This window comes from Prionailurus bengalensis, chromosome B4, assembly GCF_016509475.1.
Source record: "Prionailurus bengalensis isolate Pbe53 chromosome B4, Fcat_Pben_1.1_paternal_pri, whole genome shotgun sequence".
NCBI classification, from domain to species: Eukaryota; Metazoa; Chordata; class Mammalia; order Carnivora; family Felidae; genus Prionailurus; species Prionailurus bengalensis.
Window position 1 is genome coordinate 113,770,522 of NC_057358.1, and position 144,179 is coordinate 113,914,700.

General features: G+C 41.8%; 1 protein-coding gene across 1 annotated transcript; it reads right to left on the minus strand.

Moving 5' to 3' along the window:
* Positions 1–74,630: 74,630 nt before the first annotated feature.
* Positions 74,631–77,441, minus strand: BTG1 (BTG anti-proliferation factor 1). The gene is made up of 2 exons (XM_043562087.1): positions 76,945–77,441; positions 74,631–75,945 (listed from the first exon to the last, which is right to left on the minus strand). Exons 1-2 carry the CDS (start codon positions 77,090–77,092, stop codon positions 75,578–75,580), a joined length of 516 nt encoding a protein of 171 aa, XP_043418022.1. The 5' UTR covers positions 77,093–77,441; the 3' UTR covers positions 74,631–75,577.
* Positions 77,442–144,179: the final 66,738 nt, after the last annotated feature.

Below are 144,179 nucleotides of genomic sequence, written 5' to 3' on the forward strand. Positions count from 1 at the left end.
CTTTATTCCTAAAGAGATGCACCCTGAAATCCTTAGGAATGAAGTGTCATGATATCTGTAACTTACTCTCAGATGGTTCTCAAAAATATAATATGTATATTATATATACACGTATCCATATGCATGTATTTTTTACAATATTTTTTGATGTTTATTTTTTGAGAGAGAGAGTGGGGGAGGGGCAGAGAGAGAGGGAGCCACAGAATCCGAAGCAGGCTCCAGGCTCTGAACTGCCAGCACAGAGCCCGACAGGGGGCTCGAACTCACAAACTGTGAGCTCATGATCAGAGCTGAAGTCGGATGCTTAACCAGCTGAGCCACCCAGATGCCCCTGCATCTGCATGTATTTTTATACAGAGAGGGAAAATAAATATACCAAAATATTGTTAAAGGTTGACTCTCATTGAAGGGTATATGGGTGTTCATTTTATGGTTCTTTCTACCTTTCTGTATGCTTGAAATTTTTTCAAAATCAGGTGTTGGAGAGACAAACAGCTCCAGCTCAAACTTCTCCACAAAGCCTTTCCTGTATTAGCTGAAATAATTCCTCCAAATTCCCACAGCACTTATGTACTCTATGTTTATCATTTTCTACCTTGTGTGATAGTTATTTAAGTGCTCGCATCGTGGGTCATAAAATTGCTAACGCAATCCTCAGCTATGTGGAGAACGTTTGTTCTAAAACTGCTCTTTATGAGGTCTCCAACGTCTCTGTTCTTCCCAAGACTCCACACTGCTGGAAGCAGGGAAAAAAACAAAGTAAATTCTAGTCCCATCTCGTAATCTCAGATTGATCATAGAATTTAAATGGTCGCTTTAGGTAACTCAGCCATGTTTGGACAAGGCTTGGCCCTGATCTCTGTTGCCCCCAGGATGGCATTTGGGAATTGACGGACTTCGGGAGATGTCCCAGGGAAGGGGTCCTCCAGATCAGCCTACAAAACTGGCCAGTGATACTATACCCACTCTGCAGACGTTAACGCTGGACCTGGTAATAAGGTCCTAAAGGAGGGGCTCCTGGGTGGCTCAGTCAGTGAAGCAACTGACTCTTGGTTTCAGCTCAGGTCATGATCTCACAGTTCATGGGTTTGAGCCCCGCATCAAGCCCTAGTGCTGACGGTGTGGAGCCTGCTTGGGATTCTCTCTCTCTCTTTCTCTCTGCCCCTCCCCTGCTCATGTTCTCTCTCTCAAAATAAATACACTTAAAAAAAATAAAATAAAATAAAGGTCCTTGAGGAACATTTCAATGTCACGAGCAGCCCTAGAAGGCAGTTTCATCCATGTGTCTCTGGAGGGGCTGACCAGTGCTCCGTACTTACAGTTTCTCCCTAAATATCAACCTCCACGGTCTCTCTGGTCTGTGGCTCCCACCTCTACGATGTGACTGCGGCTATCCATCATCACTCACCAAAGTGCCACAAAGTGATAAATAATAATTTGATACTAATCGTGACTAATGTACTAAGTGCCCAGCGTGTGCCCAGCACTGGGCCAAGCTCTCTGCCTCTATTTCATTGAATTCTCACAACAACCGGACGGGTCGGTACATAACTAATGATAACAAGGACAACCATCGGTCTCTTCATTGCCCGGCTGTTGAATTAGCCCTTTCTCCAAACTCCGCAGCGGCAGAAACCGAGTGCCACGCTGTGTTTGCAACTCCTGTTTTCTGTGACCTTCCAAGTTACTTAGCCAGCCGCTTCTGCAGCCCTACCATTTGACTTCCTTTCTCCAGCAAGTGCCGTAAGCTTCCTGGCCCTCCCGCCCTTTTAAATCACCTTTACATCCCATCCAGTCTCCACTATGCGCCTTCAGAATCCACCCCTGAAGGACCAACTTGCATTCATTGGACACACTCTATCGAGCCCCACTTTGTGCTCAAGCCCACTGTCCTCAGTCCTAGAAAGACAATGCCGAGAGAAAGACAAGTGGGCCCCATCCCCACCACTGTGGCATCAGCTTGCAGAGGCCGTCTGTCCGTGCTCCAATCTTGTCCCAGTTATTCAAGCTGGAGACCATCCCTCCCGATACAGATACATATGGTATCTCTATCACCCGTTTGACACCTACCGAGGATAGTTCTGGAGAGTTAATCATCTTATTCAGGGACCCTTGTTGAGGGTAATAATAATAACACGAAGGTCTCCTCTATGCCAGCCACTCATTTTATTTACACGGTCTCTAGCTCTCTCACCGACTGACAGTGCCCGAAAGGGGCGATTTGTCTCCTTTCACCAATGAACCACTTGAGGTTCCGAGATGATAAGTAACCTGCCCAAGGCCACAGAATTAGTAAATGACATGATCGGTGTGAGAATCAGGACCCGTGGCTCCAAAGGCTCTCTCCAGACATGTCAAGCTGTTGACTCCTCTGTTGTGTCGTGCACTGAGGTAGTGACCAGCCAAGGACCTGTGAGGCAGGGGAGTATGGTGAAGCGGACAGGGCACTGGGATTAGACTTGCGTCCAAGTCCCAGCTATACCACTTACTGCTGACATCACTGGGGGCAAAGCCCTGAACCTCTTTGTATCTTAAAATCCCTGATTTAAAATTACCGTTTCAAAAAATAAGCGACTAAAACTGCTTACCTCACTTAAATGAAGGAGAAACACCTAGGAAAGCACCAGGGTTTATCACAGCCTCCTTCCCTTCTTTCTTTGTTGATGCAGATCATTCAAAGCTTTGTCATCTTGGGGCGCCTGGGTGCCTCAGTCGGTTAAGTGTCTGACTGGGGCTCAGGTCATGGCCTCCTGGTCTGTGAGTTCGAGCCCCGCATCAAGCTCTGTGCTGACAGCTAGAAGACCGGAGCCTGCTTCAGATTCTGTGTCTCCCTCTCTCTCTGCCCCTCCCCGACTCACGCTCTGTCTCTGCCTCTCTCTAAAAAATAAATAAACATTAAAAAAATTAAAAACATAAATTACATTCAGTTCTGTCATCTCCCATATTGCTGCTGGTATAAATGCCTAAGTTTGAGAGTAAGGAAACCTGCGAGGGGGCCCTTCCAGGACCTGCAAGAGGGATTGGCCCAGAGAGATAGAGACAGGACAGTTGAGAGGAGATGGCAAAGCCATCCAGAAACCAGGCAGCGGGAGGTGGTGCAATTCCTTTTGTTAGCGAAGCTTTTCCAAGGCAGAGCCCTTGAAGCTTTTGTGCGTTAAAAGCATTCTGAAAGCTTTCCACAGGTGCACTCAGGTGGGATTCCTTCTGTGGCAAAGAAGGTGTTGGCTTATCAAAATGTGAATGAAGAGTGTTCAGAAGAATCTGGAGATATCCGAAATAGAACCCTGCAAACAAGCTCAAAAGCCCACTCTTTTTCTCTAAGCTGGCCACCCACTCCAGAACGCAACACAGTTAATAAGCTACACTTCCACTCTTAGGAAATCTTTACCAAGCACGCTGAGAGAACTTCTACATCTACCACTCCCTTAATCCTTTTTTTTTAAAGCCCTATGAACTAGAGATTATTATTTTGTGTGTTGCAAGTGAGCAACTGAAGCCCAGGGAGGTTGCTTCTCTTGCACAAGGTCACACAGCTAGAGTTACTGATGAGACTTGAGCCAATCCATCTATTGATTCAGTAAATATTTGTTGAGTGGCTACTAGGTGCCAGGTCGCTATGATTCGAAAGCTAATGTTCTTCCTACGATCTAAGTCTTCCCGGTAAAAATAAATGATGTAAGAGGGAGCCGTAAAATGTATAATGTTCTTCAGAAAGTGAAAGCAGTTTGGCCAGAACATGATACGCTCATGGCTCAGCAAAAGATAATCAGGCTAATTCCCCCGGCCCGACAAGTGTTCACTTGCCTCAGAGTTATTCCGCGTGGGTCCTTCACAAGGCAAGATGCTTAAAGAGACTGGTCCTCTACGGTCATCAGTGCCATTCTCAGACAAGTGTATGTATCTGTGCGCGACCGCTGATAAAACTTGATGAGGACTGTATACTTCAAGACATTCATTTATTAGAATTTGAAAAGAGGCCGAGGTCAGTGCATACAGCTCACTAAAAGAGGGAAAATCCAATTGTAACAGTGTCTTACCTTTGGATAGGGCGGGATCCTTTTCAGGGTACTGTAACATAAATCCTGCCGTGTTAGCCTCAAACAAGCCTGCGAGATCTAGAAGATGATGGCTATTGTACCCATTGCCGAGGAAACCGAGGTTCCATTTGTAAAGCTCACCAGCACTTCAGAAATGTCCAAGTTTCCATTTCTATTTAATGGTAGAACCAGGGTTTGAACTTGGGTTCTTTCTGCTCTTTCCAGTATGCCATCGGCATTGGTCAGGATGAGTTAGGTTATGCTGCAGTAATAAATGGCCTTCAGACCTCAGGGGCGCACAGTAGGAAAGCTTGATTTCTTACTCATATTCCGTGGCAGCTGTGGCTTTGACCTACTTTGTATTTGCAGCTGACAGAGTGGTCTTTACCTGGAACTTAGCCACTCACACAGCAGACTGCCAAGCAAGAGCGGTGGACCCCTCACTGGCTCTTAAAGCCTCTGCTAGAAACCATCATTCTCAGTTCATTGGCCAAAGCAAGTCATGTGGCCTGATCCACATACAAGATAGCGGAGATGTATTACCTTCCATAGGAAGGGGCCCCAAACAAGAATAAAAACGTTTCAATTTATATTAGGAAAGTAATGGGTGGAGTAGTCGTAAGCCTCCCTGCCTTGTTCCATGAAGCTATTCTTCAGCAAAAGTGCGTCTGATTAAGAAATTGCTCAGATATGGGGCGCCTGGGTGGCGCAGTCGGTTAAGCGTCCGACTTCAGCCAGGTCACGATCTCGCGGTCCGCGAGTTCGAGCCCTGCGTCGGGCTCTGGGCTGATGGCTCAGAGCCTGGAGCCTGCTTCAGATTCTGTGTCTCCCTCTCTCTCTGACCCTCCCCCGTTCATGCTCTGTCTCTCTCTGTCCCAAAAATAAATAAACGTTGAAAAAAAAAAAAAAAAGAAATTGCTCAGATATAATCAGCCAAGCAGTCATCTTAAAAAATGTAAAATTAATTTTTACATTTTATAAATGAATTTAATATTTAAAAAGCAATATTTCTAGAATCTGCCTGTTGAGCCTGAAATCTCCTACATTAGCAAAAAAGCAACTTTCACTCTGGGAATAAACTTTCCATTTCTGGCAGGAGAATCGAATAACAACACTGAAGCTATCCTGTGAATGGGCGTCAGGGCGTCATATTTGAATACGTAATGAGTACACACACATTGGCAGAAACCCCCTTTGCCTCATGACTTCAAAACAAACAGCAGTCAGTAGGGAACTACCAGCTGTGCTGAGTAGAAACAACAAAACAAAAAAAAGCACTCACACTCCCTTCCCCCCCCCCCCCCCCCCCCCCCCCCCGTGAAGCAAAAATCCCCTGCCGAAATCACCTCCCCCAGGAATGTGGAACATGAGTGGATTCTCACAAGTGTTCAAGTACAAAACCCCACCCCTGGAAAGTCCTCCAGGCAAAGCCATTTAAATAAAGTTCAAAGACAGAAGTAGGACCTGAAACACAGTTCGGGCATTCACAGAATCTTGCCTTCCCTTAAAATCAACTGGCAGCTTTAAAAAAAAAAAAAAAAAAAAAAAAAAGACGATTTCGCAAGAGTTTAAAGAAGCTGATTTCTAATGTTGGCGGACTTATAATGTCCCTTACAATTCTAAGATCCTATGATTCTGTAAGTTTCTGTGATGTTGAGAAGCAAATCCAGTTTCTTATTTAAATACAGAAAAGAAAGGGAGGAATCTATGCTTTATATAATAAAAATTCACAGAGAAAAACACTAAAAGGAAAGGAAAGGGAAAGAAAAAGAAAAGAGAAGAAAAGGAAAGAGGACGGGAAGAAAATGAAAAGAGGAAAGAAAAGAAAAAAGAAAAGAAAAGAATAGAGAAAAGAAAAAGAAAACATAAAATTCTGTTCCTTAAAAATTTTTGGCATTGAATCAGGACTAGGTTTGTAGAAACAAGACTTCTCCAATACTTTGGTTAGGGCCAGTGAGGAAAGGAGAAATGAACTGACTCAGATGTTACCTTAGCCTTTTTGTAAAGGCCACCAAAGGGAAAGCCCATAAGGAACCACACTGCCCTTCAGTCACTAACCAGCCTGAGACATTGTCCTAGGATAAAGGGGAATCGGGATCACATGTCACATTTTAGATTAAATCACTAAATTGTCTTGCTTTTTCCCCATGACTCTAAATATAATTCAAGTGGGTATGACTTTGGATTATTAGGAAATGTTTCTAACTGAGGTTTTCTGAAATGCTTAGATGTTAACTCTCATGACTGCTGCTAATAAATCTCCACAGCTGATATTCAAAGTTTAATGTAACTCGAAGTGCTACTAGTAACAGAAATGAAGAAAAAAGAGAGATGGATATATTCACTCTTTCTTATCCTGACAAAAGAAAAGGTACGTAGGCAGGAGACGTGCAGAATCTTTCCCGTCTACCTGTATATGAAGAAACTTCCTAATGGTAATAGTGATAAGGAGTGCAAGAGAAACATCCATGAGAAAAGAGCGGTTCATTTTGAGAAGAGACTGTGGGTTATGGTGTCACAGGATCAAAATGTTTGGGGGGAGGGAGGGGTGTTGGATCAATGTGAACCCAAGTGTACCTTTCTTGTCTTCTGTAATTAATTTAAGTTTCTCTTTGACTCCTGAATCAAATGGTTGATGGGGCCTGCAGGTCATAGTAAAAGTCAATGAAACTATATAGAAAAATTATTATATATATACACATATATACACACATGTATGTGGGGATACATAGAAATATATATGGAATGTATAGATATGTGTATAATACATACGTGTATGTGTGTATATACGTATGCACCACATATACTCATACGTGTATGGATATACACACATATATGTGAAGATATATATACACTTACATATATGAATATATGTGTGTACACATATATTCATATACATGTGTGTACGCATGTATATGTATATATACATATATGTGTGTACACATATATTCATATACATATTTAACTGATCATGGCCGAGTTATTCAACTGAATTTTCAAAAAATTGAACCCCAATCTCATACCATCTACAAAAGTGAAGCCTTTTGGTTTAAAAATAACTGTTAAAAAAATAAATACTTTCAAGAAAATCCAGCATATTACATGCATGTGTAGGTATAATCTGCAGGTGGAAGGAGACCTTCTTGACTGATGCATTTCTTGACCAGATGCTGAAGCTATAAAGAAAAGATAGACGTTATCATATAAGAATTTAAAACATCTTTGGCAAAAGAAAGATTCCATAACAAGTTTAGTAGACAAATAATAGGCTCAGAAATATTTGTAACATAGACGATGATCATTTTTTTGTTTTCTTTTTACAAATCAACAAAGATACACAAATGAACTCATGGAAAAATGAATAAAGAATTAGAATAGGAAATTCACAGAGAAGCAAACCCAAATGGCCAATAAGCAAATGCAAAGATGTTCATGGGGCACGTGGGTGTCTCAGTCAGTTAGGCATCTGACTCTTGATTTCGGCTCAGGTCATGATCTCACATTTGGTGGGACCCATCCCTGTTTCAGGCTCTGGGCTGGCCGCACAAAGCCTACTTAGGATTCTCTATCTCCCTCTCTCTCTCTCTGCCTCTCACCTGCTCTCTCTTTCTCTCTCACTCTCTCAAAATAAATAAACATTCTTTAAAACAAGAAAATATGTTCACAACAAATCACACCCAGAGAAATGCAAATTAAAGTAACAATACTGTTTCTTTCATACCCATGGGACTAGCAAAAATTGAAATCCTCAGTAACCTCTATTGGTGGTAAGTATATGGGGAAACGGGTGCTCATATATTGCTGAGAAAAGATTTACTTGTTAAAACCACCGTGGCAAGCCATTTAGCAGCATATACAAAAAAATTAAACATATGTGTGCCACTCAGTGCTGCAATCACCTTGACACCTCTCAGATCACCAGGGCACAGGGGCACATGTGAAAAGACACTTAACATCAGAGTGTTCATAGTAGCAAGACAAAGAAAGAAGGACAGGAACCAAAGTTAATGCGGATTGGTGAGAATGTCTACTTAGATTACATCTCACCCATACCATGGATTATCATGCAGCGATTCCAAAAATAAATGAGTTACAGTTGAAAGGCCACTTTTGAAGGATTCCTATACAGTTATACTTTAGGTGAAGAATAACAAAAACAATGGGTATGATTCAATGCTCACGAGACAGACGATAACCTTACCTCTCTCACAGATAAGCGTAAGTGTGAAATGTGCAGATATGATTATATGAGCAGTCAGGGAACAGCTGCATGGGGGGGAGGGGTGCAGAGGGGCTGCAAAGGAGAAAAGAAAGGGAAGTTGAAGGTAAATGTGAAAGACAAAACAAGACTTTAAACAACAGACAAATACACGTGTAAGATAACATATATATATTTATGCAAAATTACATATATACTGTTTATATGAAAAATTACAAAAGAGAATGAGAAGCTATTTCAACAGCAAGTTCAAAACATGATCATGATAATATTAATAATAACCCTCACAATTGATAGACACTCTCCTTTTTTTTAATATATAAATATACCAAATTTTATTGTACCATAAATCATTCAAAACGTTTTCTTATATCTATTTTTAAAGACAGCATTAAATTATGTAGATCTGTATCATGAATACATTACAATACACTGTGATAGGGTATTGAGTCAGAGATTTTATTTTATTTATTTATATTTTTGAGATCTGTGGGCATAACTTTATTTTTTTTAATATAATTTATTGTCAAATTGGCTAACATACAGTTTGTAAAGTGTGCTCTCGGCTTTTGGGTTCAATTCCCATGGTTCATTGCTTACACACAATACCCAGTGCTCATCCCGACAAGTGCCCTCCTCAATGCCCATCACCCATTTTCCCCTCTTCCCCACCCCCCATCCACCCTCAGTTTGTTCTCTGTATTTAAGAGTCTCTTATGGTTTGCCTCCCTCCCTCTCTGTTTGTAACTATTTTTTCCACTTCCCGTCCCTTCCCTCAAGGTCTTCTGTTAAGTTTCTCAAGATCCACATGTGAGTGAAAACATATGATATCTGTCCTTCTCTGACTGACTTATTTCACTCAACATAATAACTTCCGGTTCCCTCCACATTGCTGCAAATGGCATGATTTCATTCTTTCTCATTGGATAGGCACTGTCCTAAGCATGTTTGACTTACTAACCCTCACAATAACCTTACAGTGGCAATATTAACATCTTATTTTCAACAAGAGTCTAACTCATTCCTCTACAACTTTAGGACAAAACTTTTGAAAAATTCAAGTGAAATCAATCATCCCATTTGCTTCTTTAGTGATCTTGGTTTGTTTTCTTTAGTGCCTGCATCTAAAAGATGCAATTTAACAGCGTACCATAAATAAACCAATACTGCCCAACAAGCTAATGTTGGCATGAGTCACCTAAATCAAGGGCAACTGTCGTCATAATTAGGTGCTTCCATTGCTCATTTGTTCCACAAGGAACCTCTGAATGATTTCGACCCAGTTCCATGCCCTCCGGATTCATTGGTGGACAAGACAGTCTCTAAGTGTTTGATAGCTTGGGGTGGTGCCCTAGTGCGTTTGGACCTCTTGCTCTGAAAGTGGGTGGGGAAAGTTATCTGGCCTTACTTTGACAACATCGTAGGGCAAGATTCCGATCCTTCCTGAGGAAGGGGCAGCTTCCAGTGACGCAGAAATTCTACCAGCAAAAGTGAACAGGCCACAGAAGAATGCTTCACTCCATAGCCCACCATTGGTGCTCAACAAATCGTTTCTTCGCTAGTGTTTTAGAGAGAAGGTAGGGGTTGGTAGTGTTTTCTATTTTCATGCCTAATTTAAACATTCTTTCATCTCCAATCTTGATGGAGAAACACCATGCAGCAGAGCACCAACAGAGAAGTGTTTTGTACTTAAATATCCGAACTCCCCATTTGATGCGTCGCCATTACCTTTCAAAACCCACTCTGTAAAACCCCTCAGTGAGGTCAATGTGTTAAAATAGAGACACTGTTTCAGATAAGGCTACAGAGAGTCGCTAGTGAATTTATTGAGGAAGTAAACACCACTGAGAGAGCCCTAAGCATTAGTCCACTCCTCTGAATTTAGATGCTAAATGAGATCCTGAATCTGTAAACACACAAATGAAGAAAGAACTTTGGTGTCTCACAACTCTGTCTGAAGGCCAAGACTTTCAGTCACGCATGTGTGTTTTGCAGGCCCCTGGCTTTCTCTTCTCATCCTGACTTTGGCTGCCTCTCACACCGTTTTTGGCAAGGTATGCTCTAGGGAGGCCTGGAAAACTTTCCATCTACTCACTGCCTTTAGTTAACTATTAGCTGCTCTGGTAAAAGTTGCTGGCAGGGCATTGGAAACAACTATCTGAAGAGGAGTTTTTAGTTTAACCATAAAGTTTATTCATTTAGGGATTTCAGGAATCCCATCCTCCAAATGCTGAGATAACAGGAATAAAGGTGAGGCACCAAACTGAGAAATGATGCCCTGTCCCTTCTCCAGGACTAATTAGCTGAGTGATACTGGTCAAAGGAGAGAACGTAACTCATAACATGTTACAAGTTCAGACAAAGCTCTCTCATTTCATTCCCATAATGACCTATAACGTATATATTAGTATCTCCACTTTACAAAGTTAGAGACTTGAACCCAAAGTTCTGAAACTTTTCATTAAACACATACAACCCTCATTTAATTTACCCAAGTTCTGGGTCCCTTACCTAAGAAAGCAAGAACACGGAGCACGCTGCTCTCAAAAAGGTCTTTCTAACTCTGTAAGTCCACGAATCACCTGACCTAGCAGGCAATAAACAATTCCTCTCCTAGAATCTCCACATTGTTTTTCCCTCCTCAGCCTTGATTTCCCAGTAAATTCTCAGGGAAAAAAAAAAAAAAATATATATATATATATATATATATATATATATTCTGCACATAAAGATGCGAAAAGAGCAGTTCACACATTAGTTGTCAATATAGCGTGGCCCTTTTTCCTCCTGAACCTATTGCTTCACCCTTGTTTACATTGCTCCTTCTCATCAGTTTAGAGCACATTGAAAAGCAGAACTGGGTTGGTTGTTTTACGTTGGTGGTGAACTCTGTGCCTCAACTGTATTGCAACCCCCAAAGTTTACTCAACTCCACCTGGCAGTTCAGCTCCGTGAGATAAAGTGGGTTGTGTCTGCGGGACACCAGTCACACTTTATCTTTTTGCTCTGCTGCTGGCGTAGTTGCTTGGGCATCGAGTAGACAGTCATCTGCCAGTGGAAAGTAATTTCAAAAAAAAAAAAAATGAAGAACATGAAGGGAGTAATGCTATGTAAGAGAAATTCAAACCAAAATCTTGTTTAGGTAGACTTGTTTAGGCACAAGGTAAATTTGTGTGTGTGTGTGCACAAGTGTGTGCATGTGTGTGTGTTTGCATGTGTGTACTCCAGATTGTGTGGATGTGTGCGCGGAAGGGGTGGGAACCTGAGCGATTGGATCCTGGATCAATAGCTAGTGAGGAGCCAAAAGCAATTTCCATTGTCTACATTCCTAAGTACTCTAAGATTTGAATCAATTTCTCATGAGTGAAATGGAAAGTTACATTTCGTTAATTTTTAACAAAACCACATGCAGTCATTCTCTTAGAGAAAATTACACTAACAGGAACAAATTAATTAAGTTTATATAAGAAAACAATACAATGTAAGGCATGCAGGAGAGAGCAGCCTATGCACTGGTGTTTTGATGGTAATGCCAAGCACTAAAAAACATTCATGCCGCAATCTATACAATGAACCAGCCTGGAACTTCTTCCAGATTCAAGTTTGATACAGAAGAAGAAAATGGGCTTTTCCAGTTCCAGCCAATCCTAGTATTACTAGCTGAACCATTTCTCCCCAAAAGATATTGAAATCCTAACCTCCGGTACCTGTGAATGTGACCTTATTTCCAAATGAGGTCTTTGCAGATAATCAAGTTAAATGAGGTCATTACGGTGGACCTTAATCCAATATGACTGTGTCCTTATAAAAGAGGGAGGGGAGGATTTGGACACAGAGGCAGACATGCATACAGGGGAAAAGTCACATGAACATGAAGACAGAAATCAGGACGATGCCTCTCTACAAACCAAGGAATGCCAAAGATTGTCAGCAAGTCCTCAGAAACTAGGAGACGAATAGGATAAATGTTTCCTTCACAGCTCTTAGAAGCCACAGAACCTGCAAACACCTTCCTCTTGGACTTCTAGCCTCCAGATCTGTGACTTGGTGTGTTTTTGTTCTATAACCTGACCACTTTGTGGTACTTTGTTATGGCAGCCATAGCAAATGAATACACTTAGGTCTTCTCAAGGTCACCTCCTATCACCACACATCTTTCCTCTTACCCATTTATCTGCACAGCATCTCCAAACAAGAGAGGGATTAAGTATTTGAGGAGAGCTCGGTTTCCCCTCCGTTTTCCTCTCATCCTTGAATCCTTGAATCTCATCTTATCCTCCACCTTTGAAGCCTAATTTCCAGGGAAGTGTGCATAAGCATCTTCTAGCATAACAGTAAGTGGCGAATCCTACCCAAGGGCCGAAGAGTAAGAAAAATAAAGAATAACCGTTAATCTGGGAAATTTTCTCCCCAAAAGGCTTGATCTGAGGGCTTTTGTTCTTAGATGACCCAACAGCAGCTGAAGAAGACGAGAGGAGAAAAAGGATTTGCCTCTAAAGGGTCCTGCAGTTTAAATCCGATACCAAGTAATCTAATGAAATTCAGATATTGTGTTTGGGACACACTTTAAGATTGCAGCGCTGTTTTGAAGCAGCTGCTTTGGACCCTGCACTTAGGTATAGTTTCCTTGCTTTGCTGATGCTGTTTCCTCCTAGAGAATAGTGGATGGATCCTGATACTTGGAATGAGGTTGGAGTTAGCTAAAGGACTAGCCAAAGGACTGGCATTTGGAAAATAAATTTTGGTATGAATTTAGAAAGGGGAGTGGCTTCAAGCAGCCAAGAGGTGAACAGATGGTAGTGCATGCTGGGAGTTCCTGGCAAGGAGTCAGTCTCTAGAAGGGGTGGTTGAATGAAATGCTTTTGTATCTAGGTTGCAGGAGGAACAGGAAGCTGTGACTGGATTTGGCAGCTTCTAATACAAAATTTATTAAAGAGGAATGAATTTGATTATAAACAAATGACAATTTACTTTTCATATCTCTACTCAATTTCCTCAGAGAATTTTCCAGTAAGAGTTGAACCTCTTAAATCACTATTCTGAGAGTACAGAAGGTTCAGATATGACAACTGGGCTTCGACTTACCCATATCAACGAGCCTCAAACAAAACATGGCAGGAGTCTAAGAAAAACATCCAACCACGGAGAAGATTTATTTTTTTATAGCGATGGCAAAATCATGAAAAAAATTGTCATATAGAATGATTTAATAAAAGGTTAGGATCTTGCTCTTCTGGTAAGAAAAGCAGACTCTCTCAACTCTTCTAGAAAGGGGAAACCGTTGCTCCTGGTGATGAAGATTTCCTCTGCCAGGTAACACAGGCAATTAAAAAGCAAGTTTTGCCACTTGGCCGGTCGCTCTAAGCAGACGTCTGACAAGCACACTTTAGAGGCACCCCTGCTTCTGAACCAAGCCAATTTCAAACACTAATCCTTGCCCAGTAATGGGCCACATTTTCTTACTCACTGTCATGGTTCATTTTATCTCTTTTTTTTTTTTTTTAATTTTTTTTTCAACGTTTATTTATTTTTGGGACAGAGAGAGACAGAGCATGAACGGGGGAGGGGCAGAGAGAGAGGGAGACACAGAATCGGAAACAGGCTTCAGGCTCTGAGCCGTCAGCCCAGAGCCTGACGCGGGGCTCGAACTCACGGACGGAGAGATCATGACCTGGCTGAAGTCGGACGCTTAACTGACTGCGCCACCCAGGCGCCCCTGTCATGGTTAATTTTACATGGGCCGTGCTTGGGCCATGGTGCCCAGATATGTGGCCAGACATTATTCTGGTATTTCTGTGAGGGTGTCTTTGGATGAGATGAACATTGAAATCGGTGGATTTTAAGTAAACCCAGATTGCCCTTCATAATGTTAGTGAGCCTCATCCAATCAGTTGAAGGCCTGCAGAGAACAGAAGAGCGACTTACCCTGAACAAGGGGGAATTCTTCGGTATGGGGGACTGACCTGGGCACAGTGGCATATTTAGTGGCATCTCTGCCCTCTGCTCACTAGATGCTCCGCCTTCCAAGTTGTGACAGTCAAAATCACTCCAAAAATTGCCAAATGTCCTCTGTGGGGTAAGGAAGGATCACCCCAGTTGAGAATCAATGGCTTATAATATACTAAAACCCATAGTGCAGCATTTTCACCTGAATCCAGTGTAATTATAGTATTCTTTCTCACAGTTTCTTGTGGGAGTTTCTCATACACTTTTATCCATCATCTCCCCAGGCAGTGTGCACGCAGGTCCCACTAGAGATGAGATTTTTCTAAAAGTGGAGAGAGGCTGAGCAGGGAGGTAAAATAGCACAATGGAAAAGAGGACCCAAGGTGTATTACCCTTCTGCTTAATGACCTGCTATGTCCTTAGGTTCTGTCGTGCTGCACAGGGGTCTTTTATTTACCTGGGTTTGAAATACCACCTGACTGGAGGGCTCTGCCCCCTGGTGATGCCAGAGATTCTGCCGGGATTCCCAGAAGCCCTTTCATGCTGATGACAAAAAAGGCTGGAGGCTCCCCTCGTCTCTCACTCTGTTTCCGCATGATCTGTTCCTTCTGCCCAGAATGCTCCGCCCCCACCTCACCCTCGTCACTCTCAATCATAACTCCCAGGTCTATTTCATTGGTAAAACATTATCATGGGAAATCATCTTATTTGTTCATTGGTTTACCTGCTGAATGTCTGTCTTCATCACTCTCTACCCACCACTAGAATGTAAGCTTCAAGGAAGAGAAGCCCATAACTGTACCTCCCAATTTCTAGAAGAAGAAAAAACGACCAATACAAAATGGGTGTCCCATAGGGGCGCCTGGGTGGCTCAGTTGGTTAAGCGTCCGACTCGGCTCAGGTCATGATCTCGCCGTTAGTGAGTTCGAGCCCCCGCGTCAGGCTCTGTGCTGACCTCCTGGAGCCTGCTTCAGATTCTGTGTCTCCCTTTTTCTCTGCCCCTCCCCCGCTCACACTCTGTTTCTCTCAAAAAAAAATAAGCATTAAAAAAAAGGGGGTATCCCACACATATGTGTTCAATTAAGTAACTCTAGAAGCTATCCTGTATCATTCAAAGTTTTTACATGTCTTTTCCTGAACTATAAACAGTTCAAGAAACGATCTTTATGGGGCATTGGGGCACATGAGTCAAAGGAATAGTACAAATTGAGTCTCTGTCATATTATTGTATGCCTGGAGGGAGTGGTTTAGGCATCCCAGTGACCTCAGAAAAGACTTCAGACAAACCTTCTCCCGTCTGCCAAGATCTTCTGTCCCACTGTGGAACACCAGTCCCTATATGACTCAGCCACTATTTGCTCCTACTATATGTGTACCCCACCCTTGTTATTCCTTCGTGTGTGAAGAGTCATGGGACTTGGCCCAACCGACTCTCTGCTCAACATTTCATTGCTTTGTCCTCTCGTCTTTCTCATTCATGAATTCTGTTGGGGAATAGAAGATTGTGTGTGGGATGAAGAGAAACACAGATGTAATAGAAAAACAAAACTGTGAAAAGCAAAAAAATGTCTTTAATCAAACTCTGAAATGACTATAGGTTGATTCATCAGTGGAAACACATGGAAACTGTTATCCCCAAATTCAACAGTTATGAAACCTGAAACTGTTCACTGTTTGGTTCAGAATTACGTATTTGGCCTGTGGGAATTTATGTGAAGTGTCTGTCCGAATACGGAGGAAAGCATCTCATTGGTTCGTTAAAAGACTCACAAATGGAACTTCTGCTTTCTTCTGAATTAATACTGGAGAAACAAGAAACAGACCACCTAAAAGGAGCTTTAACTCGATGCCTCTGCGTCTGGGAAAAATTCAAAATCAAGTTTGCTTTGTATCCAAGGGCGGGAATGGGGTCAATAGGGAAGTCATAGCAGGGAGCTGGTTGCTCTTCTGACCTCAGCCTCCTCAGCCAATTCTAGGTATAGCTACCACTGTACAGAAGTTCGGCTCATGCAAGGCAGACCCCAGATGTGACCCCACAGTCTTCTTTCCAGTTTTAATTTCTAAGTATGCTATTCTCTGCTGCCCTAATGACCATAATGCTGCCATATGGATGGAGTTGACCTGGTTCACCAGTGATTTCACAAACTATCTCCAAAGGTCATGCAGTAACCACAACCCAAATATTTTCACACTAGTAGTGTTCCACCAGGGCCACAAAGTTTCAGATCTCTTTGAGACCTCCATATACCCTCCTTTACCCTTTGTATAGACCTTTATATAGACCTCCTTTACCCTTTAAAGGGTGCTCAATGTGTTCTGCAGTTTCCTGGTCAGGCAACCAATATACTCCTTGCATTCGTCCCTTACCTCCCCTCCCCCCACCCCCCAGCTCTTTTTCCATCTCATCAAGTGAATTACTCTCGTCTCTAAGGTCTCTGGATTCCTTTGCTTACACGAGCTCTTTACACACAGGCTTTGGGTTCTCTGCTTCAATTCCTCTACCTGGACGTTAAAGGACAGGTGAAGTACCAACTGTCAGTATATATTTGTAAAGTAAAGACTCTCTGAAAAAACAATAGAAGCTGTGAACTTGGTCAAACAGCACGTATTTAGTAGCTCTGCTATGTTAAATATTTTTGAGAGTACACTCTTAAGTCTAAACATTTTTTAGCCAACCAAATCCAAAGGTCTTACTAGTTTCAGGTAAAAATAAGAAAGGGCATTGTTAAGTTTTTGTGTCATAAGCATCACTCACTATCTGGGAATGTGTCCCAGGGATGAGCTTCAGAGGCCTAACCAGGCAGAGAGACCTAGAGACAGTTTCTGCAAAGGAAGAAAATGGAAAGGAAAATGTGCAGGTGATGGGTGGAAACAAAAACTAAGATCCTCCACTCCACACAAAGTCAAAGAAAATTCTACACGTGGTTTGTGGACTTCAGTGAGACAGAGAGTATGCTGGTCACAGGTGCCTGCCTGCCCCATGACTGGTGGCTCCCAGAGTACCTGGCCTCAAACATGACCTATGAAGGGCCTCAGGAAGTTTCCAGGGAGAGCACCTGAGTGAAAATATTTCTGATTCACAGGAAATATTCTGATTCACGGTGGTCATGAAATCAAGAACGTGTGGAGATCTGAACATTCACTGAGTAAGTATTTACTGAGAGCTCACTGTAAATACTGTTCTAGGTTCCTGAAATACAGCAGTCAGCACAACAGGAAGACAACAACAGCCTCGTGGAGCCTATATTCTAGCAGGAGGAAATATATGATAAAAAGCAATCAATAGGGGCGCCTGGGTGGCTCAGTCGGTTAAGCGTCCGACTTCAACTCGGGTCGCGATCTCACGGTCCGTGAGTTCGAGTCGAGCCCCGCGTCAAGCTCTGGGCTGATGGCTCAGAGCCTGGAGCCTGCTTCCGATTCTGTGTCTCCCTCTCTCTCTGCCCCTCCCCCGTTCATGCTCTGTCTCTCTCTGTCTCAAAAATAAATAAACGTTAAAAAAAAAAAAAAAGCAATCAATAACGTCATAAGTTAGGTAGATGTCCTGGAGAAAAACAGCTGCCACAGAAAGAAATCAGGAAGGCTGGGGGTGTGGTATGACTTTAAGTAGGGTGGTTTGGGGAGACCTCGATGAACAGGTGACATCTAAGTCAGGACCTGAATGCAATTAAGGAGTGAACCAAGTGGACATCTGGGGGAAGAGGTCTATAAAAGCAATTAGCTGGGGGAGCCTGGGTGGCTCAGTCGGTTAAGCAGCCTACTTCCACTCAGTCCATGATCTCATGGTTTGTGAGTTCAAGTTCTGCTGTCAGCACAAAGCCCGCTTAGGATCCTCTGCCCCTCCCCTGCTCATGACTCTCTCCCTCTCTCTCTCTCTCTCTCTCAAAAATAAATGAACACTTTAAAAAGAAGAAAGAAGGAAAAGGATTTGACTTATTTCTGACTCAGTCCCAGAGTTAGGGCCGGGGGTTGCACGTGCTCCTGCCCTCACCTGCCTCTCGTCTACTCCTCTCCCGGGTTTGGCTGAGCGCGGATGGTCTGGGGGCAACATTCCTCATTTTCTTCCTTTCTAGGTTAGAAATCCTTTCCTGTGTCCTCATAGCATCCACTTTGCCCGACAAAATACCACACTGTAAGTGTCAGCTGCCGAACTGGCTTCTTTCCATGTTATTCTGAAAGGAGTGAAAAGACCTCTGTCCCATTCGACATGGAATCCCTGACATCCAGCAGCATGGGGCCTGGGAGGCAGCGCTGTGTGGGGAATCCGACCGCTTGGGTTCCTATCCTGGCTCTCCCACTGACCTAATAGGTGCTGTTGGGCAAGTTACTGAACCTGTCTGTGTCTCAGGCTTCTTGTGCTTACATGTTTGTTGTTGTTTATTTACTTTGGGGAGAGAGAGAGACAGAGTGCGAGCGGGGGAGGGGCAGGGAGCCAGGGAGACAAGAATCTGAGCAGGGTCCAGGCTCCGAGCTGTCAGCACAGAGCTTGAAGGCGGGCTCGAACTCACGAGCCATGAGATCATGACCTGAGCCAAAGTCAACTGCTCAACTGACTGAGCCACCCAGGCGCCCCTGCCTTCTCATGTTTCAAATGGGAGAGTAGAGCTAGCAAGTGCCTGGTGCATAGTAGACGATTGATAAATGGGGTGACACATTGCCACATCCTCTGGGGACACTTTAATCCACAGAGAATGCTTCCTTCTCCACATCAAAGACAGCGTGGCCCAGTGAAGTTAGCATGAATTTTAGACTCAGATAAATCGGAGTCCGTTGGAAGACTGAGGGCAGTATTCTCTCATTACATAAATGGAGATAAAATTCTCTGAAAAGTTCGTTGGGGGGTAAAAAGGTAACATTTCCAAGGGGCCTCCCATCTAGTAGGCACCCGGCAGACTCAGCCTGCTCTCCCCATCGTCCACACTTACCTATTATTATCCTGCCTTTGCACATCATGGTGTGATGCTTTCTAAACGTCTCTGAGTAGTCTCCTCACCTTTCCTTAGGCCCAGCCCACACTGCAGCTTCACCAGTAGCTTGCAAACCCTTTGAGGTAAAACTGCGCTTGATCCTTCAGAGATTCTCATCATGCCTTGTGCAGGACACTCCCAGAATAGACTTTCAAATATGAATGGAATGCATAATAAATAGGGGGAGGAAAGAGAGAAAGAGAGAGAGGTTTTGTTAAGCCAAGGGTTATGCGAGGAATAGAGACCTAGGAATGGTTCATGGAAATCAATGTAAATGACTCATGCAAATAAGTGGACTGAAATATATTTAGGGCTCCCTTAGGGGGGTAAATTCCATTTCCATCCCTAGGATAGATACTTATCTGTTCGCAATCACTCAGATGCAGCCCTGCCTGGAGAAAGAGGTGACCTCTCAAGATCCTTTCTTAACTTGTGTTCTCTCTCTCTCTTTTTTTTCCCTCATAAATTTATCAATAAATTTAAACAGAAAGGAGATAACAATATTGTCTAAATGAGATGCATATTTTCCCACATGGTACAAATGAAATGTTCTAAGAGATAACACGGTTACAGTTCAAGGCATTACCAAGAAAAACTAGCTATATTTTTATCAGATGAAAGAATCTCACGGCAGAGAAGCCAATCTGCTATTTTAATCCTAAACAGGACAATTTTGAGCTATGCAAAAAATTAATGCACAGCTTCTGGCGACTGTAGAATGCATTACTAAAAGACACAATGCATCATTTATAAGCCACTATTGGCAACCTGAGTACTGAGACATGAGTAATTTAAACAATATAAGAGAAAGTGACTCAACACATAGAGAAAGATACGTGTTTTGGAAAATGAGACCAACCCCTCTGAAGCAATGAATTAAGAATTTACAAATCTACCCAACAAAAGTACAGATGAAAAGAATCTATGGATCTTCCTGTCTACATCTTCCCAAATATTTAAATACAGTAGTGATTCTCCCTCTAGGACCCAAGGGCCCTTGGAGGATCCACAAGCACCTTTTCAGGGGTCATGAATTATATAAAATTTTAAAAATTTGTACACGGCAGGCGCTCCTGGGTGGCTCAGTCAGTTAAGCGTGCAACTTTGGCTCAGGTCATGATATCACAGGTCGTGGTCTTGTGGTTCGTGGGTTCAAGCCCTGCGTCGGGCTCTGTGCTAACAGCTCAGAGCCTGGAGCCTGCCTCAGGTTCTGTGTCTCCCTTTCTCTCTGCCCTTCCCCTGCTGGTACTTTCTGTCTGTCTGTCTGTCTGTCTCTCTCTCTCTCTCTCTCCAAAATATAAATAAACATTAAAAAATTAAAAATAAATAAATAAAATTTGTACATGGTAATGTTAATGATGTATTTTTAAATTCTTCTACAGTTTTAACGATAGAACTGTATCCATTTTCCATTGCTGCTGTAACAAATTACCAGAAACTTAGTAGGTTAAAACAACACACATTTATTACCTTATAGTTCTGGAGGTCAGAAGTCTGACATGGGTCTCACTAGGCTAAAATCAAGGTGTCGGTCAAGCTAGACTCCTTTCTGGGGGCTTTAGAGGTGAATCTATTTTCCTGCCTTTTCAGCTTCAAGCTATCACCCACATTCTCTGTCTCGTGGCCTCATTCTTCCATCTTCAGAGTCAGTGACATAGCATCTCTCTACCTCTGCTTCTGTCATTCCCCTTTTTTCTGACAATAGCTTGGAAAAGTTCTCCAAGTATAGGGATTCAGGTAATTAGTTTGGGCTGAGCTGGATCATCTCCCTGGTTCGAAGCCCTTAAACTTAATCACCTCCGCAAAATCCCTTTGGTCGTGTAAGGTAACATATTTGGTCACGTAGGGTAAGGGGATAAGGATATGGAAGTCTTGGGAGCCCATACTCGGCCTAACACGAAAACTTTTTTTTTTTTTCATTTATAACTAGCGACTGAAAAAGAGTTTCTGGGAATAAGATTTTAGCTTCCTACATCAGCATTTTTCAAATTGGAGGAGGCAAACACACAATCCTAAATATCTACGATATTTTCAAGATATTTCTTTGAGAAATACAGGCATTTAGCTTTTTCCATCAGTTCTAGACCTGTTCTGTAATCAGAGGTTGGATTCCCATGGGAACCAGTTGATTTTGTTCAACTTTACCAGCACACACTGCATCTGATGGGGTTGCCATCTTACAAATATATACTTTGAATTCAAGAAGGTGCATGTTGAGGGGTATCGATAGTATTATACCAAATCTATTGCCATTCCTAGAAAAACTCAATAATCATTTTCCACTATTGGATATCAGTTCCCGCCTTGCCAGGTTGAAAGAAGAGTCTATTAGATGCTTGTTCCAGAATGACATAGGAGAAAGACGGCTGGTAAGGGAGGGTGGGGCTGGAGGAACTCACAGGGCCGGTTCTCGGTTCTCCTCCCTCCACCTCTTTGTGATACAAAAGAAACAGCACAGCTTTGATCAGTGCATGTTAGAAACACCAATTAGCTAAGTTGCAAGTGACAGATGTTGTAAGGGCAAGAAGCAGTAGGATGGGATTAGAGATACATGGAAAAAGGAGATCATAGAGAATGGTGATTCTTAACCAGGGGTCCGCTGAAGAACTTCTGTGGGGCTCTGAACTCCTAACATTCTGTGTATTGGTAAGTTTTTTTTCGTAGAAGAAAGATCGTATCATTCATAGGATTCTCAGAGGTATGTGACTCCAAAACAATTGAAAAGCACATGGAAGAAAACAGAATTCTGAGAGATACAACAACCAACCAATAAAATGGAAAATTGGAATGAATGGCCAGGAGGAGGAAAGGGCAGGAGTATTTTTATATGTTCATACGAATAAATGTTCATTCAGTGATGGTGTTAAAAATGAATATGGGAGAAAATGGAAAGCTTACAGAGCTTTTAAAATCACCAGCTGCCTTTTTCTCTTCCTCCTACCACACTGCACGACCCAACAGCCACCCAGGACTCCTAACGACATAGCATTTGGCCTTTGCCCTCTGTTCTTGACCTCTTATGAAGGTACTGCATTTACAAAGCCCAGGAGCTCAGATGTTCTAAAAACACATTTACACACACACACACACACACACACACACACGGCCTTTTGTAAAAGAAGCTATTATGACACAAAAAGTAATATGAGGCTTACAACTCCCCCAATGTCTCTTTCCTATCAAATTAACCCAAAATAGAAAGAAAAAAAAGGATAATACCATTCTGATGGTGCAGTTTACAATGACCACCCCTTAAAAGAAGAAAATGCATTTACCAGCAAAATGCAGTGGGACCCTACCCCAGAAATAGAAGGAGTACAGGACCGTTCTTCTGGAAATATTTACTCACATTTACCCATTTTTACTGTGTTGAACGCCAAATTCTACAACTGAGTCCACACACTCTGATCTTTTATTCTGTCTTTTTAATCACTTTCCCTCACATTGAATAGCTTGGGTTTCCAAATCTCTGCCATTCCATTATAAATACAGCTCATTCACATTTTGCTAAAACACTCCATGTTACTTCTTGGATTCCAATTACTCAACAGAAGGTGCATTGAATTTGCCTAGAAAACAAGGACAATGTCTGTTTGTAAAAGTTTATGGCATTGCCTCTCCCCACCCCCTCAGAGTGTTTTAGGCATCTAAGAAAGTCAAACCCTAAGGGAAAATATAAACAAGCACTTGGAATATACGCACAATTACGTATCCTATTTGTAAAAATTACTGCCACCATCTTGCCAGGCAGTGAAAAAAGGAAACGTTTATCCCCGTGTAACTCACAACAAGCATTTTTTCTCTTCCTCTCCACCTAAATCACTTAAATGATAAATACATCACTTGACTGAAATATACCACAATTACAAATGGGAAGATTCCAAGTGTAACACAGTGATATTGCATCCTGCTTTTATTGAGACGGTAGTAAATATTAGATGGATCAATTAGGTTCACAGAAAATAACAACATCAAATTTCTAAGAATAGCAGAGCAAGAGAATATATTTAAATTCTTTCTAGTGGTTGGAAAATGCATTGAATTCCCTAGAAAGCAAGAGACCTCATCATATATGCATGTATGTGCATACTTACACACACATATATATATATATATCTCATCTGGGACTTTGAACCTATAAGCATCTCATAAGTTCAATAACATTGATTACACAGTGTGGCCGAAGAAACAGTTTAGGATTTGGGATCAAACAGACCTGAGTTAGAATTCTGTATTTGCTACTCACAAGCTACTTGATCTGGGACAAGAGGGGTTACCTCTCTGAGCCTGGTTGCTTTCCTCAAGTATAAATGAGAAAAATTATGCCTTCCTTATAGGATTGTTAACAAGACTGGCTTGCACAGAGTAAGCACTGGAGAAATAAAAGCTATTAGCATCAATCATGTAATTCCTTAATTCATTCACCAGACGCTGCATTCTTACTCTCTCCCCTGCACCGTGCCTTGCTGGAACCCTGGACAAAGTTTGATCTTGATGCAAAAAGCTACACATTTCAACTCACATAATTTTTTTTTTTTATTGCTCACTTTAATTTACATTGGAGCCCTCATTCTGCCTATTGGTAGACACCTAAGTTTGGCTGAATCCGGGTCCTTCCTTCATCTTTTCTCTAGGGTTCTGTCATGATTAGAAGATAATATAGTGGAAAGGTATAAGCTCACTGTCTAGTGAAGGAGCAAAATAAATGACCTATTCTAAAATAATGTGGTAAATATTATTACAGTGGGATCATGATATTTTGTAATATTAATACCTCTTCTTTAGAACCCCTTGGTTTTGCCCCATTTTCGCATGATGCGATTCATTGCCAAAAGGATGTTACAGCAAAAAGCACAGCAAACATTTTGATTTGCAAAAGCCTAGGCCTGAGGGAAGTCAGGCCTAGAGACAACAGGATGGGGTTAGAGCTAGATTTCCCACACGCCTCCTCCCACCCTCCACCCATGTCACCAATTACCGAAGCACATTTCCTCAGAGGGTTGGGGAGGAAGAAGGGTTTGAACAAACAAGAGAACTTCCAGGCAACTAAGTCTGCAAGACTGTGTGCAGGGAAAGGGGATGGCAGGACTCCCAGGTGAAATTGAGAACACCAGTGATGGAGGAATTTGTGCTTCAGACTCTCGTAGAGCCCGGGAGAGGCATTCAGACATCAGAGAAGTAGTATCAGCATGCTCGATCTAGGAGGACTGGGGCTCAGGCCACCTCACTGAGTTAACAGAATGTTCTCATATTTCTGAGAGTGATCCAGAAAGACAGGCCTTGGGACCCTAAACTTTTTCATTGCCCAACATGGCCTGGGAACATAAATTTCTGCGTGCCCAGGAAGGATACCAAAGTAGGGAATTTTGCTGAATCTGCCATCAAATATGAGAAGGAGTGATGTTGTAGCCACCTGTCTGCACTGACAACCAAAGGAACGGTGAAGACAATGGGCAGTAAGTGGAAATCAACAAGAATAGATCTTGGCCAAGAAGATATTCCTTAACCCAAAGAATTTAGGTCCACATGAGCCATGTAAGTCACATGGGCTTAGACATAAGTCCAGAGAAGGGATAGGAGAAGTACCCTGCTTTACCTGAGCATAGGTATCCAACGAGAGGCAGAATGAGGATTCAGAAGGTGAATTAAATGGGTCAAAAGAAAAAACTGAAGTGAGCTGAAATATATATTTATTGTACTAAAGAACAAGGTATGTCTAGAATCCCATGATTCCAAAAAGAAGAGGACACAGGAATCAGAGTAGGGTAGCTTGACTCTCAGACTGAGATGAAAAAGAGTCCCATCTGGGTTCAAAAGTGCTCCGGACAGAGAGAAAAATCCGTGCAATGGCACAAAGATAGGAATGATGAATTTGGGGGATAACAAACAATTTGGAGTGGTTGTTCCTAGAGGACAGGTTGAGGAAGGAAAGGAGGCGCAGCTAGAAAGGAAAACATGGGTCAGACCATGAAGACTATTACCTGGAATGCTCTAGTACTTCAGAAGGAACGTTCTGGCAATCTGGTGTATAGTGTGATTTGGGAGCGAGGGGTGAGAGACCTATCATTAGAAGCCACAATCCAAACCAGCTCAACCAGAAAATGAAAAGAGAACTGACAAAGGAGAAAGCAAATAAGAATGAACTTTAAAACATCACCCAAAACAGCTAGGAGGAATAACTATGAAAGAACAGGCAGACACAAATTTAAATGACGTTCAGTTCACTAACGGGAATCCTATTTGTGTGTCTAATTTTGGTTTTTTGCCTTTCAAAGAGGAACAAGATTCCAGGATCATAAATTTTATTATAAATTCTTCTATAAAAGATATCAAATTCCAGAAACAGAAGAACCCGGCCACCAGGACTGTCTTCTCCCAGCTTCAGGGGCTTGGGGGAAGGAAGTCCCCAGATCTTTCTCTGAAGGGATCAGGAGCTGGAGCCCATACCTTGAAACTGCATACCTTGATGTTGCAAGGTTGCGGCGGGATTAGCCACATCTGGGTTCGTGGATGGAGCAGCACCTGGCTCTTCCCACCATGACGACGGCTGGGGCCCAACCTGTGGCAAATCAGTCTTGGATGGCGATCCCTCACCCCTCCTCTCAATAGCCCCCCTCCACGTTGTCCAGGCTGACGGATACTCTGACTTTTGGAAGAGCATTTGACCCTACAGGATAGAGCCTACATTTTCCAGATTTCTTCATAGGTGGGGTTGCCACAAGATTAAATACTGGGCCGTGGGGATGTGAGCAAAAGTGCCATGCAATGGCTTCCAGGGGTGTTTTAAGAGAAGCATGTATGAGTGCTCTTTGCTGTGTCTCTAATTTGTTCTCTGGCTTCCTGCTGAAATACAAACTCCACACTCTTGGACTATAAGGTCCTGTGCAGGACGAAGTAAAAAGATATAAAGGGAATGTGGGTCTCTGACACAACAGGACATTATGCCAGAGTTGGGCCCGCCATCAATCTAGAGTTTTACATGAATTAGAAATAAACATCTATCTTGTTTTAGGTGTTTCTTGTCACCCCAAAGTAATTCATATGGACAAGCTCTGTGTAGGGCATAGAGTCCACTGGCCAATTTCCAACTTGAGCGCAAAGATTCAAGCTAGCTGCTCCTGGGTGGGAGATTTCTCCTTGCCATGGAGTTGAAAGCATCCAGCTCTCATAACCGGGAAATATTTGCTTCACAGAAAAACTCTCTTAGTCTGATCCCACACCCATCTAACAATGTAATTATAATTTGAGTTTCTGTAGAGCATGTCTATAAGGAGAGTATGTTATGAGAGGGCCTGGTGCCCCTGACAGTCATAACTCTCACTGCATGTTGATAAATTGGTGTTCTCATTTTTATTGTCGTTTCCAGGAGTCCATTCCAGGGAGGTTAACCCTCCCGTTGGACTGACCAGAGTAGGGTTCTGCAGACTGGTAGGCTGGTTTCTAGGCGGAGCAAACTCTCCAAGATTAGGGCAACCTACAAAATGTTTTGGGATAGTCACCCCACCCCTCCTGCCACCTCTCCAAACTTGCCTTGTGCTTTCTTTTCTAAATGTTTACAATCACAATCAGAGCAGGACACAATCACCTCAACTGATTAAGAGTGTGTGGGGCAGTCTGTCACGGGAGCACTCATTATCCAAGAACATACGGCACACTAAGAACATGGCGGAAAAACATGTATTCGTGTTGTCTTCTAGCGGATTTTAATATACATTTCGTTTCCAGAAAATATTTTAGGGATAAATAAAATTGCAACGAACCGGCTCTGCACAACTCTGACTCCAAGACTGTTCTGGACTCATGCTTTCCAGCCAGTTTGACCACTGGCTATACCACTTAGCAACTGTGTGACATTGGGCAAGTTGTTCGGTTTCTCTGATTCTTAGCTTCCTCATCTGTGAAACAGGAAAGGCAACGGTAACTCCTCATTAGCTTCTCATCAGGAATAAATGAGTGTCATGCATCTAAAGCTCTGAGAATTCTCTACTAGTAGCCAAAGTCACTCCATGTACCCTTCTCCTTGCCCAGCCAGCAAGGGACAGCAACGGTGGCAGCAGGGGAGGGGACTCCTGTTGCTTCCAGCTGCTATCAGGCTGTCCTCCCAGTAAGGCTGGGCTTGGTAACCTCCAACTCTGACAAGGGAGGAGGATTATCTTCTACGAAGGCCTTGTAGAAACTCAGCGTGAGAAGTATCCCTCTCCACTTTCCTTCCTACCTGCTAACTCGAAAGCTCAAAACAGGCTGAGAGTGCACAGTTCTCACAGAGAAGCACTGGCAAGGCTTCACGTGGCCCTGGAGTCGGGCCTCACCCCCATGGGTTCTTGCCTCTCTCTTCTACGAAGCTGAATATTCGTTTTCTCAGGATGTGGTGATGATGTCTTTTACAAGGTCAAAGAGCCTCCACACAAAGTCACCTCAGAAACCTATACAACTTGCATTTTGTTAAGACTTTATTTTTGGAGCAGGTTTAGGGCCAAAGCAAAACTGAGCGCAAAGTACAGCGATTTCCCACATATCTCCTCACCTGCACAGACAGGCACAGCCTCCTGCACCCTAAAAATTCCCCAGACCCAGTGGTGCCGTGGTTACGGTCCATGAACCGACAAGAATACATCACTATCACGCGAAGCCCATAGTAGTTTACATTAGGGCTCACTCTGGGTGGTGTACATTCTATGGGTTTGAACAAATGTAAGATGACACGTATCCACGATTCTAGTGTCGCACAAAACAGTTTCACTAATTTCCCCCAATTCCTTAGTGCTCTGCCGGTTTATCCCTTCTTCCCCCGAACCTCTATCTTTTGATCGTTTCCATGGTTTTGCCTTTTCCAGGATGTCCTACAGTTGGAATCCTATAGGATGTAGCCTTTTCGGTTCGGCTTCTTTCACTTAGTAATATGCATTTAAGTTTCCTCCATGTCTTTTTATAGCTCGACAACTCCTTTCTTTTTAGCTCTGCATAGTATTTCATTGTTTGGGCATACTAGTTTATTTATCCATCCACCTACTGAAGGACATCTTGATTGTTTACAAGTTGTGGTAATTATGAATAAAACTTCTATAAACATCCATGTGCAGGCTTTATGCGGACATAATTTCTCAGCTCATTTGAGTAAATACCAAGGCGTGCAATTGCCGGATCATATGGTAAGAGTGTGTTTAGTTTTGTAAGAAACTGCCAAACTGTCTTCCAAAGTGGCCGAGCCACTTTGCAATTCCACCAGTGACGAATGAGAGTTCCTGTCGTTCCCCATTCTCACCGCATTTGATGTTGGTGTTCCAGATTTTGGCCTCGAATGGCTCAGGTATAGGAATGCGGCGAAATCTTGTTGATGTTTGGGTTTGCAATTCTCTAATGACCTGTGATGCTGAGCAGCCTTTCGTATATGGATGTACCATCTGTGTTTCTTCCTTGGTGTGGTGTCTTTTTGGGTCTTTTGCCCGTTTTTTAAGTCAGGTTGTTTATTTCATCATTGCATCTTAGGAATTCTTTATATATTTTACATGATGGTCCTTTATCAAATATGTATTTGGCAAATATTTTCTCCCAGTCTGTGGCTTGCCTTCTCCTTGTCTGGCTAAAACTTGCGTTTTAATATCTATTGTAAATATCTTCCTTTCTCTGCAGCAAGTCGATTGCTATTGCTTTTTTTGTCATCCATGAAAAGAAGACAAAAAATGGCAGAAAGGGAGACCACAGGGAAAGAAACAACAAACACTGCAGACACACTCAACTCAGGAAGTGCAGAACAGTTGTCATTGATCAAACACGTATAGTGTAGTTTGCTGGGTCTGCTCTTATTGGCTAAAAGCATATAACACTCAGAGTATGGGAACAATATGTGGATCACAGTGTTCTGAAATAGATTATTACATGTATTTTATTTTAGGAAAATATTTCAGAGACAAATATTCTGGTGAGTCAACCATGTAGGATCCACAATAAGGAGACTATTTCAAATGGGCGGGGAGGGAGTTTCAGGGACCCCATGTCCTCCTGAAGCATGCCCTTCCAACTTCCAACAAAGGCTGACTGGAAAAAAGGCAACTGGTCTTGTAATAGTTCAATAAAGAAAAAATAAAGAGGGGCACCTGGGTGGCTCAGTCGGTTAAGCATCGAAATCGGCTCAGGTCATGATCTCACGGTTCGTGAGTTCGAGCCCCGCATCAGGCTCTGTGCTATCAGCTCAGAGCCTGGAGCCTGCTTCGGATTCTGTGTCTCCCTCTCTCTCTGCCCTTCCTCCCCTCACACTCTGTCTCTCTCTGTCTCAAAAATAAATAAAAAACATTAATTAAGAAAAAATAAAGAAAGGAAAAAAGGAAAATGGTCCTCATCAGATCCTAAAGACCTATTGAGACTGGATAGGGATTTATCTTGATTTGGGGAAGCCAAAAGTACACAAATCCCTGATTCCGTAAGAGAGGAAGATAGTCTGGGTCCGATGTAGTCTTTGTGCACTGCACTAAAAAGCATGGAAATTTCCAAGAGAATATTCAGAGAGACAGGTCTGGTTACCTGAATGCATTATTCCTGACACATGGAAACTGTACATGAAGGTATTTTAGGCATTGTTTCAATCACGCAGAAAGCTTGAAGAGATACTTGTCTCTCTTACGCAATACCAAATGTCAGACCCACATGTTCACAAATTTAATATAAAATGTTGAGTTCTGATGTGAAACACAGGCAAAATACGGAAGTCCCTGTTGTTATTGGGAGAATCTAAGTCCCAAGATGCTTCAGGTAGAAAGGGCCATTTCCTTTGGCCATTCTCCCCTCAGTCAAGTGCTAAAGAAGGACTCTGCAATCCTGAAAGTCCAGGAAATGAATCCCAAGTGTCTTTTACCGTTAGGAGAGTCTTTATCTTAATGTCATTATCTTGATGTCATAGAGGCCAATAGAAAAGGGTGCATAGACTCGCCATTCTCTTTCAAATATAGAAATCTGTATTAAATATGCTCCCTGAGCTGGCCTTTCAGCAGAGTTTCCCAATTCCAGGCTAGAAATTGACACAGCAGATAATCCTGACCCATACCCCTTCTTTGTCTCTCTCTTCTTATAGCCCATCCAGTAGGAGAAATACTAAATCACAGTACAAAGGCATCTGGGACAAGTTTTTTAAAAAAAACTTCCATTTTTAGGGCCTATACTCAAGGATTTATTCTGGTCCTGATGCCAAATATCAATAGCCAGAATAGAGGCTAAATACTCCCTTTTTACTTTCCTTCAACAGATTATATTTGTAATATTATAATTCTTTTATTTAAGACTTCAGAAAATATACTTAATCATAGACTATAAATTACAATGCGGCCTTAAAGCTCATGAATCAACATCTTCACTTTAGAGAAAAAGAAAATGGATTCTATAGAGATGAAGTGACTTTCCCCAGCAAGTTTGTGATAGATCTAACTCCAACAAGGATCTTATTTAAAAACTCATGGTATAGGGGTGTCTGGGTGGCTCAGTCGGTTAAGCGTCCTACTGGGCTCAGGTCATGATCTCACGGTTCGTGGGTTTGAGCCCCGCGTCGGGCTCTGTGCTGACAGCTCAGAGCCTGGAGCCTGCTTCAGATTCTGTGTGTGTGTCTCTCTCTCTGCTCCTCCCCTACTCACACCCTGTCTCTCAAAAATAAATAAATGTAAAAAATATTTTTTAAAAGGGCATGGTATAAAGGACATTTGCTACATTTGCTACCCCAAACCCCCTAAATCCACTAATCCTTCTCTTGATTCCCCAGTTGTCTTTAGGGAAATGCCCCCTCCCCTCACAAACAAACAAGCGAACCTCAGGCACATACATACTCTCTTGGTCTATGCCATTCCAGTATAGCAACTGACATAAACATAAAGCAATCAGTACACCGCATTTGCTCTGATCATAATAATTGGCTCAGAAATGAACCGGGACCCACTCAGAACACAAGAGACAACATGAGATTTTTTTTTTTTTTTTTCTGAGACAAAGACCTTTACTCTTCCCCTAGAGATAAAGTACAAGGATGTAAGAACTGGTGACACGATAGCTATCCTACAGCCACAAGAGGCCAACCCAAGAATGAAACCAACACAGAGAGAGAACAGGAAAAACAAGAAAAGAATATGTTTTCCTAATCCCTTATCAAGCCACGCCTGAAGCCAGACTGAGCCCTTGAATTTTCAGGAACATTGAGCCAATAGTTTCTAACCTAGTTTCAGTTAAACTTTGTATTCCTCTGCCTGAAATACCCTTCCCCCAGATAACCACACAGTTAGCTTTATCTTTTCTTTCAGATCTTTACTTGGGTCACCTTCTCAAGGAAACATTTGTTGGCTACCATATTTAGGATCGCAGCCCTCATCTTCAATGTCTTCTAACCTCTTTCTCCCCACCCCCCACTTTTTTTCCCCCTCCATAGCACTTATCAACATCTAATACTTTATAGATGTTACTTATTTTCTTCATTGTCAGTCTTTTCACCAGAATGTTGGAGCAGTGAAAGCATAGATCTCTGTTATGTCCACTGCTATACTTTCAGGCTCTGGAGGACACCCTGGCATAAAGGAAGCACTTAATAAAAATTGGTTGAGTGAATTCATTAATTCACCGTATCCAACACATTGCCCATTAATGATTTTCATTTTAAGCATTTTGCTGGTAGTCTTCATAGGGACAGGAAATAGCACATGTACCACAATAGCACATGTACAAGTTATAAAAGTCCTGGAACCTGAAAGTGATATCATTGTAACCTCTTTCTGATCTATATTTCCTGACTCCCCACTGAGCAGGTTACCGGACATCCCCTAGACCTCAACTTTTTCTCCTAGAGCGCTGAAATTTGACTTCTTCTGGTTCATATCCTTCAGAAAATCCCTCTCTGCATCTAAGAAACAACTAAGAAACTCACTGTGTGCTATGTTATCAAAATTGAGTAATTTGCATCTCTGAGCCTCCACAAAGATTAGAACAATACATTTCGGACTCTTAGGAAGAATATCTCTTAGGAATTTCCTCCGTCTTCAAGACCCAGAAAGAAAAATGAGAGTTTTCTGTTATTAAAACCCCACTTTTCCAATAGCTAGGATAAGAAAATACCCAGGATGCACCCCTGTAAGATGCCATTAATGCCTACCTCCTCAGTAGCTCTAGGACAGGGTATAACCACAGCTCTTCCTGTTCCTTCCCATGTTCTTTCCTGTGACTTCAAATTAACACCCAGGCCCCAGGAAATCCCCCAAACCCTCTGCGGCAGTCCAGAGCTAATTGGGCTCTATCCCTTTTTGAACAGTTTTTGATGGTTTTGTGAAATATATCATCTATTAATCCAAATGAAATACTTGTCAAAACCAGGTTGAAAAACAACTCATTTCGTTGTCAGTAGAAAGAAGAGCAATAAACCTATAGCCTTGGTAAAACAAACAAACAAAACAAAACAAAACTCAAGCATTGCTTTCCTTTTGTAAGAGATTTAAATAGACGAAGGCCAAATTTTTCCATGTTGGGTTTCTGTCCTGGGTTAAGGTGCGGTTGACAGGATAAACACAGATTAGTTAACCATTATTTCCTTATTATCATTATCCACTAGAATTTATCAACAAGATTACTGAGTGAAGTGTGCAAAAGAAAACCAACTAAGAATGCAAGAAGATATTATTAACCCATCAGCACTAGGGCATGGGTTTCTACTAGTGGGTGTGAACTCGCACTGAACTCATCCCATATCCTCTCCCAGTCTCCCTAATTCACATCTTCACACATCTGTGAGTTGACTGGCTAAGCCTAAGGTATAATCGGAGTACACTCATTCAGATGAGCTTCTGACTGAAACTGGTGTATTAGAGGCGTGACATGATACTCCCAACATTTCACATTTAACCATTACAACTTCTGCAGCACTTTGCTGCCCTTAGAACAAAGCCTTAACTTTCTAATGTTAGTGCTTATCCTTAAACACAAACCGGACCATCCTGTTGGCCTCCTACTGGGGAACTACAGTGTGGATGACAAAAAACTACTCTCTAGGAGCTACCACCTACAAGAGAAGAGGTAAGCGTGTAGGGATTAAAGGGAAGAGAGGGAGGAATTCAAAATGAGGAGTCTTGGGCAGTTTCTGAAAGGCGATGGGGTAGGGAGCATGGCCAAGTCTTTTACAGACATTGGTGCATTCATTCATTGGGTATCTAATTAAATGCGTTCCAGTGCTGGTGGCAGGGGACACAGTGGTGAGCAAGGCGGACCAGATCTCTTCACTCACAGAGTTTACAATACAGTGAGGGAGACAGTCCTTAATCAAATGAACCCACAAATGTGTGTAATTATACACTGTGCACGTTTGAGTACCAGAGCTGATAGCGTTTAATGTGACTTCATATAATGGAGGCGGGAAGGTTTCCTGAGAAGGGACTGTGGAAGGGAGTCCTTCCTGAGAAGGGACTTTCCCTGCAAAGTCGTTTTGGAGAGAGATCTGGGGAACGAGTGGCAGTTACACAACCACGCACAGACAAGCTGGGGAAGGGACAGCTGGGGAAGACTGCCGTGGGAGAGATCATGGAGGGCGATCAACTGAAAACAGCCAGTGTGGCTGCAGCACAGAGAGATGGGACAAAGGTCAGCAGCAAAGAGATGGCGGGTCCGTCCGAGGAATGACAGCACACTACCCTGTCTGGAGAAAAATGTGCAGGGCGTGAAGCAGATTGAACTGAAAATCATGATTGGGGCCCTTCACATTCTGGAAGAATATGCAAAGCACGTTAGAGAGTTTGAACTGTATTCTATAGGCAACGAGAAATCATAGGCACATAGGGATGGGGTCAGACCTGTTTAAGGATGAGTGTTCTCGAAGCAATCCTAACATGGATTTGGGTGAAGTGACTGAGTGCAGAAGGCTCCTGAAGGAAGGGCTAACAATTAGGGGGATATTGTAATCGCGAAATAAGAGGGAGCAAGGTCTTGAACCAGGATAGTGGGAACCAGAAGCCCTAAAGAGGTAGAGAATCTGTGAGGCAGAATCAACAAACGTGGTGGCGAATTACATATGGATATGAGGGGCCGTGGAGGAGAGAGAGAGAAGCGAGGAAGCTCTTAAATGACTGAAAAATGTTGAGCCTAAACAGTATGAGGAGGACACCAATATCAGAGTTTGGGAATAAGACGAGTCAGAGGCTGGGTGCCTGGGTGGCTCCGATGGTTAAGTATCCAACTCTTGATTTTGGTGCAGGTTCTGATCTCACAGTTAGTGAGATGGAGTCCCGCGGCAGGCTCTCTGCTGAAAGCGTGGAGCCAGCTTGGAATTCTCTCTCTCCTTCTCTCTGCCCCTCCCCTGCTCATGTTCTCTCTGTCTCTCCCTCTCCCCCTCTCTCTCTCTCCCTCTCTCAAATAAATAAATAAATAAATAAGCATTTATTTAAAAAAAAGAAGAGTCAGAGGCTTTGGGGATGTCAGATTTCTTTCCGATGTGTTACAATGACATCTGTGTTTGGAAGTAAAGCCACACAAGTCAGTGAACCAATAATATTTACCAGGTGCCTACTATGTGCCAGGCATTATTTTATACACTGAAGATAGACTTAGAAATTAGGCCTCATTTCTGCCTTTGTGGAATGTAACTTGTATATAAAAGGTAGTTTGCGGGGGGGGGGGGGGGGGGAAGACCCCCCAAAGGTCACATGATTAACCCCCAAAATAAACTATAAAAAAGTGATTGAATAATGAGACAACATTTCAAAGACTTGTCCATTTATCTGGTGTCAGATTTGCAAAGTGTAGCATTGTGAAGGTTAAGGCTCTCCTCTTAGAAGAGAGACCACAATGCAAATTCAAATTGCCAATTCTCATCAAAGGGGAGGTAAAAGCTGCTCGTGAATTTCATCCAAGAATTTAGAGGACAGAGCAAAGGACAGGCTAAATAACAGATTCTTATTCTTTGGAAAAGAGAAAGAAGATACAGGGAAATCCCAACAAGGACATTTAAACATCTTGGCCCTTCACCAACTCTGAGTATATACTGAACTTCAGGGAAAAAAAAAAACAAAAAAAAACTTTGGCCATTTTTACTTCCGAATAGGTGTCAAAACTATGACATGTTGGAACTCCAAGAATGCTAGGGTTCTCAGGCCTTATCATTGTTGGAAATAAACAGATAACGGACAAAGTACAATATACTAACTAAAATTATCTGCAAAAGGAATGAACAGCAAAGGATCTTGAAGGGCTCAAAATAAGAAAAAAATGTGAAAACAAAAATAAAATAAATAAATTTGATTAATTTAAAAGCTAAAAACCAAACACATATACACACGTCTGCATACATATCAATAGGTACAGATGCAGATATATAAAGATTAGATAGATAGAAATACATATAAAATTAACCCAAGGTATTGAAACCTTAAGTAAGAGATTACAACTAAAATGTCTATAACCAGGCAGCTTTTATTAAACATCTGGTCATATTTAATGAGCTGATACTGAAGTTTCTTGAAAGAATCGATGTGAGAGAACAACTAAGAAACTAAGAAACAATTAAGAATTATTGAAAAATAATTCTAATGGCGGGGGCAAAAGAGGGATACTCAACTCGTTATCAACACTACTTTAAATCTGCGATGATTAAAAACAGTGCAGGTTAAGCAAGCACATCAAAGAAATAAGAGTCCAGGCAGACCCAAGTGTGAGATTTCAGTAAATGAAAAAGGTTCATTTTAACCGAGTTGTAAGAATGGATCGTTGCCCACATAGATGGTGTCAGAATAGTAAGCAGCTCATTTAGAAAAATAAAGTAGGATCTCCATAGAAAAGGATAATCTTCACTTCACTAATTTGGCCCCAAGAAGCTTTCCACTCTGGTTTTATCAATACAAACAATTTTTAACATCCTAATTTTACCAACACTGATGAATTTTCCCTGAGGAATGTTCTGGAATTAAACTATGTTTATTTCCCTTGATCAATGCACTATATGGCATAATGAAAATATTTCTCTAATTATCACCATTGTCATTTTTATCTTATCAAAAATTATTTTCACTGATACCAAGATTTCCTTAATGTAAATCTTATAAAGGCTTATGGTAAATTATTTTATCCTTATCAAACTTACCAATTAAAGCTTCTGCTGCTCTTAGTTTTCTTCTATGACCATTGTTTTTATCAAGGCAAAATTCTGCCCCAGTCAAATACTGCAGATATAAATTTGTCAAGGTTTATTTTTCTGGAAGCAGCTAGTTAATAACTTATTTTACCATGTGCACTTGTAACTGTCAGCTTTAATTTGTGTTAATTACATAATGGTGGGTCAAAACATCCTACATCAGATTCCTACTTCACAATTCACACACAAATAAATTTCAGATGGATTAAAAATTGTACAATAAGCACAAATAACAAAGTATTGGAAAGAAAACATAGCAGACTATACCATATATATATGATATATATATATGATATATATATATGATATATGATATGATATATATGAGATATATATATATATATATATCAAAACCTTGGAGCCAAAAAAGCCTTTCTATGCATGGCCCAAAAATCTGAAGCCATAAAGTAAATCTGACTCCCTTTACCCATCCCATATGAGCCATAACACTAGCATTTTGCAAATGTTCCATGGAGAGTGATATAGGGGTCTAAGAGTCAGGGTCTCTTGCCATAGGAAGGGGTGGGAGTAGGGGCTGATTAATAACAGATGTTGGCGGGGACAATGGATATTCAAAGGTGTGTGGAAAATATATGTGGGATTGGCGTTTTTCATTATTTTCAAGTATTTTTATCATTACAATGTAATACATCATCCCCCCACTTAAAAATTTAAAACAATCCAACAAGTTTAGCACAAAGTAAAAGTACCCATTACCCCTGAATCTACTTACAGAGATAACTACTATTGATAATTCCGTGAATTTCATTCCAGGTTTCTTTCTTTTTTTTCTTTTTTTTTTTTTTTCAGTTTGTTCATTTTTTACTTACTGTCCTTAGATCCTAGACCTGGAAACCAGAAGTCTAGTTGTTTTTTTAATGTCTATGTATCTGTCTATGTCTCTCTCTCTATATATATATATACAACACACTCTCAGACACTCTCTATATCTTTCACACATATTACTTTTTAAATGAAATAACATACAATAATATACAACAACAACAAGAGTTGATTTATCTAGTTTCACAGATTTAAATATTATCTGTACATATCTGGATGCACTTCAAGAAGGGATGGAAGAAAGGAAGGAATTGAGATGCACTCACCAGTAAGTAGGGATTACTACCACACCGGTACTTTTATGACTTTTTTTTTTTTTACCCTTTTTTCTCTTTGATATAATATAAAAGCCATTTTCCCCTTGGAAAACACAGAAAAACACAAAGAAAGAAACAGTCACCCATAATCTATCATATGGAGTCAACCACTGGAACTTTTGGTGAGGAAAGATGCCATGTTTAATAGATCCAAAATGGCGGTGGCCAACAATCTTGTGAAAGAGTTCAGAAAGAAGGTCCCAGCACTACAAGATAAAGAGGAGTGGGTACGAAGTTGTAAACCACACACCCCTGTATCCCCTGACAAACAGGATGAGGAGGAAACAAAAACATGGTCAGTGACTTTAAATTTTTGGACAATACACTGCTCGAATTAACAAAGGCAGAGCCCCATGAAGAAACACAGACACCAGCTATGGGATGGGCAGATCCAGTTCTGTTGGCTCAGAAAAGCTTACAACCTTGAATTGTGACCCGACACTGGGGATCTGCAGAGGGTGTCTGCAAAGGGAAAATGCCAGGGTAAGAAGCTTCACTGTCGGATTCCCCACCTCAACATTTCCCCTTGGATTTCCACTCAAGCTGAACAGACACTCTTGGGACATTTCCAATGTGAGTTGACTGTGGAGAGACAAATCACAGAAAGGAAGCTTTGGCAAGCACTTCAAAAGCTGGTTCCATTTTAGGCTAGAAAGGAAGGCAAGTGTCTCCAATGGTGGCCCCAACAAATTTTTCAATACTGGGATTGTGGAGAACTTCCCACCCAGCTAAACTTATCCTCAGACCTCGGAAATGGTCAGAAAGGGGCATGGAGCACCTACTCTGCGGGTCTGCAAAAAGTTTAAGGCAGGAGACTGAACTTTTCTGAGAAGGGCCAGATAGTAAATATCCTAGGTGTTGCGGGCTCTCCCAAAGTCTCTGATGCAACTAGTCAGCTCCACAGCTATACTGAGAAAACAGCCTTAGGCGATACATAAATGAGCCCAGTGACAGGGTGCCAATAACACCTTACTTTCGGACATTAGCATTTGAATGTCATAGAATCATCGTGTGCCATAAAATATTCTTGCTTTGATTCCCACCCCCCCACCCCCAATCATTTAAAAGTGTAAAACTCTTCTCAGCTTTGTTGGCTGTATCAAAACAGACAGCAGGCTGGATCTGGTCCATGGGCTGGCCCAGAGTTACCTGACCTTTGGTCCAAAAGCAGTTTCTACACTAAAGTGTACATTCTAACAACATAGATAAGAGCAAACCAGAGGATCAGGAGTTTTCTGCTTAGATTGGGGTGAGTCCAGGTGGTGGAAGAACTTTCGGTGGCCAGCGTGTCAGTCGGGATCGGGGTGGGGTTGTGGGGCAGAAGGGTACAGGGGCACGGGAGACTTCCCAAAGGGGTTGGTCCCAGGGTTTGGCTCCACGGAGTGGGCCTATGGCACCAAGGGAGAGAAGGGTGAGAAAATGCCTCCCTTCCCAATTATGCATGCTCTACTTTCTCAGTGAATCAGGCCAGTGAAAAGATTAGCAACAGCACAGTCAAATTTAATTCATAAGACATTTTGTGTTCCTGGCAGAAAGATGTGCTCGGGCACAGACGAAAACTAACAATCCCCCGATCACCTCCACTTCCATAAACCGTCTTTGTTTACCTGTGTGTGCACAGGCCCTTATGCAAATTCCAGCAGCCAGTTCAAAATAAGCCTGAGCTTGGCCTTGACGGATTTATTTCTCATCTGCTGCAGGCACAGACCACTTCTATTGAAGGAAGAAAAATACCAGCCCCTCCTCAGCCGCTTGCCCAAGAGTCCCGGGACACCACCTTGCCATTGAATAGTCTCGAGGAAGAGTTCAGTTCAGGGTTTGCACTTTCCCAGCCATTAGCCAGCTGCCAACGCATTTCATTATCTTAGGAGTGTTTTGTACATCAAAGAGAGCCCCAAACAGTGTGATCAAGCGGAAGTAACAGTGCCTAGTCAACATTATAACTTGCAGCATGTTTTTTTCATGGATATAAATGCCATCTGGCACCCAGGAACAGCAAAGGCCAGCGATGGAAAAACCCTGCCGCCCTGTTTTGCTTATTGATGTAACAGTTAATCCTGATAAAGGCCAAGGCCTCAGAGCAACTGCCCTGTTGTTATCTTGCGTATCTATTGTCTTCCACAGGCCAAGCTGTCTCTGGAACCTGCAGAAGTGAGGTTGTACATGAGACCGCCTGGGGGGAGAAATATCCAGGAGAAGGAAGAAAGGGACCTTATTTGTCTTTTTGTTTGTGTAATTGCTTAGCAAACACCCCCACACACACCCCCACACCCACCCCCCCACACCCCCCCCACACAGACACAGATGTGTGGGGATTTAAAGGCTTCTCCTTTTCCAGCTTCAGGACTTTCTAGGGAAATTATCAAGTAGCTGACTTTGAAACTCCCCTAACCAGACTCTCTTATGACGGCTTCCTATCTTCTCCCACATCAACCTGCTTTCAATAATTTTGGAAAATCTCTCTGGCCTTGGATTTTACATCATAAACCACCAACCCTCCCCCCAAAGCAGAGACTGATTACTGGTAACAAATGCCTCACTGAGGCTTTCACTGATCTCTTACAATTAAGGAGAAAAAAATTGTCTGAAATGACAGCTCAGAGAGGATCTTAATAAACTCATCGGTGGTACACTTCCTGCTTTCTGGGTAGTTGATTTTCAATTGACAAATTAGGAAAGAAAAGACTGTGAGCATCTCATTGTTTTCACTTTGACATCAATCTCCAGAACACGGAAGAACAAAACATAAAATGGCCAATCTCCTTCTCTGCTGAAATGAGGGCAAATGATTGGATTTATCGTATTTTTTTTCTTCCACGGTCTCAACTGTGGTTGTCTCAATGCCCTGCAACTGTTTATAAACTCTTCAATGATTTTCCCACTCATGACACAAACTCCTCCCTCTTCCTATCTTCCTGCTAATACCCCCCCCCCTTGCCCCCCTTCTGTCTCTGGGAGGAAAAGCCTGAAATTTTGAGAAGGACATTTCTTTTCTGGTTTATGTTCACGTCAAGGGATGATTTTGCAATTGCCACATAAGCAATTATGTAAGTTTTTCAAAAGCATGGAAAATTTCTAGAGGAACTGGGGCCTATGCACAGTTTCAAGAGTCTAGATGATTTTAAAAATAAGTAGCTGTTACCCAATAACCAACCTACGGTTCAAAATTTTCTTGGAAAATTCAACTTGATTTATCTTCTTCCCCGTTTTATCTCTTCACTCTCATAAATTGTAGTAGAATTATAACACACTTAAGGGACTAGGTTGCTATTTTGGGCCGGTGTGGAAACTGAGCTCAGAGAAATGAAGCCCCTAGCACCCAGCATAAAGAACAAAATTCTCCGACCCTGAATATCCTCAATGCAGTGACTGTTTTCCTCACTTCTTTTCTCCCCATAAGAATCAGTAGAAAGAAGACAAGACAAACCAGAACGGACTACAACTGAAATTTTCAGCAAAGTGAGGCAAAAGAGTACCTGGTAGTCTGGTTTCCAAAAGATGGTGGTCAGATAGCAAAACGTGAATTATTCATTGATAATATATGCTTCCCCCTTCATAGTTTATAAAACGCTATAAACCTCTGGCTTTCGAAATAAATGTGTGCTGGAAGAAATTTCCAAAGTCATCTTTTATAGGGCCACCTGGCTGGTTCAGTCATAGAGCATGCAACTCTTAATCTCAGGGTTGTGAGTTCAAGCCTCACGTTGGGGGTGGAGCCTACTTGAAAAGAATTATCTTTTATAAATGAAGAAACATTACATCAGTAGTTCAATGTCAGATAATTAATGGCAGAGCTCAAATAGAATCGAGGACTTCTAACTACTAATGACTATTAGTTAATGTATTACTTTTGCCATGGCATGCACGCATTCATTCATAAATTCAACATGCGTTGGTTGATACATGCATGATACTGTGGCAAATATTGAAAATACCTTTTATAAGAGTAAATAAGAAGAGATTTCTGCTCTTGAGGAACTTATAATAGTGGAGACAGGAATATAAACTAAGAATCGCAAGAGACAGAAACAAATACTAAAATAAGCAGTATATGGGAATGCAAGCTGGTGCAGCCACTCTGGAAGACAGTGTGGCGCTTCCTCAAAAAACTAAAAATAGAACTACCCTACGACCCAGCAATTGCACTACTAGGCATTTATCCATGGGATACAGGTGTGCTGTTTTGAAGGGACACGTGCACCCCCATGTTTATAGCAGCACTGTCAACAATAGCCAAAGGATGGAAAGAGCCCAAATGTCCATGGACGGATGAATGGATAAAGAAGACGTGGTATATATATACAATGGAGTATTACTCGGCAATCAAAAAAAAAAATGAGATATGGCCATTTGCAATTACGTGGATGGAACTAGAGGGTATTCTGCTAAGCGAAATTAGTCAGAGAAAGACAAAAAATCATATGACTTCACTCATATGAGGACTTTAAGAGACAAAGCAGATGAACATAAGGGAAGGGAAACAAAAATATTATAGAAACAGGGAGGGGGACAAAACAGAAGAGACTCAAAATATGGAGAACAAACTGAGGGTTACTGGAGGGGTGGGAGGGGGGAAGGGCTAAATGGCTAAGGGGCACTAAGGAATCTACTCCTGAAATCATTGTTGCCACTATATGCTAACTAATTTGGATGTAAATTAAAAAAAAAAATTAAAAGAAAAGAAAAAATAAAAATAAAAATAAAATAAAATAGGCAGCATAAAGGTGACAAAAAGAAAAAAACAGATCAGTTATATTAGAAAAGACCATCACACTGGGGTGCCTGGGTGGTTCAGTTGGTTAAACGTCCAACTCTTGATTTTGGCTCAGGTCGTGATCTTGTGGTTCGTGAGTTCGAGCCCCACATCGGGCTCTGCCTTGACAGTGTGGAGCCTGCTTGGGATTCTCTGTCTCTGTCTCTGTCTCTCTCTCAAAAATAAATAAATAAACTTTAAAAAAAAAGATGAAAGAAAGAAAGAAAGAAAGAAAGAAAGAAAGAAAGAAAGAGAGAGGAAGGAAGGAAGGAAGGAAGGAAGGAAGGAAGGAAAGACCATCACTCTTCTGGTTTTGCAGAATAGTGACCTGCTATTGTGTTTAAGAAGTCAAATAATGCTGGGTGTCTGGGTGGTTCAGTCAGTTAACTTCAGCTCAGCTCATGAGCTTACAATTTGTGGGTTCGAGCCCTGCATGGGGCTCTGGTGCTGACAGTCTGGAGCCTGCTTCAGATTCTGTGTCTCCCCTACTCACATTCTGTCTCTCTCTCTCTCTCAAAAATAAATAAATAAATATATATATATATATATATATATATATATATACATATTAAAAAAGTCAAATAAGCCTTTGCTCTTAAATTATCTTAGAAAGAGAATGAATTACTTGTGGCATGTCTTAAATTCCACTTTAGGTAAAACGTAATCTGTTTTATGCTTCCTCTGATTATTCTGGATTTGTTCATGTGTAATTTTAAAGAAGTCGTGCTCTGCGGTTTTCCCATTGAGATTGTTCTAAAGTGACGTTCGCTGTAGGATTTGGCCGACGGGCTAAGTAGCCGAAATTTTGGTAAGAAGTCGGCAGAAGGAGACTAGTTCAGATGAGAAAATTACACATAATTTCTTTCCTCTCATTTTGTGAACATCTTAGACCCACAGTTGTTAGGGATTGAAAAGAACTTTAAGCAAATCTCTGCTTCTGCAAGGCTTTTTGGTTTTGGTTTTGGTTTTGTTTTCTTTTCAAAACTTTTGAATCTCAGGCAAGATTTAAATTTCTAAATTGATTATTCCGTCATAATTCCCCAGTGGAATTAATTCCAATCTTAAGGTGCTCTCCATTGACATCCCCCTGAGTACTTTGAGACCCTCAAATGTTTATTCTATTTTTCTCAGAACCAGGTAAATCACTAGCTGGAAAGTTAGTGACTCTCCTGAGGTGGTATCGATTTTGTGCAAATGTAGTGTGTGAGAGGGAATGATATAATATTTGGAGGCTTACAGTAGAGTCTGACTAGATGGGCGGATACAGAAGACAAACTCTCAGCCTGCTTAAAACCCATTGTATCCTCCAGAATCTCTAATTCAGCACCCACCAGTCTCAACCTATGCAAAATTAGCAAGATGGGATAATATTCTTACATGATAGAATTGTCTTTTTTGTCCTCTCTAAATGAGCTTTAAAAACAAAAACAACCAGACTTCAAGCTGTATTACAAAGCTGTAATCATCAAGACAGTGTGGTACTGGCACAAAAACAGACACTCCGATCAATGGAATGGAATAGAGAACCCAGAAATGGACCCACAAATATATGGCCAACCAATCTTTGACAAAGCAGGAAAGAATATCCAATGGAATAAAGACAGTCTCTTCAGCAAATGGTGCTGGGAAAACTGGACAGCGACATGCAGAAAAATGAACCTGGACCACTTTCTTACACCACACACAAAAATAAACTCAAAGTGGATGAAAGACCTAAACATAAGACAGGAAGCCATCAAAATCCTCAGGGAGAAAGCAGGCAAAAACCTCTTTGACCTCAGCTGCAGCAACTTCTTACTCAACACGTCTCCAGAGGCAAGGGAAACAAAAGCAAAAGTGAACTATTGGGACTTCATCAAAATAAAAACCTTCTGCACAGCAAAGGAAACAATCAGCAAAACCAAAAGGCAACTGACAGAATGGGAGAAGATATTTGCAAACAACATATCAGATAAAGGGTTAGTATCCAAACTCTATAAAGAACTTACCCAACTCAACACCCAAAAAAACAAATAATCCAGTGAAGAAGTGGGCAAAAGACATGAATAGACACTTCTCCAAAGAAGACATCCAGATGTCCAGCCGACACATGAAAAAATGCTCAACATCATTCATCATCAAGGAAATACAAATTAAAATCAAAATGAGATACCACCTCATGCCTGCCTGAATGGCTAACATTAACAACTCAGGCAACAATAGATGTTGGCGAGGATGTGGACAAAGAGGATCTCTTTTGCATTGTTGGTGGGAATGTAAAGTGGTGCAGCCATTCTGGAAAACAGTATGGAGGTTCCTCAAAAAACTAAAAATAGAACTACCCTACGACCCAGCAATTGCACTACTAGGCATTTATCCAAGGGATACAGGTATGCTGTTTTGAAGGGACACATGCACCCCCATGTTTATAGCAGCACTATCAATAATAGCCAAAGGATGGAAAGAACCCAAATGTCCATTGATGGGTGAATGGATAAAGAAGATGTGGCATATATATATATATGTGTGTGTGTGTGTGTGTGTGTGTATAAAATCATTCTTTCGGGGCGCCTGGGTGGCGCAGTCGGTTGAGCGTCCGACTTCAGCCAGGTCACGATCTTGCGGTCCGTGAGTTCGAGCCCCGCGTCAGGCTCTGGGCTGATGGCTCAGAGCCTGGAGCCTGTTTCCGATTCTGTGTCTCCCTCTCTCTCTGCCCCTCCCCCGTTCATGCTCTGTCTCTCTCTGTCTCAAAAATAAATAAAAACGTTGAAAAAAATCATTCTTTCTGTATATATATATATATATACACACACACACACACACACAATGGAGTAATTACTCGGCAGTCAGAAAGAATGAAATCTTGCCATTTGCAACTACGTGGATGGAACTAGAGGATATTACGCTAAGCGAAATTAGTCAGAGAAAGACAAATATCACATGACTTCACTCATGAAGGACTCATGAGGACTTTAAGAGACAAAACAGATGAACATAAGGGAAGGGAAGCAAAAATAATAAAAAAAAAAACAGGGAGGGGGACAAAACAGAAGAGACTCATAAATATGGAGAACAAACTGCGGGTTACCGGAGGGGATGTGGGAGGGGGGATGGGCTAAATGGGTAAGGGGCATTAAAGAATCTACTCCTGAAATCATTGTTGTACTATATGCTAACTAACCTGGATGTAAATTAAAAAATAAAGAAATTAAATAAATAAAATAAATAAAAACAAAAACAAATCTCAAACTGCAATTAGGAATGATAATTTCCTAAAGATCTTCCTCTTCCCTGCTTCTCTCTCTTCTCTTATTTCTGTCTCTCTCTACAGCTTACAACATAAAACAAGAGAAAAGAGGAGCACGTAAGGAACACAAGAGGCAGATGAGGCCTAGAGTACACACCAAGAGGATAACATAACCTACTATCATCATTGGCATAGTGTTTTTCCTGGTTTGCAATGTTTTCCATTATACGTCATAATAGCACTGCCTCAAAGAGGTGTTACGAGTATTAAACACGCTAATGAATTAATAGAGTCTACAATAGCTCCTGGCACCAAAAATGCTTTCAATAAGTGTTCGACGGTATTACTATTAGTACACAAGCTATTGTTTTTAACACTGTTATTACAGTCATAGTTTGCATAACCATTTAGTTTGCTAAACCCTAAACAGTTTAGGAAGTACAAGTTCACATTTAGCTGGTCATACGATATATAACTTATTTTAGGAAAGAATGATTTTATTTCTAAATCCTAAATTCCTATCACTAGCTATTTGGCCACTTAGGGGACACTCGTATGGAATTTCTTTTATAAACTAAAAAGCACAACTCTACCTGAAGGCTTGCTATAAAAGATTTGCCCTGAAATAATTCTGAAGAATTCTAAATTTCACAGGAAAGCAGTCATAACCCAGCTCTGGCCTACTTCTCAAGTTTCGCAAATGCTGTCCCATTCTGTCCATCTGATGGGCCTGGGACAATGGGCAATTAGCCACTCCCCAAGCATGCCTAGTACTTTTGTGCCATTCTGCCTCTGTGTGCCTGCTGTTCTTTGTGCCTAGAATAGCCTCTCCTGCCTCTCCCTCCAAGTCCATTATGATGCCTTCCTCTTCTTACCCAGAAAATAAATATCCCTCTTCTCTGCTTCCAAAGCACATTCGTCATCCTACGTGCTGGGATACATCCTTCTTCCTATTAGTCATATCCCACTGCATGGAAATCCTGTATTTTCATGTCTGTGAGCTCCTTCAAGAGTACAGCCCTGTTTTGCTGGAGAATATTGCCAATGCCAACCAGAGGACCCACACGTAGCAAGAACTCCTTCTTTTTGCATTGTTTGCCAATTTCAGGCAGGAAAGACCAGACCCATGACACAGTAATAAGCTCCTGGTCCAGAGTTGAGGACAGAGAAAGACCAGAAAAAAATTGGCCCTTCACTTAGTATCCTTAGACTTCCTGAATCGGCATTTAATTTAAATACCAAAACAATATCCCAGGCAAAAGTCATAATTAGAATAGTAAAAGTAACAGCTATTTGTTGAGTAATTACAATGCTCCAGCCACTGCTTTCATATTTCATGTGCGTAACTCATTTAATTCTCACAAGACTATTCGTTATGTGCTCCTATTGTCTTCATTTTATATTTAAAAAGTCCCTCCCCGTGGTCATAGAACTAAGAAGAAGTGGATGCAGAATGTGAAGATGAATTTGAACCCAGGCAAATTCTACAGAGCCAGAGTTCACAACTACCACCACCATGCTATCTGTAGTTGGTTAAGGAGACTTTAAAACTTACAGTAGATAATGGACTTATTCCAATAAAATAAAGTCTGTTAATGGGTCTGATAATGACAAGTTAAATTTTTATTTTTCACTACCACTAACTGTAGGTATACCAGCTTCTCATTGATTAAAGCCATGACCAGATCTATGACATATCCATTGAAAGTACTATGCCGGCTTTCCCTAATCTGGGCTCAATTTTCCAATCCTATGGTCTCTCCCACTAGTTGCTAGCACACATGCTCCACATTCACCAGCCCTTTCACCCTACCCTGCCTTCTGCCCTCAGTAGAGAGGAAGGCTACTTGGGAAACATTGCTTACACTGTTTGCTTGGTCTCTTTCTCTTCTCCCCCCTGACAATTCTTTCTTCTCCATTTTTCATAAGCTTACTCTTAATAATATAGTGACATGTCTTCTTTTGATTAATTTTTTCTATGGTATAACTTTTCCATCTTTTTACCTTCAGTCTCTTCTGCATATTTTAGGTGTTCCTCTTATAAATAACATAACTGGTCCTTGCTTAAAAAAAAAAATCAGTCTGACAATATTCATCTTTTAATTACAATATTTAGTTCATTTACATTTAATGTAATTATTGATATGATCAGGTTTAGTTCTACCATTTTGTCCTCTGCTCTTTATCTGTACTACCTGTTCTGTATTCTTTTTCTTTTCTTTCTTTTGGCTGATTATTTTTTATAGTTTCATTTCCTCCCTCTATTAACATGGTAGCTATGCATCCTCTTACTATGATTTGTTAAATATTATAGACATGACTAGAGATTATAACATGTATAGATGACTTATTTTAGTCCAAGATAAATGGTTGCATTTACTTCTTCCCAGACAACGCAAGAATCATAGAACCCCTTTAACTGCTTTTATCCTAACTCATTATTTGTAATATATTTAGCCTTATCAGACATTATTATTACAGTTTTATATCAACATTAAATATTTATCATCTCTGATGCTCTTAAATCCATTCTGTATCTTTAAGTTTTCATCTGGGATAATGTTCTTGTCCCTGAATAGTCCATGTTAGTATTTTCTTTTTTATGGGTGGGTATAAAATTTCCCTCAGTGTTTATTAGAGAATGTGTTATCTCTCCAGCTTGGGTTCATAGATTTTTTTTTTTAAGAAAGTCATCATCCATTGTCTCTTCAAACATTGTTTCTCCTTTATTATCTTTCTCTTTTCCTTTTGTGGATTCTGTTAACAGATAGGTTAGAACTTTTCACTAGGTCCCCTATGTCTCTTATATTGTCCTCTATGTCTCTCTCTCCCTTTCCATTTATGTGATTCATTCTGTATATTTTTTCATATTTATTTTCCAATTCATTTTCTCTTTAATGTGTCTACTCTCATGTTAAACTTGTACACTGGGTTACTGATCTGTCACAAATGTTTTCTGTTCTAGAATTTCCATTTTGTACATTTTCGTGGTTTACTGTTATCTGTCAAAACCATCAATTTCATGTTTTATTATCTTTGATATATTAATTGCACTTACTTTAAAATCCATGTATGAAAACTCCATTTTCAAGATTCCTGATGGTTTCTTATACTGTCCATTGCTTCTTTTGATTTTCTGCTATGCTATTTTGATTCCTTATATATTTGTTTTTTCTTTTTTTTTTTTAATGTTTATTTATTTTTGAGAGAGAGAAACAAGGTGAGTGGGGGAGGGGCAGAGAGACACAGAATATGAAGCAGGCTCCAGACTCTGAGCAGTCAGCACAGGGCCCAATGCGGAGCTCAACTCAAAAACCACAAGATCATGACCTGAGCCCAAGTCAGACATTTAACCCACTGAGCCACCCAGATGCCCCATATATCTGGTTTTTCTTGACTAAGTGTCAGATATTGTATATGAAAAATGGTAGAGATAATTTGAAACTGGGACGTAACTTCCTTCATAGAGGAAGGATTTTGTTTGCTTCTGACAGGTGGCTAGGAAACCTAGCAGCCCTGAATTATCTTAATTCAAACACAAAATGGTATGATTAGAAGCTGGGCTTCAGTCCCTCTGGAGAAGATCTATTTCAGGACCACCTTTACCCATAAAGTGTAGCCTTCTGGCTGGGAGTCCCAGTCTAAAACTTGTGAATTTACCAATGCTTCCCTCCTTGGCAGCATTGACCTCCCTTTCTTCCCTCTTCTAAATTCAAGAATCTTAGAGATGCTCAGTTCACCTTCTCAGCCTCCTGTCTAACTTCCAAAATTGGCAGATGCCTCTAGGGGAAAAGCAGTACCAAATGCAAAGTGTACTTCTCTGAGTTGCCTTCTTTTCCTTGACTTTTAGCTCTTTATGACTTAAATATTGTTTTGGGTTTTTTTCCCCCCCTCTTAACTATTTGCCCAGATTTTGTTCTTTCTTTAGGAGGAGGGAAAGAACTGTTTGCTAATATGTTTATTTTCACCTATTCAAATTTTTTAATACTTACATAGTCACATTTCTTGACTTCCTTTCCTCTATCATTCATAAAAAGACCTATTCTACTTTAAATTATAGCTAAATTCTATTTGGCATTGACTTTAGTATGAGCTGTGAGATAAAGATTCGGTTCACTTTTTCCCCAAGTAACTAATTATTGTCTAATGACATAATGAATAGTTCATGTACTCTCTTGAATTTTATACACACACATACACACACACACACACACACACACACACACACATTCCATTAGTATGCTAAGCCACCTTTATATTACTTTGGGCTTTTCTGGGCTTTTCTATTCTGTTCTACTGTTTATTTATTTTTGTATCAGTACCTCACTTTTTTTAATTACTGTAGCTTTATATTATGTCTCTATATCTGGTGAGAAAAGTCTTCCTTCTTTCACATAGGCCCATTACACCTGTGGTTTTTTGCCTGTTTGTTTTAATTTTTTGACTAGTCCAGCATGAATCATTTTATCAGATAGATTTAAAAATATTTTTTCTCAACCACCAAACTTCCCTCTCCAATACCCACCCAAAAGAGAAATCCCATTGTGATTTCTCTTCATCATTAAGATTGCAACGATTTCAGAGAGTATTTTAAAACAAATCAACATCTTTATCATATTGAGTTTTCCCAGGTAGAAACATCTTAAATCTCTCAGAGTTCATGTTTTCATATAAATACTGTATGCTTCTTAATCAGCTTATTCCAGTATATTTTATACCTTTTTTATAAATGAAATATTTTCTTCAGTCACATTTTCTAATTGGTTATCCTTATAATAGGAAAACTAGTAGTTTTTCCCCATTATTAATATTGATATGGTAACAACAACCTTACTTATCATTTTTAATTATTTCTGGTATGTTTTCTCAGTTGATTCATTTGGTTTTTGAAGCTATAGAACCGTATCATTATGTAGGAGTGGGAATTGTACTAACTTCTTTGCAATGCTTATCCTCCTTACTCTGTCTCTCAAAATGACACATCCATTGGGTAGAATGAATCTCAAACTTCAGTGTTAAGCTTGACCCTTAATTCACCCAAACTAACCATTCATCATAATACCAATCTTTTCACCAAAGCAATGGGTTCAAGGATGAGTGACACAGGCTCCGACTCAGTGGGGCACAGAACAGCACCAGTCACAGTGAATTTTTTTTTTTTCCTTTAGGGTTTGGCATGGAATTCAAGAGTTTTCAAAGTTTTCGGAAGAGGAGTTCTCTCTTTTTCTGGATGGCAAGGTATAAGCACATGGGAGGCCTGGGACCTCTGTGGCCATTTTGCTCCCATGAGAGAAGTCGCCCAACACACAAAGGAACGCAGAGTTGAAAGAACTGAGAGAAATCAAGCAGCAACGCTGAAACAAACCATGCTTGAAACGGAACCTATCCTGCAACTTTATAAGAGCATTTTTTAAAGCCAGGGAGCGTTATTTGCAACCCAAATTATCCTAATGGATACACCAGCTCAATGCCGTATTCAAGAAATACACCTAACACATAATGACAAAGAAAGTTTGAAAATAAGGCATGTGGAAAATTACACCAGGCAAATGTATGCAAACAGAAAGCAGGAATGGCAGAATCAAAATCAGATAAGAATAAGTCAAGATCCAGACCATTAAGCAGGGAAAAGAGGCATATTATGAAATCTATGAGTACAATTAATGAATTACTGTATATCACAAACTACAACAGCAAAACGCATAAAACAGAACTCTGATAAAGATAGGTATAACCATCATAAAAATCGGTCCTAGTGGGGAATTTTGCATCAGAATTCGATGGATCAAACGGACACAAACAATCAAGGATATAGGGAATACAAATAATACAAAAAAGATCGTGTGAAATAAATACATAAATAACATTCTCTCTCTCTTCTTTACCAAAGCAGAAATTGGAAGATCATGCATGACCTACCATTAGAAAGAGTCTAGCCTGAGTTAGTTTTACTGCGGAGTCTAACCTTCAAAATACAGAAAAAACTTAGCTAGTATACCTCTCTATCTCAGTTGTCACTATACAACTTAGGAGATGAATATATTCAGAAAATGTTAACAGACCCTTTGGTTTCTGAAACGCTTGCTACTCACCATTCAAACCTCAGAGACTAAAGATGATCAGATTTTATGGTGTCTCTCTCTGAACTTTTGCTTTCTGAACTCAGGTACCAAATAGATTTGAATGTTGAAGGAATGTTTGTAATTCCTTTTTATCTATCTTATTCAAAATATTCTCAACTAACAAAAAATGATTGAAAGTGACCAAGATGGTCTACTAAGCTAACACAAGAACATCCAAATTAATAATTTTAAAAAGAAAAAAAATTACTTACGATAGCAAATGTTCTCAAAATTTTAGTATATTGAATACATCTAGTCATGGAAAGAATATAGCATTGCCATGTAGATACATTTTAAAAACTGTAATATTACAGTAACAATTCAAAAGAAAAATATATTTATAGATGAAGAAATATAAATGTATTCATATAAATATCACAAAAAAATCTTAATAAAAACTGAATAAAATAAGAACACATTATCATCTTTCATTTATCTAAGTATGCTCATTCATATTTTTGTGTCTTATTCTTACATTTCTTTTAAGAAATATAACTAAATATATTAAAGAACTTTTAATAAAAAAGTAACAAATATTTTATAATAAAACTTTTAAAATCATTGCCATTAAAATCAGAATCAAATCAAGAATCCTTTTTATCATTATTATCTTTCAAAATTATTTTAGATGATCTAAAAAATGCAATAAAGCAAAAAACAACAGGTATGTGTGTATATATAGATAAATTATGTTTATTTGAAAATTTTATATTATAGGTTTAAAAATCCCAAGGCACAGAACTAAAAATCATTAAGACTAATAAGAGAATCTGGAAAGATATTTATATTATATACAGTTTGGAATTAGGAATGGACATATACAATCATCACATATACGATAGAGATAGAGAGTATAACATATCTAGAAATACATTTAACAAGAAAATAACACATAAGAAGAATATGTAAAGAAACAAGATATGAATTAATGTTAAGATGAAATGTTCCTAGATGGAAAGACTTCATATCACTAAAATGTTAATCCTTCTAAATCAGAACATAGACTTAATACAATAAAACTAAGAATTTCAAAAGATTTCCTTTAAATCTTGTTGTATACATTAAACATTTTATAATATAGGGGCACCATGGTGGCTCAGTCGGTTGAGCATCTGACTCTTGATTTCAGCTCAGGTCATGATCGTGGCATTGAGCCCTGCAACCAGCTATATGCTGGGCATCTAGCCTTAAGATTCCCCCTCTCCCTCTGCCCCTCCCCTGCTCATGCTTGTGCACACTGGTGCTCCCTCTCTCTCTCTCTTAAAAAAATATATAAGGGGCACCTGGGTGGCTCAGTCGGTTGAGCATCCAACTTCGGCTCAGGTCACGAGCTCACAGTTCGTGAGTTCGAGCCCCACGTCGGGCTCTGCGCTGACAGCTCAGAGCCTGGAGCCTTCTTCGGATTCTGTGTCTCCCTCTCTCTCTGCCCCTCCCCTGCTTGTGCTCTGTCTCTCTCTCAAAAATAAATAAACATTAAAAAAAAGTTAAAAAAATATATATAAATATAAATATGTATATATATATACATATATAATTTTACGATATAAGAAAAACGTCCTGAACAAAGGAATTCCTGAATATAAATTTTTCAAATGCCCACTAGACTCCAGAGATAATTTAATATAATTCATACTCCTGTTTATAAGGTATGCGAAAGCTCTGTTTTCCTACATCGTCACCAGCACAGAACAAAGAGCTATAAGTAATAATGCAATGAAAACCCATCCTCTCACTACCTTATCGAAAAAGATCAAACATAACCAACACAGATGAAACTCGCTGAATACATTTTAGATTCCATGCCCCCATCCCTTGAGGTAGCCACTCTCCTGAATTAGGAGTTTACTGTTCTCATCCATTGCTTTATATTCTTACAACATGTTACACATATAGAAATGTTGACATGTTTTTAAGCTTTACATAAACACACACACAAACAAACAAAAACCCTGCATGCGTTCCTCTGCCCTGCTTTGTCTTATTTTGGAAAACAGTATGTATGCAAGGTGCTGATGGATCATTTAGCACCAGCTCATTCTAGGTTTTCATCTTCCAGTCCCTACATCATCCCTGTGTTGGGTCTCCACATCTGCGAGCTCCTAGTTGATTTCTCTCATTGCCTTGTATTTTTCCACTGCCTTCTGTGTGGTTTTTCTCATGCCTACCGTCCACATCTCTGACCTTTTTTCATTGTTGATGCTGTTCTTCTTTTTGATTCTCAAGCAGTTTTCCTTTTGAAACTGATCATATTTTCCCCTTTAATTTCTTTCTTAAGTGTGCCAGCTCTCCTTTCCACTCACCATGACTTTCAGTCCTTTGAGAGGATGGAGGAAATTTAGTCTATTGTTTTTATTTCCTGAAGTAATTATTATTCTAACACATATAATGCGGTGTTCTTTTACATGTCACATTCCTTTTTCATTTTTTTTTTAATGATTTGTAAGGAAATCCCACTTTTCCTGCTTCTTATTCAGCTTTATTGAGCACAACTTCATCTGGTCCTGATATTTGCCCAATAGTATTGGTAGATTACCATCATATCCGTTGGATGTTTACCTGGTCCCCATGAATGGCCCCTTAGGACTCAGGCTGGAAATCTGGACATTGGAGAGACTGCAATATTTTTTCAGTCATTCAGAAAATTGAGGAGGGCACAGAAGGTAGACATAGGTGGTGAGTAGCTAAAGCCCAAGTATGGGTATGTTGTCCACCGGTACTTTCCCCAAAAATGTCTTGATTCTTACCCCGGCCAATCCCATTAAGAAACATATCTTTTAAATTCCTGTCGCTCTTCCCCTTCTCGGTGAAAAATTAACTCCATGGGAAACCAGGTCAGTGTAAGAGCCCTTGGCTCAGAGGTCTTTTATGAGTGGTTAGTTCTTCCTTGTCTCTCTGTTTGGTCAACTTTTCTCAGCAGATGTTTCACTTCCGGGTACTCTTCTCCCCCTTTCCCTTGGTTGTCTTCTAGGTTGCCCCTTTGGAAGAGCACGTAGAGAATACTGTCCCTCGTTACAAGGTGTTTCTCTCCCTCCATCTCCCTTACTCCTCTGTGGTGAGGAGTAGGGACCCATCTCTCCAGTCCTCATAATCCCTCTGAGAATTGTTAGATAGGCCTTTAAAAGCCCTAAATTTGTTTCCCAATAACTGTACCGATTGAAAGGAAGCTGCCTCTATGTTAACGCTGTGTTTCTCGGGCAGATCTTCGGAGTCTGCGGTATGAGGCTGTGGCTGTTCCCTAGCTGAGGGAGCATCGACACAAACCTAGGGTTTTCATGGGGAATAAGGGGATTGTGTAGTCTGGTGTACACGTAATCATCCGGGGAGCTTGCTAAAAATTGCACGGGTGGAGACTGAGAATCTGCATTCCCAATTAGCTCCCAAATGATGCCCAGGCTGCTGGCTGCAGACTATTTGAGTAGAAGAGCTGTGCATTAGTCAGGGTTCTCCAGAGGAACGGAACCAATAGGATATGTGTCTAGAAGTGTATTATGAGGCATTGGCTCACACAGTTACAGAGGCTGAGAAGTCCCATGATCGGCAGTCTGTGAGCAGGAGATCCAAGAAAGCCTGTGGTATAGCCCAAGGCCAGAAAGCCAGAGAGCCCATGGTGTAGATTCCTGCCTGAGCCTGAAGGCCTAGAAACCAGGAGCACTGAGGGCAGGAGAGGATTGATGTCTCAGCTTATGCAATCAAGCAGAGGGAGAGTTCAGCCTTCCTCAGCCTTTCTGTTCCATTCAGGCCCTCACCCGATTGGATGATGCCCACACACGTTGAAGGAGGCCATATGCTTTATTCAGTCCACTAATTCAAATGCTAATCTCTTCCGGAATCACTCTTTTGGATGCACCAAGAAATGTTTCACCAGATACTTGGGAGCCCATGGCCCAGTCAAGTGGATACGTGACATTAACTATCACAGGCTATAATCATGCAGCCTGTGGAGCAAGAAGGTGGTCAATGGTTGGCCAAAAGATTAAAAATAGCAAATATTTATTAAAATAGTTGGGGCGCCTGAGTGGGTCAGTTAAGTGTCCGACTTCGACTCAGGTCATCATCTCGGGATTCCTGAGTTCGAGCCCCGCCTTGGGCTCTGTGCTGACAGTTCAGAGCCTGGAGCTGCTTCAGATTCTGTGTCTCCCTCTCTCTCTCTCGCCCGTCCCCTACTCATGCTCTGTCTCTCTCTCTCTCTCAAAAATAAATAATAAAAACATTTTAAAAAATAAATAAAATAAAATAAAATAAGTGACTACATTCTAGCCACAGCACTAAATGCTCTCCATGGAGTACCTTATTTAATTGTCATGACTGTCTGAGGTAGGTACTATATTATTTTCATCTTATAGGCGAGGGAATTGAGGAACTGGCTCGGTCACTTATGTGCTTAATCGATTAAACACCTAGCAAGTGTCAGAACTGAGCAATCTGACTTTAGAGTCTCAACTTGAAACACCATCTCTCACAGTGCAAACCTGGGGCCATCTGTTACTCTGCTAATCCACAGAAGGCAAGGGTCCCACCATGACTATGATCACTAGGTTTTGGCTTAATGAAACAGGAAGGATGTTGGGGAAGATGGTCTTGGAGTTTCCTCTGAAATGTAAGACGGCAGTTGTGCTTCCTTCCTGGTAGACAGAGGAGAGAGAGAGAACTCTAATGAGGGAAGGAAAACGAGGGCAGTGAGAGAGGGAACAAAGAGAAGTTGGTGAGAAAAGAAAAGACAGAAGTTGGCATCCTCACATTTCAATTTAGAGAAGAGAGAACGCCCACCTAGCAGAATCTTGAAATAAAATTTCCTTAGAAAGCCCCAGAAAAGTTGTATCCTTACAAGTCGAAAGGGTAAGGGGAACTTGTGCTTTCCTCTTATTTCCACAAGCAAAGTTTTGTTGCTTCAAGATTCAGAATCTTGTGATGCTTTCCAACCACCCTCCAAACACTACCGCAGCTCACATTTCTTCCTCTCCGTTCCAGGAGTGAGAAACGTACTCTGATTCATTTGTTTATTTGCATTTCTTCTGTCCTAGACTGCCATTTTTATTTCTTTACTCATTTTTTTTAACGTTTATTAATGTATTGTGAGAGAGAGCGCACATGAGCAGGGAAGGGGCAGAGAGAGAAAGAGAGAGAATTCCAAGCAGCCTCTTCACTATCAGCACAGAGCTCGACGAGGGGCTGGAGCTCAGGAACTGTGAGATCGTGACCTGAGCCAAAATCAAGAGTTGGACGCTTCACCGACTGAGCCACCTAGTACTTAAGTAAAGAAATGAGGATTTATTTATTTATTTTTATTTTTTAGGACAACGTCTTAGTTTAAACACACAGCTTGAACTCTGGGTACATTGGAATGCTCTGGTCACTGAACTTATGCACTACAGTCTTGTCATCATTCCCTTTCCACTACTGGTAATCCCTCAACCCATCAAAAATTCGTTAAAACACCATTCTTCTTATGAAGCCTTCCCTAAATAAAACATTTCACTCTGTGCCTTTATCCTGACACAAGACACTCTGTCTTACTGTTAGATTTTACCAATCCCTTTTCTGCATTTGATTATAAACTCCTGGCGGTTATGACTATGTCTTTATGACCTCTGACTTCTCATTAATGCTGAGCTGAATCCTGCATATTGGTTGATGCTCATAAAATCAGATGTTAATTGCGCATTTAAAAATAAAGAAAAGGAAGAGAGGTTTAGACACAATGAATGTGTCTGGATCGTCTAAAATAGACTCAAACACAGTTTAAAACAAAGTTTTATAAACCTCAAAGCCCCCTTTCAAGAGATCTCTCCAAATCCAACTTCTTTTACTGACCATATCACTCAAGAACAAGCCATGCTTTTCCCTATTCTTTGGGCACTTTGCATGCATGTGTTTTTTTTTTTCAACGTTTATTTATTTTTGGGACAGAGAGAGACAGAGCATGAACGGGGGAGGGGCAGAGAGAGAGGGAGACACAGAATCGGAAACAGGCTCCAGGCTCTGAGCCATCAGCCCAGAGCCCGACGCGGGGCTCGAACTCCCGGACCGCGAGATCGTGACCTGGCTGAAGTCGGACGCTTAACCGACTGCGCCACCCAGGCGCCCCTGCATGCATGTGTTTTTACTGTAGACGAGGGAAGACACCAGGGGCTACATTTACCTTTGAACCCACTTCAAATAAAAACAAACAATAACTGGAATGGAAAAAATAAATTTTTTTAAGAAGCAAGAAAATGTATACGTTCAGAAAGAGATTTAAAAAACAACCACCCAGAAATAGGTTAAATTCTATTTTGTTTGAGTTCGAGATCAGACTTCATACCCAAGATGGAATAAATGCCATGCTAACCTCTGGGGGCTGATTAATTTATTCTCAAGAGGCCTCCATGGGTGCCCTTAGCTGCCTGCACTCGTCCCTTACAGGATAAGGAAAAGCTTTTGTGATTTCCTTCTTTTCCCCGAACTCCTCGATTATGAATGCTTTCATTTTACACAAATTCTCTACTTCTGCCTTGAGACAACACGAACGAGAGAGAGGGGCTGTGCATGCCATGCCCAGAAAGAGAACCCAGAAAGCCATGACAATTAAAGGGGAAATAAATGTGGATTTCATAAAAAATTCATGGCAATGGTGTAAGAGACAAATTTCTTGCTTTGGCCTCTAAAATAACTGTCAGTAAGAAATGACTTGTAGCTGGGTTTACGAAGTAAACATAAAATGTTATTAAAACTTCAGATTCTCAGTGCTCTGTTTGTGTCTTCTTTTCTCTTAGAATGATTTGTTGCAGCTCATCTTTGTTTGTTTGGTTTTAATGAACACAACACAGAAATTCAGATCTTTAGACTAGGTTCCAAGAATCCAGAATCTTAACAGCGAAACAAAACACAACAACAACAAATACTCCCAGCAATTTAGAATATTTCACGGGATGCATACCCAAACATAGTCTCCATTCAGCCAGAGTTTGGGAAGCTGGCACAGACAGGCACAACGAAGCCACAGCTTGCCGCCATCTTTTTTTTTTTTTAACTAAGCATCAAGATTTCTTTTTTTTTTTTTTTTTCAACGTTTATTTATTTGGGGGACAGAGAGAGACAGAGCATGAACGGGGGAGGGGCAGAGAAAGAGGGAGACACAGAATCGGAAACAGGCTCCAGGCTCTGAGCCATCAGCCCAGAGCCCGACGTGGGGCTCGAACTCACGGACCGCAAGATCGTGACCTGGCTGAAGTCGGACGCTCAACCGACTGCGCCACCCAGGCGCCCCTCAAGATTTCTTACAATAGAGGGATGTTGTGGTTATCTTCTCACTATGGGAGAAAAGGTGGGGTGTTTTTTTTGTTTTTTTTTTCTTAATTTCAATCAGTCAAACCCTTCCAGCCTGACCCACTGATTCTTCCTCACACTCAACCTCCTAAGTTGAGGTGCAGGAGAAGGAATTTTACCTACTTCAGACAACAGGTTTTACAAGGGAGAAAACACCAAAGGAAAAACCACCATCCCCCCACAAATCATCGTACATTGCCAGCCAAGATTTTACGTTGTGTGTGTTTCCATCTCCTGCACGAAGTTGTCCCTGTTGAGAAGTTCTCAGCGCCTGGCCCCTGAGTTAATGTCCTGAGAGCTTTATTGAATTACGGATTCACATCTAGCATCTTTTGGCCATTAATCACCACTCACAGAGAAAGGCATTGCAGCTCCACCAGGAACAGCTCTCTGGTTCCCGTGATCAGAGAAGGATCTTTAAGTGCTACAGAGAGAGAAAATGCTATTTTCCCTCAGATAAAAAGAATGGGGTCAGAAGGCGTTGCGAAGGCATCTAAAAAGAAAATCGGAAGCAAATTCAACACTCAAGATAGATATAAACAACAGATATAAAATAAGCCAGTGCGTAAACGCCAGGCTCTTAAGTACTTCCTAACACGAAGTTCTGTAGCTATTCCTGGAGCCAGACATACACACACGCTCTCATTCAAGACCACAGTAGGGTGGTAAAAATGGCCAGCACTTACTGGGTGGTTATTCCTGTGCCGGGTCCTACATTGACCCCCACACAGCTATTGTCTATCCCATTCAGGATCCCAAACACCCTCTGAGGTGGACTGTCTTATTCCAAACCTCCAGGGCCACTTGCATTTCTGCAATCTAGCATTTCCTCGGATTCTAGGGAGTCAACACGGAGTGTGCACAGCATGGTATGAATCCCTTCCAGCGGGGGCTGGAACTCAGCCGTGTTCATATGGGTGCAGCAAAACGGGCGGACAGATACGGAAGTAGGAGGAAGACTACTTCTTTGGGCCAGGTCTTACTGCCTAAAGTGTTTTTGCCAAATCTAGATTAAAAAAAACAAACAGGGGCGCCTGGGTGGCGCAGTCGGTTAAGCGTCCGACTTCAGCCAGGTCACGATCTCGCGGTCCGTGAGTTTGAGCCCCGCATCGGGCTCTGGGCTGATGGCTCGGAGCCTGGAGCCTGTTTCCGATTCTGTGTCTCCCTCTCTCTCTGCCCCTCCCCCGTTCATGCTCTGTCTCTCTCTGTCCCAAAAATAAATGTTGAAAAAAATTTTTTTTTAAAAATAAAATAAAAAAAAATAAAAAAAACAAACAAAAAAACCCCAAAACCTGTTCTCAGAGGTTGAATTTCAGAGTTGAAGATCGGATGGATCACCGTCTCCATTGTAGAGGCACAGAAGACGGAACTCAGAGGAGAAAGTGCATCGTCTCTTGGCATGGGAGCAGTGTTTGGGCCAGGTTCAAGGAGGAAATCTCAGACTCCAGAGCCAGTGTCTAAAACCCCACTCTCTTGCCCCTCAGGCTTTCTTTGGGTGTCTCAGTAAACACAGATGCCTCTGCAGTCTTTCTGCTTGTCCTGAAGACTTAATCTGTCCTCTCATTCCTCATCACTTGCCTTTCTCTGCGACCTCACCTGGAAAATGATTGTAGAGAGCAGAAAGAGGCAGCATCAGCCTTGGTCTCCTTATTCCTTTAGGAATTTGAGTCTTGGGGTACCTGAGCGGCTCAGTTGGTTAAGCATCCGATTCTTGATTTGGGCTCAGGTTCCTGAGGGTGAGCCCCGCATCCTGCTCTGTGCTGACAGCCTGCTTATGATACTTTCTCTCTCTCTCTCTCTCTCTCTCTCTCTCTCTCAAAATAAATAAATAAATATTTTTAAAAAAAAAGGAAGCTGATAGAATAGGGAAGGAAAGGTGAGGGGAAGGGAAGGCAGGAGAGAAGAGAGGAAGGAGGGGGAGGGGAGGGAAGTATGGAGAGGGGACAGTGGGAGGTAGTGGAAAGGGAAAGAAAGGAGAGAGAAAGGACCTAGGGCCTGGGATGAGAAATGACTGAAGCATTGAAAGCAACCCAATAATTCCAGATGTCTATGTTGCTGCAAGGTCCTTTGTCCTCACACACCTTTGGTAAATTCATCTGGATAAAGGGCTGCCTTCTACAAGCGAGTATTTGCCCAAATGAAGATGAGGTCGAGCTACCCGTCTGGGAAGCATGCAAAAAGAACAGCCCGCTCTGGCTGGTACAATGGTCTCTAAATTGACCTAAACCGGCGGAGACAGGGGTTCAAGGGCAGAGTTCAGAGGAGAGGGTGTTCTCCCCAGTAATGCGCAAAAACCTGAGAATGACACGGGACTATCAGGCCAGCAGAATGGGGGTTTGAACAGCGTAGCCTTTGAGGGCTAGGGTGACCCTAGCTGCAGTCTGCAGGTGGGTTACATCAGGTACCACTCGTCGCAGATGGTCGCCTTCAGCATGCTCCTGCCCCTCCTACATCCTAATACGGTCTCGCCCGGGAGAGTAAAGAGTGCATCTGGATCACGCATAACCTGCAATGCCCATGGGACTGTGGTTTGGGACTCTGTCTCACTGCCTATCAAAGCAGGAAAAGGGTTGAGACCCATTGTTTGTGTTCTTAATTTGAAATCCTACTGGCCAAACTTGAGCTTGGTGGCCAAACTAATGCCAGAACACAATGAAGTCCACATGAAGCCAAGTCTCGCCTGGGCGCGGCAGCAACGAAGCAATATCTATAATCCCTCCTTCACACCAGGGCAGCCGCAACCTACCACTGGTGCTCCACACGACTGTTTTAGGGCCAAGGTCAAAACGGGCATTCCATCTGGGTCTAAGTTTAAAAATGGGATTTTAACATCACCCTTCCGTTCCGTACTGCGCCGCTCCGTTGGCTACTTTGTCCCTTCCGACTGTTGGAGTTTTGGTTCTCCACCACCGGGTGGCTAGGGCCTTGCGGTTTGCCAGTTTCCGACAAGAAGAGAGACCTCACTTCTGATGAGAGGCTGTGGCACCGGAGGCGATCCCGCACCCTGGGGGATTTGCGATGCTTCCGAGAGGGCCACCCTCCTGGCTCACCAGTTCTGCCAGGTGTGCCCTTCTAAAGCAAAAGGATAAGGTTGGGGGCACCCGGGTGGCTCAGCTGGTTAAGCTTTGGACCTTGGATTTCGGCTCAGGTCATGGTCTCACTGCTTCGTGAGTTCAAGCCTGCGTGGAGCCTGGAGTTGGGCTCTGTGCTGAGCGCGGAGCCTGCTTGGGATTCTCTCTCTCCCCCTCTCTCTCTCTCCCCCTCCCTCTACTCATGCACTCTCTCTCTCTCTCAATCTCTCTCTCTCAAAATAAATAAATTAACTTAAAAGAAAAAAAGATAAGGTTTTAAATGTTATTTACCTAGGGGACATACTTTTCGGGTGTGATGACAGTGGAAAAGGAAATATACATATGTGTTTTTCTTTCTCTGTAACTTTCTTTTATCAAAATCAGTGCCCAGGCATCAGAAGAAACCGTATTTTAAAATGTTTTTAAAGTGGATCGGCATAGTTCTTTCCCTGCACTAATTTAAGGGCATGCATAGACATAGACGTAATACTCAAATGTACCCATATATACGCAGATTTCCTTTTTCACCATTTCTTAAATTTTACTCTCTCTTCTTTCCAGTGCTAAATCTACCCATTCCACTCTCCCAGCAAACACATATGTAACCCACCCACTCACCCACCCACACATGAACACAAGTCTTGAGTTTTGTTCCCCTGAAAGAAATTTCTAGTGAAATGAAAATTTTCACAGAAAAACAAAAGCTATATTAAGCCAGAGTTGTACCCAAGATACTGAAATATATTTTTACCCTAATAATACCCTAAAACCTCTTAACTATGCAAAAGTCAACTAATAACTCCATTTCAATTAGCCTTATCAGAACTTTAATTATTGCCTAACACAGTGTTACATCAAATGACTAAGTTTAAAAATAAGCTTGTCCAACCACACACTTAGATGTTTTTATTTTATTCTACACAGTAGAGTGTTTTCCTATCTAAGTTGACAAGTTCAGTGTGAGTAGGAGGAAGGAAGAACAACAAAGGGACGCTCATTAAGAAACGAAGGCAGGACTTTCCTCCTGAAAACGGAAGGGCAAAAACACACCTTTCAGGGCCAGAGGATCATAGCCAGCATCCTGATAACAGAATGAACTTTAATCCGCACAGAAGAATCTGAGAAATCTTCTGGGAGAAATGCCACAGATTATTGCCATAAATATTATTAGCAGACTCACAAGGCTATAATCATGATCTGTATCCGTGATACCCAGTTTCAAATTAACATGGTTATTTTACTTGTGTTCCCAAATTTAACATTAGGGAATTCGGGCTGTGGGCCTATCATCATTAGGGCCTATCATCACTATATATATCTCCTCACAGTCTCGCCCTGCCAATTTTGGTCAAATGGCCAGGGTTATCTGGCTAATTGGGGGAGCTTTGAGAGGGACTCTTTCTTAAACCCAGAAACTGAGATTTCTGCTTCCTTTTTAGTTTTGCTTGGTTGGACTCTCAGATGATGGAGAATCATAGCTGAGTGATTCGGACTCAACCTTGAAATGCCAAAAGTCCTCATCAAAGTTTTACAGAGCCAAAGGAAGGCTACCCAAACTGGATACAGCAAGCTTCAAACTGTTTGGAAGGGGATAGTCTTACTCCTGGGGCGGGGAGCATGGATGAGGTAGAATCCACAGTGAAATTTATTTGAGAAAGCACATTTTCATTCAATTTTGAGAAGGCAAGTGGAACCAGAGAAATCTCCATTTCATATCCTAACACCAGGACCTTTACCTGCCAGCACCTTCAAAAGAGCAAGCATTCCATGAGTTTTGAGCAAATGTATGATATGATGGCAATATTACCCTTGTTCTTCTCTCATTTCCTCCATAAAACGAAAGGCCATGGGCTTTACATGATAACCAGCCTCAGTACTATGATCTCAGGTTCTGTAAGGAATAGGCATTTTGGATAACTGAATTTTCCGGGTATCCGAACGTCGGCAAGAACACCCTTTCTGTTTTCAGTGCTGTCCATCAGCTTGTCTAGCTAGACATCAGAACAAAATACTGAGCATCTGGCTGGGCCCCTACCATACCCAACACCAATTCTCATGTCTCATTTCACAACACGGCACCTACATTGTAGATAGAGTTTAAGGAAATCAGATTTTTTTTTCTTAATTCAGGTCTTCTGATGAGTCTATTTAATATGATTGGCAATTCCCTCTAAAATGAAGAGGAGAAAAAAAAATATATATATATATATAGATATATCTCTATCCAGCTGGGTTTTCTGGTCTGCTGATTCCAAAGGCATACAATAACCAGGAGAGGAAGTAAGGAGTGGTCAGGAAAACAACTGCCAGGAACCAGGTCTGTTGACATTATAATAGAGTCCAAGAAGGCCAAATTACAATTATGTATTTGGGGAGAAAGGAGCCTGGAAAGATTTGGGAATTCACTCAATTGTTTGAATGGAATGTTCTTTTCCAAGATATCTCCGAGGCCGTTTCTCTGGTCTCCTTCAAGTTTCCGCTCAAATATCACCTTATCAATGAGGCCTTCCTTATTTTACTTATAATAGCAACCTGTGCCCCCCCCCCCCCCCCCCACGGCTCCCTATCACACCTTTCTGCGGAGCCCACGCAGTGTTACACAACTGGTACGATGTTCACGGCAACAGCAGAGCAGCTCTGCTCCTTACCACTATCACCATCTGATCTTCTACCTCCTTCCATCTGATCTACCATCGTCTCCCGGCTCGTTCTCCCCCGCTCTCTGGGGAGAGTACGCATTTTTGTCTGGTTCACAGCTGTATCTGCAGGTGCCTAGAACAATGCTGGGCATAGAGCAGATACTCAGCAAAGACTTATAGACACACAGATTAACTAATTTCAGCATCTGCTGAAGCTCTGGTCTAAGAGTTCCAGACTTTAAGGTCTTCCCATCTAATGGGGAAATAAGACACGAATGCAAACAATTGCAATACAATGGGATCAGAAAGCAGTGCATTGGGATGCGATACCAGTTAGGAGCTGGTGCTTGACCTAGGACAAACCTGGATTCTAGCCTTGAATGTTCCCATTGCCCTGTGACCTTGGGCAAGCTATAACACCCATATACCACATTTCTTTGACTCAGAGATGACTAGAGTACCAAAGGTTTACTCTTACAGGTTTGTGATGAGGAAGGGATGCTCACAAGTGCTGAGATTCCAAAATCTACAGGAAGTGCCTGCAGCATTGGGTCGGAACTTTATAGAAGCAGAGCAGCCGATCAGCAGAGCAGGGTGGCTAAGGCTGTCTGGTGCTACCAGGAAAGCTAATCAGTAAGAGGGCAGAGGCTGAAATAAATAAAATCCTTTCCAACATGCATGTAATGAAGTGCCATATTGAATTTTCCTGTGCTTAATGCATGAAACTTTTTTAAAACGAGGAATGAATCTACTAGGAAAATGAATAGGCAACTGGAGGAGGGGTTTCTCCGACTGGAAGTGGGTTATTGACAAATCTCCGGTAACCAAATCTGGCCTTAGCTTTCCTTACATCTCCACTGAGTTGCCATGCTTTCGTAATTGGAGCGTAAGCGGAAAAAGTCCAACTGGTATTGAAATATTAGGTATTATTATCACTCATCACCATCCCCACCACAACCCACCACTGCTTCGGCAACAGAGGCTTTGCTAAACAGAACATATTGTCCTTCTCCGAAGAAGAGTTAATTTAAGATCTGGTTCCAAATCGGAACACTTAATCTACAGGGAAAATAAGAAGTAAATCCCCTTTTTAATCACTGGTGAATTTCTTCCCTTCCCTCTCTCTCAGTAGACCTCAAACTATTAACAGTCTCTTTAGGACAAATCTTCCCACCCCTGCATTCAATAATCTTTAAAGACAGTGGCACACAGCGGGTTCAGTCAATTTCACAACTGATTGTGCTGTAACTTAGGTGAATATTCTAATTGCTCTTTGGCAACTGGAGTCGAGAATTTTGAGATGGGAGGAAGTGTTCAAGGCTAACTAGAACTCAGCTATACATACAGGTTTAACACTTGTCTCTTCTTAGCTACAAGATCTACGACAGTGGCATAACCAGGCTAAATGAAACAAGGGGGAGCATTATATAAATTTTGCATCATCACAACCTTTTTCAATTGATCACAATTCTAGAGTTCTGGCCTAATAACAAACACCAAGCACTCCTTAGTAAGCTTGTGAGTCAGTGATAGGGATATGACTCACATTTTACTACTCACTCTAAAAGACTAAAAGCCATAGCAAATTAGGCAGGGATGTACAATATTAGTAACCACTAAATCATAACTAGTTGAAAGGCAACGGTCTCTTCTGGTGACAATTTGCTTCATGTTTAAAGTAACCATTACCGCATGTTTAGGGAGCAAAAATAAAGTAGTAAGAAGAGGAAAGGGAAAACAACTCATTTCTAATTTGAGGCCTGGCTCCCCAAACATATTTCTTAACCAAATCTTAACTGTCCCCCAAGGGAATTTTCTGGGGGTGGTAAAAATGTTCTATCTCTTAATTGGGGTGTGGATTTCATAGGTGTGCAAAATCCACTGAATTCTATACATTTAGTTGGATTACATTTTTACAGCAATTCAAAGAAAAAAGATTTAGGTGGCCCACACCTCGAAAGCTACGTCTAGGCATTACTTCCACTAGAAATGTGAACTCACAATTAAACTGTTTTTTTTTTTAATTCTATTTAATAAACACTGCAAAAACGGGAAGTGCTATAACAGTAACAACAAACCGTGGACAATAATCAAAGATATGCTTGAATTTCAGTTGTTCTATTTCATACACCATGAAAGTGCCTCTAATCTAGCAGCTTACGCTAAAAACCAACTTTCCGTGCTAAACCTTTACAACGTGAAAGTCATTATTGTTTGTACCAAAACAAATCATAGCAATCCAGCTATTCTGAAGAAAACACTCTTGAGTTCGGTTTGGGTTCCTTTTGGACTGCAAAAGGTATTCTAACTCCTTGACGCGTTTACTAGAAAGTAGATACGTTGCTGGTTGAGCGGCCTTTATTCAAAGAACTAATACTTTAACATGGCCTGTAAAAGCGAGGAGACTGTTCCAGTTGCTGACAGTCTGGATTTAATTAGTAACTGCACTCCATTTTACTCTCAAGGGTCACAGTTCAGCCGATAAACTTATCGACCAAATTACATGGTCGCTCTCTACCTACGAAGCCCCACGTGATGTGGCCTCCCTTCCTTAATTCTCCTCCACTCCACTCATCCTGGCCTCTCTCAATCCTTCCCAAGCACCGCTCGCTCTCCTGCCAGACTTTGTGCGCTGTCCCCTGTCCTGCCTTCTTCACGCAAATCCCCACATACCCTACAGATGCAGCTCAGGCAGAGATCCAACATGGTGGGGGGACCTGAAGTTCCCTCATCCCTCAAACACAGCAGTCTTGAGGACAGAGGACTTTGAATTCCAAGAGTCTGGCTGCAGAGTGACAGAGATGTCTCCAGGGGCCCAAGGGGACAACCTGGTGGGTCAATGGGCTACTTCAACAAACAAATCAAAGCACACCTGGCGGAGGGTCCAAAACATCGCTAGGAGTAGGCGGGTAAAGCAACCAGAGTCCCAACAACCGAGAGCACATAACGCACTCCAAAGAACACCTCCTGAAGGGCCAGGCCCTGGACAGAGTATGACCCTCCTTTAACATAGCAGTGCTCACAGGTGCAGAGCACGCAACAAGCTTTTAAAACACATAAGGGACAGAAAACCAGCCAAAAGGACGAAACGGAAGACTTCTCCTCGAAAGAAATTCCAGGAAGAAATGACAGCTAAAGAATTGCTCAAAACAGACACAAACAATACAACTGAACAAGAATTGAGACTAATAGTCAATAAGATTAATCGCTGGGCTTGAGAAAGGCATAGAAGACAGCAGAGAACCTATTGCTGCGGAGATGAAGGAACTAAAACATAGTCATGACGAATTAAGAGATGCTGTAGATGAGGTGCAACGTAAACCAGATGCGGTGACAGCGAGGACTGATGAGCCAGAGGGGAGAATAAGTGAAAAAGAAGATTAAATTGCGGAAAAAGACGAAACTGAGAAAAAGAGAGATAAGAAAACAAATCGTACAGACACAGCTCGGTTCATGTCTTCCTCTGGGAAGAACGAAGGCAGGTGTCGTGTCCATCACTGCGGTCGGGACACCCCACTTCACCTCTTCCTTCCCTTAGTAGATTCCAGTGTTTCTATTTGTTTGGGGACTTCTCTAGGCTCGAAGCCCCTTGAAGGCAGACACGATGACTATTTGTGAGTCCTTGGGATGGTACATGGCACACAGAGGGACTCAATGAGTATTTAATGAATGTGGTAGATACGGGACAAAACGGTCATATTCTAACCATCAGAAAGGACCCAGGAGGCGTGCCTGGGTAGCTCAGTTGTTTGAGGGTCCAAGTCTTGGTTTCAACTCAGGTCGTGCTCTCAGGGCTGTTAAGATCAATCCCCCCGGTCAGGCCCTGTGCTGACAATGCGGAGCTGGCTTGGGATTCTCTCTCTCCCTCTCTCTCTCCTCCCCTCCATCTCTCTCAAAAATAAATGAACATTAAAAAAAAAAAAAAAAAAAAAGGAAGGATCCCAAGAGGGATCCCTTGGACAGGGGAATGGGGGAAATGCAAGAAGCTGAAAGTTAGGAGAAGAGAGCCTGTGTGTGACGCTTCACTATTACAAGAGGCCCCACCTCTAACCCTATGACCGGAACTACCCTCTCTCAGGGGATAACTGTTCTAACAACCCTGACTGGCCACCTTAACCCTGTTTTAATTAATTCCAAACTCTTGTTCTTCCATCACCATCTTAAACACTGTAGGAACACCTTGACTAATTTTTAAGGCTACCCACAACTCCAAGCAGGCCTGAAGCTCACAGGGACAGTTAAATACAAGACTTCTGAAGGGGCCAAAGGAACTTTGCCTGGAAGTCTCTTGAGGTTCTTTTAAGAATAGGGCCCTTTGTTTCCTATACTATTGCAAAATAAATCAGCAAGCCGTTTGGCTGGCTGAGTACCTACTTCATTGAGGCACGCAGTCATGCTATACAACCCAGCAGCAAGCTCCTCAATGAAGGTTATCTTCGCCAGAGAAAGGGACCAGGGTTTAAACTAAAAAGAGCGTGTGGTCGCTGGTTCACTCATGACTGACTAGATAGAACAAGCCGATGACGTTATCAGTGATTCAAGCAAACGTTGCATCCGGTTACACCACAAGAAGCAACTCAAACCCAAACTGGTAACTTACAAAAAGGCTGCTTTTCCTGGCAGTGGAGGAAGTACTCACAGCACTCTAGGTTAAGAAGGGATTGAGAGCCACCGAGTTCTGTTTGGAAAAAAAACACAAAAGCATGGCCAGATACAAATGGCTCGAAGGGCGGCAAACCCTGGGAAAAGTCAACTTACTTCTTACGGCGAGGAGGTGCAACACTCAAACACGATAACGCCCTCAAGCAGGCACTGCGCGGGGCTGCCTGGCTAGACACATTTGGTAGTGTGGCGGCATCTCTCACTTGAAGGTGTTTAACAGACAAAAGATCCGAAGGAGTCCTTTTCTGTCCTCTACTGGGAAAATAGCTCTGAAAAGCACAATGTTAAGGACCCAGCTCAGCAAAGTCGGTGAAATAAATACGCTCAACACCTGGGTTATCTGTATTTCCACTTTTAAAAAGGACTTCCTTTTTCTTCTCGTATCATTTCAAAATCACAAGTACATTTCTCACAGCTATTGGCCAAAGCGGACTTTCAAGAAACTCCCACCGATCACAGTGACGTCAAATTTTCAGGAAACCAAGAAAACCACCTGCTGCTGAATTTGCCTCCATGCTATACTGAAGTATTCAACTCCCAAAAATCCAACCATTCTTTGCTGGATGTTTTCATGTATAATGGACTTATTTTTATCCCATTTTACATACGGAGCGATGGGCTCAGAGAGGCTAATCAAATTGCCCAAAGTCACAAAGTAGTAGCTGGTACAGGCCTGCATTCCAACCCATTCTTCTGAGTCCATAACTAGTATTCTTTATAATAAGTCCCAAACGCCTCCTGAAGAAAGAAGCCTGGTTTTAAGACAGTTTTTTTTGCCTTCTGAGCATGGAAAGTGATGAGGTTCCAAAGGCTGAAAATGATGGCTAACCAGCAATGAGAAATGAAAACCTGCATGTTGCAACAATGTGAAACACGGTAAATAAATCATACACCTCAATATACCAATAGTTGAAAGTTCAGGTTCTGGGGTCAAAAAGGCCCGAGTTCAAATTATGAATGAGCTGTTTACTAGCCATTTGACTTTGGGGCAAATTACTTAAACTCCCTAAGCCTCAGCTTTCTAACCACAGAACACGAAGATTAAAAAATACTGACCTACCTACCTGTCAACCTCACCCAGTTGTTGAGAGGTCAAGGAAGAACGTACATCAGTAACTTGAAGGCTCGCCAGTTTAATTTATAGGAAATACAATTCCATTCAGTCTACGGACTCGAGGGGACAAAACTGTTATAAATCAGGACTGGAAGATACATCTATCCTGTTTACAGTGCCATTGTCAAATCTTACCATTTTAGGTTTATGCCCATTTACAGAATCTTATCAAATAAAGTCCAATTTGCAGTCACCTTTCCTTCCTACAAATTTACAGATTGCTCAGAACCAGAGAGAAAAGATACAGGAGACTTCTGGCTAACCCATAAATGCTAAGGCTAATGTAATCACTGGTGTGCAACTACGTGAACTCAGTTCTTTTACAACCATGCATGCAAATAAAGGAAATGTTACAAGAGCCCTAACGTTTAAAAAGAAAATTTCTAAAAACATAAAATGTGGATCTCAGCACATAGCAATACATAGTTTAATATAGAGGAGCACATAGACTTTGAATTGGTAGAACACTTAATTTGGGGTTTCTGTTGGCTGTAAAAAATGTCTTAATTTTATAAATACGGACTTAAGAAGCTAAAATTAGACAAGATAACCTTCTTTGAAGTGCTACCAGTTTCTCATTTGAAGCCGTATCACTTAACATAATAATCACAAGTTATTAAGAGAGCAAACCCTCATCTATCTTAGTGATCTACAGAAAGTATTTTTGAACTGGCACCTCTATCAGTGGAATTTTTAGTACATGCCCAATATATTTCTTTACAAAATGTACCATGTGCTTGTGCAAACCCACATGAAAACACACACAAAAATACTTTAGGAGAATGACATAAAGGTACTTTGGAGATCACCTATTTAGAGAATTATTAAAAGTACATGTGCCCACAGGTGACCATGTCTTCTATCTGTTATGATTTGAAATGACAGTTTGATGTGATAGTCTCCAAATACAGGAATGCAGTTAACTCTACTCTCATTTCCTGCCTGGTGATCTCTGTCCTGATGTTAGATGTCTGGCCTACACTTAATCACCCTTCTATCATCAGAAGGGGGGTCACAAACAGCCTTCACAACTAAAAGGCACGAGGAAAGAGGCTTATAATCAAGCAGTTCCTAACAGCTTCAAAAACATTGTCCCTTTATAAAATACCTAGACAAAGGCACTAAGCATTAGATTTGAATGTTTTTAAAAATGCCTATAGGTACAGGCTTTCTTTAAGCTATCCCACTCCCCACCCCCCACCCCCACCCAGCCCAGTTTCCACTTGGTATGAACCATAAACCTCACTACCATTTCGACCTGCATGTTCACAAAGTGAGCGCAGACTCGGTCCCAGATTCGTGAATTACAGAATCCCTACAGTCCTGCTTCCCAAACTCTCTGCCAAAAGATGGCTGCACAGACCTCTCGATATTCATCAACATCAAAACGATAAACAGCATGCAAAGGTTCCTATGAAAGTCAGAAGTTGAACTCCAAAATGTTCCTTTTAAGATTATTTAACTACGAGAGGACAGAAAACACTCACAGAATCGAAAATCCTCAACTGGAAATGAAATTGGCAGCCTTATCATTTTCTATCGTTTGACACTCTGAACAATATCAAAAGAAACTGGTTAGCTAAGTTAAAACTGTAGTCAAAAAAAGTGGCGTCAATTATATTCCATAAATTGTTGAGGAAATGGTGGCAATCCTATTAATACAACCTAAGGCTTACTTGTTTAGGAGCACCTTAAAACTACAAAGTTTAACATCTTGTTTAACAATGTTTCTTCACTTTAGGCTATTCTCAGAAAAAAAAGCAAAAAAACATATATATATATATATATATATATATATATATATATATATATATATAAATATAAATAGCCAGAAACTATAAATCACATATAAATTCCTCTGGCCTTTTTGCAGTAATATAAATGACTTCAGGACTCATTTAAGCAGCTTAGTTTGCTTAGTAGTACAAACTATTTCACTACAAGTTTTTCACCCTGTTATGTTCCAAACATAAAAAATACTGTTATATTTCAGCAGTAGCCACATACGCAGACTGAGAGGAAATTAAACTCTCTGCAGTCCCTGTACTTTCAGACAAATAAGAAATACGTTGTTTCAGACAATCCAAAATAAAACTATTGATAACTTCTCCCCATAGCTTATCAATAGCATCTCATCACATTAGCTGAAATAGGGGTGCAAAGGAGAGAGGTATGATTTTCAATATACAATACACTTTTAATCTTTAGTTCTTAAAGACCATAATAGGAAGACTGCTTCAACATGAAGGCCAATTCCACAATCTGTAACACCCATACAAAACAAAAACTACTTGCGATTTGTGAAGAACGGTGACTTAGGGAAATCATTTATGCAACAGTACCAGAAAGCGATTTTCTAGTGGACTTTCCCGTCTACTACTAATACAAGAAATATTGTAACTCAAGGCTATGGACATGTGATTCCCATCCCAGACTGATGGGGAGAAAACAGCCACATTATCCTGCACAAACCAGGGTAATCCTTGCTTCAGCACTATAGAGCAAGATAGTACTTACATTTGGAGAAGAGGAAATAATTTTAAAACTACCTGTTAAAATTCAGAAAAGTGGCATCCGTAACGATACTGCTAATAATCATGAACTCTTGGTGCCAACGGCAGCTAAGGATTTTTGAAAGCAGTCCTCCTTTCTTAAAATGACTTAAGGAAGTATCTTCTCACTCAGTGTAAAAGCCTTCTAAATTCTATCAGTATTAAATTTCTTACAAGTACACAGATACAATGACTGCACGTGCAGGTTGGTACACTCCTGCATGTGCATAGAGCAGCACACAAACGTTTTCATCCAAACAGCTAGGCAAAAACAGTCCCCAGAAGCAATGAATGAGAAATCAATAAGCTCCAGTACTGGAGAACGTAAGGGTTAAAGTCCCGGGAAACAGCAGGATGCCAGGTCTCAGTGATATTTGCAAGCCTTTTTAAAGAGGAACTTAACAGCTCCTTCAGTGCCAGACATCACCTACATTCTAAAGTGAAATGTTTTTAAGTTCTCTTCCTACCGAATTTCTTTGAAAGTACCGAGAAGTCTGATGTCACCGTCTCCAAAAATGATTTTCCAGTTGAGAATCGGTTCTATGACCGCAAGTTTCAGGTTAGAATATACTCCTACTAAACTCTCCGGACACTCTGCCTTAGGCTCCAATGGCTTAGTATGCAAAACCTTACCAAGCACCTGGCTTCAAAGGAGTTACCAGAGATGCAGTTGGCAAACAATGCTAATCAGAACTGGGGTGAGACCTGTGGAAGACGACACTACCGGTTGTATCCTTGTACATTCAAATTTGAAAGCCTGGGAGGCTTCTCAAAGAACACGCTGGAAAATAAAACCATAACTGGTAAGGGTATTCCGCGTGCCGTGGTTCTAATGCGAATGACGGGTGAAGTACACAGACACTGTTTGTATTCTGAACACCTGCGTATTTGGCTGTGGATTTACTTCTGTGTATCCCCAAATTTGGGACTACTGATTTCAAGTAACCTCTACTGAGGGGTATTTCCAGTGTGATCATGTTTATTACATGCGTATCTCAAAAGCCACTGTAAGTTAACGGTGTACCGAAAAACTCAACCTTCTCCACTTTCCAAATCCCGTTCAACCAAAGAACTACCAACAAGTTTTTATCACATGGGGTAGTGGAGTAATGTACACTCTGGCAAGGTTTCGTTTAGGTTCTGAGAATTTATCTGCAACAGAAGTCTGAAAATAAGGGATCAAAAACTCACATTTCAACTTTTGAGAATAAAAATTGATAAACGTACCTGTTGTTGAATTCCAGCTTAAGTGATTTTTATGTAAATCTTGCAGCTGATGAAAAGCAAAACACCACCATCTCTGCAGTGATTAGCCTGTTCTTTAAGACTATGGGTCACCTACCCCAGGATTTTCTAATTGAACATGGATTCCATGGGGCAAAATTATTGTTTTTCAAAGGTGGGCCAGAACGGAACATTTATATCTTCACTTCGACAGGGAAGCAATGAGATATAATCCTCTGAGTATCATTTTTGGTAGATGTTACCTTTGTCTCTTATCCTCATTTCGTGAGATTAGCCTGGTAATGTGTCCATGTTTTGACTTTGGAGATTTAAAAAAAAAAGTTACCCTGTGTTTCCTCTAACACCTAGACATGTACACTCCCATCAAATGTTTTTCAGCGTGACCAGTGTGCAACTGACATTCACATAGCTTATAGAACCTAAGTCTTCTGAGAAACATATTTCTTTGAGCTGAACCTCTATAATCATGACAAGAGATTGATTAAAATGCCAAGATAAGAAACAATTTATTATAGAGAGAAGAAAAATTTCTCATCCAAAATATAGAAATCTGTACAACTTTGCCACAATCAATATACATGAACTGTACAAATTTACACCAGTTCATAATTTACCAAATAAAAGATGACTAACAAAGTTCACAAAATAGATGGTGGTTTGTGGAAAAGACTTTTACCCAATTAAGTACAAGGAAAGTTACAAACCAGACCTCCACTTTCTAAAAATAAGAAGTTTACTCAGTCTTAGAAAACTACAAGCTAGCAAATGTACAGAGAGCTGGCTGGTGCTAACACCACAGTTGAGACAGTGTCTTTTTAAGGGTCTTTTTAAAGCCTGTTGCCACGGCAGAGTCTGGTCACTTGCTACTCTCAAGGCCAAAAACACAATACAAGGTCTGACCATTTCCCCAGGTCATGCTTACTAGGTTTGTCTTATGTACATTTATACAAATTTAAGTGCTAGGTAAAAGTCTTGTCAAAATTTCCAGTACTACCATGTTTCAAATGTTGAGCTTTCCTAGTCAGCTGCCAAAAAAGTTAACCATTTTCAAGTGTAATAGTGCAAATTTCCTCTGCAAGGTCTACTGCAGAGAAAGGTTCTTTGAAATACAGATTTGCCTTAAAGGGATTGATGGAAAAAATTTAGGTTTAACATCTGGGAGAAACTGAAACCACCCTAGGACTTCACTCCCTAGCAAATAAAGTGATCATTTACTTGGACTCACAGGCTATTAAATCATTGAAAGGTACTGTCCAAACTATGGCACTGTCACTTTAAAAAAATTTTTTTTTACCACTCTATCTTGTGCCAGATCTTCACAGCTGTGACATGGTTTAAATTCCATAATCCATCCCCAAGAGGAGCCCACCCAAAGCAAAAATCAAATTTATCCATCCATTATAAGATGATCCATCCATAGACTATATCTTAACCTGATACAGTCATCATATTGTAGTTTTTGGAAGGGCTTGTTCTGCCCAAGAGAAGTTCCTCCTTACAGCTGATTCTGCTGTCTACCATTTGCACGCTGCTGCTGTTTTGAGTGCTACCTCCTGCTGGTGAGGCTTCGTACAGCACACAGATGGAGCCATCCTCTCCAATTCTGTAGGACACTTCGTAGGGGTCAACCCAGAGAGTGAGTTCACTTGGGAGAAGCCTGAACAGCTCCTGACTGCTCAGTCCAATCCGCTGTGCCGCCTGTCCAATCAGAGGATCCATTTTATGGTTGATGCGAATACAACGGTAACCTGATCCCTTGCACGGCTTTTCTGGGAACCAGTGATGTTTATAATGTTCTATAGGGGGAAAGAGAGAGAGAGAGAGAGAGAGAGAGAGAGAGAGAGAGAGAGAGAAACAATGCTTAGATCGTTACTGTAAGATCCCGCTATGGCTTCCTCCTTCCGCAGGCTCCTTTGAAAAGTGAAAAATTTAAACTATCAACTTTCAAAAACGCCCAGCACCGCACCGCGGCTGTGCGTGCTTGGGGCTGGGGAAAAGAGCGGGCAGGGTTTTAGAAACAACACAGTAGTAGGGGACAAAACAATCTCCAGGAACCAACCGGTTGAGCCGCCAAAACAGGAATCCGGCGCGCGGCCTCGGCTGGCCGGGCAGCCGGATGGCACCGGCGGCCAGGCGGGAACCTGTTTACTTTCTCCACCCCACCCCAGCCGCACACAATGGGGTTTATGGCTTTGGAGGAGAAGCGCCACCGGGCTGTTAACCCCGAAGGGAAGAAAAACAAGCAACCCTAACTAAACCAAGCTCTGGGCAGGGCTGCAACTGAACCGGTGACAAATCCGATGATTAATGGTCAGGGGTAGGAGGCGCGGGGCGACGGCACGTCCGTCCCGGGCTGGCCTCGGGGCAGCGGCGCGGTCTCCCAGCCCCGGGCCCGGTCGCCGAGCCCACAACGGTTGGAGGGGGTTGGGGGAGGGGGCGTCGAACTAACCCCAGCCCCGCAGCTCCTTTGTCCCCAAATCCGCGGACGGTCCGAGGACCGCAGCTCCCGCCTCAGTGGCTGTAGTCTCTTTGTTGTGAGCCTGTTCCCTTCTCCCCTCGGTGGGGCAGCCGTGGGGGGAGGGGGAGCCCTCGGCCCAGCCCCCAAACCTTCGCCAGGACCCGCCGTTAGCGGCCGCCAGGCGCGCCTGCCCCGCTCCCGCGGCGGGACCCGAGCGCGGCCGGCCCGGGGCAGTGCCGCGGATTCCGCGGCCCCGACGGCTCGGCCCGCCTCCCGCCCCGGGTGTGCGGTCCGCGTCCGCCCGGCGCCCCTCGCCCTCCCGCCGCGGCCGGCTCACCTGCCAGCAGCTCCTGCAGGCTCTGGCTGAAGGTCTGCAGCTGTCGCTCGCTCGTGAGCCCCTTGGTGCGGAGGAACTTGGAGATGAAGGACACGGCGGCGGCGATCTCGCCTATCATGGTGGCGGCCCGGGTGTAGAAGGGATGCATGGGGGCGGCGGGCGGGGGCGGCCCGGGGCGGCCGGGGCTCGGCGGCGCGGCCCCGACGACGGAGCGGCCACCCCGGGCTCCCTCGCAGGTCAGAGGGCTGAGAGGAAGAGAGGGCGGGAGGGGCGGACAGCTACTTTTTTTCTCCTTTATAGTAAAAAAGTTATTTTCACGACAGGAGGCGGCAGGCGAGAGGAAGAGACGAGCGACGGCGGCCTGGTCACATCGCTCGGACTTCCCCAGCCGCCTCCGCGTCCAGCTCCGCAGCCTCCGAAGCTCCTAACAGTTGCATTTCCAGCTCGGAGCGGCGAAGAGATGCAGGAGCCGTGCAGTAGCTTTTATAGCGCGGCGGAAAGGAAGTGGCGTACCTGGAGCATGACGGCCGACTTCAGCCAATCCGGAGATCGCACCATTGTGACGCAGCAGATTCGGAGCCGGAGGGGGCGGGAAAAGGGGGCTAGGGGGTGGATGCGGAGACGGGGAAGAGAGGGAGGAGCTGACGTAATCCGCTTGTAAACAAATAAACTCCGGAGCGGCGGCCCGGGACCGGCGGGCTGTGGCCAAGGGACGGAGCCGAGCGAGGGTGCGCGTGTGAAAGCTCCGCCCCCAGCCCTAGCTCCTCCTTCCCGGTTCAGCTACCCCGGGCCCAGCGCCAGCGCATCCTCTGCGAGAGTGAGCTGCCTGGGCTCGCTCGCGGGGAGTCTCAGTGCTGGGCAGATAAAAGCCTTCTTGGCGTCCGCGCGCGCAGATCCGGCTGCAAGTCCGAGGTGCCTGTCCCCTCGCGCGCTGGGTGTTTCAGTCTCGTCCCCGCTCCTAAGAGGCTGGTTCCCCAAGCGGGAGGTTCTTGCCGAGCAGCGGGGTTCGCGTGCCGGTGCTGAAAGTGTGTGGGGGCGTGCAGCGGGGATACGGAGAAAGTGGAACGAAAGGGCTACTATTGAAGGTCTTTCTGCAGCTCTAGGGAGTCGGGGGGCCGGGGGGTCTCCTAGTAGACGTGCTGCCTACGTCAGGGAACCGTTTCAGCTTCACCCTCGGGAGGAGCGGGGGTGTCTTTGTAAAAGTTTAATTGCAAAATAAATAGAAGGTTAGTAAGCCTTTTGTGTTTGCCGTTTCAGTAATTTCAGGAGTCCAAGGAGAGAGGAGTGGAGACCTTACTGAATCCAGCGTCGTGCTGATAGGAAAGCCTGTTACTGAAGATAATGTAGTAACGCGGATCCCGTAAAGTTAAGGCTGTACTGGAAACACACATTTGTGTAATGCATTTACACCGTTTATACCTTAACCAAGGTATAAGGTCTGGTCCAAATAGGTCTCGGGCCCTTGCTCTTTATAAAAACACAAGAAGATAAAGATTAAATTTGAAGCTTGGGGAAGTATTAGGCTTAGACATTTGAGTTTACTGGAAACCCTACTTGCAAAACTAGAGAAAAAGATTTGTGCTAAGGCTTGAGCCTGCTAAAACGATTAAGCCTAAGAGAGGGTTAACTCTAACTCCAGTAAGGAGGAGAGGGAGAAAAAAAAAAAAAGATGGTGAGTCGGACAGATGGAGAAAGCAAACAAGAGGCAGAAGTTGAACTCTACCAGATGGAAATAAATATCCTGAGTTTAGTTGGTCATCAGTATTGCAAAACACACCACTTTGAGGTGTGTGTGTGTGTGTGTGTGTGTGTGTGTGTGTGTGTGTGTTTTAAGTACTAGCCAAAGGGTATAGAAATGTAGCAAAAGTAGAACTTGTATAAAGCTGAAGGAGAAAACGTTTTATTGTTTAAATGAAACATGTAAAACTGGGTTTGGAAAAACTGCTAGGTTAGTTTTAAATTCATACACAATAATTAGGTAAACAGCTAAATACTTTAAAGATAGTATTGTTAAAAGCATTAACTTTTGTGAACATCTTTTCTTTGGATAAATGCATCAAAAATAATGGCAAATAAGGTACATCTGTTCCATTCTAGGACTTTTTGGATAGAACTTTGTTTAAAAATAAACGTCACGGTAATTCACTGAGGACATGAAACCTCTTACTACTCAAAAGGAAATAGGAAAACTGAAGTAAATTCTTTTTTTTTTTTTAATGTTTATTTATTATTGAGACAGAGCATGAACGGGGGAGGGTCAGAGAGAGAGGGAGACACAGAATCCAAAATACGTTCTGAGCTGTCAGCACAGAGCCCGGCGAGGGGCTTGAACTCAGGGACCATGAGATCATGACCTGAGCCGAAGTCTGACGCTTAACCGACTGAGCCACCCAGATGCCCCTGAGGTAGATGCTTAAAATCACCATAGCCCTAGCACAAGATCTTCTGATAGCCCTCCTAACCCCACCCGCCCTTAATCATCTGCGATGTTCATTTTCCTCACTTTATCAGTCATTCCAGCATTAGATGAGAAATCAAATGAAGCCTGGTCTCCAACTTGGGCTCCTGATAATCTGAGCTTCGGTTGACTCCTCTGCAAAACAAGTAGTGAAGTTAACAAAATGCTAGGATTTGAACTCAGACTTGTCTCTCAAGTCCTTGTTCTTTCCACTTTTACTGCCTTCCCAGACAGTGGCTGGACTCCTGAAAACTTTTTAAAGTCAGTTAGGTAGGGTTACCAGAAAGTTAAACTCACCCCCACACTTTTTTAATTGTATGTGTATGTTTCCATACACATACAATAAAAGCACATACACATAAAAGCACAGATTGTCAGGTCTTTGGAAAGAGTGCTTAGGAGTTCAGAAAGTACTTTCTATAGAGGTAACTATTGGACAACAAACTAGAATTTCAAAGGGCTGGGGATTTATATTCCCATCCCTCAGCTTAACTGTTACTAGAACAGTTTGCTCTGGACTTACCAAAAAGAGAAAAAGAAAAAAAAGAAACATTGACATAGGGCAGGGGAACTCCTTTGTCTGTTTCATAGACTAGTAAAAATTAAGGATGCACACAATGTTGAAAATCTTTTATTTTGCCAAAGATTTTTTTTAATCCCATTGCCATCTGCTGTCATGATCGTTTTGGGAAACGAATGGTATTTTAACATCCCCAGAGTGGGAAAGGTATCCATATTAGAATAAAGCAGGGTCTTTTTAATTGAATAAATTTAAAGTCACTCAATGCCACTTTTTGCATGTCATGGCCCTACATTTGGGAACTCATCTAAACTGTTAATCTATGAAGAGGATGACACTAAATTAAGCTATTATGCTATTCATTTTATATGCCAGTCCCATGGCCTGAGATACCTTCTCCAATTCCCCTTCCCCCCAAAAAGCTGATTTTTTTGCTCATCCTCCAAGAAGCCCTCCGTGACCCTCTGCACTTGCGTAAACATCTGCAGTATTCTGCTTTCCATTCCCCTGGCTCTGACACTTATCGAACATACTAGATTTACTATGTGCACTGGTCTCTTTTTCTTTCTAGACTGTAAATTCTTTGAGGGCAAGCATCTTACGTAACTCACTATTGTACCCTCAATGCCTAACACCCAATGCATAGTATATGTTCTTGAATGATGTTAAATAGACATATCAAAATTTAAATGAGGCAAATCAGAACCATTACTTGCGACTTTTCGGGTGCAAAATAATATACAGAGAATTTTTGCAGCTAAAAAATTGGACAGTGAATATTTGAGGAGACAAGATAAATAAAGTCTGTGGCACTTTTTTCCTGGTTGCCGTGTTAGATTATTGCATAAATTGCTTTTATAAATAAACATTGTTTTAGGGTAGACAAATGGAGACCAAAGTAACTTAGATATGTTGCTCAGGAATATTGTGGTATTGTCCACATTGCCCCCTTTTAAGGTTTTTTGCTTTGTTTCCCCTTATGCTGTGTAGACATGTTTTAGTATGTTTACATCAGGTTAGCCATTGTGTCATTTGCTTATGTGCCACTCTCTCATAGTGCCATTGTATCCCGAAGTTTCTCACGTGTCCTTCCAATGCTCCAGTCTCTCAATTTATTTATGAAATCCGGGATTCCTGGATTATTGCTGGGAAAGTCCCAGAATTTTTTCAATGGCTGTATTGCAGTTCGAAAGTTTGTCTGGAAGGCCTTTGCCCACCTCCCCCTTGTATATAGTAATGTCACCTAGCAAAGGTCTTGTTATCCATCTGGACCTTCCCTCCCCTGAAGGCACCTTTAGACCCAGACTTCCAGGCTGAGTTGGAGATGGCTTCCTTGTTGCCTGTCAGCTGGCTGCGTTCACTAAAGTTGTGCTTATGGTGAACTTACTTCCAGATAGAGTGCTACGTGTCAGTGCTGCTTGCTTTAGAAAACTCAGCTTAACCCAAAAGTTCAGGGTACAGTAGAAGAGTTCTCTACAGTGTTAACAGCAAATAGAGACAAGGCACTTATTTTCGCATGTGTTTGGATTCAGAAAGAGAAAAGGAAGCCCCCAAAGTGAAGAATCTCTGCTAAACCAGTTAAGTGGGCCCATAATTAGTTGTCTTTGGAAGGAAGAAAAGGAGGGGTCTGAACTTGGAGTCTTTTCAAGACTGAAACCAACACAAGGAAGATAAATAGTAGCGAAAAAACTGGTGGCTGGGGATGCATAGGATGTTCAGACGTGGGATATTTTTGACAGGGAAGTGATAGGACCAGATTTATTTTTTGGAAAGCCCCGAGGATGATGGATTGGAAAACGGTAATGTTGAAGTGACCTCTCAATTTTTGTCTCCAATTGTTACTTAAATCTTTAAATAATTTAGCTTGCACGTGGGCTTATCTCTTCAACAGAGACCTATGTCTTTTATTTATTCTTGTTTTGGCGACCTGCAGGAAGGAGACCACTTTTAGCAGCCTCCCCACCTGGCGACCTGCCTTGCTTTGCTGAGGTTTGAGTCCCAGGGCCACACTAAGGCATTTGTACTAAGGTGTGGATCTACTGGGGTTCCGAAAACAGAAGAGAACTAGAAATCCAAGGGTGACACATACAGATTTGGGACTAACCTGTTTCTTCTTGTTAAAGCAATTCAGATCATAGAGAATCGGGAAAAAAAAAAGGGATTAAAGTGTTGCTTACCAGCAGCAATAGCGATGGTCATATATCACTGTGCAACTCACACTGTGAGCTTCCCAAATAATTCCCAAGAATAATTCCCAAATAATTCTCCAAGAAACACCACTAGGTCTGTATAATTAACAGTGAAACATATGAGGTTTCAGTCCTAAAGAAAATAAATAATTTACCCAGGGTCTTGCAACCAGATTTGAACTCTCAAGTCATAAACTCCAAAACTTGGAAACATGCTCCTGATACTACCTTTTTTTTTTAAGTTTATTTATTTTGGGGGATGGGAGGGAAAGAGGGTGTAGAGAGAGAATCCCGAGTAGGCTCTGAGCTGTTAGCGTGGAGCCCAACGTGGGGCTTGATCCCACGAACCCTGAGCCTATGACCTGAGCCGAGATCAAGAGTTGGACACTCAGCCTACTGAGCCACCCAAGCGCCCCGATACTACCTTTTCTAAAAGGGACTGTGAGAAATCAAACCCTATAAAGTTAGAAGACCAGTTAGAGATGAGTAGAGACAGTAGAAAGGAAAAGAAAAAAAAGAAAAAAGAAAAAACTTGAGACAGCTAAGGAGACCTCTCATGGCTGACATAACCCAGGAAAACACAGCGACATTCATTAAAGGGCTCACTGAAAAATGAATCAAAGGACATATTAAAACATTAATCTGCCAAATAAAATAATTTCGCTGGAATGAAAAGTATCCCTAGGGGCCGATAAGAGAAAGCAGCAAAAATGCCTTCTGTGTTAAACTGTTGAAGCTCCTCACTTCTGCTTTGGCCTAAACTGGCAGGAGGAATCAGGGAGGGGTCAACCCCACAGTCCCCCTTCCCCAGCAACTGAGGGGAGCCCGGGCATCAGGTGGAAGAGGAAGACGGGCGGCTAGAAGGATAAGGTTGTGTGTTTATCTCAGCAGTGCTTTGGAACTTGATCACTTGCCCTGGAGGAACTCTCCTTGAACCTCTCTAGCTAAGTACCAGGGCCACTTCTCAAAGCCAGGCCTCCGTCCCTGACCTTGTCTCTTTCCTTTTAGCAGAACCCTAGGATTCCATTTACTTTGCTCTTTGTAAAGTTACCACCATATACTGTCTCCGCCAGTGTTCAGGCTTATGGGATGTTTCTCTGCATCTCCCCAGCTGCCAAAGACCTAGTTCAGTATTAAAGCTTAACAGTAGTTCCGGGAAAGCGACAGATGATAAGAATCAAGTATGGAAAATTGTGAACTTTAAAGAGTCATTACAAAGTTCTTAACAAGTTGTGATCCCAGCTTCTAGTATGTTTTAACTTTCTGAAGAGGGAACAATGGATCTCTCCTTCCCTTCAGACTAATTAGACAGCAGACTGGGACTTCTCAGCGATTTTCACCCCAGCATCACCCCCGGAAATGGACAGAAATGCAAACTTTTGGCTCTAGATGCACTAAATCAGAAACTCTAGGAGTGCCCAGGCAGCTCAGTCAGTTGAACATCTGACTCTTGATTTTGGCTCAGGTCATGGGATCAAACCCGCTGAAAGCTCAGCTGCTGCTTGGGATTCTCCCTCTCTCTCTGTCCCTCCGTCGCTCACTCTCTCTCAAACATAAACTTAAAAAAAAAAGAAAGAAAGAAACTCCAGGGGTTAGGCCAGGCCACCTAGACACATCTGAAACACTAATGTTTCAGGAAAACTGCTTTTAAAACATAGTGGCAAAATTCTGTCACTTAAAACCAATGAAATTTTTATCTGGGAATGTATTATCTCAAGTTAGAAATCTTGTCTTTTAAAAGAAAAAAGCTATCATACTGATTTAATATATAAAAGTGGCCTTGAAGTACGAAGTAAGTTTTAAGTGTGTTGTTATTTGCTTCCCTCAAGTTCTATAGTCTGGGGAAAGTGCTTTTTTCCCAGCTTCTGAGACATTAGGCAAGCTAGAGCAGATAATGATGTCCATGTTACTCTCAAGAGAGAAGATAATACTCAGGAAGCTTGGTAGAATAATCATCTAGCCAAATGTTGGCATAGTCCATGGTTTTATTTTCATTTCTAAGACGAGCAGCCAATTGACCTTTTCAAGGGACTTGAATTCAAAATCTCAAAGTAGATTAGCGTTTACAGCCACTGAGTGATGTCATATCATTTATTTAACACAATAGTGAACTAAAATAAAGGAACATTCAAATGGCGAAAGGAAGTGCAATAAACAAGTAAATATGGAGGTCCTAAATATAGATGCTCAACACGATTGTGAAAACTATCATGGACTTGGATATACTTCAGCTTGAATTAAAGGATCAAAATCCCATTGGAAAATAGAACTTAGAATGTACTCATTTATGGTGTATAGCAAGTTAGACTGATCCAAATTCCTAAAAAGACTATTCTAGCCAAGAAGAAGTTTGCTGCGGCGGATGGTGGGGGGGGGGGGGGGTGGTGGGTGGGTAGGGTGGGGAAAGGTTAAGATTTACATGTCAAATTGCATTGATTTTCCAAAGCAGATAGCATAGGTAAGAGGCTTCTCATTATCTTGTGTTTGTATCTTGTTTTGTAAATATTTGTTTTCCCTAAATGAAGTGGAAGCAATCTTCAGCTTAGATAATATTTATCGTTTGATTTAGTTGAATTAATTGAACGTGAAAGCAAAGGATCCTTTATTGGCATTAATGCATGGGTTGAAAACATTCCCTATCTGCAGAGTTTGTAGTAGAGGCCTCTCCTTTAAATCTTTTCACCCAGCACAATGTAGGAAAACATGTCCGTCTTCTGGAAACCAATTTGAGTTTTGACTGTGATGCTGACCTTCAAACTCAAGGAATGATCACCGTGTCGTTTTTCATGTCTGACCTCCCTGGTTACCACATGAGTCGATTTCAAGCTCTAAAACACTAGTGAGAGACCCAGCATCAATGCACTCCAGGAATGGTTCTTTTCATGGCTTTCTGCCTTGTAGAAGCAAGCTGCCTGTACAATATTTAGGGGGTAGGGACTATGAGTCAAGAGCACTTGTATCTTTATGCAAAAAAAAAAAAAATAAGTCGACTGGATTGAGAGAAAAAACTCCTTCCTGAAGACATTCACTTCAGAGAAGTCCTGGGAGAGGCAGAAATTTCAGGTTAGAAAGAGGGTAATAAGAGCACTGTAGGTACATAGTCCAACTGAGGACAAAAATCTGCCCGATAATTTAGCCCAGAGGATTTAGCTAAACAGTTAAACTCTCAACAGAAGCTTTATTTAGGATCATTCTAACAAACATGATCAGCAGACAAGTCTTTTTTTAAAGAAAGTTCTCTTTCATCTCACTAAAAAGAAGGAACACATTAAAACCAAAACAGGAACTACTTTGGCAATATACGTGCAAAAAAAAAAAAAAATAAGCACCCAATGAGGCTCTTTTTAAATTAGCCAGAGTGCACACAGAGACGTCTTTGAAAAGGAAACTTCTGGGGTGGTGGTGGGGGCGGGGGTGGGGGGGGGCGCAGGACACATTTTTCTTGATTTCATAAACACTCATTGTTTAACCATCTGAAGAAAGTGCAAACTTATGATTAAGTTCCCCCCCCCCACCCGACTCCTAAACAGATCAGCTCTTTTAAGTCACCTCCTGCCCCCTGTCCCCCACTCTACTTAGGCAGGAGAAGTGACCTGAAAATCAGCCTGTCAGAGAAGCAGGGGGTCCTCATTTTCAGACTGTGTGCATGTTAGGCTGCAGCCCACACTTACAGCACAGGAAGCCAAGTTTTGCCCAGGTGCCCCTGCACTGTATTAATATGCTGTTTGAATTTCAAGAGCAGTGGATAACCTACTCCAGTTTATTTTGCTGCCTTAAAAAAAAAAAAAATGACTTTAAGAACATGGCTCCTCCCCAGCCCCTCTTCTCCAACCCAAACTAGTCACATAATTTCCATCAGGACACTTAGAACCTCCTAAGTCCCAATGTAGTTTCCACCCTTACCAATTGCTAAGATACGGCTGAAGAGGTGTTGTTTATGTAGTTTTCTAAATTTACTCCAATGAGGAACATTACATTATGAGTCTTCAATGGGATCAAGATATAATTATGCAAAGTCGAGACAACTTGACATGAAGCAAATATTTAACAGATTTTTAAAAATAATAAATAAAAGGCTTAATAAGCCGTGTACAGAAAGTAGGAAGAATTTTTACCAGGAATCTGGGTTTGGAGAACATTCCTGTAAATGAGCAATACATTTACTTTTGAGCTTCTTGGCATCCAGGAAAAAGAGAAGCAAAGTGCATTGCTTTTGGTAACTTTATTTTATTTTTGAGAGAAAGAGACGGAGCGCAAGCAGGGGAGGGGAGGAGAGAGGGGCAGACACAGAATCTGAAGTGGGCTCCAGGCTCTGAGATGTCAGCACAGAGCCCAACGCAGGGCTCGAACTTGTGAACCATGAGATCAAGACCTGAGCTGAAGTTGGAAACTTAACCAACTGAACCACCCAGGGGAACCAACTTTTGCTAACTTTAAAAAAAAAAAAAAGGATTCCATCAAAGGAAAAAAAAAGTTTATTGGTGTTAAACGCTGATAAACTTATCAATTTATAATATAGAATAGGTTTACATAATTTTATAAAATATTCAAGGAAACATGTTTTGGACAGTGCACTCTTTTTTTTTTTAAATGTTTATTTTTGAGAGAGGGCATGAGTGGGGTTGGGGCAGAGAGAGAGGAGGACAGAGGATCCAAAGCGGGCTCTGCGCTGACAGCAGAGAGCCCAATGCAGGGCTTGAACTCATGAACTGAGAGATCTCACCTGAACTGAAGTCAGACACTCAACCAACTGAACCACCAAGGCACCTCTAGGGTAGTGCATTCTTCATCTGACTCTCCCAATGGGAGCTAAGAACAAGTTCACTGCTAAATGTCTGCTGCATGTGTTCTATCGTGTTCATAAACTCATTCCACAAATTTGATTGACTAATGAGGTAATGGCTAAGCATCGGAGGTACATCCACAAACAAAAAAGACCTGTTTCACACTCTACTGAATCTGGTAGAAAGACTGAAATTAAGAAGTAGTGAAAATAAGTTCCTATTTGCCACTCGGAAGATCGCTGTGAAAGAAAAATACAGGACCTAGGAAAGTGAACCTAATTGATGGGACAATCAAAGAAGCCTTTCCTTCAGCAAGGGCTTTAGTCAGAAGTCTAAGGAGGAGTAGGAATTAGGCTGGGTGGGATCTGAGGGTGTTAGACTTGCTCTGTAGACTAAGGAAGTGAATTTACAAAGGAGACAGAGAGGTGTGTTCAAAGCAGAACCCTATGGTCTTAGTTGGAAGAATGTAAGTAGAGAGACCAAAGCTAAGGCGGGAAGGGTATGTAAGGTCAGAGCCTGAGGCGTCTTTTAACTTGCCTTTAAAAACATTAATCTTATCCAAAGAATAAGGGAGGTGTCCTGCATGAGTTTGAAGCAAAGCAGTGACAGACAGATTTGCATATTAAGAGTTACACTCATTAAGCACAGGGCAATGGGTATGCTAGTATTATGATGAAAATTAGAAAGTGAAGATCTATTTTTCTGAGGTTCTGTCTGTTATTTCCTTTGTGGGAGAGCTATAAAAGTATCTGTAACCAAGGCCACATCTCTTAAGATGCTTCTTTAGATCTGGTCAAATGTTCAATACTCTACTTGAAGCCACAGAAATCTAGATCAGTGATAATAGGCAATTTTTTTATAAAGAGCTTGATAGTATATATTTTTGACTTTGTGAACTAGAAGACGTTTGTCCCAATTTCTTATCTCTGCACAGAAGCAACCATAGACAATATGGGCATGGCTGTGTTCCAATAAAACTTTATTTACAAAGCAGGAGGTAATGGACTTGGGTCTTGACAATCCTATGCTATCTCTGACCTAGATCAAGAAGCATTTAAGAGCTGATCATGATAGAAGAGTTCAGAGGCTATGGTAACCCTCTAAGCAAACAAACCTTTAATGGCATAACTGTGCTCTCTTGGGGATTTAAAACTATGTTGTGATAGGACTATATAGCAGGGACAAAATGCACCTTCTGAGCTGAAAGAAATGACCTGTGAACAAAATTATCATCTGTGTAGATTGTGAAGAATATGAGCCCCTTAGAGGCAAGGATTTATGTCTGTTTTGTGCAGTTATTTTGTTGTTTTTTAAACCCCCAGCTGAGTCCTTGGGTTTTGTCTATAGAATATGCTAACAGATGTAACTCACAAAATGAACATTCAGGTAATGTCTCTTCAGCAATAAAACTCTTCAAAAGTCATGATTACTGGGAAACGTTTATTCCCAGTGTTGTCAAAAAACAAAATTCAACCGAGTAGATCTAATTGGCTTTATTAGGCGATTCATGAACCAGAGGCAAGTAGGGAGAGGCTCCTAGGAGTTGTGTACAATGGAAGGTTTCTGTAGAAGGAGGGTGGGGCAAGAAGTTATTAGCAAAAGAAAAGATTGTTTCCAGCAAAGTCACATTCCCTTAGGGGGAAAGGCGGGGGTCTTATTAGGTGGGTTACCTCATCTTCCTATGGTGGGAGGAAGGATGGAGAGGGCCCATGTGACCTCATTGGTGCTGCTTAGAAATTTCCCGATTGATAGGTCAAGACTACATGTCTCGAGGAAGGTGGCATTGCCACTAGGTTAAGTATTAAGCCCCAGTTTGATGACTTGACCTAAGTGACTCTATGTTGCTGTCGCTTTCTTTTCAACAGTATAAAGAAAAATTTCACCCAAACACACTAAATACATATAAGAAATTGTGTCAGTACGATAATTTTGGACCCAAACCACTCACCAGTTCACTCAGCAGAGTTTTGGCGTCAAAGTACCAAAGGTAGCAAATGTAAGTTGGATGCCCTGCTCCAATGAACCCAGACACTCTCGCTTTGCCTGTAGACACCAAGCAAGAGTTGGAAACCTACCATCTTCATTTCTTACAAGCCTTTGGTCTGTTGTGTGCACATGCTGCCTCCAAGTAGTTTGCATTGTTTGTGTTCTGCTTCTATTTTTGCTCTAGAGATAAGTTTTCAAGCTTATTTAAAGCAAAATTTGACCTCCCTACTAATGAGCTCGCCCAAAGGTTAAAAAAAATCTGTGAAGATGTAAATAACGCAGGACGAATAATGACCTTCCCCATATCAAACTCCCACACTCCTGACTTGTACACATATCACCCACTATTGTTGTCAAAAACACGCCTCAGTGCTTCAGACGCAAAATATAACGTGAAGACAGGCAAAGTTTGGGATAAAGAGGAACCATAGCTTTAATGCTTTGCTGGGCAAAGGAGGCTGAAGCAGGCTATGGCCTTCAGAAAGGGTAATCCAAGCCCCTGCCCCCCATCCCACCATCCCCCAGGGAGCCGGTGCAGGGGGAGGGGGGGGCGGTTTAAAGGGAAATACAGGACCTACCTGGTTTTGACAGGAATTGTAGATTAGTCATTCTCACGTTGATCCTGGGTTCCCCAAACAAAAGGCTAAGGAGGGAGGGGGGAGGTTTTCAGCAGGGAGCAAAATGGTTATTTTATTTATTTTTTTATCTTTTTTTAAAATATAATTTATTGTCAAGTTGGCTAATATACAGTGTACACAGCGTGCTCTTGGTTTTGCGGGTAGATTCCGGCGACAACCCCTGGATCTTGATCTTAAAACTAGATCATGGTGTGTCTTACTTTTATAATCTGGGCTCGATAACTATTTCTTGAAAACTAGGTGATCATTAACTCATAGCAACAATATTTTTCTTGTTGCTAAAAAGATGCGAAACTATTTGTTGCTTGAGAAGTATCATGGTGGTACCCACGGCATAAAACACCTTCTCTTCTAGATAGCAAAAGATGCCGACCTTTTGTTTTATGGCGAGAGCACGTAAGGAAGGCTAAATCTGCATCAGACATTTGAATAGATGCTTCAGAGGAGTATGGAGGGTGAGGAATGTTTTTAATGACATCCAAGATTAGAATTTGCTCGGAGAAAGTCCGTAACTCCCCAGTATTGTGACTATTTTGCTTACCAGTCTATCCACAGCACTCGACCCTGTGTTTGGTAAATTGTGGCATCGATACATATTTGAGGAATAAATGAACCCTGATTGAGGTGCTGCCGCAGCGGAAACTCTGAGGGAAGATAAAAACAACTTGAATCAGTATCAAAATCATATGGTTTGGCTAAGTGGTACCTGCCTATGGAATCAAAGATGGATGAGCGATCAATAAATATTGCAGTAGTCTTCAGTTCTTTTTAACTATACCCACCATAGATTAAAAAGTATCAAAAGGGTCAGCAGCAGGGGGGCCTGGGTGGCTCAGTCAGTTGAGCATCTGACTCTTGATACTGGCTCACGTGATCTCCCAGTGGTGAGATAGAGCCCCGAGTCAGGCTCTGCGATGACAACGTGGAGCCTAATTGGGATTCTCTCTCTCCCTCTCTCTCTGCCCCACCTTCTCTCTTTCTCTCTCTCAGTAACTAAATACACATTTTTTTTTTAAAACAGGGTCAGCAGGAGAATAATGGTACTTTCCCTGCTCCTTTTCCGTGCAGAATATTAAGTGGAGAAGCCAGACCCACAATGCATTAGGAAGAAAGCTAGCTCAGAATGTGGAGCATCTGTGGAGCAGACTGATTGAAGGTGGCACAGGAGAAAGTTACCCTTTTTGAAGACGGAGGTGGATACTGGGACTCTGTCCTAGAAGAATCGAGAGGGCAGTCAGTCACAGAGCTTTGTGGAGGTTTGACTATTCAGAGCAGGACTTGGAGAGGTAGGGCAGCTGAAGATTTTACCCTGGGGACTTCAGCTGGGAGCAGTTAATTAGTTGGTTATGCCTTAATGCAGCCGGTTGGTCAATTCTTAAGATAGCATGCTATTGTGTCTTCTGAAAGAATGAGCTAGAGCCACAGACCGCTGGTTTGGAGTTCCTTCCCAGAATTTTAAGCAAAGAAAGCAAACTGAAGGAGAATAAGGTAAATAAGTAAAATAAATTTATTTGCGTGTGCATATGTGTGTGTACATATATACAAACACATCTCGAAGAATTATATGTGCATAAGAAAAAGTCCAAGGTGAACATCAGATGTGTACTCCTCTGAGGTTATGTTTGGAAGGGTTGGCATTTACTTATTTTTCTATATCCTGAACACTGGCTTTCTAGCTAAAAGTTAGACTGCTGCATCATATACAAAACCAAATCCACTTGGACTATATTGAAATCAAAACCAGTAGAAGAAAAGTTAGGAAACGTGTAGATCCACAAGATTGGGATGGGTAGAAAAACTTCCTTAAGTAAGTCAGGAAAATAAGCATCCATAAAGGAAATGATTAATATATAGGTTAATTATACGATCATATAGCTACGTTGTTTCTATATAAGAAGCACCATAAACAAAGCTGATACAAATGAGGGGTAAAAAAAAAAAAAAAAATCAGTGACCTGTGACAAATAGAGATTAATATTAAATACAGTAAATAAAAATTAAAATGCAAAAGGTTAAATTACTATCTTCACACAAAACTCCTACAAGTTGGAAAATGAGCAAATAAGAGAAAAATAGGAAAAATATAGGAATGGGCAATTTGACAATAAAGGAAGGTAGATAACAATAACAGAAGTTATGCAGTCCTATTAGTAGTCAGGAAAATGCAAAACAAAACAATATGCCATTTGTTACCTAGCAGATTGATGAATATTAAAAAATTAATGATGTCCAATGCCCAGAAGTTTATAGGGAAATGCCATTTCTGACACTTTGTTTATGGGAATACAATGAGCTACAATCTTTTTGGAAGGAACTGGTCAAATGGATTCATTAAAAATATGCTTAGACTTTGACATCCCACTTTTGACACTCGCTTACAGAGTCCATGTAATACAGAAGGCAACATACTGAGAAGTTCTCACTTCTTATAAATGTCATTCTCTTGAGTTCACCATCAGAGGTGAATGTAGAATTATTGTAGAGAACACTGCTAAGTCAGGATGAGTTTAAAGCAGAACTGCTCACCTATACCCTTAAGAGATGGAGGCAAGTAAGCCGGTCTGCCTACTAGATACTTAGGGGTTATACATAGCATCCCAATTCCTTTTTTTTTTTTTTTTAAGTTTATTCATTTTGAAAGAGACAGCGTGAGTGGGGGAGGGGCAGAGAGAGAAGGAAAGAGAGAGGCTTCCAAGCAGACTCCATGCTGTCAGCACAGAGCCCGACTCAGGGCTCAAACTCATGAAGCCAGGAGATCATGACCCGAGCTGAAACCAAGAGTCAGATGCTTAACTGACTGAACCACCAGGCGCTATTCTGGGAAATCCTTCAAATACTCCCTCAGGGATCTCACTTTCATCCAAGGATCCAGGAGCCACCATGACTAGGTGTCTAAGCTTGGCCAATGAGTTCGTTTACTGGGATTTTTGGACCTGGAAACACTGGAAATCAAGTGTTTCAATCCTATAGTCATATGTGTTGCAAGTAAGATCTTGAAACCACTGGCAGTCATTTTCTCTTACACTGTGAAGAACACTATTCTAGAGAAAGAGAAAACACAAAGAGAAACAGAAGTGAAAGCCATAGGGAACATTCTGGGGACATTTAAGTTCCTGAATTGAGTTGTTCCCGGGTGTTCTCTCTGCTGCGTTCTGGCCCTTCTTATGACTTGGTCATTCACCTCCCCCTTCGATTCTGTGAGAGACCCCAAGAGCCTTCCAGTAGTTCTTTGTTTTTTGTGTGTTTGTTTGTTTGTTTTGTTTTGTTTTTGCTTAAGCCATTGTAACTTGTTATTATCCCTTATAACTGATAGCATCCTAACTAACAGAGACTTCTTGTTAAATAGTTAACTTCTTGGTAAGAATATGAAATGTTCTGCCCCACCTGTGGACCACAGGCCAATAGTCATAAAGTATAGAGTGGAGGTAGATATTTGTCCTTGTCACTTCACTTGAGCTCCGACATCACCTCTGGAACATGCCAATTTCCCATTCCCACAGCCCTGCCCTAAAGCTCACGTCCACTTTGCTCAATTCTTTTTTTTTTTTTTTTTTTTCAACGTTTATTTATTTTTGAGACAGAGAGAGACAGAGCATGAACGGGGGAGGGGCAGAGAGAGAGGGAGACACAGAATCAGAAACAGGCTCCAGGCTCTGAGCCATCAGCCCAGAGCCTGACGCGGGGCTCGAACTCACGGACCGCGAGATCGTGACCTGGCTGAAGTCGGATGCCTAACCGACTGCGCCACCCAGGCGCCCCCACTTTGCTCAATTCTATGTAACTTCTTTAAGACTGGCTTTTTCGGGAAAGGGGGAGAAGAGAAAAAGGAGGGTTTCTAGGGTTTCCAACAGAGCATCGAGGATGCAGAGCTAGCATATGGCAGAGACCAAATGAGCACGTACCTGACTCCGTCAGTCCAGTATCGTACTGCTGAACGTCATGACGCACTGTACTGGTCGGAACTATTATAGCTATCTATCCAAACAGTTTTTAAGCTTAGCTGCACATTTTAAAATTTGTATTCATAATGGATTGTTTGAAGGCAAAAGTGCAAGAAACTCTGACTTGGAAATATATCCTCATAAGAAACGCAGATTTGACTGTGTGAAAATTTAAAACTTCCAGCCACCAAAACCCAAAAGGAAAAACAGAAAAAAACTGACAACTAGGCAAAGCTATTTTTTTGTTAATTTTTTAATGTTAATTTTTGAGAGAAAGAGAGAGGGGGACGAACAGAGAGGGGGAGACACAGAATCCGAAGCAGGCTCCAGGCTCTGAGCTGTCAGCACAGAGCCCGATGCGGGGCTCGAACTCCCCAAATGTGAGATCGTGACCCGTGTGGAAGTGGGATGCTTAATCAACTGAGCCACCCAGGCACCCCTAGGCAAAACAATTTTTAAAGTTTGACAGAGTTGATACCCTTAAGGGATTGGGCTAGACAGAATAAACAAAGAGCTGGCATTGTCTGAGTTTTTCATTCACCTAAAAGAGCCAGTGTTCAGGGGAACATATCCCACATTAACATTACGTAGACAAAGGGACGAGAATAGGTGACTATAGATGATCACATCTGAAAAGATTCCTTTCAGGGTCTATGCTGTGCCCAGAGAGACCACCTAGGGAGTTATTGTACCCCAATTGATAAACAATGTGGAAAAAGCACTTTAACACACACAATATACGTGAGGTGAGAGCCCTCACCTTTGGTCCGGGTGAGCAGCTTCTGGGCCTCTCTGGTCTGGCAATTCCCCAGAGGCTGGAGGGCTAGCTGCATTTCTCCTCAGAAGGGTAATTTCATCCACGCTCTTTCGAAACGGCCTGGATGAAGATTTTCAACTTGCGCCTTTGGGGTTCCCTGGAAGGCCTGGCAAGAAGACGGGATTTGAAGCCCGGGAAGGAAGGCGGTGGAGTTACCTCTGGGGCAGACACTATTCTCTGAGGTGCTATGTCCTCTTCCCCAGCGTTAAAAGTGAACTATTAAAAGGAGATTCAAATAAGCTAAAAGTTTAATTAACAATGCAATGAGATCATCAGAACCGGCAGATATAATCAAAACAGTGCAGAACGACCCCCAGCCCGGCCTGAATCAGGAAACACCGAAGGCGATGTGATGTGCGCGGAGTTGTAACCTATGTGACCTGCAGGCGATGTGACATGCAGGCGGGGGCTTGTCTTCACCCGGGTTGTAAAGCAAGGTCCTGAGGCCTCAAGGCTCAGGCCTGAGAGTGCTCCCTTGGGCTACCCTGTAGGCTCCGCACTCTGATTTCCTGACGGGCCTGAATAGGCTCACATACTGTTTGCAAGTTCTCTGCTTTCTCCCTTGACCCCCTAGGGAGTCTCAGGCGGATTTCAGAAACACTTTTTTGTTTCTGTGAAAAGTGGAGTTTGTGAACCAATGGCACAAGCGGCTGTCCTATTTTAGATTCTGCTCTTGGGGAATAATCATCTGGTCTCCATCCAAATCTCCATCCGTCCAAGTTCCAGGTTTATAAATGATTTCTTTATAGTGTTAAAACATACACTGAGATATAGTAAACATTTTAAGAGTTTGTTGGAACAAAAACCGATTCACATAGGGCAGTTCCAGGCCTGAAATGGTTAGGATCACTCCACCGTCAGAAGCCTGGAGGTAGACTTTTTTTTTTTTTTTTTTTTTTTTGCGGGAGGTGGGGAGGCAGATATATTTAATTTTTTTTAATTTTATTTACTTATTTTTAAATTTATATTCAAGTTAGTTAGCATATAGTTAGTGCAATAATGATTTCAGGAGTAGGTTCTAGTGCTTCATCCCCCATGGATAACACCCAGTGTTCAACCCAACAAGTGTCTTCCTTAATGCCCCTTACCCATTCAGCGCATCCCCCCTCCCACAACCCTTCCAGCAACCCTCAGTTTGTTCTCTGTATTTAAGAGTCTTTTATGCTTTGTCCCCTTCCTTGTTTTATGTTATTTTTACTCCCCTTCCCTTATGTTCATCTGCTTTGTCTCTTAAAGTCCTCATATGAGTGAAGTCATATATTTGTATTTCTCTAATTTCACTTAGCATAATACCCTCTAGTTCCATCCACGTAGTTGCAAATGGCAAGACTTCATTCCTTTTGATTGCTGAGTAATATTCCATTGTGTATATATACCACATCTTCTTTACCCATTCATCCGTCGATGGACATTTGGGCTCTTTCCATCCGTTGGCCATTGTTGATAGTGCTGCTATGAACATTGGGGTGCATGTGCCCCTTCTAAATAGCATACCTGTATCCTTTGGATAAATCCTTAGTAGTGCAATTAATGGGTCATAGGTAGTTCTATTTTTAATTTTTTGAGGAACCTCCATCCTGCTGGGGCTAGGCTTTTAAAGAAAAGAGGCAGAAACAAAACAAAGAAATTATTATTTTTTTTTAAATTTTTTTTAACGTTTATTTATTTTTGAGACAGAGAGAGACAGAGCATGAACGGGGGAGGGGCAGAGAGAGAGGGAGACACAGAATCGGAAACAGGCTCCAGGCTCTGAGCCATCAGCCCAGAGCCTGACGCGGGGCTCGAACTCTCGGACCGCGAGATCGTGACCTGGCTGAAGTCGGACGCTTAACCGACTGAGCCACCCAGGCGCCCAACAAAGAAATTATTAAATTGACTATAGCTTCAGTCATTGCGTTATTTGGGAAAAACCTAGTTGGCTATGATTGGTTGTTCTTAGATTTTGATTTCTTAACCTCGAAGCATTTACAGGTTTTGTTTTGGGTTTGCTTGCACAGGCTGCTGAAGTATTGGAACCACCTCAGTCTGATGGCCTCCTTGTGTAATTAGTTTGGCAATGAACACTGGAGGTTGGTGTCACGGAAGTTTCAGCGTCTATTACCTGTCTCAGAGGTGGCCATACTGACTGGAAGTATCATAGCTTTTTCTGTGGATAACTTCTCTTTAGAATTTTATAGAAAACCAGTTTGCTTCGGTGGGAGGTAATCTCATTAAAGTCACGATCGAGAATAAATGGTGTCCCAGGAGACAGCTATCTTTGAAAGTAGGCTCTGACATTTTGCTAATCTGTAAGCACATTTTAAAGCAGCTGCACATATAAACTCCTTTAGAAATTGCTGATTTGGGGTATTAGTGATAACATAATTCAATTCAGTTAGGTTGAGGTTAAAAGAGGATTATCAGTTGGCAGGATAGTATACCTACAAAAGTGTTGCATCAAATAAATTACACATTTGGTGTTTCCCAATCTCATGATACTCTGATATCTGTTGAGCTCAGAACAGCCAACTCTCAGTCAGAGAGGAGCTAATCTGAAATCCGTTTCACTAGGCTTCATACATTCTAGATCCTACCACACTATGAGCAGGGGGAACAATGGGAGTGACATTCAGACCAGTTGTTCACCTTTGGTTTTCTTCTTTGCTTTTTAGAGAAGGTCAAAACTTAGGTGTAAGTTACTTGTAGGCTTCAGTCTTTCTTGCCTTGTTACCACAGATGCTGGAGAATATGTGCTTGATAATTACCAACACGATCCTCATTTAGTGCCGTCACAGAAACAAAAGACACACTCAGACCCAGGACAGGTGACAGACAGCCAAGGCCCACAGGATTTGTTTTCTCGAGGAAAAAAAAAAAAAAACCAAACATTCAAATCAGTGAGAAAGGGGGAACCAAACAAACATGCTCCAGATGTGACTCGTATTGTGTGAGGTTAGCAGTGGCTGGAGTGTCCCATTCAGCGAACAGGGTCAGTGTCAGAGGGGAGCAAATAAGTGTTGCCTGGCAGGCAGTGGTTTCCTATGGAGCCTTTAGCATGTCTCCGTGACTGGGTTTATAAAATCAAGAAGATGCTGTCTAAATCTGTGGATGTCACTCAATTTGAGGGCCAACATTTTGGAGAGAGGGGCTGGGATAATGGTAGGGTTGCAAGATAAAAATCAGGATGTCCAGTTAAATCAGAATTAGATGAACAACGATACATTTCTCAGTATAAGTATGTTCCAAATGTTACGTGCTAAAAGATCACTTGCTGTTTTTCTGAAATTCAGACTTCACTGTTTTTATTGCTAAATCTGGCAACCCTGGACAGGTGAGTTATTGAGGAAAAGAGTGTCAACAGTGGGAGAAAGGTATGAAATTCAGAGTGGTGAGCGTCTTTTTTTTAGAACTCAAAATCACCCCATAAAGCTGAAGAAATATTTGGACTGTAGCATAATGAAGTTGGGTGAGAGAAGCATGTTAAGACCGAAAAGATGGGAAAACAATGAGAATCCTAGTAGTGAGCTCCAAAAGGGCAGTCTTCTCTTTAACCATCAGGGCACTCTCCGTCTGCAATCTCTCACTTTGAGTAGATTAGCATTAACTGATTTTTGAATGAATGAACCCTCCCCTTAACGCTATTCCCTTTTCCAATGCCTTTACAAGGTTCTTAAAAACTATTGGCTTCCTTCTGTAAGGAATTCATGACACTTACCTATTTCTTAGGGAAAAGAGCAGGGAATCCGTGTAGTGAGAAAGTACCTACGTTTGGGTGGGTCGCCCAGTGCACAGGAGCGCAGGGGTGCAACTTGCCTCCTTGAGATAAATCTACTCCCATGATATCTTTCCAAACACGCTGAATTTTTCCTAGAAAGGAGAAAGGATTCAACCAACAAGTTAATCAGAAGAGATCCGACTCGAAAGAAGAAAATCAGACAGCAGCCATTGAAGGGCAGGGCTCCTAGAACCTTCTCAGCGGGCTTGCGGGCCTTAAGAGGTAAACTTTGGGACTGCCCTATGGTTATTTTTGTCATCTCCCTGCTACTGTTTCCCCCGTAATGTTTCTCACGGTGATTGACACACAAGCCCTTAAAATAAGAAGGATCAGTGGGTCTGTCTGCAGAATGACAGCATGGAAGAAGACATTCAGAAGCTAGCCTGATTTGGAAGGGGAGAAGTATAATGGCCACTCCAGCTGCTACCCCATTCCAACACAAGAAAGGGTATGTCTGAGTCGAAAGACAGTAAAAGAATGAGCCGATCTTAGGGAATGGAGATGTGACTCTAAAATCCACTGAAAACATTTGTAAATTGTATCTATGCATTTTTTTTTTTTTTGGTGGAAAGGTCCATATCTTTGATCACACATTTTTTAAAATATTTATTTATTTATTTATTTATTTATTTGAGACCAAGAGAGAGAAAGAGAGACAGAGAGAGAGAGAATGAGCAGGGAAGGGGCAGAGAGGGAAGGAGAGAGAGAATCCCAAGCAGACTCTGTGCTGTCAGCTCAGGGCCCCATGTGGGGCTTCATCTCAAGACCCTGACTGAGATCATGACCTGAGCTGAAATCAAGAATCAGATGCTTAAATGACTGACCCTCCCAGGCGCCTCTGATGATATTTTAAAGATGTCTTAAAGATGCCTATGACTGAAGGTTGGATAGGTGAAACTGGGCTTTGAGGAACCGTTGGGGAAACGTTTGCTTGCTCTTGGAAGCAATAAGACCTCAGTGTTGAAATTTTTTCATGGCAGCCATATTGGTTCCATACCATTTTCTAATTCTTAAAGCAGTAAAATATGCACTTAAGTTTTAAATATATTAAGGCTTATTGAACGACATGGAAAATCCTTGTGTTCTATTTGTCTATTCAGACATTGAGTGTCTAGCAAAGGGAAGTAAGAGGATAATGAACATGTTTACCTACTTCACAATTTCATTCAGGGTGAGTCCCCTCTGTTCAACTACCTCGGATTAATAATGATTCTTTCATAGATACCAGGGCTTTCTGATATCTTTGGCATAGCTTCAGAGCCTGATTGTGGGGTGACATAGCTTAAGCCACCACCTGCTAGCAGAAGTAGTTGCTGTAGACATACAATCGAATCCTTGTGACAACGCTTGCATGTGGAATTTTTTTGTCTGAGGACAAAGCCTGTATCATAGAAAACATAGCACCTACACTCACCAAGAATCTAGGTGCAACGGAGGGAGGTGGAGGTGAACCTCATGAAGTCTAGAGATAACACATTTGTCACATTCCAAGTGCTGAAAATAAGTGTTCTTGCACCTCCCGAGTTCTCTCAAAGCAAGGTGCAATGAGAAGCTGACATCTAGCTTTCAGTTACCACTTTGCCGCAGGGAAGAATTTTAAACTATGATGTGTATGAAATTAGATTTATAAAAACATCCCCTTGAAAGAAACATAACTACAAAGGGAGCTTAAATGTCACCGCATATCATGGCGACGTGTCACCAATTAAATAATTTAGAAACCCGTGATGTTCTATTCCAGCGAATGAGTGGTCACACATACATACATTTTGCAGTGCACATTCCCCATTTTAAATAAAACTGTATTTCTCGTAGATAGCAGACACTCAGGTAAACCCTTTATTTTATTTTATTTTATTTTATCTTATTTTATTTAAAAAAAATTGTTTTGAATGCTTATTTATTTCTGAGACAGAGCATGAGTGGGGGAGGGGCAGAGAGAGAGGGAGACACAGAATCCGAAGCAGGCTCCAGGCTCTGAGCTGTCAGCACAGAGCCTGACGCGGGACTCGAACTCACAAACCGTGAGATAAGAACCTGAGCTGAAGTCGGTCGCTCAACCGACTGAGCCACCCAAGCGCCCTTAAATCCTTTATTTAAATAAAATTTTTACAATCCAGGGTTCTAATTGTTACACCTTGATATACATTTGCCTTGAATGTTGGGTGCAATCCTATTTGAAGCAAGTTGGTTGGGCACCCAAGGATGTTGCCTACTTCTGTTTAACCCAGAGGGCCAGAATAGTCTGTCTGGCCATGTCCATTTCCTTCTTTCACCCTATATACCTTCATCTGGCACCTGGGCTTTGCCTAGATGAGGAAACAGTTTGTGACACGTACAGGATTTGCTTCCTTCAGAGAGTCCTCTCCAACCACTTAGGGATAAAACACCACTTTTCTCTGTTGCTATAGTTCCAGACAGCCTGTTCAGTGTGCACCTTTCTCAAAATATCGGAACCACCTTTGTGCCCCAAGATCTGATACACAGTAGGTGCTTCCAAAATGTGAGCTGAATGAATAGGTTGAAGTAAAAATCAGGCAAAGGGCAAGAAGGAGCTGGAAGCATTTGGCAACCCCACCACTGCAGTGTGGTGAATAGCGCCCCCCAGCCCTTGCCCCGCAAACACCAGGTCACGTGCACCCAGAACCTCGGAATGTGACTTTATTTGAAAATAGGGTATTGACAGATGCAGTTAGTTTATGATTTCCAGATGCAATCATCCGGGATGTAGGGCAAACCTAAATCCAGTGACTGGTGTCCTCTTAAGAGAAAGGAAGGAGCGATTGGGAGACAGACATGCACTAGGGAAGGAGGAAGGCCATGCGAAGGAAGATAAAGGCAGATATTGGGCTTCTGCTGCCACAGACCACGGGCAGAAACCACCAGAGGATCAGAGAATCAGGGCACCTGGTTGGCAGAGTCAGTTAAGCGTCCAACTCTCGATCTTATGGTCTTTGAGTTCGAGCCCCACGCTGGGCTCTGTGCTGATGGTGTGGAGCCTGCTTGGGATTCTGTCTCTCCTCTCTGCCCCTCTCCAGCTTGTGCTGTCTCTCTTGCTCTCCCTCAAAATAAATAAATAAACCTAAATTAAAAAAAGAGAAAAGATGAGAGAATCAAGGGAAAATGTTCCCCAAGTACATTTAGAGGGAGCATGGGCTGCTGACACCTTGACTTCAGATTTCTTACCTCCAAATCTGAGAGAGAACACATTGCTGTTGTTTTAAGCCATCACGTTTGTGGCAATCTATTATGGCAGCCTGGGAAACTGATACACCAAAATGTGCCCACAGCTGTGAGCCCAGATGATCACAAAGGGACAACCGACTCACGTTCCCTTCTCGTTCCCAAAGAATGACGAAAAAAAGCATGAGATTGAGTGTGCAATACCATGCGCTGGGTCATACACAGAACTTTGTATGTGTCATTGCTAAAAAATCACTTCCCTATTTGACAAATGAGGACATTGAGGTTGACAGAGTAAATAACTGGTGTCAAAAAGTATGTCATAGGGGCGCCCGGCTGGCTCAGTGGAAAGAGCATGTGACTCTTGATCTTGAGGTTTGGAGATAGAGCCCCGTGTTGGGTGTAGAGATTACTTCAGACTTTAAAAAGTGTGTAATAATAATAACCATTTGAGTCCTTACTAGATAGTAGGCACTGTGCCAGAGCCTCTATATGAATTATCCTCATAATAAGACTATAAAGGTAGGTGCTCTTAAATTTTTCCCTATTTCGAAGATGAAAAAACCAAGGCACAGAGTATAAGTTATGTACCCAACATGTCTAGTGCTTGGCAAAAGCAGGATTTGAATCCAAGTGGTATGATTCGAAAGCCCAGGTACTTAAGCAATTTGCAATATTGTATGTGGACAGTGTGTGTTCATGACCCCTCCCATTCTTGTCTCCGATTCCAAAGTGCAACCCGTATACATACTACCTGCCCTTAGCATCTTGCATGCGTGACTTTTTTAAAGAATTTTTTTTAATGTTTATTTATTTTTGACAGAGAGAGAGAGAGAGGCAGAGCATGAGTGGGGGAGGGGCAGTGAGTGAGGGAGACACAGAAGCCGAAGCAGGCTCCAGGCTCCGAGCTGTGAGCACAGAGCCCGATGCGGGGCTCCAACTCACAGACCGCGAGATCATGACCTGAGCCGACGTCGGACGCTCAACTGACTGAGCCACCCAGGCGCCCCTTGAAGGCATGGTTTTATTACCTTGACCATTTCACTGTGTCGCTGATTCTCCCAGGACACCAAAATAATAGAGAAGTATGCTTATTTTGTCTGATTCCGGAGGTAATTTTTACAAAACGCTTTTGAGATGCAAAGCAAGTCTGATGGCCAAAATACAGCATAACCTGCCACCATTTGTTCTCCTTGGATCCCAGCGAGACAGCGGCAAAGCCACCCTGTTTTGTCTACATTGTTTGATTATTGTCTGCGTTCTGCCCTTCTATGTATAGGCAGTTCGGAAGGGGCCTTTTCAGGGGTCACAATTATGCAAGTGCAGCTTGAAAAATACTGTAGCTTGATACATGCTCACTATCCTGGTACAACCAACAGATCTTAGTGGGTTTTCCCCCTCCTTTGCCAGAATTGTATCAGTTTTTCCACACACATGTAGGACAATAAATAAAGAGTGGAGGCCCAAAGGAGCTTGCGATATGATTGGGGTAAGAAGCTTCAGTTGGCCTTAAATGTCAAACCATATCCTTCCTGAATAATCAAGAATGCCAGTGTCTATCACTTTCTACTTCTTGGCGTGTAACTTGCACAAACCTCAAGTTTCACAGGATGTATTTTCTTTTTTTAAATATTTTTTTTTCAACGTTTATTTATTTTTGGGACAGGGAGAGACAGAGCATGAACGGGGGAGGGGCAGAGAGAGAGGGAGACACAGAATCGGAAACAGGCTCCAGGCTCCGAGCCATCAGCCCAGAGCCCGACGCGGGGCTCGAACTCACGGACCGCGAGATCGTGACCCGGCTGAAGTGGGACGCTTAACCGACTGCGCCACCCAGGCACCCCTCACAGGATGTATTTTCTAGGTGGAAAGTCTTTCTAGAGACCTTCAGTTTTTCTACATTTACTTTTTAGAGTGACGGCTTATATTAGTTTAGTCATTCAAACACTTTACTAATATATGTTAGTAATTCAAATTGTATAAACATGGACCAAAGTGAACAAGATATTGAAACAAATTGCAGATGTAACTACCTTCTCCAGTCTTCATAATTGCTCCCAACACTGCAGTGTTAGTATGCTTGATCCAAGCAGGGCCAATCACAGTCTCTTCTTTTTATGCTTCCCTCCTGGGCATAGATGATTGGTTCAAATGTGGGCCTCCGGTCCAAAGTTTGGAAATGTACCTAAAATTAGAGGTGTGGATATGTACCTAAAACTACATTAATTTCCTCTTGTGTGACAGAAACTGAGAGCTGGTAATATAGGAACTATTGGTGCCCCTGGTCCTGAGGAGTAGGCAAAGTGGCTTGGTAATGGGAGAAATGAATGAGAGACACCCAAAGGAAAAGAAAATCAAGGAGCAGGGAAAAAATAAATAAATAAATTTGATGGATTCCCCCAGTGCTCTGCCAGTTTCTTGCTGACTCTCTTAGTTATCTATTGTTATGTAACAGATTAACTCAACACTAAATTAATGAAGAGCATTTATTTTCCCATAATTTCTGCAAGTCGGGAATCTAGACGTGACTTAACTGGACCCTCTGTCCCCAGATCCCTCAAAAAATTAAAGTCAAGGTGCTGACCACAGCCATAGTCTCATCAGACATCTCAACTAGGGAAGGATATTTTCCAGGCTCTCACATAGCAGACGGTAGAATTCTGTTCTTGCCGGGAGTTGCATTAAGAACCTTGGTTCCTCTTGAGCTGCTGGCCAGAGGCTGCCCTCGGTTCCTTGTCACGTAAGCTGTTTCACGGGGCAGCTCAAAATATGGCATCTGTCTTCATCAGATTGGAAAGAAAGACAATGGAAGCCACAGTCTTTTATAACTTAATCTTGGAAGAGACATCCCATCACTTTTGCTAAGTTCTATTTATTAGAAGTCACTAGATCCAGCCAGCCCACACTCCTGGGGAGGGGATGATATTTGGTAAAAATATTAGGAGTCCGGGATCACTGAAAGCCATTTAAAAAGATTTTTTAATGTTTATTTATTTTTGAGAGAGAAAGACAGAGTGTAAATGGGGGAAGGGCAGAGAGAGAGAGGGAGACACAGAATCCGAAGCAAGCTCCAGGCTCCGAGCAGTCAGCACAGAGCCTGACGTGGGCCTCAAACTCATGAAACGCAAGATTCCGACTTGAGGGAAAGTCACACACTTAACTGACTGAGCCACCACGCTTCCCAAGAGCTATTTTAAAAGCAACTTAATACACTGACATCTCTCAGACTTTAGGTACTGTGAAATAACCCCAGTATCTTTGCAATGAATCTTGATTTTTTTCTTAAAGTAGCCAAATTGGTTTCTATTCTTTACAGCCAAAACCTCTTACATGTATCCTATAGTTTAATAAAATTCACCTTTCAAATCAAGAGATAATTGAATTATAAGACAACTTATTACTACACTTCTAAATTGCCTACACACACACACACACACACACACACATACACACCCCTACCTAACAGATTATTTAACAGGGATAAAGCCTGAGATCCGAGAAAACAAAATATTAAGGACTCTTACCAACAGGAAAATCAATACGAGAAAATAAAAATCTCTGAAATCTTTAGGTAATCAGTGAATATAACAATGATTAGTGGCCTTTCTTATTCTTTTTGACTACTTGTCTTTTAATCCCTAAATGCTACCATGGAGGAAACTTATTTTACTGTCTTTTAATTTTCCAAACATCTTAGTTTTCTCTCCTCATATTGTGAAATAGAAAAGCAGACAAACAAAATAATATAACCCTATGACCAATTCGAATATTTCTCCCTGCTTCAGAGTATGAGGTGTGTTTTTGTGGCCATTATAAAAATTGAAAAAAAAAAAGTTAAACTCCCTTACCCTATCCATCTGTAGGAAGTAGCTTTTCAAAAAAACCTCTAGCAAAAAGTCCCCTCCCCAGTTTTTCCTGCATGCATTAACCTCAAGCATTTACTTCCTTCCATATTATTTGTACATTTAACCTCAAATTTTCACCCAAGAATTCACAAGCCAGTATAAGAAGAGCACAAATGTTAACCATCTGTAGACCAGGCTTGGCAAGCTTCACGGTGGATGAAAACCTCTCATCTCACAGAACTGACAAAGGACTATCATATCCACCAGAAGCTGAAACATCGCCCCCCCGGGTCTCACCCCTCAGTGAGGAATTCTATAAATATGCACCTCAACCACATAAACATTTTCTTTTTGGTTTCTGGATTGGAGTTCATCTTTTCGGTGCAGGATCAATTTAGCTTTGCTCTGAAAAATTTGCAAGAAATCAAAAAAACTGGTTTAAAAAGCCAGCAAAGAGACGTAATGGGCATAATTGCCCAAACATGCCAGGACAAGACCATGTGTTGGAGTTTATTTAAGAAAGCAGAGAAATTCCCAAAAGATTACATCCAGTTGGTTTCTCATGTTGGTAAAGATTTCTTGTGTCTATTGGTTCTGTCAATTAAAATAGACCCTGCAGGAAACAACGATATTATAAACCCTGTCCAGAAAACCTCCGAAATAGAAAAGAAAACTTAATGCCACCAAAAGGGGTGGGAGGGCGAATACAGAACATCTTTTCCCCAGGTGTCTGCTCTAGATTTTGACAATTTAAAAAATGGGAGCGGGGGGAGAAGAAAAGAAAAAAAAAAGAGAAAATTCTCACATAGGCTTTTTCTACCGAAGATGACGTACGTTTCTTCTACTTTTCCTCAGTTGAAAGTCCCCCAAACAGCATACATAAGTACAAAAATCCTTCTTACAACCAGCCATTTTTTTATACCACTGGTTTCACCTGTCTTGCAAATGCTGGTTGGGGCTTGACTGGTCAATTCTGCTGATGTTTTCCAACAGTGTATCTATCCACCATATCATCCTGATTGGCGCATCCTGTCTTCAAGTACATGATGCCCTGCCTCACGGAAAACACCAGATGGGCCAGTAAATCTTAATCTTGACTATACATTAGAATCATCTTGGAAAGCTTTAGAAAATAAATCTCAATTTCCAGGCTGCGCCCTTGGCCAATTTCTTCAGAATCGCTAGTGGTGGGATTCAGGCACTGATATTTTTTAAAGCTCCCTAATGTCTATAATGTGTATCCAAAGCTGAAAGCCACTGCTAGATGGCATTTTGGTGTATTAACTCTGACCTTGACTGATGAAAGCTGGTGAACTATTAGGGAACTTAAGATATAGTGTTATATCCATGATACCTCAATATTTTTTAAAAAATTTTTGGATGTTTACTTATTTTTTGAGAGAGAAGGAGAGACAGAGTGTGAGTGGGGAGAGGCAGAGAGAGAGGGAGACACAGAATTCGAAGCAGGCTCCAAGCTCCGAGCTGTCAACACAGAGCCCGACGCTGGGCTGGAACTCACGAACCCAGAGATCATGACCTGAGCCAAAGTTGGACACTTAACCAACTGAGCGACCCAGGAGCCCCATCTCAATGATTTTTTTTTAATTAAAAAAAAAAGAAAGAAAGAAAAAAGAAATGAATTTTCCCTTGGAAACACAATACTACCCGCTTGTTTAAGACATTAACACAAACTTACTGGGTCTTTTCTGTTTCCTTAAGGAAACACATTCCACAAAATTCCATGAATTGTAGCAGACACGTTCTTCTCTCTTACAGAAGAGCAGCCCATCAGGTTCATTGGAGGGAAAAAAAAATGGTGCTGTTTCTGATAAAATACCAAAGAGAACACTGTAAGAAAAGTACTGATTCATAACCAGGGTAAAAGGGCTTATAGAACACCACAAATGTGAGAAACAATCTTTTCACCAATAAGTTAACCCTGACGAAGTAATGATAGAATATTGAAGTCTGGAAGGAAACCTTTAAGATGTGCAGTCATACCCATACTATGCCTGGCGAAACGGAGTCAGCAGTAGGTGGTTAGGCCAATGTTCTACCACTCAAGGGCTGTTACAAAAGCCATCCTTCTCCTCATTCCTAGTCCAGGGATTGCATTTTCAATGGATGCAAAAGTGATTCATTTTGTGTATGGCCAATACTGAATGCTCAATATATTGTAGCAATTGATTGAGGTAATGTGGTAGGAATGATTGTACCGGTAATAATAATGTCCACAAAGCTTTATTCAGGGTTATGGGCACTACTTTAAAGTACTTCACAAATAAAAACAACGGTTTCTTTTGTTGGTGACACCTCACTTATTTGAAGCCTAGGAAGTTTAAGAGCAAAATAATGAAAGAGGGGCAGTAAAAAAGGCTTTTATTAGAGCTGCAATGAAAACTTGAAATAGCCCTTTACTATTGAATGGCTCATCAACTGTAATCAGTCATAAGATATATACAATGCCATCTGACTTTATCCTTTATCTAGAAGATCCTAGAGTATCATTTTCCTGATGAAAATACTTTGCATATCTATAAATATATATTAAAGAGTTAAAAGTACTTTCATATGTTACTTAATTTAATTCTCATATATAGTCAAAAATATAGGTATTATTACTCCTTCTTTATAATTAAAAAACATAAGCTTAGAGAATGAGAGGGATGGCTAAGTGGCTCAGCTAATAAGTAGCAGGGCTAACATTTCACTGCAGGTTTTCTATGGTTGAGCCCTTCATTAAGTTACATAGTTGGCCCATGTCACACTAGCCTTTTGAATAATTGACTTTACGGAGCTACAGTGTAATGCTATGTCCTTGGCTTTCATTGAGCAAAAGGAAATCTTTCTCTATTTGAAATCTTGCTTTTTGAAAACATGGTACCTCATTACGTTTTTGAGTATTTCTTATTAAAGGCTTTGGACACAAATTATTCTCAGAATTCAGAACCAGGAAAGTATCTATATCAACTAACAAGCTGGGAGCTTCCTTTCATTAGATTAGGAGAGCTACATGACCCATGGCTTCTCGGAAACTCAAAGCAAAGTTCTTATAGTTGCTCATTCTGGCTTTTCTCAGTCCAGTTTTCTGTGATGTACCATCACCCCTTCTTTCCCTCCACACCCCCAAGACCACTACCACTGTTATATGGGACTTTTTCTTTTCCATATTTGTCAATGATTCAATGTAATTGTACTGGGACTGTGGTAGACATCTGTAGTGTTCGACTACCTGAAAGCTATTTACCCCTTTTGTGGTAATAGAGTGTCATTATTTCTCGGTTGCTTCGTTTCTGCCATTCTCAGTCCATGTGGTTTAGAGGGAATTAGTACTGGTCTTTTAGAGTCAAGGGTGGGAACAATGACACAGGCCAGGCCAATCAATGTGCTCTGTTGCTCTGGTCACTGTAACTGGATCAAGAATGAGCCATGATATTAACATAAGGTCTATCAAAGCCTTTCGCTACCATGACTGTGAAGACGGTGTTAATTTTCAGAATATGGGCATGAGAAACTAGAGTTTTAGGCTGCCATTTTGTTCCACAGGAGACGGTGCCTGACAATGGAGCCAACCCAAAGGAAAGCAGACCTGAGATGTGAAGACAGGGAAACAGATACCTGATGACTTCTTTGAATCCCGGATTTAGTTGTGTTAGATGTGGGTTCTACCTCAGGACTTCAACTACATGGACTGATAAATTCCCTTTTGTGCTTAAACCATCGTAGTTGGGGTTTGCTGGACCTTACGATCCAATATGGGTTAACAAATGTAATGATTTTTTTTTCTGATTTTATTTATTTATTTACTTATTTAATTTCATTTTATGTTATTTATTGCTTAATTTACATCCAAGTTAGTTAGCATATAGTGCAACAATGATTTCAAGAGTGGATTCCTTAATGCCCCTTACCCATTTAGCCCTCCCCCCCACAACCTCTCCAGCAACTGTTTGCTCTCTATATTTAAGAGTTTCTTATGTTTTTGTCCCCCTCCCTATTTTTATATTATTTTTGCTTCCCTTATGTTCATCTGTTTTGTATCCTGAAGTCCTCATATGAGTGAAGTCATATGATATTTGTATTTCTCTGACTCACAGATTTTGCTTAACATTATACTCTCCAGTCCATCCACGTAGTTGCAAATGGCAAGATTTCATTCTTTTTGATTGCTAAGTAACACTGCATCATATATATATATATATATATATATATATATATATATATACACACACACACCACATCTTTATCCATTCATCCGTTGATGGACATTTGGGCTCTTTCCATACTTTGACTATTGTCATAAACATTGGGGTGCATGTGCCTCTTCAAAACAGCACACCTGTATCCCTTGGATAAATACCTAGTAGTGCAATTGCTGGGTCATAGGGTAGTTCTATTTTTAATTTTTTGAGGAATCTCCATTCTGTTTTCTGGAGTGATTGCATCAGTTTGCTTTCCCACCAGCAGTGCAAGAGAGATCCTCTTTCTCTGCATCCTCACCAACATCTCTTGTTGCCTGAGTTGGTTTTAGCCATTCTGACAGGTGTGAGGTGGTATCTCATTTTGGTTTTGATTTGTATTTCCCTGATGATGAGTGATGTTGAGCATTTTTTCATGTGTCGGTTGGCCATCTGGATGTCTTCTTTGGAGAAGTGTCTATTCGTGTCTTTTGCCCATTTCTTCACTGGACTATTTGTTTTTTGGGTGTTGAGTTGTATAAGTTCTTTATTGATTTTGGATACTAGCTGACTATCTGATATGTTGTTTGCAAATATCTTCTCCCATTCTGTCGGTTGCCTTTTAGTTTTGCTGATTGTTTTCTTTGCTGTGCAGAGATGCTTTTTATTTTGATGAGGTCCCAGTAATTCATTTTTGCTTTTGTTTCCCTTGCCTCTGGAGACGTGTTAAGTAAGAAATTGCTGCAGCCGAGGTCAAAGAGGTTTTTGCCTGCTTTCTCCTCTTGGATTTTGATGGCTTCCTGTCTTACGCTTAGGTCTTTCATCCATTTTGAGTTTTTTTGTGTGTGTATGGTGGAAGAAAGCGGTCCAGGCTCATTTTTCTGCATGTCTCTGTGCAGTTTTCCCAGCACCATTTGCTGAAGAAACTGTCTTTATTCCATTGGATATTCTTTCCTGCTTTGTCAAAGATTAGTTGGCCATACAGTTGTGGGTCCATTTCTGGGTTCTCTATTCTCTTCCATTGATCTGAGTGTCTGTTTTTGTGCCAGTACCATACTGTCCTGATGATTACAGCTTTGTAATACAGCTTGAAGTCTGGGATTGTGATGCCTCCACCTTTGGTTTTCTTTTTCAAGATTGCTTTGGCTATTCGGGGTCTTTTCTGGTTCCACACAAATTTTAGAATGGTTTGTTCTAGCTCTATGAAGGATGCTGGTGTTATTTTGATAGGGATTGTTATAGTGATTTATTTTTTACCATTATAAATTCTATTTGAAAGTAGGCAGGACACATATCAAAATAAATGCACATTATATGCAGGTTTTTATTCTTAAGATAACAATTAATCAAGACAAGGTTTTGATATTCCAGTGGTTATGTCGGTCATCAATGCTTCTTTCACAAGGACTGAAATATAGTATCATTACAATTCATCCTTCCTTTGTTTTCTTTTTGCTCATTGGCTAGAACATAGCAAAATAAAAAATGTGCTCATTTTCTTCCACTTTGGTAATAAATCTGAAACCATTGTCAATAGAATACTTTTAAATTTCTAAAAAATGGATTCTATGCACATTGCACCTTTTTGAAACAAAGATGTTTCAGCTCTTACAACTCCAAGATGCTCAAGTTAAATTTAGAAGTCTTTTCTGGACCAGTTATAGCACTCTGGGACTTCCCTGCTACCTTACTTATGTCGAGCTATCTCTGATTTCTTTTCCAATAATGCCAAGTACATGAACCATTCCTGATTAGCTTTACTTGTCCTTCTGTTGTGGATTGTCAGTCTAATTTTTATTATTTAGATTCAGTGCTTCAAGATCTGGCATAACTTTATGCATGGTCCCCATCAAAGGTTCAAAGTTTGGTCTAAAGTCTTATGTGTGTGTGTGTGTGTGTGTGTGTGTGGAGGGTGGGTGATGCACGCCCCCACACGTGTGTGTGTCATGGAATTAGTTTCATTTCTTAAAAATGGCTTCCAGTTATACTTTCTGTTATAAACTGAATGTTTATGTCTCCCCAAATTTGTGTTCAAGTCATAACCCCCACTGAGATAATATTTGGAGATATGGTCTTTGCGAGATAATTGGGATTAGAGTGGGTCATAAGGGTAAGGCCCTCATGATGGGATTAATGGCTTTGTAAGAAGAGGGAGAAAGAGAGAGACAGTTCTTTCTCTGCCACCTAAAGACACAGCAAGAAGGCGGTTATTTGCGACCCAGGAAGAGAACTCTGACCAGCCAGCACCTTGATCCTGGACTTCCCCGGCTCCAGAACTGTGAGAAATAAATTTCTGTTGTTGAAGCCACAGTCTATGGTTCTTTGTCTTGGCAAGCCCAAGCTAAGACACTTCCTATGGATGTTTCCAGTCTGTCTGGCATCGAATATATTGCAGAGTCTGTCTTTTTTTATATGCTAACTGTAATAGTTTAGGGAAAAAGTCTGCTAAAATTGAGAATAAATAACCAAACTTGTAAAGTTGCATCTTATCTTCATGATGGAACGAAGATATTCCATTAAAAGGCAAATCTTCCCTTTCAAAAGCTTGAATAGGAGGGCTCTTTAAAAAGAAATACATCTGCTTAAATATAGGTTGCTGGAGATACAAAAATCTAAGAAAGTTTTTGGCTTTTATCCATAGATTTTCATTTGAGGGTGAATCGGATGCATTTTAATTCAGGCATAATTCGGAAGCGTTCGTCTTGTTTCCTACCCCCTTTACTGACGGGCAAACAAGCACGTACAGTCTGTTCGTTTCATCACGATCACGTTCATCCTTTACATCACCTGTGTTTTTCTGGAGGCAGTGTTGTTTGGTGAAAGAACATTGGTTTCAGAGTCCAAAGACCCGTTGTAGTCCTTTTTTTTTTTTTTTTCCTGTTTTCCTGTCAGTAAAAAGAAGACACAGATGCCTAATTTAGCTCACGTGACTTTTTTAAGGATTACATGAGTAATTCCCAGCAACTGCCGGCTTACTCAACAAACATCACTAACGAAGATTGGTAAGCATTCACCGTGTGCCATGCCCTGTGCAAGTCTCCGGGAAGAGAATGATAAACCGTAGAGGGGTTTGAAAGAAAAAAAAAAAAAAAACAGTTCACATAACACATCGCTTCAGTCACAAATCTCACAGGCTGACTGATCGAGGAAGCAAACACGTAAACGTGAGGCGTGTTAAGTGCGCTGTCTTGGATCACTTTGTGCTAGCTTTACGAAGGCCTGTGACTTTGTTACTATCTCTGTCCTCCTACTTTTTCTTTGAATGTCCTTTTCCTAACAAGGTTATGGACTCCACGAGGGACACCGTCTGCTTTGCTAACTGCTCCATCCACACTGTCCTCAGCATAATTATTTAGGAAGTGGGAGAAAGAAAAAAAAAAAAAAAAAGATCTGGGGAAGCCACTTGAGAAATTCAATGTGATACCATGTCTAAAGCCATTCAATGTTAAATGACATTTGCAGCTTAATCCTAAAAGGACAGGAAACCCCCAACCTTCCCTTTTTGCACAAACTGAGAGCTTTGCCTTCTTATAATTCTTTGCAAAGCAGTTAACCGCATCAAATCCCAGTCGCTGGACACCATTTTTTCTTGGCCTTGATTTTCCATGAGAAAATCATAAAGTCAGGTACCAGTTTTCATCCTCCTTGACTAAATTACATTAAACCAGCAACGATGAAAAAGCAAAAGCAAAATTGATTGGCTCCATTTCCCAGGTACACAAGGATGCTCCGTTGAAATAATAGCCGTAAGTATTTCATGGTTACAGTCTTTCTACACATTTCTGGTTTCAAGCTGCAGCTGTGCCCGGGTTGTCCTTGCCGTAAATATATCACCGGGGCGCATAATCTTGTTCTCTGTAACCTCCCGCAAATCCCAGGGACGTGCAGAATTCATCAGCTCCAAGGTACGTGAGGCTGGAGTTCGAAGAGAAAAGCCTCTCCCTCTTACGATTCCAAACATATTAAGGAAACACCCTCAGCAGGGATTTTTTTTTTTTTTTTTTTTTTTTTTACTGATGGGTCCCTTTCACCATAGTGATGTGGAGCTGTGTTTAATTCTTTTACCAAGAGGACTTCAGGGAAACGGGGATCCTGAAGGAACACAGAGTTTTTTCAGGTATCTGCCATTAATTTGTTCTGTTTTCCAAAACCTGATCCCCGGGAAAGAAATGCAGCAGGAATTATAATTGAAAACAGTGAGTACTGGTTAGGTTGAGATGATATGTTTTAAAAGGTATGCATTTATCACTTCTACAAATCAGAAAATAAGATCAGAAGGGTGTTCTTAATGTGGGAAAATTTCAGAGATTCTCCAAGTTTGTTTGTGTGTGTATTTATTTAGTTAGTTAGTTTCCAGAATGAAGGGAAGGTTCAGGAAGCTTGTGGCCATAAAATAAACAGGCCCTTGGGCTCTGAAAATCAGCCCAGTAGTAAGTAGCTGAAATTTTCTAGCCATTCTGGCCTTATTTGAGATGATTATATTGCTTTCTCAGGTCAGAACTTGTCTCAGAGAACCGAGTGTCAACTTTCCGCTTAAAGATCAGGCAGGCAGGAGTCAGTATGTCTGGTTACACAGGACTCCATCTGCCCTTGACCTGTAGCTTTGCACTTGTTCTTTGCTGCAGAAGCAGTTTTTCCAAAAGATCTCAGAATGGTGCTGGTGCGTAGGAAAGAAAACTTCATCTCGTGATCTCTCCCCGAGCAACAGATGCCTCTATGATAATAAGAAAATAAGAATATTATTGAATTGTCCTAATGGCATCAACTTACTACCCTCAAGTCTGGTATTTTTCAAAGCCCATTAAAGGCTGGAATCCATGGGTTTTTTAGAAGCCCTTTCGCCTTCTCCAGAAACACAAAGGAGAAGATTCTACCATTGTGTACGTTAAAATAGCATGTCTCCAAAGGATTTGAATAATCATTTATTATTGAACTATAACCTCACATCATCACGTTATAACTTTCCTTAAGAGCAGTTTATACTGTGTATAGAAGAGACAGAAACAGACAGAGACAGAGACACACACAGAGAGAGAGAGAGAGAGAGAGAGAGAAAAGAAGATAGGAAGATTACTAAAATCTTTCAACTGTCTAAGTGTGTTGAGGTAATTTGATCTTTTCCTCTGGGGCACACGGGGAATAGTATTTACTGAGACTAATGTTACCAATATGGTGAAAATTCCGCCCTTGATATATAAGCTTTGAAATGCTGACGAAGTCAGCGTAAATAGTCACAGCTCACCTGCTCGGCTTCCTCAGGAAAGACGTACCAGAGTCTCTACCTTCTTTCCTACCAACCCCCCTTTCTCCTCACATACCTTCTGCCACAAAATGATATTCTAAATTTATAATTGAATTATAGGCAGTTGGAGAGCCCAGCCACTGAAGTAAATTGGTTTCCATAAGTCACATTAGTGATTTGCACATGCTGGAAAAGCCACGCAAGAACTGTAATTTTTCATGATAGCTCACCATTGAAAACACTTAATTTGGGAACAACACATACAATCCCAAACCCTATACCTGGCATGTGGGATTTGGCTATCTTTTTGCAAAGATCCATTTTCTTTTATACTCGACTCTTAATTCATATGATGAGAATTGGGATAATTAAAACCTAATTTCAACGGAGAAGTTCTGAAAATGCTTACAAATTGGTTACCCTCTAGTTCACTGTTAAAAAAAAAAGAAATTGAATAGGTTCAGAACTGTTGGTATGGATTCAATTCACCATATGTCCACTTAATGATTATTTGGAAACAACGAGGAACAGACCTCCCACAGACGACTCTCTTTATACTAGATTTCTTCAAAGCGTGGGCTCAGAATACAATATGTTTTGAACTTGAGAATGGATAAGAAGCTGGCCCCAAGTGGACGAGTAAATGAATTTAGTTGGTCCTTGGACGGTTATACAGAAAGACCTTCATACAATATATGCAATGAATTGTAGCCTCTTATCCTTTTGTATTCAAAGGCATTATACACTCAGTATAAGAAAATGTGGAGGGAGAGGGTCATAATGCTGAGTAGAACTGGGGGCATCTCTCCTGTAAAATCTGTGCAGTTCCAAAGAATCTTGACTCCAGAGAGAAAAGATCTGGGTGTAAGTTTGGCAAATTATTCTTTAAATCTTAGCATCCTTATTTCCATTAGAGTGATAAGGTAACAATTTCTCTTGGCTCGTGTGAAAATTAAAATAGACCAGATGTCTTATAGACCAGGTGACTTATAAAACATAAATCACTATGTAAATGGGGAACTTTATGGTATTTGAATTACAAGCTAGAAAAGGTCTGGGGCATCAAGATGGTAAAATAGTATTACTTATTTCAGGATCATTTCAGTGATGGGCTGGAATTGGCTCCTGCTGGAACTGGTTTGTACTGGCTTGTGAGAGCTGATTATCCCATTTTCAGGAATTCTATGAGCCAGTTGACATGGTGTTGGTGGCTTGAAATCAGCCAAGGCGGGGGTGTTGATATCATGGAAATGGGAGAGTACCACCATCAGGATTTGTTCCTTGCCCCTTCCCTCTCTCTCCTGACAGCCGGTTGACTGGGACATCACTGGAAACTCATTCTGTATGCTTGGGCAAAGTTCCAGCAATCTATTGCTCTGTGTGACGAAACCACTCCAAAATATAGCAGTTTAATACAACAGCAGCCATCTATTACATCTATTACATTCAGCGCAACTGGTCTCAGCTGGGTGGCTCTCTGCTCCAGGGTGGGATCAGCTAGGGCTGCAGTCATCCAGAGACTTCACCGAACAGGAATATCCCAGATAGTTATCAGTGGGTATGAACTCCTGACTGGGAGCTCACCTGGGACTGTCTACAGAAGCCCCTGGTTCGCCTCCATCTGGCCCTTCCTACTTCTTGTGCTTCTTACAATAATAAAGCGGGCCTTCCGGGTTGGAACATTCCACGTGTGAACGCAGAAGCTGGAGACCTCGATGGCCCAGGCTTGGAGGTAACAGTATTACTTTCATCACATTCAACTGATCAAAATAAATAACTGCCCAAGATGTTGTCGCTAAGGTTGCTGAATCACAGATATCATGGTATCTGAATCCACATAAGCTCAAGAGTGTTCATGAAGTTCGATGCCAGTATTTTTAATGATTTCCTCCTCTAACTTCTTCTTTAACTGGAGATAAGTTTTATTGCTTTCTGCTACATATTTTACCAAACTTAAAAGTCTCCCTTCGTCTTCACGTGTCATCCGCACAACTGGACATGTAGACCAGACTATTGAGGATTTACTGAAAATAGAATTTAAAAACTTTTCTACATATCCTCTAAAACACAATAGATTCCTAAGAGAGTATATCGAGGATTTTGAAGAATGAAAAGGAGCTAATCTTGGGCCACTTGGGTGACTCGGTTGGTTAAGCATCCAATGGTTTATCTCAGCTTAGGTCTTGATCTCAGGGTCATGAGTTCAAGTCCTGCATTGGACACTGTGCTGGGTGTGGAGCCTGCTAAAAAAAAAAAAAAAAAAAAGGAAAGGAAAGGGAAGGAAAGAAAAAAGAAAAGAAAAGCTTATCATAAACTTAATTAGGAATTGTTTGAGTGACTTCAAGTTTGGGAGGTGACCAAGGCAGTCTCACAGACATCTTGAAACAGAGAAGGAAATGCAGCTGGGTTAGCTATAGAGCGAAATGCTGCACCACCATCCAATCTAGGGAGGCCCTGTTGGTCTGCAAACATCACAGGAAGAGCACAGAAATGTGGTGTGTGTGTGTGTCAGTTACGATGCTCCCAGCTGCAATAAATAGAAAACCTAATTCAATGAGATTTATCATCTCACAAAATAAGAATTTTTGAGTTTGGTCGTTGCAGGGTTGGTTAATTTAATAGCTCAATCACGTCAAGGGTTGTGGGCCTGCTCCTTTGTGTTTTCTAGAGGCATTACCCTCACAGTGGATGGCAATATATGGCGTTGCCCAGATCCAAACACTAAATCTTCGTATGGCAAAGTCTTAAGGGCAGAGCAAAAGATCAGGCGGGAGGAGGAGGAAGGGCAGTTCTGTTTCCCCCATCTCTCTTTCTCTCTCTTTTCTGAGAAGAGAAATATTTCCCATGCCACTTATCAGATGCAAAGGGGAATGAGTTAACCATAGTCCAGTTTGAGCCAATCCCCTGGAATGCTGGGGAAGACTGTCTTTCTTGAACATGTCGTTATCTGATATCTGAGCCAACTGTAGCTGTACTGGCAAGAAGGAAGGGGGATATGGCTATGGGAGGTGGGGAGGCAACCAATAACGTCTTCCAGGTGGATTCTTAACATGGCAGCCTGGCTCTGTGGGACTGATCCATCTAGAAGTGCAAGAACATGGTGCAGACCCTAGAGCTAGGTGCAGGACTCTAGACAAATGGACTGGAGTTCAGGACAGTGTCCGCAGAGCATTGAATGGCAGAAATAAGCCGACTTAGGTCAACTGAGCCCTTACTAGGCATTGGCCCTTCCAACATCACATTTCATACTCTGAAAGAAAGGTACTATTATCTCTGTTTCAGGAAGGAGGCTCAGAGAGAAAGCTGTTAAAGAGTTAGTGGAGCTAGAAATTAAAACTCGTGTCTTTTTAATTCCAAGGATGGTCTGGCTCAACACCATGCTGATGATAGCCATTTCAAGTTCCACTTTATGCTGGATGCCATTCTTTTCCTCATTTATCTCTCCAAATCCTCCCCCTCTCCCCCTCCCCCCCCACCCCCCCTTCCCCCGCACTACTGTTGAAAGGCAGGAGAGCAGAGAGCAATAAGAACCAGAACACTCCTCGTTTTATAATATATATACCAATCTGCTGTCTCAAAAATTCTGTACTGAAGGAATAATGAGAAAAGCAAAAAACAGCCATACAAACAATGGGGACAGTGCCTTGCGGTCTCTTATTTAACGTAACTGACCTCATCAATTTGGCCAATTTAAGGTGAACTGGTGGTTGGATGCATCAATATCAAGGGTGAATACCCTGAATACTCAGATAAAAACTCAAATTGGTTTTGAAATTCAGAATTATTTTGATATTGGATATTTTCACGGTTAATGGTACCGAGAGACCTCACTGCATAAGTGCTTTGACCTCAGAAATTTGGTGAGATACAGAAGAAGATTACCTGTATGTCCTTATTCTTTCAAGCTGTCTGATGGAGAAAGTAGCTGGATGATTGACCTCCGCTATAGAGGACATTTCAGCAAGAAAATGGTCATTAGACTCTTCATAACGCTTTCTCCACTAGGCAGCCAAGTTGATCAAGATTATTATGTTTTCATCTGAGTCTTCAGAAGGCCGCTGTATAAAGGCTCCTGTCTTTGGGAAACATTTCAAGAGGAGCTTATTCTGGGAGAATTTCTTGGTGGTGGTGGTGGGGGGGGAAGGTAGCAGGGGTCATTTTTGCCAGGATATTTTCAGCCCATAGATTAGGTTGTGTAGGGCCTACAAACACATTCCCTTCTGTTGAATAGAGTGAAAGAAACTTACATCACTCCCCATAACATTTTCTAACATATAATGTTTCTTTTTTTTGACATACAAGCTATGTTGGTAGGATGGCGAATATCCAGGGGGAATTGCAAAATTCAGGCAATGACTCAGACCCCTCCCCACCATCCCCAAGAGCTTTAATATTCATTTCATTGAAATATTTTGCAAATAACCAGATAATCATTGCAGCTTTCATCCTAAAAATCATGCCATTTAGATGGTACTTCAACTTAGAACTGCGTAGGTGATATCATATTTATAACTTTTTTTTTTTTTTTTTTTTTAATTCCACCTACAATGCCTTATTCTCAGTAAAAGAGATCGGGAACTTGGTGATAATGGATCACAAACAAAGAAACAACAACAAGAAAAACGACCCAATGGTGCCTTTATCCTAGTTTCTCTTGGCTCAAAATGTCTTTAAAAGTGGCAAGCATTTCCCCAGGGAGACCATGCAGCCAACAGCTTGAAAACACAGTGCGTTTAGAAGCCTTTGGCTGTGAGAATGAACCAAGGTGATTACTAGGGCGCTTGTTTGGCCCGAGTCTTTGTTCCATTGGTAGAAAGGCAGCAGTGAAATGTGGAAGAAAAACGAATTCTAGGAAAAGAAAAGCAACGCAAACAAAACACATTGCGCCCGCTGCAGTGGTTCTTGGGTTCTGGTAAATCAGGACAATTGTCCCCAGTGCCCATGTGTGGGGTGTGTGTGTGGCACAGGCACGTGTTGAGGAGGGGGAGGGGGCCCTACTGCAGCTGGGCATCTGGAGGAGAAAAAAAAAGAAAAAAAAAACCCCTCCAGCTGTTGCCAAACAAGAGTGGGGTCTAATTCATACATAATGCAGCCAGTCAATTATGCGTGCCCATGCATATTATCAGACATATATGTCGCAGAGGGAACAAATAGCCATTTTCAACCTCAAGCCCTTCTAGGGAGGGTAGAATGAAAGGCCCTTTTGTCCTTTTGTGTACTTTGAAGGTGGGTCTGCAACTGGGTCTTTAAGAAGGGCCCGGAGAGAAACCTCGGGCTCCATCAGGGCCGCTCCCCACCCCCACTTTGATCAGTCAGGAAGGGAAACATTTTGAAGCATATGTTAATAAAGTATGTATCTGATTACTAACCCACTTCCACGGGAAGCACGCACTCTCTGCTCAGTTTTCTCTTAGGACTTCATGCACAATGCCGTCAGAAAAATGTGTCTTAAGCCTCTTCATCACCGATTCTTTCTCTTCAATCTCCTTCAGCCATCATGATCAGGAAGACGTTAATTTCCTGCTTTAGTAAGGAAAGTTTTAGCTTCCAAAATGGCCCGGACTTTACTTCCTGCTCTGTCTTTTCAACCCCCTTTCTTTTTGGAGGGTGCAAGGACAACAGCACGCTTCTGTAATAACAAAGGGACGATTTCGGGGCTGTTTTCGCAGCCAACCCTGCCCGCCATCTTTCATGGAATGGCCACGTTTTGCAGTCATATGTCTGACAGCTATCTAAAGAAAATCAGAAAGCTGCTCAGTGTGGACATGAACCAAGTTCATACATTGTGAGGACATCTGATGAATCTATACGGTGATATTTAGTAACATCCCTGCCCCTCCTCCTCTTTCTAAAATCTTCACTCTCTCCTTGCTGCTTCTAGCCGCAGGGTATAGTAAAGACAAACATATTACATTGTAACTCTGATCCCAGGTCAGGGGTGATTGGTTCAGGGTTGGCTAACGAAGTGGGATATATTTTTTTTTTTCCTTGGGACAAAGAAAATAGGCCAATCTTTCTCTTCGGAGCTGTAAAGTTCCAGGGATGTTGGCTGTAATGTTTTCCACATGTGGCAAAGAGAAAGTGAATCCTAACAGTTTTGTTGTCCTTGGTCACATTTTTCCCCCCTTGAGATCAAGTAATATTCTTTTCTTAGTGTTCATGCATGAAACAGTATAAAGAAGTATCCTTATTCATCATAAATTAGCTTCTGTGTTTCAGCTAGTTTGAATTGAGTTTCTGTCCCTTGCTGAGAAAAGAGTCCCAACTAATACGGCAGCTATCTTTCAAAATAAAGTCAAACTTTGCTCCTGGCGTGGGTCTGTGCTCCTCACTGGGAACAGAGGCAGCATCTGACTTAGACAAAAGAAAGCAGGATTTAGTGCCAAGAGTTGTTTTCAATTCCTGTTTCGTCTTTTACTAGCTCTGTGCCTTTGGGGAAATCACTTAACCTCTCTGATGATATTATCTCCCCTGTGGCATTGATTTTAAGTTTAGAGATAGCATGTGTAAGGTAGCAAGAGTAGCATAGGTATCCAATGGATGGTAATTATACTCTAAAAATAACTATTGCAATACTTAAAAGAGCTCTCAAAAGTGTAAAACTGCAAAGCAGACTCAGTTTATTGGGCACGTTTCTTTTTTTTCTTCCTTTGCTCCCCTCCCCCTTCCCTGCTTTCCTCCTTCTTTCCCCTTCCTCCTTCCTTTTCCATTTATTTCCCTTTTAGGGACCCAGAGAGTGCAAGAATTCCAGTATTCACTCATTTGGTTACTAGAAGTAGCTGGAAGGTTAGTATAGAATCCCTTTTTGAGCACACACTCTGTTTTATTAAATATAATTGATCGTCCAGTTGGTTTCCATACAATACCCGGTGCTCATCCCAACAGGTGCCCTCCTCAATGCCCCTCACCCACTTTCTCCTCCCTCCCACCCCATCAACCCTCAGTTGCTTCTCAGCATTCAAGAGTCTCTTATGGTTTGCCTCCCTCCCTTTTTTCCCCCCTTCTCCTCCCCCATGGTTCCCCATTAAGTTTCTCAGGGTCCACGTATGAGTGAAATCATATGGTATCTGTCTTTCTCTACCTGACTTATTTCACTTAGCATAATACCCTCCAGTTCCATCCATGTTGCTGCAAATGGTCAAATTTCATTCTCTGTCATTGCCAAGTAGTATTCCATTGTATATATAAACCACATCTTCTTTATCCATTCATCAGTTGATGGACATTTAGGCTCTTTCCATAGTTTGGCTATTGTTGAGAGTGCTGCTATAAACATTGGGGTACAAGTGCCCCTATGCATCAGAACTCCTGTATCCCTTGGGTAAATTCCTAGCAGTGCTACTGCTGGGTCATAGGGTAGGTCTATTTTTAGTTTTCTGAGGAACCTCCACACTGTTTTCCAGAGTGGCTGCACCAGTTTGCACTCCCACCAACAGTGCAAGAGGGTTCCCGTTTCTCCACATCTTCACCAGCATCTATAGTCTCCTGCTTTGTTCATTTTAGCCACTCTGAGCGGCGTGAGGTGGTATCTCCGTGTGAAGACGAAAAGAGCACACACTCCTTACCAGAGTTATGTTCTCCATTGTTTTCAGATCCTCTGCTTCTGGGTTCAGTATTTCTGACACGACCCTCTGTCTTAGGTTGGGGTCTTCAAGGTTTCTGAGGCAGAGATGTGCCTACCAGTAGGTAACTGGGCCGGGGTGGGAGCGGGCTTTTGGGAACAACACGTGTGTGTATGAGTGAGCAGCAGGATGGGGCAGAGAGAGAGCTGGGCCTGTGCTGCAGATGCCAGTGGGGCCTCAGTGTGTCCTCCACACAGGGAGCTCTTGACCTAGCTCTTCAGACTTATCCCCATGGAGGCAAGGTGGCTGGGCCTGCGTGCCCCTGCATTCACGGTGAATCCCGGGTTGCAGGCTACTCCCAGAGAGGATGTGACCAGGGCGAGGCAGTTCCCTTGGGCCAAGGGCAGTCATGGAGAGGGACTCAAGTGTGAGGGTCAGTAGCCGGCACTCCCAGAATCTGGAAGGATAAGTCCCTGGGTTCCAAAACGGATGTCTGCCACCCTGATTCCGGACTGTGTCTTTCAATCCATCGTCGTAGTAACTGAATATTGAGCAAAGGGTTATTTATGCAGTAGAGGAGACAACCATGCAAAATATCTTAAGAATATATTTATAAAATATCACTCTTCGCTCCCTTGATCTCAGAGTATTTGCTGACTTCTATGATTTGGGGGGACGTCTTCAGCCACAGTCTACCACGAGGAAAATATTCCTTGCGGCAGAAAGTGATAGTAAGATGCTACCGATTGTAGTCTCACTTCTACTGTCCAAACAAGGTGCTACATTCCATGTGTTGAGGCCATCACCTCCATTTTAGGATGGTGCATTTTAAATTCCTAGACAGGCTGGTCAGAGGAAATATTCAGGAATCTCTGTAATCCCATAGGGCATAGAGACAAAAGACCTACATCCAGCATAGGCGGGGAGGGACCCGATGATGTACTTACTAATACTGATGAAGCGGGAAGCTCAGGGCCTTTAAGGACTAAAAGATTAATGAGAGAGAGAAGAGAGAGAGAATTTAAAATTTTATCCTGCCTTATTTTATATCTCATTCAAAATAGAATGACAATACGCTTGATCATTCTAATCAATTTGGAAATAGGTCTCTTTTCAGGACATCTGAATGATTCATCATGGGCTTTGTTTGGATTCCTAAGGTGGGGCATTCACTTCTAAAAAGTTCTGTTATGGAATTTTCACACCCAGGACTTTGTTGAAAACTCCATTATTCTTTCACTTACTGAACTTCCGTGACACTAAAACCATTGGGTGGTTCTAGTTATGTTTTCCAATATATATATATATATATTTTTTTTCATATATATATTTTCATATATATATATATTTTTTCATATATATATTTTCATATATATATATATATACACACATATATATTTTACTGCCACTGTGCCTATCTATAAATTTGGCCAAATGACTAAATTTAGAGTGGAGGAAATATTAATTTGTTTGCCATCACGCTTTCCAAGAAATGTATTGATATGAAAATTATATTTTAAGGCTAATCGTGTTGATTTATGTACAATGGCAGATATTTGTGGGTTTGGTTGCTTGAAATCTTTTCTTTCTCCTGGAAACTATTGTTCTTTAATCCCCTCCATAAGAGTTTTATTTTTGTTTTTTTTGTTTTTAGGTTTTTTAAAAAAAATTTTATTAATGTTTATTTTTGAGAGAGACAGAGAGATACAGAGTGCTAGCCAGGGAAAGGTAGAGAGAGAGAGACAGAGAGGCAGAGACACCGAATCCTCAGCAGGCTCCAGGCTCTGAGCTGTCAGCACAGAGCCCGACGTCGGGCTCGAACTCACGAACTGTGAGATCATGATCTGAGCCGAAGTCGGACGCTCAACCGACTGAACCACCCAGGCACCCCTGTTTTTAGTTTTTTTAATGTTTATTTTTGAGAGAGAGAGAGACAAATAGAACGCAAGCAGGGGAGAGGCAGAGAGAGAGAGGAAGATACAGAATCCAAAGCAGGCTCCAGGCTCTGAGCTGTCAGCACATAGCCCAATGCGGGGCTTGAACTCACAAACTGTGAGATCATGACCTGAGCCAAAGTCCCCGGACGCTTAACCAACTAAGCCACCAGAACACAACCCCACCCCCCCACCATCCATAATGTTTACCATAAGGTAAAAACAGAGTTTTACACGGCCTGCCCCCTGCCATTCCTGCTTGTTCTAGGAATAAGCATCTGACCAACATGAGGTCAATGTTTTCTCTCCCCATAATTTAAAAACTGAATCGAGGGCAGAGAAGTCAGACTTTCACTGACTGTGGGACTCTCCAGGTGTAAGCCTTGGAGACCATAATTGACCTCAGTCCTGGAACGTAGAACATGCCATTATGTGGAGAAAAACAAAGAGAAAATCATAGATGGAGAAAAGGAGTGAGTGGGCAAGGTATAAACACCTATTTCCATTTTTTTTTTTTTTTTCCTAAAGGCTAACTGAATCTCTGACTTTTGCAAAGTTTGATTGGTCAGCCTGTACTTGATTATTTCAAGTACCTCAATATTCTTCCCATGAATCCCCTTGGCTACTGGTGCAAATTGTACTTCTCTCATTTGCAATTAAGTAACAATTACACCTAAATACACATGCACATAATATGAACTAAAGCTTCTGTTTCCCTTAGGCCAGTGAGTGGTGCGTCAGTTCTTTCGGGTGGCAATGACAAATAACCACAAATTTGGTGGCTTCAAACCAGAAATTTATTCTCTCAAACTTCTGGGGGCCAGAAGTCCAAAATCAAGGCATTGGCAGAGCCACATTTTCTCCAAAGTCTTGAAGAGAGAATCTTTCTTGCCTCTTCCTGCTTCCGCTTGCTGAAGGTATCCTTGGCTTGCGGCAGCATATGCAATTTCTGCCTCTGTCTGTAGTATCTCTCTGAGTCTCTGTATCTCCTGAAACTCCTCTGCTTCTCTCTTATAAAGCTGCCAGTCATTGGTTTCAGGTTCCGCATATATCTAGGATTATCTCCTTTGAAACCACATCTATAAAGGCCCTTTTATAAATAAGGTCACATTTACAGGTCAGTTCCTGGTGAAATTGTCTTCTGAGGGGTCCCTATTCAACTCAGTGCCGTTGGTCCCCGATCAAGGGTGATTTTGTCCTTCAGCGTCATCCTGCATGGAAACATTGTTGCTTGTCCCAACTTGGGGACATGGAGGGGATAGAGGCCAGGGATAGAGACACTGCTCCACATCCTAAAATGCACAAGAAATTCCCCAACAACAAAATAACCCGGTCCCTAATGTCGCTAGCAGTTGACAAACCCTGCTTAGACGTATGACTCTCGTGGTAACGGTATTTGCAATCTGTTGAACACTGGCTGTGGACAGCTAATGTAGGTGCTAACCAAATATGGAGACTCCCTTATAGAACTGTCTAGCATGGGGCAGGGGGACTCATTACCACATAACTTAATAAATAACCAACTTCAACTAACATATGTGCTCCCAAGCAGAATAGTTACCTAATTATTTCACGAATATCTTACATTCTTACTTCCCCAAGTATAACATTAATATTTTTCATATTCCAATCTTTCTGAAGCCCAAACTGTATAAAATATATACATTTAATGTGTGTTTTCACACACATATGTGTGATTCATAATATGTATTTTTCTTTTAAAAAGCAACTGAGATAAGCAGAAAGGATTCTTTGAGTGTGTTTTGTTTTGCTTTCCGGTATAAATTGCTAGGCTGTATGTAAGACCTACCAAATCAGAATCCCTGGGGATTGGACTTGGGAGCAGCATTTTTGACAGGTTTCCCAAGTGATTTGCCTTCAGATGATTCTGTAGGTATTCGGTCTCCAGACTTGGAAGTTATCGATATGAAGAAACCACTAGATTTGGAGAGAGGGTTTTAGTCTTCCATGAATTCTCTGACCTTGGGTAAACTAACCTTTTTGGACCTCACTTCCTTCCTTCATATAGTGGCTCTCAAACTCAGGGTGCATTGACACAAATGTCACCTTGGCTGATCTAAATATTATCTTGGAGAATCTGAGATTCCATAATGATGTAAGTTAATAGTTCAATAAATAAGTGGGTGAGAGGGGCGCCTGGGTGGCTCAGTCAGTTAAGCGACTGACCGGCTCAGGTCATGATCTCACGGTCCGTGAGTTTGAGCCCCGCGTCGGGCTCTGGGCTGATGGCTCAGAGCCTGGAGCCTGCTTCCGATTCTGTGTCTCCCTCTCTCTCTGCCCCTCCCCCGCTCATACTCTGTCTCTCTTTCTCTCTCAAAAAATTAAAAAAAATTAAAACAAACTAAGTGGGTGAGAAAGGACAGCTCTTATAGAATGCCAACTACTGCAAATAGAAAGAATGGTAGGGTTAGAAAATCATCCGTAAATGCTAAAACTAGTGGTAAAAATTTGATGAAGAACAGGATATTTATATACTTTCAAAGTATCTCTCCATAAATAACTTTTTAACTACAAATTAAAAATAGTACCCGTATCGTAGATAACTCTGGCAGTGACCACCTTAATTAAGTGGCCGAAAGTAACATCACAAACACTGGGACCAAGTGACATCGTGTGCTTCCTGACATGATACACCAAGAGGATCACAGTGCTACATTAGTGATGTTCCGGTCAAAAATGCAGGACCTTGGGGCGCCTGGGTGGCGCAGTCGGTTAAGCGTCCGACTTCAGCCTGGTCACGATCTCGCGGTCCGTGAGTTTGAGCCCCGCGTCGGGCTCTGGGCTGATGGCTCAGAGCTCAGAGCCTGGAGCCTGTTTCCGATTCTGTGTCTCCCTCTCTCTCTGCCCCTCCCCCGTTCATGCTCTGTCTCTCTCTGTCCCAAAAATAAATAAACATTGAAAAAAAAAATTAAAAAAAAAATTAAAAAAAAAATGCAGGACCTGTATTTAATTATGAGGGAACATCTGACAAACCCAAGGTGAAGGGCAGTCTGCAAAGAACTGGTATGTAATTTTCGAAAATATCAAGTCAAGAAACACAAAGAAAGCCTGAGGAACTCTTTCAGATTAATAAAGATTAAAGAAATGTAACAACTGTGGGGCACCTGAGTGGCTCAGTCAGTTGAGCGTCCGACTCTTGGTTTCAGCTCAGGTCATGATCTCACGGTTCATGAGTTCAAGCCCCATGTCGGGCTCTGTGCTGATGCACCTGGCCTGCTTGGGATCCTCTGTCTCTGTTTCTCTCTCTCTCTGCCCCTCCTCTGCTCTCTCTCATGCTCATGTATGTGCTCTCTCTCAAAACTAAGTAAACATTAAAAAAAAAGAGAGAGCGAGAGAGAGATGTAACAACCAATTACAATGCATTACTCTGGATAGGACAACTGACAAAATCTAAATATAGGCTGTGGGTTAGATAATGGTATATTGATATTAAATTTCCTGATTTTGATAATTGGACTATAGTTTATATAAAAGAATTATATTATTCTTAAGAAAATCCATATTGAAGTATCTAGGGATAAAAAGAATGATTTCTGCAATCTACTCTCAGTTTGAGAAAGAAAAAAATTATCCGTCTATCCATCCATCCATCCATCCATCCACTCATCCATCTCTATCGTCTTTCTTTCTATCTATCTAGACAGGTACATAATAGTGAGGCAAATGATGTAAAAATTGATTAATGCGGGGTAGAAGAGTACTTTATATTATCCTTGCAACTTTTCTCTAAGTTTATACCAAATTAATTTTTTTTCCAATATATGAAATGTATTGTCAAATTGGTTTCCATACAACACCCAGTGCTCATCCCAAAAGGTGCCCTCCTCAATACCCATCACCCACCGTCCCCTCCCTCCCACCCCCCATCAGCCCTCAGTTTGTTCTCAGTTTTTAAGAGTCTCTTATGCTTTGGCTCTCTCCCACTCTAACCTCTTTTTTTTTTTTTTCCTTCCCCTCCCCCATGGGTTTCTGTTAAGTTTCTCAGGATCCACATAAGAGTGAAACCATATGGTATCTGTCTTTCTCTGTATGGCTTATTTCACTTAGCATCACACTCTCCAGTTCCGTCCACGTTGCTACAAAAGGCCATATTTCGTTCTTTCTCATTGCCCTGTAGTACTCCATTGTGTATATAAACCACAATTTCTTTATCCATTCATCAGTTGATGGACATTTAGGCTCTTTCCATAGTTTGGCTATTGTTGAGAGTGCTGCTATAAACATTGGGGTACAAGTGCCCCTATGCATCAGAACTCCCGTATCCCTTGGGTAAATTCCTAGCAGTGCTATTGCTGGGTCATAGGGTAGGTCTATTTTTAATTTTCTGAGGAACCTCCACACTGTTTTCCAGAGTGGCTGCACCAATTTGCATTCCCACCAACAGTGCAAGAGGGTTCCCGTTTCTCCACATCCTCGCCAGCATCTATAGTCTCCTGATTTGTTCATTTTGGCCTCTCTGACTGGCGTGAGGTGATATCTGAGTGTGGTTTTGATTTGTATTTCCCTGATAAGGAGCGACGTTGAGCATCTTTTCATGTGCCTGTTGGCCATCCGGATGTCTTCTTTAGAGAAGTGTCTATTCATGTTTTCTGCCCATTTCTTCACTGGGTTATTTGTTTTTCAGATGTGGAGTTTGGTGAGCTCTTTATAGATTTTGGATACTAGCCCTTTGTCCGATATGTCATTTGCAAATATCTTTTCCCATTCCGTTGGTTGCCTTTTAGTTTTGTTGGTTGTTTCCTTTGCTGTGCAGAAGCTTTTTATCTTCATAAGGTCCCAGTAATTCATTTTTGCTTTTAATTCCCTTGCCTTTGGGGATGTGTCAAGTAAGAGATTGCTACGGCTGAGGTCAGAGAGGTCTTTTCCTGCTTTCTCTTCTAGGGTTTTGATGGTTTCCTGTCTCACATTCAGGTCCTTTATCCATTTTGAGTTTATTTTTGTGAATGGTGTGAGAAAGTGGTCTAGTTTCAACCTTCTGCATGTTGCTGTCCAGTTCTCCCAGCACCATTTGTTAACGAGACTGTCTTTTTTCCATTGGATGTTCTTCCCTGCTTTGTCAAAGATGAGTTGGCCATACGTTTGTGGGTCTAGTTTTGGGGTTTCTATTCTATTCCATTGATCTATGTGTCTGTTTTTGTGCCACAAATTAATTTTTTTTTAGAATTATTTATTTTTGACAGAGAGAGACAGTGCACAAGTGGGGGAGGGGCAGAGAGAGAAGGAGACACAAAATCCGAAGCAAGTTCCAGGCTCTGAGCTGTCAGCACAGAGCCCGACGCAGGGCTCGAGCTCACAAACGGTGAGATCATGACCTGAGCCGAAGTCGGACACTCAACTGACTGAGCCACCCAGGCGCCCCTATACCAAATTAATAGTTAAATACTAATCCCATTCCCACTCTCTTCCCACTATTTGGAGATGAACACTGATCCTTTATGTGCTGCAAAGAATAAAGACAGTAAAAGAAGTAGTAAGAGTTACTGATTAAAGTTTAGTTGAAAGAGGTTTTTTTTCCTGATTAAAGATTTTTATTATTTATTTTTAAATTTTTTTCGGGACCCAGTCAACACACTCACTGTCAGAAGCCAAGTTCATGCACTTCAAAGGAAGTCCTTTGAAAATGCCTTAGAGTAGGAGTCTAATACTTTAATGTGCATAAACATCACGTGGAAGCCGCGTTAAATGCAGATTCTGATTCAGCAAGTCTGGAGCAGGCTAAGCTTCTGCATTTCTGGTAAGATCCCAAGATGCTGCTATTCTGAATACCATACCTCGAAAAGCAATTCTGAGTCTGGAGCAGGGGTCATCAGAAAGGCACCTGTTTTTGTAAAGTTTTATTGGAACACCCAGCCATGTCCACTTGTTTACATTGTCCATGGCAGAGTTGAGTAGCTGCAACAGAGACCCTAGAGCAGACAATACCTTAGACGATGATGATCTGGCCATTTTACGGAAAAAGTTTGAGTACCCCTGTCTGCAGTGATGAACGATCACAGAATCCAGAGTCAGAATATCTGAGTTTGCATTCCGTAAACTTTGTGCCTTGAGTTGGTCAGCATCTGAGTCAGTTTCCTTTTTAGGGAGGGGATAATAGGACAGGAGCATCATAGAGCTGTTGGAGGATTAAGCTGAATGGCACAGGTAAGGAATTTAGCATGCAAATGTAAATGTGCCTAAGCTACCTAAAAGTCTCTGTTCCTAGGCTCCACTTCCAACAGTGTTATTCAGGAGGTGTGGGGTGGAGTCTGGGAATCTGTGTCTGAAACCTCCCCTCCCAGAGGGTTCTGATGCAAGTGATAGAGAAGCCGCATCTCGAGGCAAACGTTTAGCAAGTTCTGGGTTTGCCATATGTTCAAGACCACTCCCCCACTGTTCCTCCTTCCCCTCCCCCCTCTCCTCATTATCTTTATCATCCCCAGGTAAGTGAAGTTCTGCCTGGCTGCCCTCCATTCTCTCTGACTCCAGGAGCTCCAAGGCAAACAGCCCTTACACCCAAGTTTGCTTTCCAGCTTGTCCCTATGACTGCAGCTTGACTTTTGCTCCTGACCTATTAATAACTCTCTTATTAATAACTTATTAATAAAATGCCTTTTTGGCAATTATGAGTTCTCCCCCTTACATATCTGTTATCCCTCCCTCTTGACTCCACCTAAAATGGTTCTCTGAAAGTTCAACCTGGCTGTAACCTAGATTCATCTCTTACATGGGGCTTGACCACCATTCAGTTGGAGCAGCTGGCAAGTTCCATTGGGTGGGGTAAGGAGCTCCTATTACCACTGTCTGAGGACAGTTGGTGGAACAATGGGATAGCTGGTCCACATGTCATCTAAGAAGGTTATTGTGGCCTCTTCCTTTGAAAGTACTTTACCTAGAAGTAGCGGGTTCAAAGTGTTTTATTTATTTATTTATTTATTTTTTCAATATATGAAGTTTATTGTCAAATTGGTTTCCATGCAACACCCAGTGCTCATCCCAAAAGGTGCCCTCTTCAATACCCATCTCCCACCCCCCATCAACCCTCAGTTTGTTCTTAGTTTCAAAGTGCTTTAAAAGTCAGTGTTATTCATATCCTACCTTACAATATATATTCATTAATATAACAATGGATTTTATGTAAGTTTTCTCAACTACACCTTCTACACATGCAAACAAAAACCTCACTGATTTGAATGGATTTTGGTCTTGCTAGAGAAAGCAAGCCTAAAGGGAATTATGCTTATAATTATGGATTATAAGTTTCAATATCACAATTTCTTCAGAATGTTTTTTTTTTTTTTCAACCTGTCAAGAATTCAGTGGTATCTAGTAATTTTTCATTAGGTACCTGTAATTAGCTGAGAAGTTAACAAAATCAGACACTGAATCTTTGGAGCGGCCTCAAATTACCCTTTACCATCCCACTTTTTATTTACTGGAGGAATAATAGGTATCATTTCTGAAGACACAGTCAGAGTTTTAGAGCTCATTTCTAAGCTAATTGAAAGTCACACTTCGATCTTTTTCACAGTTTAGAATTTCTATTCAGGCTACCTTCGACTTCTGATTAGGCATGTGATTTTTTTCCCTATATACAAACTATATCAGGTGGAATACCGTACTAACAAAAGTCTGAGATATTTTTCACATGCTTTGTTTTTTCTATATAAGGTAAGAGAAAGAGTTATATTTATCTCATCTTATTTCTAGTCATAGAGATTGTCATTGCTTCCATTTCAGAAATTGAGGCCTTGACTCTACATACAATTTTGACTGAAACTCAATTAGGCAAAAATGGTGACATTTGGTTATAATGTTTTACATCTTATTATTCCTTTTTAGCACAAGATGTGGTCACCGACTTTTTCACTTTTAGCAGTATGTTCAACTATAAATTATTCTCCTCCTTTCTTCTCTACCTGTGATCTCGCTCCCACCTCATTTGATAGATGTAGGACATCTATTGAAGCAAAGGCGTAAGAATGAACAGTTAAAAGAATAGAGAAAGTCATGTTAAGGATGATGCGGACATGAGGAAGAAATTAATTTTGTATTTGCCCATTTTTTTGAAAAGCACAAAATACCCACTATTAATAAAATAGAAAAAATGGGGGCACCTGGGTGGCTCAGTCGGTTGAGCATCCGACTTCAGCTCAGGTCACGATCTCATGGTCTGTGAGTTCGAGCCCCACGTCGGGCTCTGGGCTGATGGCTCAGAGCCTGGAGCCTGCTTCCGATTCTGTGTCTCCTTCTCTCTCTGCCCCTCCCCCATTCATGCTCTGTCTCTCTCTGTCTCAAAAATAAATAAAAATGTTAAAAAAAATTAAAAAAAAATAGAAAAAATGAACATCCTTTCCAAACTAAGAGAAAAACTTGGTATCACAGCAATGCTACCATTTATTGGTTACTTTTTGCCAAGCTGTGTGCTAAACAATTAATTCACTTACTAATTCAGTCATTTTTTTCAATAACTCATAAGACTATTTGGTAAGCCCCTGTCTGTGCACTGTCTTATTACCAAGGGGCTGGGGTTAAAACAAAGTTCCTGCTCCCGTGAGGGAAACCACTCTGATTTTGGAAGAAAGACACTAAGCCTAGAAATAAATATATCATTTGTGAAGTGGACCATAAAAGGGAGTGGAGAGAGAGTCATTTGGATTGGCTCTTCAACAAAGGCTGCTTAATAAGCTGGAGTTTGACCATAGGTCTGAAGGCAATCTGAGGGTGAGCTCTGAGAGTATCTGGAGGGAAGAGTGTTCTGGGCAGAAGAGAGAGGAATGCGATGTGCTTGGCACATTTGAGGGAGACTATGCTGGCCAGTGTGGCTGTGGTGGAGTGAGCAAGTAGGGGAAGGCTAAGAAAGGAATCACGAAACTGGGTAAGAGGCAGATCATGTAAAGCCCTGAGGTCATAAGGACTCTGGCATACACACTCGAGATGAAAAACCATTGGGTGGTGTTGAGCAAAAGAGGGAGGTGATCTGAGTTGTGTTTCAAAGGATGAGTAAGTTGATATGTTGAGAAAAAGAACTGGGAGAGCACAAAGGTAAAAATGGGAAAGAATTAGAGAATGTTTGTAAGTAGAGGACGTTTGTCTAGGTTGAGAGTGGTGGAGACTGCCTAGCTATTTACCAGACCCCTTTCTCTTCTCCTTAGCACACAGACAGACGTTTCCCAGCAACTTTGCAGTGAGGTATGGCCATCTCACTGCTTTCTGACTTCTGCGACGTGAGTGAAGCAATGTATGCCACTTCCAGGCCTGGCCTCCAAATCTCCCGGGTGCCACCTGCATGATCTTTCACGTCTGCAGCTTTGATGCCAGGGTCGAAGGTGCTGGGCTACAAGGACGAAAGAGGTTGTTCCCAAGCTCACTGCTGAGATAAAGCTGACCGTTGATCAAGAGCGTAAAACCAACTTCTTTGGTGTTAAACCGTTGAGATATTCCACGGTAGCATCTACGATTACCTAAACTAAGAAGCAATGGGTCATTTTTCCTTGGACCAGGGCGCTAGAGGTGAAGATGATGAGGAGTGGTCAGATTCTACATCATCAGTAGCGTGACAAGATTTTTCAAGGATTTGGATGTGGTAAGATAGTAAGAGAGGAGCCAAGGACCCTCTAAATGTTTTTGCCTGGAATATGCGTAGGGCGGAATGGCCATGTATTGAGATGGAAAGATTGGAAGTGGAGGGGTGTCTGGCCAGGTCAGTCGGTGGAGTGTGCCGCTTCTGATCTTGGGGTCACGAGTTCAAGCCCCATGTTGGGAGTAGAGATTACTTTAAAAACATACATCGGAGGAGGCGTAGTTCTGTAGCTTGGAAAACCAAGCGTGTGACCTCGGACGTGTTAAGATCGAGATGCCTGATGTTATCTTCATGAGTCTCTTACCGTACAATATTGTTATCTTCATTTTTAGGATGAAGAAATAGAGGCTCTGTGAGGGAACTTATTTGAGCAGGGGAACATGTTGGGACAGGAATTTAAATTCAGCTGTGGAGAGCTCTTAACCACTGCAGCATATTGTCCTTTCCCGGGATGTAACATGTTCCCACGTATATTCCATACGTTTAGCAAACAAAAAAACATCACAGTGAGAGGGTACTCTCTGTGGCAGCTAGCTTAGAGAAGAAAAGGGAAAGGAGGAGAAAAGAAAGAGAAAGAGGAAAGTAAAGTGGTAATAAAAATTATTGTATCTTAGGAAAGCAGAACAGATGGGACTTGGTCCAGTCAGGCTGAACAGTGAGGCTCAGCGCCCTCAGGCGACACAGAAGTGCCGAGAACATGGCGGATGGGCTAGGTCCTCAAGTTGAAGAAATGAGGCTTTGCGGGGACTTCGTTTCGGGATGTGGCAAACCTGGAATTTAAACGTGAGTTCTGAGTTATCAGCCGGCAAAACTCAGGCACATCTCAACGGATTAGAGTCCAGGAACTCAATCAGATTAGCAACTTCATGGCAGAAGCCGGAGAGACCTTCTGACAAGTCTGTGGATCTGAGACCTCCCCCCCCCCCCCCCCCCCCCCCCCCCCCCCCCCCCCCGCCCAGAAGCCTATCAAGCCATGAGCTGTCACTCCCCCAGACACAGGTGACCTCTTGAAGATGAGCAAGGAGAAAGAAAGAAAAATCTAAAAGACTGAGAAACTACCTGAAATGTAGTGAGTCATTCAAAAGAGACTATTTAAATGGAAACATGGGGTGCCTGGGTGGCGCAGTCGGTTAAGCGTCCGACTTCAGCCAGGTCACGATCTCGCGGTCCGGGAGTTCGAACCCCGTGTCAGGCTCTGGGCTGATGGCTCAGAGCCTGGAGCCTGTTTCCGATTCTGTGTCTCCCTCTCTCTCTGCCCCACCCCCGTTCATGCTCTGTCTCTCTCTGTCCCAAAAATAAATAAATGTTGAAAAAAAAAATTTAAAAAAAAAATAAATAAAAAAAAAAATAAATAAATGGAAACATATTGGGACCCCATTATTTGGCCCATTTAAAACCTGCCTCCTCATCTCCTGGTGGGATTAGGGTTCATGAGGAAGATTTGATCATTTATATAAAAGCAGAGAATTTGTTTCTCTTTGCTCACTTGATTCTCTAGGCATGGTAAATTTATGGTCCACTCCACCCCTGAGTTTGTATTCAAATGTTGCTCTAAGTCTATAAAGATAACCGTGTAAATAGACATGATTTTCTGCTCTGCTCTATGGTCCAAGGAAATTTGAATTATTTTGTTTTATTTTTTTACCGGGTTTTTGGGTTTTGTTGTTACTTGGTTTTACTTTATTTTAATTTGAAGGCGTCAGGGAATTAAGGAACGCTTAGGTAAACTCAGAGAGGGTTTTGAGCTAACTATGATAAGCTAGTGAAATCAAGGAATTCAAACCCTCTTGTGAAAAAAATGTACAAAGGAAAGAACACGAATCATCGTGTACTTGATACCTTCTATCTCTCTCCACTCTCTCATCCCTATTTTTGCTAAGACTCTTCTCTTTCTGGATTTTTTTGTTTTTGCACCTGGAGCTCTGCCACGGACTCTCAGTTTCCTGTTTGCTATTGGACCTTATTTTTTTGGATCTGCCATCAGTCAATGGGTAAGGCTTCAACGTTCACCCCCTCCTATTCTCAGGGGAGAAAGAGCCTGAGACTGTGTTTTAGGTCCTCCGGAAGAACAGAGGGAGAAGTCGCGCATACCGTTAGCCTCAGAACCTCTAGACCTGGTCTGCAGGGGAGGTGAGGCCTTTTTGGAATCAGCTCCTATGGAGAACAGCTTTAAAATTCCATGATGGTAGTGGTTACAGCCTGAGGGTTCCATCATCACAGAAGTAGCAGCAACAACGATGATAAAATTGGCAAGAGACAAGCAACAAGTAGATAAAGGAAAACTGACCGAAGTTTTAAGAACTAGCTGCCAAAGTAAAATTAAAATGAACAACCTATCCCCCAAGCAGGAAGATTTTTACATAAGGAAAATCAAAGGCAATCTATCCCATCTGACTTCATGCAAAGTCCAGAAGGAGAAACATTTTTGTATTAAAAAAAATCAGTTGTGGTACTATTCACATTTGGCACTGACTTTATATATATATATATATATATATAATACACATTTCAACCATACACAAAAGCTGAAAGAAAAGCATAGTAAAGTGCCTATTATTTAAAAAGAAGAAGAAGAAGTAACCTCCAACTTAGAAATTTCAATATGCCTCGGACTCCTGAGTTTTCTAAAATTTGCAAAGAATCCACTTATATGATATTTGCAAGAGACAAATGTTTTGTGGTTGTTACTTTTTTTCAACATTTTTATTTACTTTTTTGGGACAGAGAGAGACAGAGCATGAACGGGGGAGGGGCAGAGAGAGAGGGAGACACAGAATCGGAAACAGGCTCCAGGCTCCGAGCCATCAGCCCAGAGCCTGACGCGGGGCTCGAACTCACGGACCGCGAGATCGTGACCTGGCTGAAGTCGGACGCTTAACCGACTGTGCCACCCAGGCGCCCCAAGTGGTTGTTACTTTTAATGTTAGAAGTCTAACTTCCTTTCTAGTTCTTACCTTCCAGTTTAACAAATTGAAACATAATCAATATATAACACCTTATTAGTTTCAAGTATAGAACATAATGAGTCGACATTTGTATATACAGAAAATGAGCACCACTATAAGTCTGGTCGACGTCCATTGCCATACATAGTTATATTTGTGTGTGTGTGTGGTGAGAGCTTTTAAGATCTACTCTCTTAGCAACTTTCAAGTATGTAATAACTTTCTTATTAACTATATAGTAACCATACCGTATATTATATCCCCAGGATTTATTTATTTTATAACTGGAGATTGGTACATTTTGACCATCTTCTTCACCCATTTTCCCCACCTTCCGCCCCTGCTTCTGGCAACCACCACAACTTTTTCCCCTTTCTCTGTATAGCAGAAAGAAAGTACCCAGGTAGCAGCGACTATCTATCGCTGGAGCTAATGCAGGGTCAGTCCTGTTCACTCTACGGCTGCTCAGTGTGGATCCTCCTATACCATATGGGGGCAATTAGCCAGGTCATCCTGGAATTCTAGAAGAATTCTATTCCTTTCCTCCTCACCCTTCTTGAAGAACTAAAATTTTAGCCAGGTCCTGAGAATCCATGTCTCAGCTGTGTTGACTCTATTGCACTATATTTTGGGGTATGGAGCGATTCTACACCTTCCCCTGTTTAAATAAACTCACCATCTTGTCTCCTTTAACTGGGCAGATTACAACAACATATGATATTTGCTGACAATTGATTTCCTGCTAAGTGCTTTAGGTGGGGTTGTCCGATTTGCTCCTCACATTAACCCTATGAAGCAGATGTTATTATTAGCTCCATTTTATTGAGGAGGGAAATTGAGACACGGATGGTGGAACTGGGTAGGCTGACTCAAGAGCCCAAGATCCTAGACATGATATTGCGGTGCCTCCTGTACCTGAAAGCACTTGGCTTTCCTCTTAATGAAATGTCAGTGATAGCCAATAAACGACTGGTCTACCTACCTTAAATAGTTTGTTTCTGACTTGTTATTATTTCTTGTTGGAGGGCAATGCTAAGCTTTAACAAATGGAACACATTTGTTCTTCCTGGTAATGTTTCAAGCACAGTCCTGTATAGTACATGATATACTGAGAGGCTTCTAAAAGATTGTTTTTGTTCTTTAAGTCATCATTTTTTTTAACAATTTTATTGAGATAGCTTTTATATATAGTGTCTTGAAGTCTTTTTTTACATTTTTTTATCTTTATTTTTGAGAGAGAGAGATAGAGTGAGAGCAGGGGAGGGGCAGAGAGAGAGAGAGAGAGAGAGAGAGAGAGGGAGACACAGATCTGAAGCGGGCTCCAGACTCCAAGCTTCAGCACAGAGCCCGACGTGGGGCTTGAACTCACGAACGGTGAGATCATGACCTGAGCTGAAGTCGGACGCTTAACTGACTGAGCCACCCAGGCGCCCCTAGTGTCTTGAAGTCTTAACTAAATATTAGCATTAATTTGAATCTAGAAAAAAACCTGTTTACAAACATTCATAAAGCTTGAATATAATTCCGCGCAAAAATGAATAATTAATTGACAGCCTTCTTTCAATACGGAAGAAGTTGGTTGTCTTTGGAGCATTTGTTTTCATTCATTTGCTCTTGTACATGTCAGGTTGCTCCAGCTCTGGTTTTGTAAAAATATTCCTAATTCCTTAGCCTTGATGGTAAAAATATAGACCATTAACTCACCAAATAGTTTTTGAATGACTACTCAGTGCTGATTGGTCTCTCATTGGGAGACAATGATGACTAAGCACAGACTTTTACTCGAATTTATGAGACAAGTCAGGGACTAGGGCAGACAAATAATGAAAGTACAATGTGTAAAGTGCCATAACAGAGCTATATACAAAGCTCTAAAGCACTAGGGTAGCATGAAGGAGACAGGAAAGGGAAGGACATAATCTACTCAAGGGTTGAAGAACCAAAAAAGGATTCAGAGAAGAGGCGCTTTCTCTTAAAGGTAGAAACTGTTCCTTAATTGAATGACAGTCAAGTACAGATCAGAAGGAGGCAGGTGGTGGTGGATATCTGATCAAGGGGGAATATTCGAGGACCAGGGTGAAAAGACACGAAAACCACAGCACTTGATGCATTCGGGGAATCACACATATCCAGGTAGATTGGAATGTCACATTTGAAGTAGGGGGTAGGAAAGAAGAAATTGGAAAAGAAAAGATGGGTCAGCAGGTGCTTATAAGGGTTGCCAAGTGATGTGCCAAGACTGGGCATTGTGAGATGAGGCATTGAGGAGAACAAAACAGGCTTAGACAGGGGCGTCTGGGTGCCTCAGTCAGTTAAGTGTCTGGCTCTTGATTTCAGCTCAGGTCATGATCTCATGGTTTGTGGGTTTGAGCCCCGCACTGGGCCCTGTGCTGCCAGCACAGAGTCTGCTTGGGATTCTCTATCTTCCTCTTTCTCTGCTCCTCCCCTGCTCATAGTCTGTCTCTCTCAAAATAAATAAATAAACATTACAAAAAAAAAAAAAAGGGCTTAAGACACAGCAGTAGGCAACAAGGGTGCATTTTACTTTTCCATTTTGATGGTCTCTATGTAACTGAGTTTGTTTACAATAGAATAAGCTTATCCTACTTTTTATTTGTGTATTTATTTATTTTTATTTATTTATTTTGTTTTATAGAGAGAGAAAGAGACAGAGAGAACATGAGTGGGGGAACGGCAGGGGGAGAGAGAGAATCTCAAGCAGCCTCCACACTCAGTGCAGAGCCCAATGGCGGGGCTTGCTCTCATGACCCTGGGACATGACCTGAGCTGAAATCAAGAGTCAAACACTCAACCAGCTGAGCTACCCAGGTGCCCCAAGTTTCTCCTACTCCTCACCCAATGTAAGAAAGGAACAATCAGAGGGCTGGTGAGAGGTGAGGGCAGAATGAGGACACGTAGAAGTCTTGGATGAAAATAGAGATGTACACAGTGGGGCTAGAAGAAGCTATACATTTAGCAGCAGTGTCCCCAACAGATAGAAGAAGAAGGGATCACAGAAAGAAAATGCAAATATATATCCAAATCCACACTGGCAGATGAGGGCATGTTTGTGGTCATCATACAACATGCGTCTCCTACAAGTGCCACCAAAGGTCAAATGAGGAGTTTTCCGGAGGCTGGCTCCCAAAGATTTAAATTTAGGTTCACATTCAACTCCTGTTTATTGCAATAATCAAATTGTGGTAATTCCACAAGGAACATGTTAAACCAAATTGTTTTATAGATCAGGAAACCGATTCTCTGGCAAGTTCAGGGATTCTCCCCTGGAGATTCAAGGGATGATCATTTGAGGAGTCTGGATGCCAACCCAGGCCACCGTCCTGGTTGAGATCAGTGCCTCCCATGTCCTCCCGCTGAGGTGTTCCATGTTCCATTCGTGTCCTGTGATTCAGTGAAGACAGAAGCTGTGAAATATATGTGGTCAGGGTGATGTAGACTGGTGTAACTCTCACACCTCCGAGAGGTAGGTACTATTTTTATCCCCATTTTTCAGATAGAAACATGAGGAAAGGAACAACTGAGTCACTGCCCGAGTCACAGAGCCAGAAGGTAGCAGAACCACTCAGGCAGCATGGTTCTAAAATCTACACGCTCCGCCCCAAAGCTACAGTGATTATAGCGATCACCGTGTGATTCTTGATAAATAAGAACAACAATAATTTAAGTAATAACAATTTAAATATTTTGCTAACGATTTAAAATGATTTACAATACTGTTTTCACAATGTTGACAGCAAGAATAATTAAATAATAAACATCTAACATCGATTAAGCCCTTAATTAAATTTCAAGTGCTGTGCTTTGCGTTGTGTGTTTTGTTTGATCATCGTAACAACATTTTAAGCCAGATACCATCACGATCGTCGCTTTTGCAAATGAAACAATTAAATGAGTCCATTAGCTTGGTGTAGAGGTGTCGCGCTCTAAGGGGGACGGGTGGGATTTGAATCTTCAGAGAGTATACCCAGAGCTGAGGCTCTTAAATATGCCTCTTAAAAAAAATTTTTTTTTAATGTTTATTTATTTTTGAGAGAGAGAGAGAGAGAGAGAGAGCGCGCGTGAGCAGGGGAGGGGCAGAGAGAGGGGGAGACACAGAATCCGAAGCCGGCTCCAGGCTCTGAGCTGTCGGCACAGAGCCCGACGCGGGGCAAGATCATGACCTGAGCTGAAGTTGGAGGCTTAACCGACTGAGCCACCCAGGCGCCCCTTACACACGCCTCTTTTCACCGTAAGCTTTTGAGATGCAGTATTCTGCTACCTGACCTGAGGAATAATGAAGATGTTATTATAGGCCTATTGTATGTTCAGGATCCTTTCGGCAGAAGGCAAAGAAGTACAAGGCAGAGGATTTTAAGGTGATTGGGAAGAGAGCCTCGACAACAGCAGGGAGACACAACAGGCAGTTAGGAGCGAGGCTGGGGCACCCACCTCGAATCCCACAGGCACCGAGAGGAACAGGTGGTGACTGAGGGCAGGTTGGGATCTACGAAGACATGAGAAAGGAGGCAGTCTTCATTCTCTGTCTGATGGTTCATTCACTGAAACTCGACTGACCCCCAAACTGAGTTAACTTTGCCAACAAAGACAGCAGGACGGTCAATTCAGTTCAGCTTGTCCTAGTATGGATTGGGGTTGCGATGGCTGGAATCCGGAATCCGCAGTCATTGTTTCGCTCCCGTGGACGGATGGCCAGGCCTCTGATCCTGCACGCCCCTGACAGCCCCCCATGTCCTCCTGGGGGCTTCGCTGGCTCTGTCTGGGATGGCCCAGAACACCGTGAATTTGAGAAATGCAAACGTGTTTCTGAATCAGGTCATGCTCACGACACGTGAGACAAATTCAAATGTTTATTTTCACACACGGCCAGTGAGGGAAAAAGTGTTGTTCAGGGTTTAAATGCCCTCTCCTGTGCTCCAGGAGCACGAAATGGTGTGCTCCAGACCCAGGGGCCAAAACCCTTCAAGGATGATCCGCGATTTCCAATGACTTTGTGCAGGGACATCCTCTTGAATTGTATCCTCCCGTGTAGTCTGGCTTCCATTCACTTATCCAGAGCTCCAGCTTCCAAACCTTGAAAGGCTGGTAGGGAGACACATATTTGCCCTTACGTGATAGAGTGGAAGGAACGAGGAATTTCCAGCAGAAGACAGAGGTTCAAATCTTGGCTCTGTCCATTATTTTCTGTGAAACTTGGGAACATGTTCTGGCTACATTCGTTCAATTGTCAAATCTTTTTGGAGCACACCTTCTGTGCTCGGCATCGTGCTAGGTGCTGGATGTTTAGTGATAACCCAGGGGGACAAGGATCCTTGTTCTCAGGACGTTCGCAGCCCAGGCAGCAAGACAAACATTATTAATTACGACAGTGGTAAACCCCATAAAGGAAACACTTAGGGCGCTATGAAAATTCATAAAAGAGGATATCACCTGCAGGGAGGACAACGCAATCTGAAACCTCAATCTCTTCATTTGAAATAGCGGAATGCTATTTCTTGGCTTCATTTAATGGTGTGGAGGTAAAAAAAAAAGGGGGGGGGACTATATTAAAAAACGCTACATAGAAGTGAAAAGTACATGCGTTCTTAAAAAAGAGAATGGTGATTTCAAGAAGATGCTAATGTCCCCAATGATCTGCTTGGAATCTGACTACACCACACCAGTGATCTGTACAGGTTTCCCTTATTTATTATTATTATTTTTTTAATTTTTGAGAGAGAGAACGAGTACGAGCAGGGCAGAAGAGCAGAGGGAGAGAATTTTAAATATATTTTTTAACATTTATTCACTTTTTGAGAGACAGAGTGCGAACAGGGCAGGGGCAGAGAGAGAAGGGGACATGGAATCTGAAGCAGGCTCCAGGCTGCTGTCAGCACAGAGCCCAACACGAGGCTCGAACCCCCAAACCGTGAGATCAGACCTGAGCTGAAGTCAGACGCTTAACCAATGAGCCATCCAGGCGCCTGGAGAGAGAGAATTTTAAAGCACGCTGAACCCGGAGCCTGAAGGGGGGCTCGATCCAACAACCACGAGATCATGACCCAAGCCAAAATTAAGAGTCAAGGCTTAACCCACTGAGCCACCCAGGTTGCCCGGAGGCTCCCTTTACTTTCTAAAATATTAACAATCTTAGCAGAAGGCTGGAATGTTTGTTGGGCTTTCTGGTCAGAGGGGAGGCCCTGTGTAGGGAGTTGTGATGAAAGGCAGGCAGGCTAACCTTTTCCTCTCTGCACCCGTGTGCATGCTGCCTGAAAAAAACCAAGCTTGAACATTATAAGCATCAGTATTTTTATGTCATCTAACTATATTTCATAAATCACCCAGCGGCATACTTAGATGCCATCCAATAATCTTTTTAATCTTTTAACCAGAAAGTTCTGCTATCTGATTTGACTTTTTAATTTTATATATTAAAAAAAAATACTCTCGATTATACATTTTGAATCCAGGATTTTAACATGTCTGGCAGACAGAAATGTCCCAGCAGGCAAGAAGATTCTTGTCCCTATATTTTATAACTTCATGTTCAGATTCTACAGCCAACCTTTTTTTTCTTTTTTTTTCTTCCCTTGAGGGTAATTAAATATTACTATAGTGGCTACTCCTGCCTGAAATCATTTCTTCAACTTGGAAGTCATCACTACGTCTTCAGTTAGAGAGACAGAGTGTTCGAGTTCAGAAAGTCCAGATTTCCACGTGTGTCCTTTTTACTTTTAATGATGAAAAATAAAACTCTTTGTACTTCTAAACAGAAGAGGCTTGGCCTTTCAAATTGCAGGGTCCTTTTTATTACTACAATAAGGCATTCTGCTGAAATCCACCTTTGTTGCGAAACGTGGTTTATAGAGTCAGCATAGTGGAAGAAAAAAAGAAAGGAGAGAGAGGCTTCAAGTTTAAGTGGTCTGTTGCAGAGATTTTCCATACTGAGTTTACGAAACTTTTTTCGCTTAAGCCTCATTGCTTATATGTATCTATACCTCTGTCTGTATGTATGGGTATAGTTTAATCAAAGTGATCTCGGGTTTCTGTCGAGGTGCGTTTTTTTTTTTTTCTTTTCTGTTTCTGTAATTTATGCATATGTCTAAAACCAGATTGTTTCTGGGTGTTATTTCACAAAGGAAAAGTTCGAGCTTTCGAGAGCTTCTCTTTGAGAAAACGTAGTATCTGCGTCATTTCCTCTCGTCTTTGGATCCCAAACAGCTATTAGGATCCTTTGATACCAAGTAAGGAAAGGAAGTGCTTTAAAAAAAAAATGCCAGAGGCTCTCCCTCCCTCGGCTTATTTACTTCTTTTCTCCCTTTTCCTTCTGGCGCACTGTGAGCTTGGTGATGGCTGATTCAGGGGAGGGATGATGTCAAACTGCTGTGAAGCCAATTCCATGGCAAAAGAAGAATTAACATGTTCTCCCTTCAAAATGATTGATTCCATGGCTCCACATTCATCATCGGGCTCATCATGACCAACTCTGCTTAGCCCATTGCTGGGTGACCTCGTTAGCACGGCCTGTGCCCTTCCTGCCACCTTAGCTGCCTGGAGGCTCCGTGCACGTGGTGTGGGCTAATAAGGTCTGAGTCATGGAGTTAGGCTCTCACCTTTCACGCCATCCGGCCGACAAGTGCCAGAGAAAAGCAGAGGGCCACACTCAGACATGCGTCTGTTGA

Excerpts from the sequence above, each read along its gene's own strand:
- BTG1 (XM_043562087.1), bottom strand. The coding sequence starts at position 77,092 with ATGCATCCCTTCTACACCCGGGCCGCCACCATGATAGGCGAGATCGCC. Across the intron at positions 75,946-76,944 it reads CCTGCAGGAGCTGCTGGCAG|AACATTATAAACATCACTGG; the intron begins GTGAGCCGGCCG and ends TTCCCCCTATAG.